The sequence below is a fragment of the Parambassis ranga genome, chromosome 15, assembly GCF_900634625.1.
Source record: "Parambassis ranga chromosome 15, fParRan2.1, whole genome shotgun sequence".
NCBI lineage: Eukaryota > Metazoa > Chordata > Actinopteri > Ambassidae > Parambassis > Parambassis ranga.
The window spans coordinates 9440428-9562323 of record NC_041035.1 but is presented as its reverse complement, the minus strand read 5'-3'; the positions used below and the strand labels follow the sequence as shown (position 1 = coordinate 9562323).

At 39.7% G+C, this 121896-nt stretch overlaps 2 protein-coding genes across 2 annotated transcripts; one reads left to right on the top strand and one right to left on the bottom strand.

Annotated features, from left to right (window-relative positions):
- Window positions 1-23715: 23715 nt before the first annotated feature.
- On the top strand, window positions 23716-63362 carry LOC114447020 (VPS10 domain-containing receptor SorCS3-like). The gene is made up of 27 exons (XM_028422982.1): window positions 23716-24393; window positions 40838-40905; window positions 44307-44406; window positions 44598-44756; window positions 44841-44914; window positions 45721-45785; window positions 46400-46518; window positions 48942-49031; window positions 49227-49406; window positions 49854-50000; window positions 50831-50933; window positions 51206-51282; window positions 51379-51470; window positions 52212-52319; window positions 52485-52602; window positions 53112-53245; window positions 53815-53928; window positions 54306-54477; window positions 55764-55950; window positions 56232-56365; window positions 56756-56879; window positions 57199-57311; window positions 57598-57732; window positions 58389-58488; window positions 59394-59499; window positions 59576-59736; window positions 63298-63362. Exons 1-27 carry the CDS (start codon window positions 23716-23718, stop codon window positions 63360-63362), a joined length of 3723 nt encoding a protein of 1240 aa, XP_028278783.1.
- A 5201-nt stretch (window positions 63363-68563) lies between these two features.
- On the bottom strand, window positions 68564-108286 carry LOC114447023 (VPS10 domain-containing receptor SorCS1-like). The gene is made up of 27 exons (XM_028422986.1): window positions 107660-108286; window positions 94592-94659; window positions 93564-93663; window positions 93182-93340; window positions 90953-91026; window positions 87530-87594; window positions 86887-87005; window positions 86486-86575; window positions 85344-85523; window positions 82830-82976; window positions 81663-81765; window positions 81384-81460; window positions 80759-80850; window positions 80502-80609; window positions 80224-80341; window positions 79952-80085; window positions 78371-78484; window positions 77952-78123; window positions 77506-77692; window positions 76811-76944; window positions 76592-76715; window positions 75279-75391; window positions 74344-74478; window positions 71764-71863; window positions 71321-71429; window positions 70235-70389; window positions 68564-68652 (listed from the first exon to the last, which is right to left on the bottom strand). Exons 1-27 carry the CDS (start codon window positions 108284-108286, stop codon window positions 68594-68596), a joined length of 3663 nt encoding a protein of 1220 aa, XP_028278787.1. The 3' UTR covers window positions 68564-68593.
- Between the last annotated feature and the right edge of the window lie 13610 nt (window positions 108287-121896).

Genomic DNA, 121896 nt, shown 5'->3' with positions numbered 1-121896 from the left:
TTTGTTCCATATTTATAATTTGTCAGTAAATTAAGTAAAAAAGAGCAAAGGTCAGTGCCCTCCCCTCCAGGTAAATATGCACACTCTGCAGTTATGTGTGGGTTACTAAATATCACCACCATGTCCCTGTTACTGGTTTACTTTGTAGCCACACTGGGAATTTTCAGCTTAAAAGAAAGGTTTTTAAGGACATCAATGACTACTCGACCGTTCGCTGCTGCAGCCAAGCAGCAAGGTTGATTAAATAGATTGAATGTTTGTTCATGCCTTCAGAGGCAGAAATGTGCATTTTGTCAGTCATGCTTTGCAATGACCTCTTGCACAAAGCTGCGAGTTAAATTGGGTAACATTTTACCATTGTCATCATCTCGTCATTAAAAATAACCACCAATGAGATGCCTCAGTAACAGGTCTATACAAAAAAAGTTGCTTTCTATGATATAATTTCTTTGAAAATATGAAAAGCAGCTAGCTAAAAAATCTGTTGCCTGACATATAGTGGACTATATAGGTCGACTAAACACCATGGATAGACAGGTGGATAAAACAATTCTCCAGACTGTTCTTTTCTAAGGATTTCTAAGGATCTTTTTTGCTAAGATTTCACATGCACTATGTTGATACAACCACAGGAGGGTGCTGGGACAGTTTAATCACCTACAAAAATCAACCACTACTGTCTTTTTTTCTGATGAAGACTGGCTGTTTGTGAGTCAGCTAGCCAGTTATAGCTTTTGATGTCTGTGGTGTACACAGAATACCGCAGACCTTTCATTTGTTAGCATCGATATCGGGGGAACAAAAAAGTCTGATTGTGTTTGGACTTTGTTTTTGAGCAAGTGTCTGATGCTCTAAATGAACTGCATTAATATTAAAGGTGAAGGTTGCTCTCCGGAGTATTAGAAATATCAAAGCCCAATGGAAAATGTACTCCATCTAAGCGTTTTCTGAATGTAATCTATATGAAGATAACCCTTGGTGCCTGTCTCGCTGCTGCTGTAACAATACAAACATAAACACGGGCAGATTCAATGCAGAACTGAGATGTCTCCACAAGTAGCTTTTGTCTAGACGTATTCATTTAGACAGTTGTATTCCTCTGTGTCTTTGTGGGTCAATTCAGTAAGGTTTGGACTATAAGGGAATCACTTGAGCACATTTCAGTGTTTAACCCGAGCATAAACCCCATCAGCACAGCAGACGCAGCTGTGGATGATTCCTTAATCCAAGCAGACACTGAGAGAGGGATTCGTGTAGGCAGAAAGGCTTCCAACAGCATCCTCCCTATTGCACACCAGCAGGGATAAAATTCCCTAATGTGAATGCAGAAGGGTTTGCCGACTGCAAAGTCTAATTGCAATATTAATCAATTATAAAGAATAAAAAGCTCATTTTTATGCCAACCATGGGTGGCTGGTGTGCTGACTTCCTGTAGGCTTTATTCACTGGATCATATGAGGTCTGTGCTCTATTGTGAGAAAATGAAATTATCCCACTTCACTTTGATATTTGCATATTCACTCAAAAACACTTAAGCAGTAGTATAGCCGCGACATCATACAACTATAGCATATTGAATGTTTGCCGGACTCCTGTTGATATGGTTACACAGAATCAGCCCTGCATTAATGGTGAGCGCAGTTCAATAATGTCTCAGTCTGGATGAAAGCAGCCCCCCATAAAAAACCATCAGAGGGCAATCGATGTGCTTTCATCCCCAGGACGGAAATTGCACTCATATGGCTCAGACTCTATGAGGGTCCCCCATCCAAAGCCAAATCATTAACATCAAACTTGCAGGAAAGAAATCAAAATGTCAGTCTGCCTAGCAATTTCTAGGCAGATGAGTATTGCCTGTTATGCAATTTCATATTCTCCACATATCTGCTGCCAGAGTAGCCTACTGTAGGCCTATTTCTTCCAGCATGATTTAACCGTATTGAAGATGAAGAGTTGAGACAGTTGGGAAACTTTTTCTAAATCTCCTGCAAATAAGCAGCTCCGCCTACAGTCTGGTGTTATGAATAATGGCAATTCATTATGATGGATACACTATGTTCGGTTCATCCAAAATCTGACTTTATTTATCTCTGGTGTAGCTTGTGCAGACAGTTTGGGTTTTTATCGGGACCTCTCAGATATCCAGCCTTCTCTGATTGTAAATATCCTCTGTCTGTCAAAAAAATATAAATTCTGGAAACCACTGTTAGATCAGCTCGATGTTGTCTGAGGCATATGTGGTTGGACATACCTTAGTCATCCGTCCCATGTTTCAATTTGTTGCGCCTGGTGTACAGTCCAGCCACTAGTCTCTCCCTCTAAATTTCCAGGCTGTGTTGCAACCCCTTGCAGCACTAGACCCCCTGCCAGCTTGGTTTCAAGTGGGTGATTTTAGTGTATTGATTGTAGGCCATAGGCAGAACAAAAACCTCTCAAAAATCAAACTTTTGATTGCACTTGACATTTCCACACAAGATACGTTTTTTTAAACTTAAACTCTGAAAATTATACTTCATATATTTATCAGGTCATTGTCTGTTGATGCAAAGCACAGGCCAACCAATGAATATGTTAATTAGCTGGAAATTGTTCAAACGTGTATTAAAGCACAGAAGCTCTCACTTTAACATTCATCCTTTTGATCATCGGGAATTTGTGTTAAGTCCAATGTATGCCAAGGCCTCCCACAAACATAAAAACACAAAGTTTCTCCCTTCCTCTCTTTTCTGTCTTTTTTTTTTGTCGGCAGCTTCTGAATATTTTCAACCCACTGAAGCTCATTCTATTCGATGCCTATGGTGGGAATCCTATACTTGCATGTTTTAAAGACAATTACTGGCATTTTTCACTGGAACGGTGTATTTTTACAAAAGCAATTAGCAACCAAAAAAACACACTGGCTCACTGTTGTGCTAAATTGAAATAATGCAAGGCAGATGACATGTAATTGCTATAATTACTGTACACTGTGGTGACAGCTACTGTAATCATAGTATAACTGTGTTTTGGACTATTATGGGTCATGATAGGCATAACCCATTATCTTCAGTCCAAACACATACATCTAGTCTTATCCTCACTGAAGGGTTTTTTGTGGACTTTGTTCTTATGCTATTTTAAGAAAGTGGAAAACTGAGTTTATTTTAAAGTTGAGTGAAAAGAATGATAAAACTTGTGAGTACAGTAATCAGTAGTACAGGATGTTCTGCTATTATGCTAGTTGGAACAACACCTACAAGGATTCCTAAAAAGTGTGTTGCTGCTGCCCTGTCCTAATTTGCTGGAATAAATCTGCCCTTGACTTCCCTTGATGAGAGTGTCCTAAACAAATGCTAGCCAGCTGGTTTTCTTCTTCGACCTGATCTCTAATTGTCATGTTTGTCATCACAACTGACAAGAGGTTTGAATTATAGACAGTTCAACACAAGAAACTATTTTGTCTTCATTTGAAGTTGACTGAGGGCAGACAAAACAGTTTCACTCCCTATCTTGAGGTGTTATCAAAGTACAGTCCACGCGGTTAGGGAACATGGACATCGTTGACCTATTGTCATAACTGATATTTCTACACAATTTTTTTACATTAATGATTTGTTTTCTCAATATTGCAACATTCAAAACTGTAATAATGTCACAAATTTCTTCTGCTGCTTTAACAAATGTGACAAGTGAAAATGTCTACTGTGAAAAACTGTGTGGTGGATAGACTGACTTGAGTATAAAGCCTGCAGGTGAATGAATAGTGAGATATGTGGGAAAATAAGATATGTAAATATTATTTTATAATATCAAAATTGTATAGACATTTTATTTCAATGGGTAGAACCTATGTTCACATTCAGATTTCTTGTTATTAACTAAAATCTAATTGTTTGACTGGTGTCATTCTTCCTGCCATTCAACACATGACACTGAAATCTCTTATTATCCCTTCCCGAATTTCATTAGGTTTTCAATCTGTTGTCAACACTCTCTTAGATTGCTGATGTGTACATCCATTCTGAAAAGCATGATTTCAGAAATTCAATTTTCTAGTTTCTAAATTTAGCCTGCTCCCTCAAGGGAGTGTATGAAAATCATCGGAGGATTGGAGGAAGGAACAGTGCAGATAAGAGTGGTTCTTTCCCAAATTAGAGTGGTAACACTTCAATAAAAAACAAATGTCACATATAATACAATGCAATAAAGTTAATTGTCACTAAAGCTGAGGGACTGCCTACCCCGTCTTCATCCTTAATAATCGGCATGATATATCTGTGCATGATATATCTACATGCGCCTCAGTGATTCAATATATACTGGTTGTGTTTTATGCTGGGAAGTTTTGTTTTTGCAAGTTCTTGTTTTACACCTTAGTTTTTACTGTCAATGGCTGGGAAAGTTTAAGGTACAGTGGAGTTGTACAGTCCCATGTTTATCCTTTAGGTGGACAATATGAGGAAGAATCAAACACACCCAGAGACACGCTTGTTACCTCACAAACACACACAATCATCAGAGACAGGGACACAATCTTTTTTTTTTTTTGACATGAATCGGTGTTGACATGTTCTTATTTCCAGAGCTGGAGTTTTTTTTTTTCTCCCAAACTCTGAGATGAACTGAATGGAAATTGTGCAGCAACGGCTGGTGCAAGCGACACAGCTGCCTCGGTCAATAGGCCGGAGCTGCTCAGGAGCAGACGTCAGAGCCAGTGGAGCCGGATCAAACAGCTTGATCTGTAAAGGCCCTGACTTGAGACACAAATTGACTGGGGGTGCAGGAGAGAACACCTCTCGCCCGGTCAGATAACTTTCACAGTTCATAGACGCAGAGACGGACACATTTTTTGGAAGAGAGCCACAGTCATTAAATTCAGGCTATTTTTGTATTCGGCACACGCATCTGCAGAAGATCTGTCGCTGTGGTTCTGATAACACAGGAGGCGGAATCACCTTTGCCCTCAACTCCCTCCCATGTTGGTGATGGAAGGACTTATGCTATTAGACACCACAGGAAAGGATTTCACTCTTGTTACACTCCTCACTGCTGATTGAACACCCCAACGCTATCTGTTACCAGGAGAGTGGTCTGCTGCCAGAGGCTCTTCTTGTGGTAGTAGATTATTTGCTTCCACTCAGATGGATGTACTTTACATGACATTAAACAGAAGCAATATGGGATGTGCCTGGCACAAACCCATCCCCCTCCCCTGTTCTGATGAATGTGGGAGAGTTTCATGCTCGATTAATCTTGTAAATCTAAACATCTTATTATCAGTGATTTTTATTTTAAAGGGATGTGATGTGGAATTAAGTCACATGCACTTAGAAAAAAAGAAGCAAAGATAATGCTGTTTACATACACAGGCTTTCAAATTGGCTTTCATGTAATTTGAAATAAAAATTGGACCTCTTTCTAGCATACAGTTTCCAAACATGTATCAGCACTGCATAGATGTGGCAGGCACTCCGGGATGCTAAGTGTTTGTAATGTCTTGAGAGGAAGTAAATAAAGAGCCTAATGTGTTCTGCTGCACACATCTAAATAAGACTTGTCAAGAGAACATAATATTCTCTTCCCATGATGCCGTGTGTATTGTGACGCCTCAGCTTGTTTGTTTTGCATTCGAGGGACTGCTTTGAAAGGGAAATGATAGTGATATTTTCTCGTCAGACGTAATGACGTCCTATTTGGAAATCTTAAAAGTCTGCCACAGAGGGACATTGTGCATCCAAATGAGCTTCAGCCCTGGACTGCTTTTATTCATAAGAGACAATGAAGCAGTCATGATTACCAGATAAGGCAAAGTATAGATCACACTCAGCATCTTAAGAAAATTCATTAAATCTATATACAGTTTTTTATATATATTTTGCTGACTCAAGATATTACATTTTTTAATAAATGTTAGTGTTAGTTTGATAATTAGAGCGTTTAATCAGCTGTGAAAAGAATACTGAGAATTGCAAACATGTTATTGATACATAAAGTCCAATCGTGAAAATAGTAGTGTGAAGTGTGTGCAATGACATGTCACATGAAGCAGTCCTTTTAAAAGTTACACTTTATAACTGAGTCAACAAACGTACTGAGCACTTGCTTTTGTGTGTTATCATTTTGCCACTTCCAGCCACCATAAAATGTGTAAAGCTATGCACCCTCCTGTGGTTGTATCAGCAAGTGCTGCTCAGCGTTTGTTACAAAAGGGAGACTCGTAACTAGAGCTGCAATGACTAGTCGACTAATAGTCTACATTAGTCTACATTAGTCTGCATTTGTGGAAAATGGTTCTCTGGTTTGTGGTGTAGGGAGATGATTGGCGCTTTGGGTGCAAGAGGCCACTGGTTTGAAACTTGGATGAGCTGTTTGTTAGTTAGGTGTGGAGTAACTGTTTAGATTCTGTGGTTAATGCGCTTCAGGCAGATATGAGGCAGATATGAGAACGGGCGGCGAGCAGACACACACACACACAAAGACACAGTTTTTTAAACCCCGAATCGAGGGGTTTGGACCAAGATCATCGATACCTGACAGCAGCATGGAGGCGGATGAAGCAACGAGAAATTAGCAGTCCAAAGTAGTCGACTAGTCATTTAGATAGTCAATGACTAGTCAACTATTGAAATAGTCATTAGTTGCAGCCTACTCGTAACCAAACAGCAGCCTTCGGGGCTGATGAAATAACCCTGCAGTTCCTTGTGTGGCCTCTTGATGGCGGCTCCAGAAGTGAGTCATAGACCTCTATGTTAACAGGGTGCAAAGAGCCAATCACTCTACTTCATTTCACTGTCGAATTACTTGGATTATTTCACATTACTTTGATCTTACAATTAAGACTACTTGCTACTTAAAGTTTCAACCTTATTTCATTGATTCATCTGCTTGTTTGCAGGATGATTGTTGACATGTACCATTACTCACTATTTTCACATACAGCAGCATCAGCACACATTGAAGCAGTTTTACAGGCAACCTAAAGAGTCCAACACTTACTCTGCTGGTATAGTTCCACTTTGCTCTCCAGCAACTCCTGAGAGAAATATCTGTCAATTTAGCTGCTAAATGCTCCACTAAGGACTGGCAAACTTTCCCAGTCAGCTCTTAAGGGCTGTGCAGGTAGCGTTTGCTGTCTTTATCAGAGTATTTTACAGAAAAGAGCTGCCTGCAGCTGCAAGTAACAAAGTTCATGAGTGACAATGAACCAAAACAGTGAAGCATTGGGCCGTCAAACCAAAATAGAGATTTAAAAGACTGACAGACTGTCAAGGGCATGTGAGGAGTTGGGGTTGATCAGTGTATGCATTCAAGTTTTCAGTTTCCACATACAAAATATACACATACACACATACAAAATCTGTCATCAAAAAGCAGCATCAGTCATGTATATTTAAATTATCCTACAGACACAGTATAGGCCAAAGAGAAGAAAAACACATACATGTGGACTGTTTTTTAAATCAGTGTCTTATGAAATGTAATGTAAAATGTAAAGGATCTTGTACAATGTTTTTTTCCTGTATACCTGCAGAGCCAGCTGAAGCACACTGTCTGTCTGTCAGTGTAGAGCCTGTGAAGTTCTGTCTTTCATGAAGAGCTGACATTACTGATGTCTCACAATTTACCACGGCAGTCTGTGTTTTGACCACTCAGACTGTCTAGTTTGAATCTGCAGTACTGCCACAGCGACAAAAAAAAAAATTAAATAAAGCAGGTTATATTTTTCAAGGTTGTTCCGTGTTCATCTGTTGTTGTGGGTGGTCTATGTTTAAATCAAACAAAAGGCTTTATTCTGTTTTCGGTGCATTGAACTCGGTGTAGTGAACCATCTCCAGCGCGACTAAGGATTACTTGTTAAAAATGTATTGTAATAAGTTGCTGATTTGGAGGTATAGGCACCAATAAAACATGCAATGGAAGTTTTAACACCAAACGCATTCCCACGTTATCAACAAAAGGACAAAAGGCAAAACTGAAAATAGCTTACATTCCAGAAAGTATAAAGATGGACAAGAAATATAGAGGGAGAGTCTGCCAGCTGGGGGGTTTTCAGGGATGTATTCAGTATGTAACCCATTAGCCATGTTCACGTAGCAATATTTTTACTGGAATCTTTTAATTTCACTGCTTGGTGTATAATCACATTAGGGTTGAAGTAAACCTGTGTAATTTTTTCTCATTTTATGGACTTTGGCATGCAAATTTATGCTGTTGCAAGCTGTGCTAAACCTTGACAGGCAAAAAAAAGCCTGATATTAGCTGATTATCTGTGTCTGTATCTATCCAGTTGTAAAACATTTTAAATCTTCATGTCTTGAAATAATGTACATTCTACCAGCAGTGGTTTGCATGCCCAGTTTAAGATTAAAGCTGATGGTAAAAATATGCCTTGTGTCCCATTAATTTAATATGGTTCTTCAAGCTAACTGAACATTAACAAGCTCGTTAGCTGGAGCTTTGTTTTTCTGTCTCCATCCATCCATCCGTTAACAGAGAGATTAACAGAGAAAAATCTCCAGGAGCAAGGCAAATTCACCCAGTAATCTGGGAATCCAATGGTAACAGTTGATGTTTTAGGGCTTCTGCTATATTCAGTGGATATCCAGATAATGTATATTTGGACCAAGACTGTCGGTCCTGTGTTGCTGTGCAGCATGTACAGTCCCAGTGTGGGAAATTTGATGTTCATGTTGAAAAAGTCAAGCTGATGACGAAGAAAACATCGTAAACAAGACTCTGAGAGGCTTTTATTTGAAAAATGTTAGTTCTACTGTGATGTTTAGACTCTGTTTCACACCTTTCAAAGCTCCTGACAGTAACCAGTTGTCCAACAGATACAGTATTATTTGCTAGTTGTAATAATTAAATTAATTCCCTTGTTCAATCATTCCTAAAATTGGCTGGTTCATTTGAATGAGATGACCAGGTTTGGTTGCAGCTATGTTTAGATGAAAAGGAAGAAAAAAAAAATCATTAAATTAACTGGTAAAGCAATTATGAAATATGTATGTGGAACACACTGCATGATGAAAGTCTGTCATTGTCCTGACTGCTGGTTTTAGCATTGACATTTTAATTGGTGATTTTCTCATTCTGCTCCAAAAATACACTGAAGGCAGAGAAAGTTTCTAGGACATTTCAGAAAGAATGTTAGCTTCTAAGCTGGCCACATAGACAACCATGCACAGCGACACACACACTCACACACATACACACACACACTCACACACATACACACACAACGCAGTCATTGAAATTGAGTAGTCTGACTGAGCCTTGTGTGGGCTCAGTGACAGCGTTGATTAAACATTAAGGAAGAGATATAATGCCATTTTACCATTGTGAGTTATCCAACCCCTTTGTACTATCATTTCATCTTTGCCCTTGAACTCAAACACATTGCCAACTGACAGGATAGAAAGAATAATGATAATGAATTATGCATAAATGAGAACTTGAATTCATCTTTATCCAACTTCGGAAAGTTGGTGCGTCTGAGGACCCCTGAGTGTTATTTGTCATGCAGCTGACAGGAAACACTGCGGTTGGTACTTGTAAAAATGGTTCAGAGTCTCTGCCAAAATGAACAGTTTTGTGCTGTGTTGTGGACCGTGATCTTGATCCGCACAGTCTTCGGTTGGGTATAGGAAGGTGAGAGAAAAAAACAATATGTCCATTTCTGCTTTCTGCATAATGCTGATAAAATCTGGGCTCTGTTTTCATTTTACTGTATGAAAGACAAACCAGAAAACAACAACAACAACAACAACAGAGGCATTTTTTATATTTCTTTTTTAACACACTGTGTCTCCTATCTGATACTCCAGGCTGCAGCTGCAGTTGAATTTCCTTTTTCTGCACAACAGTAAAGTGACAACAAAGCTTGTGATACCAGATGAAGTGTCTACAGAGATACAGAGGAGCTCAGCAGACATTTACAGAGAGAGGATGGGATTTGGAGCAGCAGTGGCACCTTACTGATGGTTGTATTGTCTTGAGCTTGTCTGATCCATCACACCGTAGCCATATTTAGCAAACAGGGGTCACACATGTCTTTTTCTATACATATCAATACCGTTGATAGTACGAGCTTTTATATCCACTTGGACAATCAGAAAAATTGCCCCCTAACTCACTGATATATTCATAGCTTTATTTCCACCTTGGTTACACACTTATCACTTTCATTTTGGCCAAGATATTGCTGTTGGGGTATGTGTAATTTTCTCTGCAGGCCTTCACATTTCCTGGATATCTTATCATCAGCCAGTGCCCTTTGATATTATGAACTTTTGAGCATGATATGAAAGGTGGGTTTTGTGTGTGCTTTCCACAGAGGTGTGCTGTGTAATTTGTGGAGTTTGCAGCAGTTTTTTGCTTGATGTATTACTGCAAATTGTTTCTGGATAGTATTGCAGGGTGTTATGTGACGGTGACAGTATGCAGGTTACAAATAAAGTGCAGAGATGATCTCGGAGATGTTGAATTCTTAGTTGAGATGCTTCTTCCAAATGCATGATAAATCACCTTAGGCAGCAGTCGACTGTCCGGCCAAATTTTCCAACTGTAAAAAGGGTGAAAAAGTACAAATATTGTGGTGTACATAGTTGAAAACAAGAGATCATAATCTGTTTAGCTCACTATAAAAATATCTGTAAATGTATTTTTTAGGAACAATATATTCAAAATCATCAACATTCTATCTTCTGCTACAGGTGTCCACTTGTTGGTCAAATTGGTCACACTCTTAATCTTACATGCCTAATTTAATGCATACAGTTGAATGTGGAAATTATATCTAGAGATGAAAAAAATATTTTTTACCAGGCTGTAAATGTATTTACATGGAGGTGAAGAAGGAGAAAACTGCATTCTTCTTTCTTTTTGTCAAAACAACCAGCAATTTTGCATCATCATTATTATTTCCTCCAGTCAAACCCACACAAGCCTAACTGCTGGGGGGATATTTTCTTGAGCCACAACATTAGGGACCATTTAATAGTAAAGTGCCCCTTCCTAACCTTGGATATGATTGTTCTCTGCAGTGCATGACAACGTGCCTAACGCTGCTATTTTAATTTAGTTGTGCATGGGGAGGTCCGCCGGAGCCAGGCTGTGCTTGATGAAGGTGCTATCACCCTCAATGAGAGGAATAATTATCACAACAACACATGCATAAGTCCTCTATTAAATTAAGGCCCACTTTAATAGACTTCCAGCAAGTGTGGGAGTGGTGGTTTAATGTAATTGGTTACAAGACGACATGCAGAGGGATGCGTCACAAAAAAAAAATTGAAGCACATATTACAAGATGCACTCTCTATCTCTCAGTTTCTTCTCTTCTTCCTGGCTCCCACTGAAGCTTTATTTGACCACTTTAATCGCTTCTGTCCTGTGATCTCACAAGTGTGTCATATAAATGGCTGGCGCATTCTGTTTATTTTTCCCATCCATAATACATAGGGCATCTAAATCCTGCTAGCGTGTGCAAGAAACAGAGGGAGAGAGAGAGAGAGAAAGGGGGAGAGAGAGGTGGCTTGCTAATGGTGTGAGGCATAAAGGCTCAGAACAAAGTGGCAGAAATACATACACATAAGCCAAGAGGAGCTGGAGAGGCCACGCACTGTGGTCTGCTGGTTGAGAAGCGGTGATTTGAGAGTTTGGAGCTTAGAGAGGCTTTAGGCAGGGTTTGATGTGCTCCCTTCACGAGCAGTATTTAGAGTCAGCTGCCAAAGTGTTGCCTCACCTGAATGCAAGGTCACCCAAAACCACATTTTAATTCTGTTCTCTGGAAAGCACAAATTGCTCTCCAGTGTAACTTTTATCTTCGTATATCCAACAGTGAGAGCTCCGCACATGGCACCAACATTTCCATACGCGACACCGGTTCATTTCCAGCAGCTGGAATTGTTCACAGGCGTGCCGCTGTGTATCAGATGAAAATAGGAAGAATACGTAGTGCTACAATCTGCAGACACAGCTCCTGGTTTCTGTATTTAACTGGGATTTATTGATTGCAGTCAGTGAATGTAAGCAGTGGAGTGGCACATAAATCTGGACCTTCATATATACGGTATACACAGAGGCTTCCTCCAATTTCATCCATTACTGTAACTACAAGTAACTGAATTAACAAGTCAACACATATAATGTATTTCTGTGAGCATAGTGTACTTTTTTTTTTGTTTTTTATCACATCATTATAGCCTGTCCCTTTTTTGATTTGCTAATTTATAAGGAACTAACTTTTAACATTGCATAATAAACCTATACAAATGATTTAAAAAAAAAAACGCTTTAAAACTCAAGACAAGACTGGAACATTCAATAGCACAGTAACTACGAGAATGTTTGTTAGCTCTCCAGGTTAAATAGACACAAAATAACACATATACTGTATATATAACTAAGTAATTTTCTTCAAACAGCATACCACTTTTGACACCAATGGGGATGGAATCTTCACTGACTCCACAGCAGTGGAGCCTCAAAGTTTGAGTAAACCACAAAATAAACAAAGTTTCTGTACAAAATTTTAGATAAAAGAAAATATACAGTTTATTATAATGGTTTAAACACAAACTTTTAACTGCTGGCTCTTTGGGAACCTTTCCACCGTTGGTGACTTAGGCACCACTGATTTCTGTATACGACTGTGTATGTGTGTGCTATTGGTTGCCACATTAAATAGAGTCAAGTTACTTACTCACTGATTGAAAACAAATCCCCTCTCTTACCGCATACTAGCTGCGAGCCTGCCTGACTGCCTGCCCTGCGGTGCACTGTTTAGCTACTTCTTCACTCATCTGCACTCATACATATGCACCATCCCATTAATATTTCAGCCTTTAACCCACAGCTAGACAATATCACTGGAACATGAATGTCATCTGTTTCAGTGAGATTATTAAAAGAAATCAAATTTTGCCTTGTGCCCTCCCAATGACTCCCAGCATATGCAGACAAATATCCTATTCTATTGTTTTTTTTTTAGGTATTTCTTTTACCCTAAATATTTTCATTTTTTTATTTTTGTGTCTTGGAGCAGAGCTTATGCTTAAGCTGCTGTTCAGAAAACATGTCTCCTCCTGGTTACCTGCTGGTATTGCACAGCAAAGCCAGGATAAACAGGTGGCCATTTTGAGATTATACAGCAGAGTAAGTGAAGTGTTTGGCACAGAAATGCACATTTTTTCCTTTCTACAGAGTTCATGGAAAGTACAGAACATGTTTTTTTTTTTTTTTTTTTACCTAGAATACCAAATTAAAGCGCTGTACAGTGGCATGAACTGAAAAGGAAATGCAAAGGTTCTTGTTTCTTGTCTCCATCTGATTCCAGACCTTTCCCAAAAGATTACTTCTTCTTCATACAGCTGTCAAAAGCCTCATGAAAGGATGCTTAGAGATCAGAGGCTGTCTTTCTAATATCTGTTGTTAAGTAGTGAGGGCATTTGGAAAGTAAGTAATTATACCTGCCAAGTGTTATTCAAAAAAAAAAGAAGGAATGTTTTCCACCACTTTTTCAGCTCTCCCCCAGAAACCCAATCTAGGCTGCCTGAATGACAGCACTGCAAAAACTGTGGAAAAAGGAAAAATGAGAGTGACTGAACTGGAATAGAAGTGTCGTGGAGAGAAGATGGATTCCTGTGCTCTCAGTGGAAAGCTGTCATAACAGTCCTCAGCAGCTGTTCTGGGAGCAGCTAGGAGTCGCTGGAAATATGTCACACACACCTCCACTCAGGCCCAGGCAGGAGTCCCACCTAACTGTGTCACATTTCCATCTCATTGTGGTGAAAGCCACCCCACCGAGAGGGATAGGAGTACAGAAGAGCTGGATCGCAAGGGGGAAGATCCTTTAATTTAGTCTCAGAAGAAAGCTTTAAGCCACCATCCTACAAGAGATAGAGGGCGCAGCGTGAAGCGTCACAGCCGTACGTTGGCCTCTCGCATCGTTCACAGCGCCTCCATCAGATCTGCTGTGATGAGGAGTGATTGTGTAATGGGTAAGAACGTTATACCTTTGTTGCCAGTATCCTTGCTCTGTAACCACTGTGAAGCACAACTGGTACGTTTTCCTCTTAACACCCAGGAGAAAAAATGCAAAGTATTAGAGTTACCAACAGAGAGCAAGTTGGGGGATCCAGCGAGCAAAACGTCATGTCATCCCCGATAATGCTCAGCCCGTGGCCCTACAGGAGGCAGTTTAAACTTTGAAATTATGAATGCCCAATAGACTCTTATACTGTGTTTGTACTCTTAGCCTGAAAAGCTTTGCACTACCAATTCTTTTTGCTTCAGTAGTTTGCAATGACAATGTTGGCACTTCTGTAAAATGGCACAATAAATGTGATTCTTCATTTATTCATGAGTTTTTTTTTTTGTACGCATGTTGAGGGCATGCTTCCAAATGGGTCTCTGATGAAGTCGTCTTAGATGCTTCGGGCAAATACACTACAGGCAGTATGAACCTGATTGCTCTAGATTCAGACAATATATGGTGAAGATATACAAGGTTAATTGTTTAGCAAACAAAGAAAACAAACAACCTTGTGTTTCAGAAAAAAAAAACAGACTGTTGCTATGGACACGGTCGAGAAGGACCATATCCATTATGCTACAGTAGCCTGGTAAATGCCATTTAAAATCAATATTATCATCAGCAATGGCACAAAGGACCCATTGTTTTTAAACAAATTGTATCTTTGAACTTTCATTAAGTGATTTTTTTTAGCCACCTGGGGGCAGCAGAACAAGTTGCTAACACAGTCACCCAAATGTAGCAACATTAGTATTCACTTAGTCATACTTGTGTCACCCTCATATACGAGTTCAATTTTCAGTCTCCTCTCAGCTTGGCTTTGCCCTCCTGAGGGAAACGTCAGGCGCTTCAGCTGCTACAAACACCTCTGTGTTCAGGAGCTAGTGGCTAACTTTGTCCTCACGCTGTGGTTCAGGTAGAGTTTGAGACTATGACACTGTAAACACGGTAAAAATACTTTATAGATCTAAAGGAAACTGAATTATTTTTTTCATTACACAAATACATTTTAATCATTATTATTATACAGCTTTGAAAAGTATGGAGGATTGACAGTTAATGTGCATCAGGATTAAGACTTTTTACTTTCACTTTTTTTTATTATAGACCTTTTTTCTATCTGCTATGTCTTAATACATACAAAAATATAATAAAAAGGATAATCCAGATGGCTTCAGTGCTACAGAAACAGAGCCAGCTATATGAACCTTGAAAGCACTTGCATCATAAGAGTATTAATTATATGCAGTTTGATATGTTCATTCCATTAGAGTCACTTGTCAATATGAATTACAGGTAAATCAACTTAAGGCAGATAGATTACTTAAGTCATTATGCAGGAAATTGATCAAACTAAAGAAATAAAACCTTGCACAAAGACTAATGGCTTCTGTATTCTCTGTGTCAAGAGCAGAGAAGCACACTTCAGATGGAAGTGATTTTATATTTTCCAATTCACCGTCTCTCTCTTTGTTCTTTTCTTTAGATGCTTTGCATGGCTTTCATTTTAGTGGCTACAGAATATTTCTCATCTGTTTTATTTTGACTTTAACAGCACAGCTGCAGGACAAAAAACACCGTCTCTGGCTCTGGCTGCATCGGTTGAAGGACATGGCCCACAAAGCTGTGTCCTTCCACAGGCCTGAAGGCTAGCCCGAACCTGCAGCTCCTCCCCAAATGAGACCGTCTAACCTCACAGAGACGAAACTAAAGGAGCACTCAGGCAGTACCCGTGAAGTTATACAATTAAATATTCACCTCTATCACACACAAAGTTGTTGCCCTTGAGCACATTATGAATTGAATATAAAGAATGTTCTGCTGGCAAATAATGCTGTTAAATACATTTGTCTGTGATGACCTGGAATCAGCAACTAAGGCAGAGCGCTCGGCAGAGAAAATATTACCTCTATAGAAGCCTGTTTAAGGTGAACAGGTCCATACAGTTTCCTATATTATATTATATTATGTCTATATGCTTTAAATGTACAACATAATTTTAACATAATGTAATACTGCTGAGTTTAGGTGTTTATAAAGAACAATATCACTGCTGTTGCTTTACAAGTGGAACAAAGTTCATTCATTTTCACTTCATAGCTAGAGGTGTCCACATGCTTATATGTTATTATTATGCACATATTGATTTAAGTTAATTAGATTTTTTCCCACATTTATCCCACAATTAACCCTGGCTTTACAACTAGCAGTTTTCTCTGCTCTCCACTTGAAGGTAAGAAGTTCAAATGCAATTATTTCACTCGTGTTGTGCGAGGGATGGTGATGCAGGTGCAACAAATAAAGGAGGCTAGCTGATGCTGCATGATCCAGTGTTTGCTCATTTTCAACAGTATCAGAGTGTTTTCACCACGTTCACATCCCGCTGAATTATTGTTGTTATCTTGCCTGCAAAAGTTTTCCATCACTCAGAGACACTGATGATGGTGATGAGTTTATTAGCTGTAAAGTGCCTAGAGACCATTTTGATTATAAAGACGCCAAACAATTAAAGTGAGATTTAATTGAACTCTGGAGGTCAGATTATATGGTTTTATAGCTGGACATGATCACATACTGTATTTATGCACATCGTTTATTGATCTCATTAACATCACACTTGTCAATGTCATGGCAAGAACATGACAACATTGCTGCAGCAGCAGGGACGAATGAGTCATCATACAACATGCAGTCTGTAAATAGAGGTGAGGTGAGTGACAACACCTATTTGTAGCATTACAATAGAATTTGGCTGTTTTGAGGTGTTTTATTTTATTATATATTTGTTTATTGCCTCACTCTTATCAAGCTGAAACCAAGTGTGCAATACTATAATAATTTGTTTAATCTCACCACTAGGTGGTGCTACAGCAAACATACAACTTTAACTATTGATGTCAGTTAAAATTGTGAAACCATTGTTTAAACACAACGGCTTTAAATCTGTCAAACTTTCATCATAGTGAGAAACTTGTTACTGATCCTAGCCAGCAGCAGCTTGGAGCCATCACTGCAGTTTCTTTTTAGGAAGTGCGCATTCTAGTTGTCTGATATTGGTTTCACATAGTTGACTTGTCAGATTTTCTACAGAGTGCCGTATCTAGTGAGGACAGAGGAGACTGCACAACAATGTCACCTACAGTGTGAAAGTGGACCAGCGGATGTTATGGTGAGAGTTTTCACAGTGTGGCTTTCTCAGAAGTTTGTCTGCCAGCGTTTCCTGACAGTTCAGACTTTGACTTTAGTGTGTTTGTAATTTGACTTTAGTCAGGTTCGGTTCAGAGTTTGAGGAAGTCCGGATGGGGCTCAGAGTGTCTGGAAATAAGTCGACCGTGGGTCAACTCATCGTTAATCTTGCATTTAACATCTACAGGTGTATAATGGTTCCTTTGATGTAGTTGTACTTGAGGGAATGTGAAGTAGTGAGTGATATAACCAGTCACATTTGCTGTAATGTAATGTATGTTATTACTTTTCAAGTGAGAGCATTTTTAAAGAGCATGTATAATTACAGACCAAAGTGCAATATAAAAAAGAAACAGTAGTGAATTACCCTTTGAAACTACCATTTGATTTGATGCCTCAGTCATGCACTGGCAGATTTTATATAATAAAAAATAATGATAAATGGCCCTGGATGTGTCATTTATTTATTTTGACAGTGGTTTTTGTACACAGCATGGCTTTGATGGCAATTGAGAATGAGTGTTCAATAACACAAAGAGAGCCTAATCCAGAGTTTGCAGAATCATATTCTATCTGTGTGGGGAATGAGTTGCACTGAGCCACAGCAGATACAGTAGCTTGAGCACAGATATTTTGAGGGTGTTTGTTCTGTTTTCAGTTTCATTTGTCCTTTCTTGCATATCTTCACAGTAGTGTATTTTGTGGAATAGTTTTCATTCTGTGTGTGTGTGTGTGTGTGTGTGTGCAATATATCTTCATATGAGCCTGTGCATGTAACATATAGTGTCTTTGGCAGATCGAAACCAAAATCATTTCTCACATCACACCATGCTGGGCAGTGCAGATTTTTGATTAACAGCTGTAATCGAACTTGAGCCCTTCTTTCTGAGCCATTTCCCCTTGGCTGTCCAGAGGGGAGAGAAAAAAAAAACACACTGGATTTTGAGCTGTCTCAGACTTCAAAAGGGACGAGATGGGAAAGAAGCAAGGAAGTGCAAGTGAAGGTACATAGATGGAGAGCAGGGGAGAATAAGGGCGGGGTTATGGGGTGGGAATGTACTTGAAAGGAAGAGACTGAGAAAGACTGGGAGACAAAAAAGGAGAAATTTGTGTGTGTGTTTCCTCCCACCCCACGTATGTGTGGGGTGGGAGGAAACTTACAGTCGGTGGTAAGCAACTGGCTTCCAACAGACCCCTGAAAAGGTAAAGGAGCAGAGAATGCATCACCTTTGACTGAGTTCTAAAGTGCTCATTTTAAAAAAGTTGCCAAAGGTTTTAAGCACTATTGACTTCGCTGTGTGCGAGGAAAGCCTAAAGGAAAAAGTCCAAGCTATAGCCCACACAGCTGATGTGTACATGTGGGACAAAATCCATAATGAGGAAGACATTTCTATCCTCCTGGCTTCTCTCTTGTCAGCATAAAATATAACAGGACAGTAAACTGATACAACCATTACTTGTTTATGATGCTGGAGCAGAGAAGACGGAAAGGATGTTTTTTATTTATTTATTTTTATAAAATCCATTCTCATTCCAAACACGTACTGGTTCCTTTTAATTTGCTATGTTATACTACTATAAATCTGCCCCAGCATCATACTAATGCTAACAAGAGAGAGGAGGGATTTGAATGAACTCAGTGTCAGGCTGCTTTTTTATCACTTTGATAATCTATTTGTGTTGTTGTTTGCCATCCAATCATACCAGAATACATATATAAAAAAAACATGCATAGATTTGAAAAAATCTATGCATGTTTTACTCCCACAGTATGGTCTGACATCCTAAGCAGTATTTGTGAACATAAATATGTCCTAAAGCTAGAAAGCCTGTTCACATGATGAGGAAGTCTTAACCTTAAGTCAGCTGAACTAGATGTTCTTAAACAGAGTAAAAAAAAACCCTTTGGGAATATGGCTTCACTGCACATAAGTTTTGTTAAAATAATAACTATATATATCCGTATTAATACTTATTAAAAATGGATTTTCTGTGGATGGATTTCTGTTTATACACTGTATTTGCTCTCCAGTGGCAGCAAACAAACATGTTCATTAGAATGAAGAGACCTGCTTACAATTGATTGATTATGTTTGCTGGTCATAATTGCTGCAAAGAGTGTGTTGACATGTTTCGAGAACATGACTATGAGCCACACATGATTATTCTCTCAGCAGTGCAAAAGAAAAAAAAATGTTCATCCATTTTCACTTTTTCCCTGATTTGTTAAAGGTTATCAGTCCAACACATTTAAACAGAAACCATAGGCACAAAGATTCCTGTGTGCTGCATTCATCCACCCATGCAGTACCGAGAAAAGTGGAGAAAACCTGTGACAGTGGGAAGTGACAGTGCAATCCACTGTGGTATAATACACTTCAGTTTACTCCTGGGGATTATTTATTTGTTGTCATTAATTTTAATGCAGTATCAATCAAATGATCACAGAGGCAAAATCAAACCAAACTCTTCATCATAAGGTTGTAACAGCAGAGTTTTCACATGCAGATGTTATGTGCACATACTAATAATTTGTTTTGAGAGGAAATGTAACAACTTCAGGTTTTTTGTTCCCTTTGTGATGGAAGTCAAAGAAGGGAGGATTTCTAAGTGGATTGCAGGCACACAAAGCTCTCTTTGCACTCTGAAAACACTCTGGTATGGTAAGAGTTTGGTTTTGATTTGACTGAGTCTATCACTCACATCTTAACTAACCAAAGGCTGTGAGTGTATAAAAAAAATAGTGGAAATGGTTGTTGACATTGCGTTCTATGTATATCCAATACAACAGATAAAACAACATGCATCACTCATACACAAAGTATATAAGGATATAACCTTCCATCAGACTCAGATTTTGCCCTTGTTTAAGAAAAAAGACAGCGTTTTATAAAGCTGGGCTCAGACTACAAGAGTTCTGGGCCGATTTATCCACTGATTTATCCTTCCTGAGAAATGTACTCAGTATTCATGCTCAGATTATCTGGTAATATGACAGGTTTATAGGTCAGGATCTAATCACCCCAGCTGCGTGCAGATTCACCAGGGATTAGGATGATATGAAGTAGCTGAAGCCTCGACGTTGACAATTGAAATATCACTCCAGACACACAAAAAAATCTTTCTTATCTAATCTCATCCCCAGTTTTTCATCTTTCTGCTTTTGTTTTAACAAGTGTTAAATGATTGTTTTGTTTCACTCCTGCTGCCCCGTATGTACAGATCTTACAAAGAGTGAAACATCTCAACAATATCTTGTAGGCTGTGTTGTTTACCTTCTCATACGACTCACTATGTGTTTTTTAAGGACAGCGAGAACTGTGTTATTATTATCTTTTCCCATATATGCACATATTTTCCTCTCAAGGATCTTTTTCAACAGTCCTCAGCAGCTTGTTGTGATTCATCTATGGCAGATTACTTAAAGTTAGCTCCTGTTTTATAGTTCATCCAATTGTGTGGAAAGTGTTCTTTTGAATGCACCTGTCCTTTTTAATGGAAGAAAAACCCATAGAATGTGTGGTTTAGATGAAATTTGAAATTTTCTTATAGGCAGTGTGTTTGTTAGTTTCACTGATAAAATGCTCCAATTACAACAATCCAAAGTGATAATCGACTGGAAACTAAATAATGTAATATGTTAATGAGTGTTGGATGAAGGAGCGAAAGCTATGTGTGACTGAAACATTTCTGCAAAATGAAACCTTCCAGCTGCGTGTGAAAGATAGATTATATTGCTGTCCTGACAGGCTAGTGTGTTCATCATGTGCAGAAAAAAAGGCTCAAGAACAAAGACATGAAAGGGATAATGGTAATACGGTGATTTCTCATCGAGGAAAGCTATATATCCGGTGACAGGGCCAGTTTATTGCAGTAGCAAACTGTCCTAAACTACTCCTCCCACTGTGATTTTAAAATGCCTTTCTTTCATCTAGACAATGAAGGAGGTACAAAATAAGTGTTTTGCCATCCGCAATAAAAGAAAGTTTCTCTTTTTAATAGCTGAGTTGGGAGTGCACCTTGCTGTTCATCTCCTGCATGCGAGTGTGAGCTGTCTGGGTGATGGCCATTATGGTTCCTGCTACTGCCTGTGCGTCCTCTCCGCCGGGATCACTGAAGTGTTGGAACTAACAAGCTTGGGATGCAGACAGCGGATGCACAAATGGGATTTTGTCCTGAAAGCTTTAGAGTTTGCTCCTTGTCTTAGAAGGTAGAAACAGCACAGGGGATGGTACCATTTGCAGCAAATGTCTGAGTTATGCGCCACCAGGAATGAGATGATTACATCTGATAATCTTGCTAATGATCTGCACTGGGGAGAAGAGCACATATTGAATGAGCTACACCGATGTACACAGCTTTCAGTCTCATCCTCTCATTTTCTCTTGTTCTCCTTCACTGTAGCTCAGATTTATGCAGTATCTGATGTTCTCCACCCAGGAAGATATGCAATATTCCTTGTCATAGTATAAGAACACACGAGATGTAGGACACACACACACAACAAAACTCTCCTCCGATAGTTTGTCACACAAACACTAATGCTCTCTGCTCTCCTTTCTTCCATTCTTATACACACACACACACAATAAAGACGTAAACAATAAATCCGCACAATCCTCCCATCCCAAGGTTAGCACAAATTAAAAGAAGTGTCATTGATGGAGGAGGCTCCTCCTCCCTCCCTGGCCTGTCACACTGTGTCTGGGAACAACCCACTTCATTTTACCAGCATAATGGGTAAACAGAGTGTGATCAGACCAATTACCCCCTCATTGCAGAGGCATTCTGGCGGGAATAGCCTGTTGAGAGAGTTAGCTGTCTGGCGTGCACATGGAGTTGCTACAGTAGCACCTGCTGCCCGGAGCCCTCACTTGTATGAATCTCAATTTGTTTGTACAGCCATGCCAAAAAAAAAGAAAAAAGAAAAAGGTGACCAAGAAGCGAGCTCTCTGAGGAGGCCACTGCTGTAGCTAGCCCTCTGATTGCTGTTTTCACTGCACTGTGTGTGAATGTGTGCAAGATCAGAAGCTGCTGTTCTCAGCAATGAACCCGTATCAGTGTCAGTCCTTCCAGTGAATTGTTTTTGTGGTTGCTGTGCAGCTCAAGGACTGTGAATTTTCTGATCCCTCCACTACACTGCGTTTTACAGCTGAGTACATGCATGATTTTGCCTTGGAGAGTTGAGCAACAGTACAGTAACAAGCTGCAGTTCTAAATATGAATTCAGAATACTCTCTTCTCTATGGTTTGCCTAATAACTGTTTGACATGTTAATGCAATGTGATGTTATGAAGTGGCTACAGGAAGCTCTGTATGTAACCCAACGTATCTGGTTGCATTCTTCCTCCTGCTTTTGTGCACGTCGCCCTTGAAGAAGATGGAAATTATACTGGTTCTCCCCTGTGCAGCTGTCTAGCAGCTGCCACACACAGATCTAATGTATGTTTATGTTTCATTATTACACAGCATCATAACTTTTTTCCTAGTCCAAAATATGCCAGACGTACATTTTCAGCCATAACGGACAGACAGCAATGTCAGCAGGAAGTGGGAATTGCCTTTCAGGATTCATTTGGCTCCACTAATTGAAACTAATACTTTTCAAATAGCATATTGATTTGAAGCAAACTCAATTTTTCACTAAAAAATGAATGAATAACACACAATGCACATGTGCCAAGATTAAAAGAGAAAGTTGTAGGTGGATTGTTGCCTCTGTGGTAACACAAGTCATAAAGATGTTGCCAAACATCATCATAGTATGACTTCAAAGCTGCTTTTGTTTCCTGGGCTGTTGTGCAGTAACAGGCCTGAGGCGCTTTGTGTTAGTGGCCTAATTAAAACAAAAACTTTTATGGAGTCAGGAGGATAGGTAGAAAATCCTGCTGCCATGCACCTTAAAAAAAACACATCAGGGGTAAATCTGGATCTTTATCAACAAGTCCAACTGAATTCCCTTCAGATCTGACTCTCACACGGCCGTGCGCGTGCACGTCTGACAGGTGAACCCGATTCTGATTGATGCCAGAAAATGATGTGTTTTTTTTTTCTCATGTCATATCAGAGGCAAAAATGATGACACGCCATAGCACAAATAACTTTTGCTGTCAATCAAATCAGAGTCAATCAAACGCTGCTTTTGATAACTTTTACATGTTTACATAAACTGCATGTGTTGCTGGAAAAACACCCCCCCCTCCCCGGCTCCCCTCTGATGGAATAAAATCGAGAAATCTTCTAAATATTATTTTTTTTTATCTCCCACCAACGTCCTCATGAACAATGAGCTCTAACAGCTCCTGCAGTCACTCTCCATCGGTGCGTTTTTTCCTGATGCGCAGCGCCTCCCCAACTGGTTCCTCACTTTGACAAATTCCTGGACGTGAGCGGGTCTGCTGAATGGCTTCCTGCGCGTAAAGATGATCCCTTGAATATTTTAGAAGTTGAGCATCCTTACCGCACTGCATTTTTTTACCCTGCTGGTAGACTGTCGGACTGAAAGGGACACAATGGGACTTTGGTCTTCTTGGAGTTTTTCTCTTTTGGCTTCCGTGTTGCTCTACCCCTTTCACCCTAAGTTTGTGGCTCAAGCGGAAATAAGTTTTCCCAGAAACCTCGATAGATTTTATCGCCTGGAGGCAACACCGCTAGAAGCACGTGTAGTGAGAAAATCAACGGAGATTAAAGTCTCCCTCGAAGTCGACAATGGCACTAAAGTTTTAAGCGCTTTTGGAACGGAGGCAGCCGGTGCTTTGAAACCGAACAGTGACCAGCAAGTGCGGAATGAAATACAGAAGGGAGATGAAGAAATCCAAATCAAACCAAACGGTGTCAAAACACCTGATAAAAAGTACGGTGCCGTTTCTGAGGACAGCCGGGGTCGAGCTGACGCGAATATAATGTCCGACAGCACATTTTCTGTCAGTGGGAGAAGGAAGGCAAAAAGGAGTGTGGGTGAAACATACAGCGACAGGAGTACAAGTGGAGATGTGCATTCAAGAGAGAGGTTTACGGAGGCTGTCCAAGGTGTTTCCGGCTCCAGGGCCGAGTACCGGCGCGCTGGAGAGGAAGCCAGAGGGTCAAACCCCAGGCAGAGTGAGCCTCACCTGGACACTTCCACTTTTGCGTTGTCGGGAGACTCGGCACATAACCAGGCGATGGTGCACTGGTCCGGCCACAACAGCAGCGTGAGTTTCAGTTTTACATAAACACACACACACACACACACACACACACACACACACACATATATATATATATATATATATATATATATATGCAATGACATCACACTATAATAGTTTCTGCTTTAAAATGTAACATCTTTTTTTCAATTTTTACGCACGTCTGTTCCATAGGTAAAACTCGTCATTAGGTAAAACTCAGTCCTGTACATGCACAACTCCACTCTAACAGAGTATGTAACTCATCAACGCATTTACTCGTTTTAAATAAGGGGTTATTATTTTATTTTACTGCCACCATAGAGGGTAAAAGTGTATGCGCAATGCGCGCCTCTTCTCGTGGACGCTCGATGGATAAGACTGCGCACATGCACTACTCCCTCAGGCTTTTCAAAATAGTAGGAGAGGATTTTTTTTTTACCCATCATCAAGAGTTTATCAATTAAACTTTAAAAGGACAGTTAATTCCACAGGTAAATGTGATGTGCCACAGAGCTGTGGGTGGATGCAGGCAGTTTGGCAGCAATCACAACACATTAATTATTTATGAAATAATCAAGTAATGCCTCTGAGGAAGAGTGTAGTTGCTACAATTAAAAAGGATGTGTCCAACCTGGCCTTTCATGTGATGCTGATGAGACACAGCTTGACCTTTTGGCAATTTAAACATGTTTTTTTTGTCATTGACATTCGACTCACACTAGGTTGATAGTTGTCCAAATGCATTAATGAATGTCATTAAAGTGATTCTAAGCTTTAACACGTCAAAAGTGCTTGTTTGGAACGTGCACAACTCCAAAAAAAGATGACAAGACATTGCGCAGGAACCATCCAGATTACCCCCGCCCCCCCCCCCTACATACACACACTCTCACAGCCTCAGACAGACACACACATATACCCTACAACCACAGCTGCACGCACACGCACACTTTGTGGTTGCACACCGTTTTACCATCACAGAGACAAAGGCGTGAAGATGTTATCTCTTACTTTACATATACAGCATGCGAAACTGTTTGCAAGCAGCAGCATTTATCAGACACCACGATCTTAAATCTACAAACAGCCTTGTATAAAAGAAATGAGCTGCTCTGCGTTTTTTACTTCAGGTAATTTAGATCACCTTAGTTTGTCGGGCAAAAAGGGTGTGTGACAGAAACATTAATCTAAAGGCCACATCTAAAGACTTCCTTGTGTATCCAGTCATGTTTTAGGGTGGATTAAATAAATCAATCTCAAATTACATTTTCTTATCTGGTGCGTTTTCTGTTTTGTGATATCCTAATGCTTAAGGACAATCCAGAAGTGCATCTGATAAAGTGTGTTTTGTGGGGAGCTGCATCATGAAATATGTTGTTAGTTTGAGACGTCTTCACCATCGATGGTTTTTGTGTACTGCAGGACACTGCTCAGTGGATCATCACTGATGGGCTTGTCACCGCAGCCCAGTCAACATTTGAGATTTATACAGTCTGAACTCCGCCAGTCCCAAAAGTACGACTGAAACTGCAGTTTAAATTGATGGCATTTTATGACTAGATGTTAGAGCTTGGTGCTGTATTAGATGTAAATGACTGATAATAAATCCAATCTTAAAGGGACATTTGAAGGAAAATTACTTCATTCCAAGGGTGGTTCTATCAAATATTCACTTCAAGTCTTTGCCTGTGATCTGGCCAAGATGTAAAATCCCACAGGGAGTGAAATGAGAAAGATGTAGAAGGTGATGGTGAGAGCGCCGACGGGGGGGATCTACAGAGTTCAGATTTGATAAAGAATTTCATCGTATAAAAAAAAAAACCTCAAATCTGTCCACAAATCAGTCTGAAACTATTATTCGATTTCTGTGATTGTCTGAGACATCAAAGCCTCGAGTCATCGCTCTCTGACTTTAAGAGAGATAACATTGATTGGACTCGACCATGGGAATAAAACATATACTGCACAAATTCCCTTTTAAATTCATGCTTCTTAACTACATGTGGTATTGATTGGCTGTGCGCGTTCCTTGCTCCCATTTTTTTCTGTTCTGAATGCAAATGGGGGGGGGGTATAAGGATTCATAATTTGTAAAGATGTGTGCCATAAATATGGGCCAAAAGAGAAAAATAAACTAATTAAAGCTAATACTTGGCAGTGTGTGTGTCCTGCATGGCAGATCAATATTTCAGTCTTCAGTGGGTGTTTCGGGCTCTGATATGTCTATGTTGGTTAATCTTTTTAAATGGCCATTACAGCACATTCGGCACTCATGGGAATCCAAAGGCACCACCAACCCCCCTCCTTTATACCCTCCTTGAAGGATAAAGTCTTAGTGTGCAAGCCAGCCGATGATCAGGGAGTTATTGGCAGCCAAATGATTCTAAGCTCCTGGTTGACCATTTCTTTGCAGACAGCTGACCAAACTAGGACACAAGGAGAGTAATGAGCATCCTTATTGACTTCACATCCCTTGAGTATGTGCTGCAGAAATGACCCAATAGTTGGTGTAAGTAATGTCCTAATACCATGAGGATGAGGGTCTTGTCTCCATCATTGGCCTGCAATTAGAAACCTGCCAGACATTGATGAGGCCAGGTGTTCTTCTTGGCTGCAGAGAAAATCTCTTTGGGTTTTTGTTTGTTATTTCTTCTGAGGTGGTGAGAGTCAAACTAATCTGTCAGTTCTGTAACATCGTCTTTTTTTGTGTGTGTGTGCGTTTTTTATTTTAGTCTGACTGGGAATCAGACGGGCCTCTTGGGCCATCTTGTCTGCATTCTTAATCAGAACGAGGCCGTTATTGTTGCACATAATCTCATTGGTATAAACAGACAATAATAAAAAAAAAGAGGAAATGGCATGGCCCTGGGGGACACCTGTGTTAAAACCCGGTTCATTAGACAGACAGACATTCCATTTAACATGCCAGAGCCGGTTGCACAGAAACTCCTTGATCCATAAAATCAAATGGAATGAGTTCCCAATTCACACAGGCATTTGACCGGAGTTTGAGGCTGTAACACGATGATGAAAAGTGCATTAAAAAGCTGCCACTGTTGAGGTGTTAAGATACAACAGAGGAAGACGTTTCAATGTGTTTTTTTGATAATCTCCCACATTCCTCTTTAATATTCTGCACACGCAAATTTGTTGTGCTTTTGCAGTTACAATTCAGTGTGTGCTTGATGTCATGTGGCTTTAAAAAAACCACATGATGCTCAGCCAAAGGGTCTGGTACTGTATGTGACCTTCCTAAGCCTTTTGGACGTGCTCTCTTTTATCATCCTCTGGTCCTATTTGACGATGAAAATCAAAAGTGGCATATTTGAGTAAAAATGATGTCCTCCATGTGTCACACACATTTTAATGGTTTTTATTTTAATATGTCTTTTTAATGACCCTTTTTTTAAATGGTCAGCTAAATTTCTGGTTCTTGTTTACAAAATCTGGATTTTGAAGTTGTAGCCAGTAAAGATGTTTTTTTTTTTATTTTCTACCAGCCATTTTTTTTTTTATCGTCTACCTGCTTGTCCCTTGGGGTGTCAGCACTGCACGCCTGTTCATTAATCCAGCCGCTCTGGAGCCTTTAGGGGTACGCTGTCCACTGATGTGATTGTAAGATGCTGATAGAAACTGCTGTGTGGGTAAGAGGAGAGAAGTTAGAGCCACAGGTTGTGACGACAGCTACTGTGATCACACCTTATTCTGAGGTTATACTCATTCTATGGTTTTCTGGCTTCTGCCATATACAGTCAGTGTTCTACACTGAAAACACAGATTTAAGTAATGACCATAGTAATAATCACAATGGCAGACATAATTTTTAAGAAGCAAAGCAGAGTGACGGCAACACAGCTGTGATGAAAGTACTGATAATACATCTTCATCATGTGATATTTTGTGGTTAATGGTAAATAAGAGCAGTTTAATCGCTTGAAAAGACAACAGACATTAGCTAAGCTCATGTGACCAGCTAATGTGTGTGTTGTGCCAATAGACCATACGGCACACTGCCTCTTCCTCACCAGTAGTAGAATTCTAAAGAGAAAGAAAGAAAAAATCTAGCGTGTGACATTTTTCTGACTTGTACATTCACATTGACCAATGAGTCGTCATCTCTGAATTTGAAGAAATATTTAGGTCAATTGGGTGGCAGCTGGATCATACACGTGTGCGTACAGAGTTGGATGTCGTATAGGGTTATTCTGTGTATAACTGATTTGTAAGAAATGGCTGAGACTCTTCAGTAACCCAGTGACTATGCATGCATGAATGAACAGCGAGTGGTTAATTGTGGCATATATGGATGACACAGTGGGCACACTCTAGGATCTGAAAGACTTGATCTGGATCAGTGTTGGGAGTAATGGATTTCATGTAGCAGTGTTACGTAATCAGAATACAAAATATGAGTAACTGTATTCTGTTATATTCTAAAGAGATGGTGATTAGAATACAGTTATTTTTGTAGGAAAGTAAGAGCCACAATATATTTTCTATCCTTCATAACCACATGAGCAGATCTTATCATTAACAGCCTCTTTTGCTGCAAAATATAAACATTTATTAGACACAGCAGCCTCAGAAATCCTAACTAAGCTAAAGCCTACAAGCATGACAAACTAACCTTTCCTGGACACTTAACCATTTTTGTTTCACAAACTTTACCATTTCACAAACTAATTTGTCTGCTATAACTGTATCGATTTGCGCTGCAACAGTATGTATATGAGAATTGGTGATGTAGTTTTAAGGTGCCGTGTGTGCTCCGGTGGCAGAAATCAATTTTTGGCAGATGATTATTTTTTGGCACAACACCTGTACACCAGCTTGTTAGCTTCACTTGAGTGACTTAACTAGTAGCTGTTAGCTGCTAACACAATTCCAGGCTGACTAACAGTACGAACATTTTGCTTGCAGTCAGGTAATTTTGCAGTTAAATACATTGGTTAAATGAGGAACCCTGTTGTATACTGATCTGTAGATTTATACCTTTTTGTTGAAAATGCACTGGATTTGTTTAAAACAATATTATGAGTGCTCTTGAACAGAGCATCTTGTGTCTGCTGTGTAAAAGGAGCAGATTTCTTTATACTGTGGTCAAGGCTTGTGCACTTTCATTGTAGGACTATAAACTACTGTCTAAATCTGCTTTCCCCAGTTTCTGTTATGTCACATTGTTCTGTTGTCTTACAGAATGCACAAAAGTTTGTAATATTTATTTTACTTTGTCATTACTGGAATATTTGGTGTTGAAGTAATCCAGAAGTAATTGAAAGTAATCAAGTTAGATTACTTTAATATTATGGTACTTGTGGATTATGTTACTGAATACATTTTTAACAGGTAACTAGTAACTGTACCAGAATGCATTTTTAAAGTAACCCTCCCAACCCTGATCTGGATGGATCACACATCCAGGCACACACATTGTTGTGTGGCTGGATGACTTAAAGGCAAGACATGGTGGCCATCTTTAAAGACTCAGAACAGTGCCACAGTGTGACGTCCCCTGTGCTGCTGTGGGAGTGAGGGTTGTTGGTATCAATTGACCACTGTTCATATTTTTCTCAAATCAGCTCCTATGCCATCCTCTGGACGGAGGTGGGACTCCTCTAATGTGTTTACGTCTGTGTCGCTAGCTGCTACATAAAAATATATTCCTCTGGGACTGGATGGCCAATTTTTATGCATTTGCAAAGAAAAAGGCAGCTTTTCTCGTTGCTACTTTCTCTTTTGCTTCAGTTTTATTTTATGTCAGACAGCCTACAAGTTTCACCCTCTCAATAGTAATAATTCAGTGAAATCCCAGTTTTTACTCCTCAAATGACATGCATGTGTGCCCTTTTTTTCATGAATCATTTGTGCTCGGGGACCATAATGCATCACATCAACATCCTCTTCAGCACTTCCTCAGCACTTAGAATTTAGTTTTGCTTCACAAAGTGCATTTTAAGTAGGAAATAAAGGCTTGCCATCAGTTGTCTGTTCAAGCACACTGTCATCGCTTGATTTTTTTTTTCTGTGCTTCTAACTTTTTAACCTACACACACACACTTTTATGTTTTAATTTTTAATCAAACAGACCAAGAGGGTGCAGAATTTGACAGGTTTTGCATGTGATTAATTAGTTTAATCACTGTCGCAGTGAGGTAAGCAAATTGTATAGCTGTGATTAGGTTATGAAAACAAATTTATGCATTTTCTGATTAGGGAAAATCATACAATTCAAATTGAGAGACAACTTTATTAATCTTCATGTATTTAATACACACTGTGAAAGAAATTATTGCACCTAAAGGTCACGGCTGATTTTGTGTTTTTCACCCGTGATATCAGGCAAACCCAGTGACCCTGCTTAACATGTTTGTTTAGTCTCAGTGGGCCTTGAAGAAGCACATTTTTATCCCCGAAACTACACAGCAGCTACTATCATGTTTAAAGATGACTGGGATTGCTCAGGTGGCAGTCAGCTTAAATAATGGCTTGATGTGGCAGTTTACAGTGACGGGAATGTATTAGTCACAGGGGTGAAAATTGTCCTGCCAGATACAAAAAAGAAACAACCTAAAGCACCACACACACACTACATGTGCAATCAATGGAGATGATGGAAAACTTCCAAACACAAACTGACACATTTAGAGAACAGAGTAGTCTCTCAATGGCTGTCCTGGAACAAACCATTCATAAACAACCGGCTGCTTGTGTTTTGAACAAAACAAAAAAAGAATATATATACAGTATATAGTAAAAATATGATGCTATATAAATGAGAAATGAGTGGATAAATATGGATTAAAATAATGGCAAAATCTTTGCGAGGCAAGACTTGACAGAACCTACACATCATTTCCATGACTTAATGATTGTATTGGAGCTCATTATTATGAATGTCACGATAAATTATTTGAACAACTAAATAAAAATGAACTATATTCCAGCCGTATTCGCACATCCTCTGAAGCTGAAGCAGACTTTAATTCCTGATTTCATGCTGTGATTTTCCGCTTGACACGCTCTGATAGTTAAATTGGGCTGTTGAGAGTATTTAAATGACCATCTCTGATTATATTCCCATTCAGTTCTGTGTCTCATTGCTGTTTGATTATAAATGGCTGTATTTTTCACACATAGGTAATTGAAATGTCATCACATGGCATTTTGCATTTGTGCCAATATTCAGATATTTTAAGTGTGAATATATGTTGTGTGTTTTATTTTCAGTAAACAACGACAGAATAGAACTAACAAGGGTTCAGAATGGCACATTATTCAGTCTGTGTAGCACAGATTTTTGTTTCCAGTGAACGTGTAATCGAATAACATGTTAACCAGCCAGTGGTGTAACTTTTGTAACTTTACTCTGGTGATGTAGTAATAAATTTTTCAGTGTCTTGCTCAACTGTGCTTTTTACTCAGCTGCATATATCTGACAGCTGCTGTTACTTTACAGCAGATTAGGGTTTAAAGATCCGATACTGTGAGATATAAAAGACAATGAATCATTATAGAGGAAATTATGTTACTGACAGAGTACAACTGGAGGAAGGTCAGCTGTACGTCAGTCTGCCATCTTAGTTCAAGACCTGTATCCCACCCCACATGTATCCCTTCAGCAAAAAAACACAAAAACACAGTATGTAAATAACAGTTGATCACATGTTAAGCAAATGTACCACACACTTGGAAGACACTTGGTCCCCGTTGGGGAAATCAATCCTGCTCTAGCCAGATTGATTTCAATCCACCTCTCGGAGGTGGATCTAACCGGATTGGCTCAAATGTGGCTCAGGTCTGAACGCAAATGCGGCTAGCGAATCCCGCTAGTGACATGATACTTGTGGTTCACTTCTGGTCGTGTACAAAAGCCGTATGTAAACAACCATTGAACTACAACCGCTTGCCCTGAGTTTATTTTAGACAGGGCTACAAAGGAATAAACTGCTTTTAAACCGAAAAAAAAAACCCACAACGCATGGCCACATTGCCTAAACGGACTCTGTATATTACGAGGCGCCAGCTAGCGGTTTGGAGGACAACAAACAAGCATAGTTAAGCTGGATTAAGCATGGACCATTGACAGTAAAAACTATGGACAGAGCTTCTGTGACGTCACCCGTTTTTTTCTGAAGAGCTGTTTTAAGGCTCCGTGGGAGGTTCCGGGACGTGATGACCGCCGCCATGTTGGCAGCATCACGTCCGCCAAAACACCAAATATGCACGAGCGGGGTTTAGAGGGGCGGGCGATCGTGGAAGCAGGAAACTCACGCTGTGATACGTAAACTGTCTGCCACTCAAGCGGCAGCGCCCATAATTATGCGTAATTTTAAGTCCGAATACAATTGAAATGAGAGCGTTGTAAAAAATTTCACCCCCCCGTACAATTAACACTAGAAGAGAACCTATCATCTGAGACCAGTTTTGACACTTCCGCATGGGCTTCAACTTTGAGCCCCGAAGGCTGCCGCTTGGCGTGGACACACAAGTGTGATAACCAGATTTGAAAATAGGTCTGAACCTATCCAGCTTGAAGGCTATCCAGATTCAATCCTACTCTTTCTCCAGTGTGAACGGGGCCTGTAATTGCCTGTTCATACCTTTATATGTAATCCTTTCATTTTTTCTAGTGTTTGAGTATTTGATTTACTTTTACTACTGCAAAAATCCATTATCTGTCAAAATCTGCCAGTTGTAGGAGGTGGAACAAAATGTAGCATAAACCCACTGCCTGACTTTCACCCAGAAGACTTAGAGTCCTGTGTTGGTGTTTTGCCATAAAAAGTGTTTACTTTGGTTTAGTAAAAGATCTTTGCTTGGGTTAAAATAAACCATTTTCCAACACACAAACTTTACCAATCAGAAACAAGTTTCTCCACCATTTTTCCTAACACAGCTGGAATATTTACATTTACTCATTCACGCTACTTCTGCTGTGCAAAGCAACAGCTACATACTTGAAGGAAAAAGTGCTTAAACAATTACACAGTGCATTGTTGTGTATTTACCTTTACCGAAGCGAAGCGTTTGCCTAAACTCCCCAACCTGTGGGTTTTGGGATACAAGTGACTGTGAACGTTACCGAAAACCAATGAAAACTCCTGCCATTGTCTACTATTGACCAATATTAAGGTCATCACTTGCATGAACAGAAACTTTTATGGCTTTTATCAAAAATCTATGGCCTTGTAAGCAAAGTTTCAGCCTTGATGTGATGAAGTGAGAGAACATTTCCTTTTGTTAGCTATATTTTGAAGCCTCTGAAGGATCTTCTCTCAGTTCTCTAGGTGTTTTTCCACTGCAGAATGTCTGTATGTAGTATGTTCAATTGTGGAAACTGATCCCTTAATTGTCTTTTTTAGCCTTTGTGTTTCCATTATAGTGTAAGAACCATCAGACTGAACAATTTGCAGTATAATAAGCCAACAGCACTTGCTCTACCTTGTTGGTAAATCACTGCCTTCCATCTCTTCTTTCTCTGTGCTGTGTTTTGTCCTGATCATAATGGGTTGCTATTTTTTAATTAAAGAAGGACCCTTCTGCTGTTTTCAAGGCTGTTTAGAAGTACCACTTACCACTTGCTTTTCCCCAAGTTTAATATAAAAAGAGATCAATCCCAGTGGTTGAAAACACAAAAATGGGCAAACCTTAATACAAAAAAAATATCTCATTAATTCCTGCAGTTGAAAATATTGTATTCACTGGACTATAGACTGTACCTAGAACAGTCACCCAAAGGTACAAAAACAAACAAACAAGAAAAACTCAGCACGCTATCATTTCAGTTATGACAAGAAGCATTTCCAGTTGGCCAAAACAAACAAGTACTCCACAATTGTAATTTATGTATTTAATTAAAGCTGACGTTAACCAAACTTTAATGATTCCCTCTTTGCAATATGAGAGATGCAAATAAGTGACAGGACATGGGAACACATTTAGCACATGATGTGAGTCTCACTGGCAGAGAAAGGGGTCATTTTAGGTGGAGGGCTCCTCTCATCCAAAATCTCAATTTGGACTCAGTACCGCCTTTGGCTTAAAGTCAGAAACCCCCCACCCCCACCCCCACAGGCAGAAGTGGAACCATTAGGAGCCAAAGCTGTGAGGGAACGGAAGTGACTGGAAGAAATGTCTAAATGGCAGTGGACTGCACAAAATTCTTCAGAATTAAACTAATCGAAAAAAAGAAAAGAGAAAAAGTTCATTTTATTTTACATTACCATATGTCACCCTGCTAAATTTTCAGTCTTGGTTGTGGTCCATGGTTTAATGAATTACAGGATAACACACCATGCTACTGTACCTTTAGCTTCTAAACTCTACACATGAGCAACCAAGACAGGCACAGCAAAGAAAAATGTGTAAAAGAAAAATGCAAATGTAGTATTTTTGGCTCTCCACACTGCTTACAGTGCGTCAAATTAATTTTAAAATTGCACAGGATGTGACTAAAACTTTGTCAAATGTTTCAAAACATTTAAATGGCTTCTGAAATTGCCATCAAATGTGTCCTTTAAATGCTAGTTTAATGCTCAACATGAAAACACAGGACGAAGGAAAAGAAGCAGGGCTAGTTTCTAATCCCATAGCTAGTCCATTAAACATATTTCATTGAACCCTAGTTTTCTTTTAAAAATACGCTGTCCAATCACAATCTTTTACCCCCCTAATGGCAAACAGTACATTTTATTGTGTATTGTTGCTAAAAGGAAAAAAAAGAACATGTGCACAAAATCTCCTCACAATAGAGCTCCATTTGAAGTGAATACCTTTTATATTCAGCCCATTTCATTAATTTCCCCCTCATAATGGACTGAATTGATTGGTGAAACCTCTCAAGCTTGAAGCATCAGGGTTATATGACCCGAGCTCAGAAGTCAGGCGGATAAGCAAACATACAGACGACTGCCTAATGCACAGGGGACGTCTTTGCTGGGGTTTACTTGATGAAAGCAGCATCCCTGAAAGTATGTTTTCGCCCACAAAAGTACAAACAATCAATTTGGTCCACAGATAAGATGAGGACAGAATAAGGCCTCTATTCGACTATACCATTTCTCTTATAAGACATTTGTCTCTCTTCTAAGTGCTCTACTTTGGAGACGTCCTCAAACAGCCAACAATCAAGACGTTGTGTTTTGCTTCCCTCCGCCCACTTGCAGTGCATCTTGATTTTTGCTCTTGCTGCTGTCAAGCCTTAAAGAAATTTATGTAAATTTGCAACCAATACTGTATTTCTTTTCTCCGCAGGTGTTTGCATCAGATAATTTCTAATGGATGCATGAATATATTAATCTTTAATCTTAAGAGGGGGAAAAAAGCAGTAACAATCTGTGATTACTATGCTGTAAAATGTTGTGACGCTTCACCTGATTCTGATCTACATCTTAACCTGCACTACATTTTCAAGCATGTTTTTTTTTTAAATCACATTTGCCTCAACAGAAGAAACAAACAATATTTTGCTTGTGCTTGGATGAAGATCTTTTTCCCCTCGTAGCAAAAAAGATGAAAATTAGAAGTGATAGTCCCCAATGGACCTTATATGTGGTCCGTGTGGGTAGAAGATCTAGGACATTAATTAGATAGTTGACTTAAAGAAAGCACTTTGTTTTTCAAATCACTCAAACAACTCTTTCTTGCCCTTGGCTTCTAGCTTCCTTGCCTTTAATGAAGTTGAAAATGTAATGAGCTTAACAACAAAGAAACAGGTTTTTATTTTTGTGTACTCTGTGGGAACAGACCAGAGAAATGCACTGTGAATAGTGAGTTGAACAATGGAGTCCCAGCTTGCTCTTGCTCGCATTGATATGCCAGCTTTTGGTGTCTGGTAATGGGCAGGATGCATTAGGGGGCCTCCATGGATCAGCATTATTAGGTAGACTTGGCTCTTCCCACTGTGTTGTGCGTTTTTCACCCCAGTCCCTCTCTCAGACCAGTTTATCTGCTGCTTATTCAAAGCAGTAGTGGTGGAGATTAAATTTCTGAGTAAGACGTATGTATGAGTCTATGTAAAAGCTGCTGGGTCCAACTCTAACCAGGCTGATAAGACTCCATTTGCTCTCTAAAATAGTCCTTATGATTGTAGTGTTGCTAGTGCTTTTATACTTTATGCCTCATAGTGTGCTGCATTTGGTGCCCATCACAAATATACAGATGCCCCTTCTTTATGTCATGCTTTGCATTTAATCTACAACATAGAAATGTGCATAGCTCGTCCAGGATTGTGACATATATTGTGTCTCTTTGCTCTGCTAAATGATCCATATGTACCCCAGCTAGACATTAAACATTAAAAAGTAATGTCGGGATCAACAAACAGACATGCATTCATGGCTGGCTTGTTAGAATGTAAATAATCCTTTTCATTTTCTTTGCTCAGTGTTAATTCACTCTTCGCTGTCAACAAAGCAAACCTAAAGCAGAAATACATTTAAACTAAACTTCAACATTTGTATATATATCATGAATCATATCGCCATATTGCAATATTTAAATGTTATGGCATATCGTGAGTTTTCCTGATATCGTGCAGCCCTACTGCACTACATCATGCATCAGTAGGTGACATAATATAGCAAGCAAACTTTAGCAGGCAGGGGGCTAGTACAGTATTTGCCTTAGCTAAAATAATTTTGTAATATTATTAGACAAAACACATGTAAGCAGCACATGGCCAGCTTATTAAACTGATTCAGTACTCAGCTAGGGCTAAAACAAACACTGTGAGCAAGATGCAAAAAAGTACAGTTGTGGGGTAGAAATATAAACAATGTGATTATTCTAAAACTTTACATAGTTCTCCATTAGAAAACACATAATTTATGGCTGCTTTAAAAGTTCCTACTAACATATAAATTAAGATGTGTTACAGTGCAAAATACAATTAAATCAGTGCCCTCTTGTGGACACTCTAATTCAAATTCATCTGGCATGCAGGTAATTATAACACCAAATATATCATTTATAGTAGGCTATACATGCATCTACATAGGTTGGGCATATAAAACAACAGATAGGCTTGTGTTTTCTTTGACTTTATTCTCCTGATCAAACCTCATAAGGTCTCTAAACTGACCTCCAGACAGCTGTCAGGGAAAAGGTGGCATATATGGATAAAAATCAGCTCATGAAAGCTTGTATTTAGGAGGCGATTTAATCAGTGTTGACACATTCCATTGAGTTGTCAGACATTTTGATATTGTGGTTAGACTCACAGAAGCTAAATAGATGGGGCTTACTCCCAGGAGACGCATGGCTCTGCCTCTGTGTATGGACGTGTTTATCCTACAGTACAATATACAAAAGCTTATGTGTATTCATGAGAATGGAAATGTGCACAATTTTTGCAGTGAACTTTTCAGAGCATGATAAAGGTAAGTAACAGAGAGGCAATGCTTCTCTGAAACATCAGCCGTTAGCCGTGTTATTACGAGGAGACTTGTAATCGTGCACTGCTATCAACTTTGGTGGTCCCTTGGAAATTAATTTAGCTCCTTCAGTTGTCCCCTCTGGTTATGTTCAAAAACAGTGGCAGATCTACATGAAAGTGGGTGTATTTCTCACATTTCTAAAGACTGTTCCTGCTTCCCATGCTGTGTTACTCCTAAGCACAAAAGAAACAACAGTCTGGAGGTATGATAGTTAAAACGAGGGTTCCATTTCTTCCCTTGACTACCCAATTAGACAGAAATAATATTTGAGGGGAGCCGTCTTAATGATGCTTTACAGGGGGATGAATAAGCAACAGGTTCCATTTGAAGCTTGGTGCTAGAAAGCACTATATAAAACTGTGCTGATGTGCAGCAACAGTCTATTTTATATTATGTCTATTTATTTTTATTAATAGCCATATCGCAGTACAGTACACAGAGATGATTCATGCCTAAATTGCAAGCTGGATAGAAAATCTTCTGCCCACCATCACAGTGTTGAGATGCCTCTCACGACCCACTAAAGCCTTAAAATGTTTTATTTTTTTTGTATGTAAGAGAATGAATTGATATGGAATTTCTGAAGACATGATTTGCTTCAACAGTGTGTGTCCATGACTGCCTACAATGTCTCCCAGGTCTCCCATTGACCTGATGCAGTATATTCACAATGACATTATGACTGTAACACCTTTGTTGCCATGGCGGCTGTCTATCCAGCCATCTGAAACATTTAAAATCTTTTTACATGGCCTAACTGCACCTGACTGTTTTTTTTTGTTCTCTTTATGTATGCACTGATGTTAAAAAGGTGGAAGCAAGAAACAAAGGAAGGGAGACTGAAAGAAGGGGAAAGAAAGCGACAAGAATAGAATGTTAGGATAAAAGGGTGACTAAACCCAAACTCCTCGGAGGGTGAGAGCCAATCTGAAAAATGATTGGTTGGCTTTCCTGGGGCAAAGCTCTCTTTGCTCACATCAATAAAACATAAACATGAATAAATGCACTGCTTCTGGCCTTCCAGGGTCCTTACTTAATTTCATGTATGCAAGTGAGCAATGATATGCATGGAGAATTGTATTTACCTAGAAGGCTCAAAATAATTCTGGGAGCCATTTTGTGTTTGTTTGTATCCCCGTATTTACATAAAATCAAGGCTGCACCACAAACTCTTGGATTTTTTTTCATAATGCAGCTTCATTTGTCGGGATCTCTTGGTGTTGAGTTGCTCATGCAAGCATGGGCTCCTCTCCCTGCCGGTTTGCATGTATGGTAGAAGCTCCCTATTGACAGGAGCCACAGATGCAGAGCCTATCAATAATGTTTGAGGACGTGGGAACACACAGTCCCCACTGATGTACTCTTGATGTATCCACTTAGGGACAAATCATCCAAACAGTCATTTGCCTCAGTAGTCTGTTGGTCCCCGAGGTAGATCTTCACTGACCCAATTCAGAGGGTCAGCTTTTGTTAATGAGCCAACCGCAAACACAATGACAACAGTTAAGGGAGAGCTCCTAATAGCAATTACAGCTTGGGTGCCTCAGAGACGTTTTCTTATCAAGTGTTGCCATTTGGGGCTATTTCTTTATATTATTTCCCTATCCCATTCCAGATTTTGAGAACCTTTGATTAAACTAAAAATCCATGTGCAAAATATTGCATGTGATTGAAACATCTATTTGTTGTCCGCTTAATTAATTTGCTTGGTATTTAAATTGCTATAATTAAGAATGAATTGCCTCTAGTTTGACACTGATAAAATCAATTCCAGATTCAATTTACCTCGGCGTATTTATTGCGTCCCGTGACACAAGAGTCATTGTTGTTAGCGAGTAGAGAGAGAGAGAGAGAGAGCTGGAGAGACAAACGATCAACAGTTTGGCAGAGTTTTTTTTCTCTCGTATCTATTTTCAAAGCAGGCAATTAGGCCTAACATCACAGCCATTTAACTAAGTCTGTACACCAAATTGATTCAGACTCCAGTGTTGGACCTTGCAGACATGGTGCATTTAGTTATGCAAATGCTTATCTCTCTGTGTGATTGGTTAATTAACCTGTAATGCAGATAGTCCCAGTCATGCACAGTAGCTGTTTGATGGCTAAATTGTGGGTCAATTGGGTTTTTAACATTTTCAAAGCAGACTTAGAGGCACGTCTTTGTTCCTCCGAGTCCTGTGTGGCTTTTCACGGTTTAATGACTCGTTCCGTGGGTCCCATAAGGTTAATGTGTTTAAACTCACTGTAATTGAGCTTTCGACCTATCTTTCAAGTTTTTTTTTCCCTTTCAAAATTGTCATATTATGTCACGTTTCCACTCCTTGATTGTCATTCCTTCTCCCTCTCTGCTCTTGCCCTGCCCCAAAACTTCTCTACCCTACCCCCTTTTTCCCCGTTTTGAATTATGAGCGTCCCCATGGGAAGTCATTTATAATGCCATCGGAGTGACAATAATGCGTTTGCACACCATTTCACTCCGGCCTCTGTGCCTTGGCAGGCTTTTATGGGCCACATTTTTTGTTTCCCCAGAAACACATTGTCCAACCATCCTCACAGAACACGCAAAGCCCAAACTGCAAAAAAAAAATGACAAAACAATATCAGCAGTTCAGACCGACATCGGTCACTGCTTTTGTAGATAAGTATTTTGAAGGTGAACGCAAAGCTGAAATAAAAACATAAAAAAAGAAGCTGGTGCAGTGAAGCCGCTCACTACATTTCTCTTCATTGTTCACTGAACAATTATGTTCTGGTTTTGCTGTCATGTAGGTATCATTCCACATGAGGTACAGACACAACTCCTGACAGCACACATAGATTTCTTTTTTTTCAGATCCTTCGAACAGCAAACTGTCATCTGCTGACAACATGAGGATCACTTGTCATTGGGATAACACACTGTATGAGGCTGATATTTATTAGTAAGGAACTGTAGCAGAGGTGTCATATTCATTCCGTGTCATTAGGTGTCGACGTTCTTATGCAAAGACTTTAGATCCTTGTAATTAACTACGTCTGTTATGTCGTAGGTGATCCTGATCTTGACTAAGCTGTACGACTTCAATCTGGGGGCTGTTACTGAGAGCTCTCTGTGGAGGTAAGTGTCTTTTTCTTAATCATTGCTCCCCCCCCATCTAAACAGAAAGGTAAGGGCATCATTGCAGGGATTTTATAAAAATGCAAAAGCCTAAAAACAATAAGACTAATGTATTCATAGAGAAAGCTGCTCACTGTAAGTATGATTTATGGTGTTCTGCCTTGCTAGGATATGAACAATCAAGTTTCACTGGAGGCCAATATGAAGTATGTTTTAATAAAGCGTTCTGTAGTACTTCAGATTGAAACGTCCTCCTTTCCTTCCTGCAGTCCCATAAATAACACTGCAGCAACCTCTTTGAAAAAGGCCCAACCTATTTTCTGTCCATCATCAGTAAGAGAACTTTTTGAAAGGCTATTTCTGAAAGATAAACCGGAAGACTGATCTGAGGGATCCTTTGTTTGAATCTGTGTTGCTCTTCTTCTCTGACCTAGAAACTTTCTGATGGAGTTTTTTGATAGATTGTCGTCTGTAACCTTTTGTTTCAGAAGCAATTGACATGCAATTGCTACTATATAGCCGTAGTAATTTCATTCAGTATGTATTGAGAGGTGAGTTACAGTGCCCTGTCAGGTCATAAATAAGAATGGAATTCATTAAGGATTATACCATAGAGCCCAATCCAGCCGCTGATATGCTTTTTCTCTCACCTCTCCAATAGCCTGCAGAGAACTCATTTCATTCTGAAATACACGTGAAAAAAGAGACCATCAGTCCACCAAGCATAGAGTTTCAAATTAATATCTGTTTCACCAGAGGCGCCACCAAGATTTACACCCGACTTGACACATTTTGAAATCCCATATTGTGTACAGGAGGTCTTCCATCATCAAGGTGTCTGCTTAACAATAGCACCACGAGTAAATTAGAGTGTACCTGAGGGGTTGCTTGAAAGCTGTTAGTATGGGTATTAGAAAAGCACTGATTTGAATGTTATGAAAAGAAACGAGAGAAAATGATTTCTGTGATAATACAATAAATGATTAATGGTTACGGCTGTGGGCCTCTGTTGGTGGCAAAATACAATGTGCAGATCAATGGGTGAGTCTCAGAAGCCTTTTGTGTTTTTAAGCCTGATTCTGCTAAAGAAACTCCATAATGTAATGACATCATTGAAGTCTTCCGCCTCAACAATCAAACACAGACATGCAGCCCACTGAAAGGAATACTTAAGCTCCAATACAAATGTGTTTAGGGGTAAGAGTTTGGAAACAATGTCAACAAGCAAACAGGACAATTCAAGTTAATGCGCAGACAATGATCGTGCACGGTGGGCGTCTATCCAATTATGCAACGAAATTACATTTGGAGGCACTCAGGTAGAACCGAGGACATGGATTGGCTGTGTGTGGTGAGAAAACTTATGGAGATTGAGATGGCAAACACATCTACTGTTACTGCAATAGATCTGAGTGTCTTGTTGAAATGCAAGGATTTTAAAAGGGACAGTTCAGCCCATATACTTCCCTGTGGCCTGTAGTGCATTTATCCATTTGTGTTGTTTTTGTATGTGTTTTGGAAACATGTGGGTCACTCACAAGTCTGTCATTATATATGCGAATGCATTTTTTAGTGGTAAAGTGTCCCTTTAATTAATAAGACCAAACAAATGTCCTATATATTTGCCCTGTGCACCAGAATAAGAAAAAGAAGGGGGCATCTTCAACATTCCTTCATCAGTATGCAGACATTTAAAATGTATTTAATTTAAAAGATAAATTGTTTCTTTTTATAAGGCTAAAATGTATTCATCTCTCAGAATGATCAAGGACCATGTGTATGCTGGATGTTTTAGCCCTGCATGTATTTTATGTGCTTCTATTACTGCTGAGCATTTTCAAAAGCATACCTGAACTTTATAAATTGATTTCCTACCTCGCAGACAGCCACTGGTTTCATTACATGTCACTGTAGCATGAAAAAGACTAAAAAATAAATAGTCTTGTCTGCGTTGTGTGTTTGTCAAAGCTCCATTATTATTGTTGTTGTAGGCACCTTATTCCTATACCAATCTTTTTTTTTTTTGCATAAATCCACTAAACTGACTTCATACCCCTCTTGGTATTCATATTTCTTGTTGTCAAGAGTCGGAGCTTCTTTTAATGCTTCCCCATGCGCTAATGCATCACCTTACCACAACAACATATTTTCCCAAATGTACACAGTGTATCCTTAGTGCATAACAACACTTTTATAGACTATTCTTCCATTGTAAATGTTTGCAAAAGCCCTTTTTATACGTGATGGCTGCATTTATAACATCCACATTAACACTACTTAGCAGTTGTGTGGTACTTTCTTTTGTCTACGCTTCTCAGCAGAAAAATTATATTAGTGGTGTTGCCATGTGTCCGCCTGTGGTAAAAAAGTGAAGTTGACAGATTTTTCTTGAGAAGTTTGCTTTATTTAATCATTGAAACAATTGTTTTGTCAGTGGGCTGCTTATATACAGGTGGGTCTTCACTCAGTAGTTTTACCATGTTAGTTCAGGATGTTTGGCTTGTTAAAAGTGGCTCCAGTGTTTACCCTGTTGGTTGTAAGCAGTGGTGAAATCCATGTAACACTGATACAGAAAATGGGTGTTAAGTACTGTTCATAAGTCTTATGAGCAGTCTCTGCTTGCAATGATGTTTAGAGCTAAATGCTAACATCTGTGTGCTACAATGCTCATAATAACAATCCAAGACATTTGTATTTTAGCATACTAGCAGTGTAATAATTATTATTGTTTAAAAATCTGCATTTTCTTTACCAAAATCCAGATTTTAAATTTAATGACTCACATTTACTCCTCCCATTGAAGTCAACGCACTCCAGACCTGCCTTTGAACTGACTCTGACTTTACTTTACTTTACTTTACTGTTTTTGTTCTAAATGATTTATTCAGTTAGTTAAGTTGATGTTTTTCCTTCAAAACTTGAGAGTTAGTGTCTGGATCCTCCTGATATTTAAGATCTGAATTCTACAACCCTGAAATGCTGTACTGTAGGCTTTTAAAATTGAACGTAGATTTAGATGAATATTGACATTGGGATAGGAAAGTAATTAATCAGTTATCAGTGAGTGTCTGGGTTTCTGTGCCTAGAGAGATTTGTGATTATAAAATGTGTTTTATATATATAAAAAAATGAATTGGATTGACGGAAATATTGTAGCCTATATACAGCATGTGAATACACAGCGACAGTGAACATTGTGAATACAAACTGAATTGTTTAACTGTCCATATATCATAAAGGATCTACTATTGTTATCTATTAAATAAAAAAGAGAGATCATTATGGTTTCAATTTTATTTTTATTTTTTTATAGTAGCAACCATCTTCTGCTTTGCCTTAAGCAGGGCTGGCTGTTTTGGTGTTTTAAAATTGCTTTATTGTATTTTCCCATTTTTATCCAGATCCACTGATTACGGCAGCACCTACACCAAACTCAACAACAAAGTGGGTTCAAGGACAGTTCTGAGTTACCTGTACGTCTGCCCTACCAACAAACGGAAGGTCAGCATTCCCCTGTTGCTTTTATCTCTCTGTCTGATCCCTAACAAGCTTAATCCTGACATCAAATTACAGTTTCTTAAAATTGCAGCCAAATGAAAGTATCACTGCCTCTCTCTCTCTCTCTCTCTCTCTCTCCCTCCCTCTCTTCCACTTCTAATGCTACATCCCTCGTCTGGCACTCTCTACTTAAGATAATGGTGCTTAGCGACCCAGAGGTAGAGAGCGCTGTTTTCATCAGTTCAGACGAAGGGGCGAGCTTTGAGAAGCATCCCATTAACTTCAACATCCTGAGCCTACTCTTCCACCCTGCGCAGGAGAACTGGATACTGGCTTACAGTCACGACAGCAAGGTAGCTCCTGAATAAAATAAAACAATCCCTCCATATGATGCAGCCTTCTTTTCTTTAAAGATGGGTTTAATTTTGTCTTTGCAGCTGTACAGTTCAATGGACTTTGGAAGGAAATGGCAGCTTGTTCATGACGACGTGATGCCAGGCAGATTCTACTGGTATGATTATGTAGATCCTATTTTTGAACTTGATTGATTTTAATTTACATAATGATAGTGTTCATGACCCTATGCTGTCAGAATGATCCTGTGACCCCTTGTCAAAACCCGTCCCCCTTCACCACCACCACCCTAATGGCAGTCAAGCACAAAACTGATTACATCCACGTCACGTAGACCTCAAGGAATATTCTGCTTCTTTTCTATAGCACAAACATGACATGCTGTTTTTGTTGTCACTGTCATTTAACAATCTTGACTGCACGGGCAAAAGGCAGTGAATATTGATGTGGGCCCGTTTATCCCTGTTTGTCATGGTATGTGTCAAACCGAGTGTGTTTTTTGAGCCAGGGAGAAAAGGACATCAGGTTGGAGGACATCCTCTCCACATGCATGAACAGTGAGACGTTTGATAAATAAGATGAGCACAGCAGGTGTAGCAGCTCCTGAAATAATGCATTATTTGTGCTCTTGAATGCTATTCCTTCATGCACATTATGTCAAATAGTTATTTTTCAAAATGATGCTGCAGCCACCTACAATTTCATAACAACACACATTTACTGTGGTGGATATCTAGCATTTTTTTTATATCCCACCTCTGCTTTGTTGTTTCTTTTTGTTGATGCGTAGCTGAATTGAGATTAATTGCAGCTACTGGCACATATTCTGCACTGACTGATCTACGCAATACAAAAAAACAAAAACATAAAACAAATTTGTTACTGGGATGTCCATCTGCAGCTGTAATACTGAACCTCTCCTTCTTATTCTCGCTTTTTGTTCTCTTCTCCCATTCTTTCAAGGGCGGTAATGGGGCTGGACAGAGACTCAGATGTGGTCCACATCGAGACGAGCATTGCAAAAGGCCGTGAGTACTGCACCTCAGTTTGCTGCAGCAGCAAGACCCACAGGACCCCTTGCCTCTCATTTAGAGCGAGGTCACAGGCAAGATGAGACCTGTTCTGCTGTCCAGATTGGTCCCTGTTGTCAGGTAAAGCAGAATAGGTGTCTCCTGACAAAAACGGGTAGTTTTAGTGGGCTGATGGATGTCTCTTCTCTTTAATCTATCCCCTGTGTTTCAAAGACAAACCTCAGCTTTCCCTTTCTAAACAGCATGGTACACTCTGTCAAACCAATTATTGGGGATTCCCTGCACTGGGGAAAATACTCAGTCCTCCTGTGGTGAGAAAATCTGTATGTAAATTTGCAGAGAAACTCTTCTCATCTCAAACAGTGACTTCCTGTACTTTTTTGTTGTAGTGCGCAAGAGCTCTGACTGAATAAGTCTTGGCTCAGTTAATTTGGATTTAAGAAGTACCAGCTGAACTGATGTTAGCAGTTGAATATTACCGATTACCATGAAATCAGAGCCCATTTAGCAAAAACTGTGAATACAGTAAAGCAGCCTCGGTGCATATAAACAGTTTAAAGGCAAATTGTTGGTAATTTACTACCGATTGATTTCCTTTCGCCTCTCTGTAGGTGCTCAGTATGTGAGGTGCAGAGCCCAGCGATGCTCAGAAGGCAACAGGCAGTACCTCTTCCCCGGACACGTAGACACCAACTCACTAGTTGTGCAGGATGAATATGTTTTCACACAGGTTTGCATAGTAATAGATTACTTCTCTTGATTAGACTAAACTGATAAGTCTTCATCTTTTCATCTAAAGGCTACCGTCTCTGTGAACTTTCTGTTGTGTTTATTTTGCCCTCCTGTGCACCCAGTCCATGCTTTTCCATCAAAACCCACATAATGGCTTTTCCCAACGCACCTGTTCCCCACTGGCCTGATGTGTGTTTTGATTATGTTTTGTCTCGTTCATGTCAAGGCACGCTCAGTGTTTGAGTTTCCGCACAGACATACTCCATGCCTGAAAAATGTGTTTGCTCGCTGAAAGCACACGGCAAAGGAACTGAGAATAGACAGGTTGGTGTCCTTATTACCATTCGCTCTGACTTTGACTCCAATTAGACAGCCACAGTCAGGGTCATTATTAGAAATTTAATTTTCAAATGCCCTCCCCTGTCATTGATTTTCATCCTCAGCTAAGTAATTTTCTCTCCGTTGGTCAGGCTTGATGCATTTGGTCATCCTTATTTGACTCCAGCTAAGTTTCATGGAAAAAAATAAAAAATAAAAAAATAAATAAAATTATTGTAGTTTTCTCAGGCTGGTGCTGCATGCTTTCATTTTGAATAAACACCCCTAAATGTTTGCTGTTCATTTTTTAATTTATTTATCCACAGATTTAATCTTTTGATATGGTACGATGTTGCAGCAGCAATACTTTATCAGTGACCCAGTTTCACTTTCAACACACTTAATCCACAGACTGGATTGGAATGGCCACGATGTAAGAAAGAAAGATGTATGAAAAAAAATACATCACAGCGCCATCCAGAAATGGTGATTCAATAAAATGCTCAAATTGCATTTAGCCCAAGATGAGATTGACCGTCAAGGCAGAGGCAGACATAAGGAAGATGCTGGTGGAAAATAACTGGACAAGCAGAGAGAGTGTCTGCAACCGAGCTGTGGTGCCACAGATGACTTTCTTGTGACTTTCATTGCTCGGGGCAGTTGGATTTAACTTGACAAAGAGTAATGAGGTTATCGATTGGGCTACAACGAAATAAGCAGTCTTCACCACCTCCAAAGTCTCTTGGGAGAGAAAGAACAGCCAAGTGCAACATCCTCAAAAGTGTGGCCTGGGAAAATGCAGCTCATTGATTTTCGATAGATTATTCCATTAGAGCCCTAATGTAGTGTGTTGGGGGACAAACGCCATCCTTCTAGTTGATTAGAAAATAAGCAATCAAGTAGTGTTGGCCTGCCTGTAAGTGGAAGGGAAAGTGGTAGTGCATTAGGATCTTCAAGACCTACTGTAGATAAAGCCAACATAATTTCCAGCTCCTCTTAAATGGTATACTAATTGAGATAATGATAATAATTCCAGTTCCAGTTAATTTTAGTCAGCTTACAACACTGTGGAAAGAGTAAAATTTTATCAGCTCAGTCATGCATTGTGAATTAATATACCTCCATCTTAACCTCCATCTTATTCCATTACACAGTTACATTAGGGGTTCTCATACATTACTGTGTAAAGTCTTACATGTTAAGATTCCTATCCATGTTGTACTAGTAGGGAGGCTTCTGATTGGTCCTCAGTTCACTCTGCAGCGTGGCACTAATCACAAACAAGCAGCTACAACAAGCTGAGTCTCCCAGGAAGGCCTCTATGCACTTATCCACAACAAACTCCAAATGTTAAAGGAGTCCTGAAACTCCTCGGAATAGTTCAGCACAACATGTCAAGGGACAATCTGCTATCTTCAAGTGAGGTCTACACACATCTTTTCTTAGATGTAAAGGGACCACCGCTGGTGGTTTCAGATCTCTGAGATTGCTACAGGAGGAAATTCAAAAGAAAATTCAACTTGGAAAGCTGAAAAGAGGAGCGCTCAAGAGGATAGCACGCCTTCCCACAAGTTCATAGTGCTGATGGCTTCCATTCAAATGTGGATTTCACCTCATAAAACACCTGGTTTGCCAGCATCAGTCCACTACTTCTCCACAATGAAGATGGAGCTCACTGGTCGCCATTTTGACACTGACAATCACTGTGGTAGACGACTGTCTTGAGTTTCAAGACATTAACTTCAATTTGTAGCAGTGCTCCACGACCACTAAATAAAATAAATGGGCCAGGTTTTAAAGTTGATTTCCTCTTCTTTAGACAGTCTTCAATAACCCCTTTGTCTTTTTTTCTGCCCTTCAAAAATAATTCTGAGATTTTAGCACCTTTTGCACAGTACTGTATGCCCTGTCAAACCCTCTCATCCCATTACGTCAATTTTTCTGACAGCCTATATAGGCTTGTCTGTGTAGGAGCCGGATATACCCACAGCATCAGCTACAGTGGAAATATGCAAATAAGAATCACTGTGCTAAAATAAGAATAATTAACTTTTTGTGTCTGAAAATGATGAGTGACTAAGCTTCTTTGACTTCATTGCAAAGGTAACCAAGTCAGGACGAACCAGCTACTTTGTCTCCTACATGAGAGAGTCCTTCAAGCAGATGAGACTACCCAAGTATTGTCTGCCAAAGGTAAGAAGCAGAAACACCCGCACCTTCATAATGATTGTTGATCACACTTTTTGTACGACTGTTTCATGTGGAAAAAATGCTACACTTGAGCTATTTAAAGAAAACAGCACATGGCTTTTCTCTGTTGTGTTTGCTCTCTTGCTTCTTTCATTCTCATCTATTCTGTCTGTCCGTCCGTCCCACTCTTTCCTACAGGACATGCATATTATCAGTACAGATGAGAAGCAGGTAATAGCTGCTGTCCAGGAGTGGAATCAGAACAACACTTACAGCCTGTATATCTCAGACTCCCCCGGGGTCTACTTTATCCTTTCATTAGAGAATCTGAGAACCAGCAGAGGACTCGCCGGTAACCTGCTGGTCGACTTTTATAAGGTGTGTAGTTAGCTGTGTCTGTGGACGGCTGCTGTCACTGCACCACTGATTCTCCTTCTAGTTACGCCACAGACATGGCAGTCATCTTAGCTGCTGGCGTGCTTAAAATCAGAGTCAGGCCTATAACTTATATACACAATGAACATCAGTTTATAAAATATGATGCATGATGCACGCTTAGCATACTAAATAATTGACTCAGAATAACCTCAATATTATCTTCGATTATTTTTGTGTGTGTATGTATTGAGTGAATTGTTGTGAAAATGCATGGTCTCCACACTAAGCTACCAAGCAAGCTAATCACTATGCAAACATCTGATCTACAGTCAGTTTGAGTACATAAAACTTTTACAACTAGGATTCATATGATATAAAGGGTTTGCTCAATTTAAATCTTATAATGTCATGATGTAGAGATCCACATGTGTTTTATTCTGTTTGTAGGTTGAGGGGATAAATGGCATGTACCTTGCCAACAAACTGGTGGATAATCACATCAAGACTTTCATCACTTACAACAAGGGACAAACCTGGGCCCTGCTGCCGGCTCCTGCAACTGATGTGGCTGGAAATAACCTACACTGCGTTCTGGTGAGCTTGAACCTTCAGGCAGCAGTGAATGAACGCTCTTCACTGATACCAAATGAAGCCAATGACATATATCATTCAATCAGATGTTTTGACCTGCGGTTTGGATGAGGTCATGGGCCAGCTGCAGCATCAGTTTGCCTTTTTAGCCTCCTAACTGGCTGAGGAGGTGCTTGGTTGGGATATTCCAATAATCAGCGTAAGGCACAGCGCGTGGTTGCATTTAGTTTCAGGGGTCCAGACTTCCCATTAACCTCTGTGATTTCAATTTACTACGTTTAGTCACGCTGGACTAATGAATGTTAGATTACACTGAATGACATTATGTGGCTGTTGTTATTCAGCAGGTATGATGTCTACCTGATCCAGTCAAGGTTCTCTTCACAGTCTTTTCTGTATATGTTAGCAGCTTACAGTCTTTCAGTGTGTTGTACAAATGACCATCCTGCTCTTCTCTGCTTTGTGACCCCCTTTAAAGCACCCCCACCCCCCTCAGCCAACCACAGCTGCTTCAAAAGCCTTATTGATGTTTTTCAGCAGGCCTTAGCGAGAGAGATGAGTGAAATGATTTGAATCAATTTTGCCAGTTTTATCGGTGCATCTTGGGAATTTTAATTACATGCCTTGTTTGCTTTAGAATGAAACAATTCAAATGCCCTTTGTGTCCTCTCAGCCATCTATTCTTTTTTTCTGGCAGGAGAAGATGAGAGGAACAATCTTTTGTTTTATAAATGGTCTCTGAAAATGTTCCAATGAAAATTGGGAGGCTAATTATAATTGCCTCTGTTAAGATCTGAATTGTCTCAACATGCGAATCCGTTGTGTGTTGACAGCCATTTTGTTCGCTGCATCTTCATTTGGAGATGTCTGAGAATCCTTATACGTCTGGACCCATCACCAGCAAGAAGTCTGTGCCTGGAATCATTGTGGCCACAGGTACAGGTGGATGTTGGATGTTGGATGGTGGATGCAAATGCAGCATAATCACTAAAAACACACTAAATTAATTGCACAGTTACCTCATCATATGTGTGATTGAAATCATATGTGGAAAAAAATATGTGTCATTGGTAAATACTTGTCCTCCAATGCTGGAAAAGTAGAAGAGATTCACAGAATAACCCTTGACTATTTCAGCTTTGTGTAGGTGTGGTGAACCTTTTCTGAGTAAACACACACTCACTGAAATTATTCATGTTTATTATCAGGAAATATTGGAACAGAGCTGTCCTCCACCAGTCGTGGGATGTTTATAACATCTGATGCAGGAAATAGTTGGAGACAGGTGAGAGCCATGTACATGGTGCACCTTGAACAGATGATGTACTTATATCAGTATTACAGTTTTTGCTGTAATAAGCGGACGTGTGTTTATTTCCAGATTTTTGACGAGGAGCACAACATTTGGTTCCTCGACAATGGAGGGGCTTTGCTGGCGGTTTTGCATGCTGCGACGCCAATTCGACACTTATGGTATGTGCCTTCAACAATAACTGCCGCCATAATTACAGGAACTGTAGGTGAGGAGGCAAATTACCGAGGTGTAATTTCATTGTGGGGGGGGGGGGGGGGTGCTTGATGCGGTATATGATTACATTTAATGTTTTGAAATAGAAGTTTGCATGATTATTGTATGGACACTGCGGCTTCAGAACCGTCTGTATCATTTCCAACAGAAGAGAGTGTGTTTCAGCTTTGTACTCTTGGTGGTTTGAGTGCTTTTATGTAAATGAGACGTGGAGAAGTAGAGTGGAAATATGAGACAGAGAATGCCCTCATAAGTCCCTCATATTGTGGAGCTTTGTAACACTATCTACTTTGATGTCCCCGCACACCACAGTCCTGTTGAAAGTGGTTAAGCTCTGAGAAAGGTAATTTGAACCCCCCCTTCCAAAATCTGTTTCTTCTTCTGTTAGAAGTCATCTCTGTCTTTTTTGGCTGTTGTGTTGTCACCTTTAAGAATTTAGCCGGGCTCTGGAGCATTTGTCCTATATCACAGCCTGTTGTCGAGATAATTTTTCACATTGAAGAGAATCCAAGGTGCTTCATTTTTCACCCGTGGCAAAAGCGGAATGACCTCAGATCTTTCATCATATTTCTCCGTTGCTTGTTTTTCTTTGTTATATCCTTGTTTTCAATGCCTCATGTTACACCCACTACAAATAGACAAACTGGGATAGACAGTTGTGTTTTTTTTCCTCTTTTTAAATGCAGGATCAGTTTAGATGAAGGAAAAAAATGGGACCGCCACAGCTTCTCTTTGGCACCTCTGTATGTGGATGGAGTTTTAATGGAGCCAGAGTCTGACAATCACATTATCACGTAAGCAGAGACTCACACGGGGACAAAAACATATATCAGGCTTGAATATTAAGCACTTATGTTTATGTAAACAAAGGAAGGACAAAAATGTTTCATAAAGGGAAGTGTTATCTTGTCTGTCAGTATACCTGACAGATCCACAGCATCCACTGTGTCATCTTTCAGTTTCTTCGGACACTTCAGCCATCGGTCAGAGTGGCAGCTGATCAAAATCGACTACAAGGGCCTTTTTAGCAGGAGATGCATGGATGGAGATTATCAGACATGGTACCTGCACAACAAGGTGACAGGAATATTAATTATATATGATTTATTGATATTTATAAAAATGTGTTTGTCTTTTAAGCACAGTTTCCTTACAGCTAACACCTAACAGCTGTTTGCTACCTTTCTGTGTCTTGTTGTGTTTTGTCTTCAGCGATTAATTGGCTAAATTTAGCTTTTAAAAGAAGAGACTGATAGATAGTTTATCCAATCACCTGCTGAGTAGGTGTTTACTAGGTAGACCTCCCGAAGGGTTCTGTATGACAATTTGCCCCCTTCCCTGTATTTGCTACCAGAATGAGAGAATGTCAGTACAGACACTACATTTTAGGCTCCAGTACAGTGGAAAGTACTGAGAGATTTACATGCTGTTGCTGGGCTTAATAAGCACTGTGTGGTTCCTTTGATGAGGCCTTAGATGTAACACATGCTTTAAAAAAAGAAAAGAAAAAAAGTTTCACACTGTAGCGTTAATTTCCAGAGTTTCTGTGAGAAACTAGACCAACCATATTTTTCTCTGTTTGATAGGGAGAGCTGTGTGTGATGGGCGAGAAGCAAATCTATATGAAGCGCAGACCAGGCAACCGTTGCATGCTGGCCCAGGAATATTCCAGGATCTATTCCTCAGAGCCATGCCTCTGCACATCCTATGATTTTGAATGGTAATGGCTTCGTCTCTTAACTGGAATGACAATGTAATGTGCATCCCCAGCGATTCTTAATTTCTTTCATTACATGTTTACCAAACTACTCCTCCACTTCCAACATCTAATCCAATTGTACGTAATTACTGCTGCTTGTCGACATTTGACAAAAAAACAAAAGTATCAGTATGCAGAACTTAATATTCATTTTATGTTACATATTTACTGGATAATCAATGTGGCTGTATTCATTGAATCTAATTATAGTTTGAAAAATGGAGATGTGAGCTAAGAACTTTTCATCATGCTGCTAATTTGCATAACGTCAAGTGACTTATTAGAATTCAATTAATAATGAATCGTTAAATGAATTTTAAATATCTTTTATCCATCTGTCTGAAATTCTGTTTGATCTTGCTTGTCTGACAATCATGTCTCTGGTTATGCTCTTAAAATATGCCAACTGCAAAGGGGTTTGCCCCTCTACAAAAGCGTGCAGAAGCTAGATTATTTTGAGTTGCAGTGTTTATCATTTCATGAAGTGGTGAAGTGTTTTTTTTTTCTCTCTCTCTCTCTCTCTGGTGCAGTGATTATGGATGGGAACGCCAGGCAGATGGAAAGTGCTCTCCTGCTTTTTGGTTTAATCCAAATGGTGTAGCTAAAAGCTGCAGCACCAGCCAAAGCTTCCTTAACAGCACAGGGTAAGTGGCCCCCACTGTTCAGTCCATCACATGACGATATTATTCCATTCCACCTTGTTTGTCATGTTGTCCAGAGTACAAACAGGAAATAATAGTTTACTGCCTCTTGGCTCAGAGTGACACCTAGTACACTGTGTCCCAATTCCATTATACACAATAATGCAAAGCAGGTTTTGGTTATGCGCCGTGTTCAGTGACAAAATTAAGGATACCCACAGAGGCCAGTATGCATGCTAAATCTGTGCACTGCTGATTGACGTTGTTGTCCAACACACAACAAGAAAACTGGTTACATCTTTGGAAAATATTTATTTGTACACAAATACATAACGGTTGAGTTTGTTGGTGTGTAATGGCCAAATTCTTGTTTTTTGAAGATATCGAAAGGTTTTGTCTAATAACTGTAAAGAGGGAGGAAGGAATGTGTACTCACCCAGGAGGGAGGCGTGTAGTCCCAGACCCCCTCGAGGCCTCAGGCTGTCCACCAGTCATGGAGAGCTCAGTGCAACCGTCGGCAGCAACGTCACGTTTATGCTGTACTTGGATGAGGTGAGTCACATCGTCTGAAAGTCGCCAAAGTGTTTGTTTCTAATTGTTGTTGTATGAAACTGTATTGACAGTCACACTGTTAAAATGCTGATGTTTAGCATTTACCATTGTCACAAATTTAGCAGGTTAGCACACTAGCATTGGCTTCTGTAAGTGTAATTGTGACCTGATGATGGTGATATATGAAGTTATCTAACTGTTATCTTGTTGATGGCTTTGACAGTTTTATACAGAACATTTCCTTATAAGTACCAGGAGGTGACCCCTCCAGTTTCAAAAAGGTTTAATTGTATTAAATACAATGTTTGTCAATGTAAAACATAATTTTTCCAAAATACAGATCTCTATGTCCACACCTGTTTTAATCCTCATCTCTTTTATTACTTTGTCTTTCATCAAGAAATCAGGTTTGAAAAGTGTCAATGTGTGAGATGGGATATTGTCTAGTTTAGTGAATGTTTTCATTCATTGTCTTTCATCCTCTGCTAAAGAGCACATCTTTCAAGAATTTCCTTCTGGATTAATAAAGTTTTATCTTATCTTATCTTATCTTATCTTATGTGAAACCACAACTTTTTGGCTTTATTTTAAATAGACAAACTTCATCATAGTTTTGCACATATACAGTGCAAGAAACCTTTACATTGTTGTGGCCACAATGTAAAAACTCCAGGCTTAAAAAACAGTAGTCCAAACACCATTTGGTAATGTCTTGGTGGATATAAAAAAGTTGTTAACCACTCTCTCAAATATATATACTTCATGGTTGATATCAGTAGAACAATGGTCAGGTGATCACCAATATATATCATTACCCTGGAACATCCTCTGATCACTTAAGTTTTACAGCCTTTTTTCATGGCTGTGAACAACAGTCCAGCAACATAACAGAAGTTCATTTGACCGGTTGTATCTTAGATGCAGAAGTCTCAAAACCTTGTTGAATTAAACACATTTTTTTTCATTTGGGTGAAAAACACTGGGATACCTTTGTAACTATGGAAAGGAAAAACAACATTTTCAAAGTCATCCTTCTTACTTTGGGGGCTTCCCATGACTTTCTTACCTCCATAGTTCTCTTTTCACTTTCCTGTTGTTTTCTCAGTTGAATATCTGTCTCCTTCCATTCATATACACCTACCAAGTGTTTGTGACACAGCTTATAGGACGTCTCAGCCCCAGCACTTTAGCAGCAGACTGAGCTTCCCTCACTTGTATGTGGCCTAACTGAAGCGTTCTGATGTAAACCGTGATGACAGATGCTATGTCCTACCACCTCTCCACAGGGAGACTCGGTGAGGACCAGCATCCAGCTCGACTTTGGGGACGGCATCAAAATCACATACTCTAACCTGAGCAGGACCGATGATGGCATCACGCACATCTACAGAGCAACTGGGATTTACCGAGTGACAGCTTCAGCTGAGAACAGCTACGGATCTGACAGCAGCGCACTGTTTTTACACATCACCAGTATGTGAATAAAAAACATCATTACTGATTCCTGCAGCTGTGCATATAGCGTAGAGCTTCCTCTCTTTCATGGATAGTCACGTTCCCTCTCTGCTGAATTCCATTTCAGTTATGCTTGTATTACTGTTATGCATTTAAGCCCTGGAAAATGCAAACGCATACACCTGGAGCTAAATGTACATCAGCTGTGATCACAATAAAACCTGGTGTTTGCTGCATGCTTTTGTTCTAATGCATGTATGGAAATGTGATGTGTGTGTGTGTGTGTGTGGCTGCCTCAGGTCCGGTGGAGCGTGTATATCTCTCCGCTCCTATTGTAGCCATTTGGGGGAAGGAGGCTAATCTGACTGCGGTGGTCTGGCCGAGTCACACCAGAACATTGACCTTCTTCTGGTGGTTTGACAACAGCTCAGAGGTGAGAAGCTTCTCCTCCTCCTCCGCCTCTTCCTCCTACTCTTCTTCCACACACGCTCTTTTGGTCGTGTTTACTGTCATCTCTGCCATTCTCCTGCACCTCACTTGATGTCCTTGTGTTGTTCACAGTCTAAAAAGTGTATGTCTACAGAGCTTTCCCACAAATCATGTAAAATGTGACTGCACGTGACTGCCCTGTAAGGATCCAGCATGAATGGCTGGTCTTTTTTATTTATCACGTTGATTGGGGCTCACTGCAGCAACAGCTCATTATGCAGTGTGTCAAGGGCTTGCATGTATGTAGTGTGTCTATATTCGGCTGAGAAGATGCGATTTTTCCTCAGAAATTCTTTGTGTTTTTTTCCTTTTTCTTTTTTATTTTGATATCCAGCCCATTATAACCTTGGAAGGAAGCATCTCGCACACGTTTCCAAGGGAAGGGAAAAACAAGGTTACGGTCCAGGTTGCTTCAGGGAGCACTGTAATGCAGGATTCAAAAGTTATAACTGTTAAAGGTGAGTGGGGTAGACAGTCTTCAAAGCACTTTAATTGGAGAAATGCACGTTACATGAATATGCAATATGCTATCTCTGGGAAAGTGTGATGCCTCTCGGTCAGCACTGAAAGCTGCGCCATGTTGGTGTCAATGTGGACTCATCTAATGAATAAAATGTCACGGTATGCGAACACTAAATCTTGAGGAGCAATTAACTTCAAGGCGTATGCCTCCAAATGAAAAAAGACAAAACTGCACATCAGATTAATCAAAACCTAAACCAGAAGTAGCACTCATATTCTAACAGACATGGTTTCATCTTTTTTTTTCCTCCTCAGAGTTCTTCAGGTCGCTGCTGTTGTCGTTTTCACCTGCACTTGATGAGCACAATCCTGACATCCCTGAATGGAGGGAGGACATAGGGCGTGTGGTGCGGACAGCTCTGTCACAGGTACATCCAGCCCCCAGACGTCTTTCCTCAGACACCCGTGGCTTTTAAGCTCATTACTATTTCATACCTGTGCACAATAATGACATGGCAGTCTTGATGCTTTATGTGATCCTTTTTTTAGTTCATCTATCATGACAGTAACTACATACTCTTATCTAGCGTAAAGCTGATGTCTAAATGTTAGCAATGGGACCCTGCCGGTTTTTGTGATCTGAACTTCAAAGTTAAAAAGTAACAGGCCGAACTTTAACCTCCATGGTGGAGTTTAACATGTCTGTTGCTGCAGATGTCCAGTGTTCCTGAGGATCAGCTGCTGGTCTCTCTGTACCCAGGACTTCCAACTACAGCAGAGCTCTTCATCCTGCCTGATAAGCACACATCAACAGAGGACAAGAGGCGCAGTGATGAGGCTCTGGAGACGGTAAGAGTGATCAAATGAAGAAATGTTTGGGTAGTTATCATGGTAACTCTCACAGCTGCTGGTAGTAATATGGCACTTCAAATAATAACACTACATTAATTGATTATGACCTTATGTGCATTCTTATTATCAGAAACAAGTCAAAAGAAGCTTAAAGGAGCAGTCTGACATTTCTGTATTTGCTCTTGGCCAAAATCAGCAGGGCTCACACATACATGTTTCAAGCGTCAGTTCTCCCACCTCTCATTCACATTTAATGGGCTGACAAATGCATTTGCATTCAACTTTGATGAAACATATGGAGGCAAAAAGCATAAGTGATTCAAATCATGTGAATTCAAAAGTTTCTGCATAACCAACCAATCAGGTTGTGTCCTAGGCAGGATGTGATGTTTGTTTGTGTACATATGAGGTTTACATGGTGACATGGTCACCTAAATACTAAACAACATTTCTGAAATGAACCACATATTATGACATATGATGGCTGATGTGATTGATGAAGTAGCTACCTGCACCTATAAACAGGCACTGTAGCTTTTCCTCACAAGCTGTTCCTAAATCTGACACACTGGCCCTTTAAGTGCTGATTAAACTGTTTCATTAAATAATTATGACCTTTTTTCCATTTTCTGTGTTTTTGTTACTCAAACCAGATATCGAATGTTTTTGTCACCGTCCTGAACCAAGGCCAGGTCCAGTTTGAACTGAAAGCGAATGTTCGCATTATTGTGTACATGACTCACCAAACATTGGGTAAGTTTTTGTTTTGTTTTTTTTCTAACTTTAGATTTCTGCTCATGAATTTCTGTGTTACACTTGAAACTTATTTGCACTACATGAAAATAAAATCATTCAAATTGACCTGAGGCTTAATTCATGCCACTTTGGTACAGCATTTTGACACATCACCGTGCATATATTCCGCTGATGTGCAAAAGATAAGATGTCTCATTCAGTTTTCCCAGAAAAAAAATAAAAAAGACAAAGACAATCTGCGCTCCCTGAGTGAGATTTATATAAATCTATACATCACAAGATTTAAATATCCTTCACACTGTGACAGTTTTGTACCTGAGGCTGAGAGACAGTCGCTCACTTTCAAATCAGCCGATCAATGACATGATTGACAAAGAAGGTATTTGGTATGCACTGAGGAAATCGGCAGGGTCACCCCGTCATTAGCATATCGTGAAAACGTGTCGATCAACCCGGCGTGGCTTTACCCTTTTCATCCACCGATGGATCTGTCTTCATTTGTGTCTGCATACAAAGGTCTGGGTTGCCTTTAAAATGATCCAGAAAGGTCATAGACTTCATAGGCTCCTCTCTGAAGGAGAGAAAGATGGGTGGCGAAGGGAAATACTTTGAATATTGCATCTCAGCATTTAAAAAGCCATGACTATGCATAAGCTGCTACCTGCATGATGGACCCCAGGGAGAAGCAGTGGACCTCCTAAAGGTTCATTTTATATGCCCGGAGGGACAACATGCACAGAGCAGCTCTTCAAACTGTACCTGCAGTCAGTACATGACACCGGGTAATGAAAGTAATCTCCTTGGAAAAAGACATCGCTCAGGAAAAAAAAAAGAAAAGAAAAGGACTTAACACATTTATTTTGTCCAAAAAGTGATGCTGGTTTGATGTGTTTGCGTTTCAGCACCACTTGTGGATTCTAACTCCATCCACAGTGGGTCGGCCATGCTGATGCTGCTCAGCGTGGTTTTTGTGGGTGTTGCTGCGTTCTTCATCTACAAGTTTAAAAGGTGAGTTTGCTCAGTTAAGAATGTTAGTATCACCTGTAAACTATGAAACTACTCATCTTAATTTCTTATTTTTTAGAAAAATCCCCTGGATCCATGTTCAGAGTGAGGACAGCCACGAGAAGGAGCCAGAAGTGATAAGTACAGTTGGTCAGAACGACACCATGACCAAGGTGAAGCTCAGCGAGTTTCCCTCTCAGAAAGAACTGCTGGAAAAGGAGCTAGAGGCCACGAGCAGAGGTATTGTTTAATATTTACTGTGCTCTAGTTACTTTTCAACACTGGTGGAGCAGTGGAATGACTCTACAATTAAGTCTCACCACTGATCTTAAGTGAATATATTATATATGTTATGCTGCAGACAGATCTGTGTAAATCTACAGTGTGTGAGAGCAGGCATGTCATATTTCAGGCAAAACAAAGTTAAATACTGAATGTTAATATCTGTGAACCGCTCTGATCCATTAATACAGGATTTATAGTGTGACTGTCACTGGCGGAGACTGATAGTGATTAACATTTTATTGCCTAAAATACATCACTGAACATCTGAATACATTTTAACAGGATTTGGTGTAGACATAAAACACAATGACACTGTAGCAGCCTTTTTTACATGGCTCCTCTCTCCTGTATCATTATGGTGCAGTACACGTCTGAGGAGCTGAAACGTCTTTATCTCTGCACCGTGTCATTTTTTCTTTTTTTGCATGTGTGTGTTTTTTTTAACTGCAGCATCTGCACAGAAAGCAGACATCTGTAGGACAAGTTCACTTTTTGATTGGTGTGACTCACATCCGCCGTGATGTCTTTTAGAAGTGCGGACTGTTTGACAAAATTGCAGTGTTCCTGACACAGACATGTGGGCTGCAGGCCTTTTTTCTGGTCACTCAGCACTTTGGCTGTTCTTCATTTCTCAGCTGTTTCTACCTTTGCTGAGTCCTTGCTGATCTGAGACAAATTAACTCCTTTCTGGTTGCTTTTGAGACTGATTATTTACAAAAGGGCAGAGCAGCGTGGGACCCTTTGATCTAGGAGCTCACTAGATGAAATGAATTCACAACCTGCTGTTTAAAGATTTCATTTTGTGTTTTGCAGCTTGGTGTGGTTTTCCTACGCTCTCATTTTGTCTGAAATACAAACGATGGCTGAGTCGTATCCACTTTCAGATATTTTACAACAATACGATCACAATCTGTCATCTGCAGGGTCAACGTCCAGCTTATTGCAGGATTAATATTATCATTCATCTGGTTTAAAAATGACCTTCATTGATTTATCTGTAGGGTTGCTATGTCAACACGCTGACAGGGGGATTTAAAAGGGACAATTTGCCACTTTTTATGTGGATGTCCATCTGTCTTGATGGTAGTCAACTGATATAAATTCCTCTATGTGCTATATTGACAGACAGCGTTTTCCTACAGATACATCTCATTTTGCAGTGCAACAACATTTGTATCTGTTGGCACATAAGAGCACCAGGAGCACCATCAGTTACTGTTTGCTCTCAGCAGCTCAGTTTCTAGATGGTCTCTGCTAGCTGTATCTGTTTCTGTCTCTCCCTACATCTCTGCAGCTGTGGACCATTTTCTGCATATCCCACATTCATATTTAAAGATGGCCTTTTGGCTAGTTAAACTAGCAAACTAGAAATCAATGCTAGAAACAGTCTCATGTGTCCCAAAAACCAATGACATCACTGGTTCCTGAAAGAACTGGAACAGAGGATATTATTCACAATAAAATGGTCAAATTGACATTTTAATAGTAGTTAGCTGTGAGCTGTAGTCAACACATTAAACATTTCAAATGTAATTTTAACCCTTGTGACTGTATATGACTTTATTTTAGGCCAAATGGCTGTATGCTGGATTCCATGAAGAAGAAAAAGCTGACAGTCATCGATCACACTGCAGCTGCAGCTATTAACTGAAGTCAGAATTCATTAAGGCTGAATATTTACAGCAGAATTTGACAGAGGGTTCAATGAAAAAAAGATTTCATATATATTGATTTGTTGATATGGAATGTTTAAAATAGCAGCTCTTGTGGGCTCAATAGAAATAAACATACAAATAAAATAAACATCATTCAAGAGGTCTTTATGATATACACCAGGCCAGTTCTACAGCTTCTCTGATCAGCATACTAGGTTAGCTGTGCTAACATAATTTCACAGGAGTTTTCTAATCAATTTGCCTTTTTAACAGGATTAGCTAACACAATGTACCATTAGAACATAGAAATGATGGTTGCTGGAAAAGGGCCTCTTTGTATATATTCCATTAAAAATCAGCCTTTTATAACTAGAACAGTCATTTACCACATTAACGTCTAGACAGTTATCTTCATTGAAAAAAAACATTTTTTTTTAAAAAATACATTTCTCCAAATGACCCCCAAGTGACCCCAAACTTTTGAATGGTAGTGTATATCAGGACTGATCTACTCAGACAGTCAGTTGTCTGATTACCGTCAGCTTCCTCACGATTCATGCACACAGAGGAGGAAGTAAACTTTTTTCTGAAAGATAGATTGAAAGAAAGAAGCATCAAACATCTAAGAATTACAGTTTCCCCTAAAGAGCGAGCTTAGGAATATCAAACGCCTTCTCAGTCTAAGGAATAAAACATTACAGTATACAGGAGCAGCTCCCTTTTTATTGCATGAATCACTTATGTTAACAGCCAATCAGCTCGAAGGATTTGCTCCAGCCTGTATTCCTCTCATTTTTATTTTACATAGTGCCTTTGCAGAAAACATCAGTCATTTGCATTTTTATTTGTGTGAAGTCCTTCAAGCAGATATAATTTTTTATAAAAAACAGGAGGTCGCTCATCATCAATCCATCTTTACTTTAACTGGCTTCAACTTTTAGGAACTTTAAACACCTGATACTGTGCAAACCTCCATCTGCAACAAGCTACTCCACTCTTTTCTCTGCCACCACCACAAGGGGAAGCATAATTACATAAACCAAGGTAGTTTAAATTGACCACTTTCTTACAGGAGACCTTTCCTACAGTTTGTCAGTTAACACTATTATTGGTAAGCAGTCATCATTTGTTTGGAGTTCCTGCCCATATTCTAATAAAGCTTTCTGGTCTTAACCCAGATGTATGAGACTAAAATAAAGAGGAGAAATTTTGCCGCTGGCAAAAAGGGCTCATCAGAGAAGTTAACATGTCTCTAAAGAGTGTGCTCTGTCTTTTTTAAGCCATCCGAAATGTGATGTGTAGCTTTAATTTGAGTTGGAGTGAAGGTGAAGGATCTTTTTATCCCTGGTGTCTCCCCTCCCGGACACCAGGCTCTTCAGATCTTTGCCGGCTTAGTGTGATTAGCAGTTTGTGCTTGATTTAACGTTTCAGATCTTAATTTTAAACTCACTCCATCTTTTAAATCAGAAATTTGGTCCTAAAACATGCTCCTTGTAAAAGCAATTTAAATCTCATAAATCATCATTTCTCTCACAAATCTGAACCGACAGCCTGAGCTTTACCGTGATGAGTTCGCTGCTGTGTTATTAGAACATGAAATTTCTCCTCATTCCCTGCATTGAGACATGGAGGTTCCACCTTTTGAGTGACGACGTCTGCACAGACTGAGCGACCCCCCCTTTGTCACAGCCATGATCTCTTATCAGCCTTCAGCCATGTTCCTCCATGTGACTAAATGCTCGGCTGATGACTTTGTAATTGTATAAAAAGATTAGAGGTTTAACTTTATTTGTTTGTTTGGTAGGTTTTAACATTGGGCAGTTGACTGCCTCTGTGTATTAACGTGCTTTATTCTTTTCAGGAGGACTTGGAAGAAATATGGAGAGAATTGTCACAAGAGAATTTCCAAACTGTACTAATGTCTAGAGCTCTGTCACTGAGTAAGTACAGATTGTTGTGTTGTGCTGTTTGCTTTGTTAGCTTTTTCTTTTTATTTATTTATTCCTCACTGATAGCTGCGATGGTTCAAAGTCATGTCTTTTTTTTGTTTAATTCACAAAGATAGAGTAAAGTATCTAGTTTACAATAACCCACTGAGCCAGACTCCAGGGCCTCTGGTTTAAAAGTCAATGAAGTCAGCACAAAATGTCCAAGAAACATAAGTAATCCCTCACTCTGCACCACTGCCATACATCTGACATGTCTAAGATGAGTATTTTAATAATATTCATATATATTTTAAACAATCCTTTATTAGAATATGGTGAAATAGTTTTAACTTCTTACAGTTTAGCAGAAAGAAATGATAGAATTTGATCAATTCAAATTCAAAAGTCATGATTTTTGTTACAGTTCAGGTTGATTGATAAGTTTGTGGTCTGTTTTTTAACCTAGTCTCCACCCACATTTACTTGTCCAGTGTCTTGTGCACTGATGGAAGAGCACTACTATAGCTAGCTTCTCACATGGATTAGCCTCAAAATTTGCAGACAGAATAACGGACATGCTGTGCTGAATCCACTTCTCATCTGTTACAAGAAACCCCCGCAAGTCATACCTTGATCATTTTGAGTTTGTTGTAACAACAAGGACACATTTGTAAGAGATACCCCTGCTCTGTGGCAATGACTACTGTGTTCTTTGTTGATCTGTTAAGACGTCATGTTCAGGTTTCATCTTCTTCACCATGCTGTAAGAAGGTGCGCCCCCCTGTAGTGTTTTCAATGATGTCCTCATGGACAGCCTCAGGCGATAAGACCTTGAGTTGTCGATTTTCTAATACAGCGATGCCAGTGATGAGTCACAAACTTATCAATCACCACTCATATTTTGATTTCTTTACATCTCGAATGTTGTACATTCATAGAGATGACAGAAATATACTATATTAGAAATAACAGGCTATTTTAAGTGTAAATGTAACACCCTGAAACCAGAGGTCTGTGAGCTGTAAATATTTAAAAAAATCCAAATCTGTTTCTTATAAAAACAGAAATGTGTTGTTGGTTTTTCTCTGTAGGCTTTCAATGACCATTTCTCAGAAGATGAAAAATGCTAACACAACATTGTACATAAACAAATGATGAAATTAAAATCTGTACACTAGCTTCATCTTATTGTAGAGTCAGCCCACTGAGTAGGCAGTCGTGTGTCTCCATCGACAAAGAGCTGTATGTTCTCTTATTTATTTCATTTTTTACAGTCGCATGCCCTATTTATCTGTGATACAAGACTATAATGGGATGAGCGAGTGTTGTGTATATACATATATTATGGTGATTTTAAAAGTTTGACACATTAAACAAATTATTAAACACCTTGTCTGATAGTCTAGTTGTGCAATTTGCCCACAAAAGTTGTGCATGATATGATCTATGATATTGTTGGTTTTGGTCAATTATATTGAAAAAAAAAAGTCTTGTTTGAAATCATATTTCTTACTGTGAACAAATTGCCATTTTGAAAAATGTTCAAAAATAAATGTATTTTTATATGGAGCTATGTTTTTCTATTGCGCATGCACACATGAGTGTGTGTAGAATATTCAGGATGTTTTGACGTGAAACCTCCAAAATAAATGTGTTGACAGAGCAGACTGTCTTATCAGTAACACAGGTGCCTTGTAGCAAGCCAGTGTATCAGCCTCGGCAAAGCACTTTTAATGATCCCACTGAGGCTCTGAAGTCTGCTTTAATGGGCACAAGTGTGATAACACCCATGTGAAGATTCCCATCTGACATTTCGACTGAGCTTCATTTTACCTTCATCAATCCATCACTCAAGTTGCTAGTTATAGATGGATTCTGCTTAATGGGAACAATTACCAAGGCTGTAGTCAAGTGATGAGAAACACATGATTTTTTTTTTTTTAAGAGGATGTACAGACACTGGCCTTTTTGTGTCCAAGGAGAGAAAAGCATGCCACATTAAAATGTCAGACGGCTGGAGGACGAAGGCACTGCGATCGTTGATTGGCTTAAATAAGTCGACGAACACGCACACACGTGCACACACAAAAAATCAGCAGCCAGCAGTTCCTCTGTTTTGCATTTTGTTTGCCACTTCAACAGCTTCACATCACACACCAATCTTCATCACTCCAACAGCCATCAACGCCCCGAGAGTCTTCTTATTCTCTCGCCTGCTCTCAGTCTGAATTAACACCAAGGCCTTCCTCTAACTGCCCTGGGATGTTCGGCGGTGCACAATCAAATTGAACGGTGACAATCACTAATGGATGATTCGCTGTAGCCAGACACTGTAATGTAGCACTCAATGAAAGGAAACACACTCATCAATTTCACACTGTGGCTAACACAATATTGCTGTGGGTTATTGTTGTGGGACATTTTTCATTCAAGGTGCTGCACAGACTGGGGAAAATCTTCCTTGTTGATTGTGTGTGTGTGTGTGTGGGTGTATGTGTGAGTGTTGATTTCCTGGAGAGGGGGATAATTAATTTGTTGCGCAGTGGGAAAGCTGAGCAGCTAGCCCATTAGAATCACTCCAGGCTACTCTGTGCTTTTCATTGTCCTCCCTCAAGGCCCTATTGTATCATGCAAATGGCTGCACTGAAACTTTGGGCATACATGCAAAGCAACTAAATCTGCGACGTGAAGATGCCTGTTGATCAAAACCACATCCCAGTCAGGCTGATGTGGAGTCATGTGGTTTTCTGATTGGTCCAGCTCAAAACAACAGTGCAACAACCTTGAGTAGGGTGTATTTTTTGTCCTGGTTTGTGTTCACTGACACCAGCTTGAACCTGATGTCAGATGTTTTTTATTGTGACCACAGAATTGTGTGCACTGCTTGGATTAATATGGTCATGTGACAGATTGTTTGAGGCACCACATTGCTCCATGTTTGTCTGCAGTGAAGACATCATCCTCACCGTCACACATCATTGAGCTCTTGTCTGATGGTGCCAGATCAGGTGAAAGTTTGGTTGCTGGGCAAATCCAAATCCGCATTCGTGGATGGCAGCCATCACCGCTGTGAACCTGTGGGCTGGAATGTTTCGGGCACTCAGCTCATCCTGCTTCCCTCTGAACGTTGTTGATTTTCTCCTGTAGCTGTCTCAGAGATCAGTGTGGAAGGCCTCTGTAATAGTGTGACCCTTTCTCAGGAAGCCCATCAGCAGTACTCCGCTCACATCCCAGAAAATAGAGGCATCACCTTGCCTGCAGACCACAATTGGCTCAGAATAGAGCAGCAGACTGAGTGTTTTTACTGTTTCTTTTGTTCTTTGGCCTCTGCTTGGGCCAAGGTCTCATTCATGGATACAAATTGTTAAAAATATGTCTTTATGATTGCTTGTCATTTGACATTGGTTTGCAGTGGACAACTGCTAATACACAGTCCTGAGATATACCAAGGATCATCTTGGATCTTATCCATGGTCTCTGCCCCTCTTTAATTTAGTGGCTGAGTTCTTCACCATGCTGCCAGAAGGCCAGCCGGCCCCTAACAAACAGCTGCACTGTTTTATTCTTATTTCTGCTATATTCTGCAACCATGTTTATTTCTGCAAGATCAAATGGAAAACACAGTAACAACCCACTGTATAATCACATCACCAGGAATGAAGGAGTTGTCTCTTGAGAAAACAGAAAATACTGCAGTTCACATTTCTAACATTTCATTTTACGACATTTTATGTAGCTTAAAATAGGGGGAAAAAACATCATGCAAATATGCTCACAATCATATTCACAGGTTAATTATTTAGAAAATGTCAAATAAATAACAAGCACAAAGTAAAGCTTTTTTGATGGCCGCACGGAGAGACAATGAGTTCGAGTTTATGAGTTTATTTATGCTTCAGGCTCAGAAGGAGGGAAGAGGTATGGAGGAGCCTCCAGTCAATTTGTCTTTCTGACATATGATGCTGACAACACTTAAAAAGTAAAAGTTTGATGAAGAAGAAGAACTTGGGTACTTATCCCAAAGAGACAGTGGCTGACCAAAGCTGTGTGCGTAGGCTGAGCCCTGTTGACAGGAGATACGTCTTCTCTATCTCTGTGTCCCTCGCAGCACAGGAGATGAACAAATCTGCAGCCTTTTTGTCCGCTGAGTCCTTGGGGGCAAACCGAGAACAGACTGCAGGCTCCTTCTGCTTCACTGTAAACGGGAGGAAACGCCATGCGTATAGCTGCTGGTATCATCATGATGACGGAGAGAGAGAAAGAGAGAGAGAACACTCCAGAATAAATAAGATGGAGCATTGTCCTGTAAGAAGGCACCACAACCTTCACAGTGTCAGGGTGCTGTGGTGGAAACAAATGTAGCACTTTTACTGGTGGGATTATTCAATAAATTCACATTTTGTTCTCTCTGTAGAAACCATAATGTACAAGAAATGCTGCTGACATCAAATAAATATGAAGCACAAGCTTACTTTGATTTGGACCAATCAGCTGCTGCAGTAATGCTCCACAGGAACGGTGTATAATGGAGGTGTATGCTGCCTTCACTGTCGCTACAATGACCAGTTTGAGTCCCCTAAATAAGATTTGCCTCTGTTGTTACTGTTGTTATGGTTTTTGAGCGGCAGAGAGGCAGGCTTGATGGAACACACAGATGTGGGACTGGGGAGCTCTCCTCCTTCATCTCCTGGATATTGCAAGCTTTCACTTGATGAGAATCCGCTGATAAGATTTACTGATTGTACAGAGCTTAATGAATCTGCTTGCCTCACTGTCTTACCCAGATAAGCTGCTTCCACATAGTTAAATAATAACTTCACAAACACAAGTCCAGAAAACAGAAATCATTTTTTAGAGATATTATTACACAGTTGCTCCCGTGCTGCCATGTGATGTTTTTTTCTTAAGTTTGAGCGGACGCAGCTGCTGTAACCAGCTGAGACAAATAACGTTTACTTCTTCCATTATGGATGTACATTATTTACATAAAAAGATCAACGTCCTTGCAAAAATACAAGTATTTCAGTCAAAAAGCGTTCCTTTTCAAGAAGCAAGTATAAATCTGTACAGTCTCCTCGGAGGGATTAGGCAGCACAGTGTGAACTGGTCCATCCATGCATGGGTAGCAAAACACTCGAGACCATTCATTGTGACCGTGGTTTCATAGCTTGCTGGAAGTAACTGCCAAAGAAGATGTATTGCTTTCGAGTCGGTCATAGACTCTCAACATTAAAACACATGGGGCGCTTCATCAGAGAGCTTGATGTCTGTGTGAGATGGCAGGTAGCCTGGCAAGGGAGAAGAAAGGAAAGAGACAGAGGAGGAATTTTATGTAGCTATTTGCATAAGGGTGTATTTTTTATTTTTTTTTCCACAGGCAAACACATTTATCTTGGATGGGTCGATTGTTTAGCTGTGGAGCGGTGGAGGTAAATCAACTGGAACTTCATAGATATTTCTTGATGAAAATGCTTTCACTGCTCTGCTACTTTCCTGATGCACTAATTATTTTATTGGGTCAAATAATTCACCTGGACATTCTCATCACTTGATTGTGCCTCACTTACCTGTGCATGCTAATACATTGCTCAGGCTGAGGTACATAAATACACAGCACATGGTAATAAATGTATCTCAGCAATATATGGGGAGGAGACCCAGCATCAGCACTTAACATTTAATGAATATATCTGCTGTCAGTGAGCTTCAGCTTCTGGCTGCTGATCTTAAATGTTGTGACAACTGTCTTTGCTGAAGCTCAAAAACACATCAGATATGCAACACCCCAAACACAAAGGAAGTGAATTAGGGGGTAGCATTACAGTAAATAATTTGGACTTTACTTTACGTTACTAATAAGATGTGTTCACGGGTGATGCAGTGTGTTGATGATACAGCTTTTAATTCATCCACCCACAACAATCAACTGATAAAAGAAGGGTTAATTCACCACCCGTCACCCACCTACCACCTCGACACACTCTGTGACCCGTCCCGTTTTGATCCACCACCCACTAACCCACTACCTGACCTGCAACTTGACCTCTGACCCAGCTGCAACCTGCAACCCTACCAGAACTGACCTGATCTGACCTGCTACCTGAACCAGCCCACCCAAATTCAACCATCCAACCACACTGACCTGGCCTGAGACCTGCCAGCCCCTACCTGATCTAACCAAACTGCCAACTGACCCGGGCCACAAACTGACCTGCAACCTGACCCACAACCCTCAACCAAACCAACCCGACTTGCCACCTTAGCCAAACAAACCGTGGATTCCACAGATGTCTCAGGAAAGTCCAAACACCTCCATGCACCTGTGCAAATCCATAGCTTATGCCAGCAATGATCAGCAGCTGACTGACTTCATGCTGCCCAATGAGGCAGCATTAGCTCTACTGATTTAGAGCTTCTAAATGTTTTTGCATTTATATATATATATATATATATATATATATATATATATATATTACAGCAACTGCATTATGTGTACTAGCAGTGAAAGACCAGTAGAGAAAAGATTAAGGTCTATACGAGGTCATTCTTTTGAAATGTGATGTTCTGATCAGAAGGCTGCACCAGAAAAAAGCATATTTGAATTTGTTAAACATGCAGTAAAGATGGTGGAGTTGTAATGTGACCATATCTTTATGGCTTCACAGCAAATCGTTTCAGATAAGAAATAAGAAATAAGATGTCACTTTGTCACTGCTGGCAGCGTTAGCAATGCAATTCCATTCTTTGTACAGTGTTACTGACAAGTTCACCAACAGTTTAGTTGTCGGCTATGTATTTTGTTGCTTTAAAAACCGATACATTCAGTAAACACACTTCCAGTGTAAACCTTGTAGCTTTAAGAAGAAATACCTCTGCTCTTTGAGTCCAGCTGTACATCCACTCGTTCCAGGGAGGTTAACTGGTCCCCCTCAGGGTTCGGGACAGCGATGGAGGTCACCGTTGGGATGACCTCTTGTTCTTTTTCAGGCTGCTCTGCTGTGTATGTGTTCATGCCCGGGATCTTCCTGTAGGTCATGCAGAAGAAAGATTTGAAGTAAAAAAAAAAAGGGCAAGTTAATGGAAACCTGCCATCAGGTCTGTTTCACTAATGCTTCCACTAAGCATAATGTGTCACACACTATTTTTAACTGTTAAGGATGGGAGAGGATTGCTTGAAAGCTGGAAACTAGGGCATTTTACATTCCACTGGGCATTGCTCCCTCACTTTCATATTGTTCACCTCAGTTTTCAATCAATTTTTCATCCCCCTCAGATGCATTCCCAATTCTCCTTAAAACTAACATCTTGCATTTCTAATTTCAGATTCTCCCCTTGTGGTTTCGTGCTGCAGCTGCTGCTGTGACATTTGAGGGAGCTTAAGAAGCTCAAAGTTGATTTCCTAATGCAGTAATTACCACCCTGAAAGTTAAAGTTAAGTAATGTTTTACTTTATAATGAGTAAAACTACAGCACCACTTCCTGATGATTGGCACGGGATTACCTGCAGCACAGGATGCTATTTACTGTATGCCCCTCACTGTATAATATATGTTGTCTCAGGACTTATCTCCTCAACCTTTCCTGCCATTCTGCCCGGGTATGCCTCACCTTGAATGGCTGTGTTTAGCATTTCCAAAAGGTCAACCCTCACATTGTCAGATAGATGAATATTGATAACTGCAGGACTCTGACACCCATTCAGCACTCTGGGAGAATTGATTAGACTGTCATTCCCTGTAATATTCTGCAGATTGAGACAGAGGGGAATTGTCTTATTCCTCTAGCTATTATTGTGTCGTGGGTGTCCATAATAAGGAGATATATGGAGTCTGAATACTTGCGGAAAGTTTTGAGAGCTCTGCAGTGAGGTGTGTGCTCATAGACTCCAAGTACATAAACAAACAAGGCAACATGTAATCTTACTGAGGACTCATTTTCACAAACAGGAAGCTGTACCTTTTAAATTTGTACACCACAAACACCACCAAGCCCATCAATGCCACAGACACCAGCATGATGACTGCAGTGCCACTGTGGCCACCGTCGCCACTGTCCACGAGAGGAGCTTTGAAGAAGAAAAAGATTAAGTAACTGAGTGCAAGACAAACAGGACAGATGCATATTTTTGTCTTATATGGACATAAATGATATAACAATCCAATTAAAATTAAATGGAGCATTTAAGAACTGAGTAAGCCCACAGCCATGCAACATTTTGGATAACATTTATAAACAAATAAACTAAACTTAATTAATAAACTAAAACTATTTTTTTTTAAACCATTAACATTTTCAACCCAAAAAGTGCACAAAGGACATCACCACACGATGCTCCTCTCCACCCAAAATGGATCTTACTGCCGTGTAATAAGGTAGGTGTGCAGACACGGTGGGCTCACCCGGAGACAGCCGTGTGGCGTAGACGTTAACCTGCACCCCCGGTTTGAGTGTGAACTGGATGAGGTCTTGGTTCAGAGCACTTAGCAGAACCTGAGAAAGCTATAAGGAGGGAAAGGAGAAGTGATAGAGCAGAGCAGACTGTTAGCAGCAATATTCCACAGTCATCAATATTTCAGCTGCAGTCATTTCATCCAACCGGTCTGAATTATGAATCAGAATTTTTGCTTCCTTCTAAAGAGGAGCAAATATTGATATAATGCACAGAACCTGCTTTAATGGGAGGAGGAAGAAGCCTTCCAGGTAAAAGGTCACTCTACTTATGGTGGAAGTGACATTTAAAAGAAGAATTAGAAAAATCCGTGCATTTTTCACCTCTATGTCTTTTAAAGAAAAGGTGATTTCCCATTTAAAAGTTCAGTGAGGCAACGTTATTGGAAATCAGTGTCTTCTAATATCAGAAAATTGGCGTTTTAATTTTTATCCCTGAAGAGTTCCCCTGCTTTTCATACCTTGATGAAGCAGTCATTTAACAAGAGACCAAAATGCCTTCCTATAGTGCCCATTTGAGTCCTTAGCCATGCCTCACTAATTCCATCTTGCTCTTTCTAAAATCCTTCCACTGGTTAAAATTAGACTGCTCTACACAGTATGAATAATTACTTTTTGTTCTAGTGGCATATCAGGGTCAGTAAATCTATTACACATTTTAATAAGCTGCTCCACACATACTGAACACGTGTGTATGTGTGGGCACGTAATGCCTCCGCACTGCAAGTCACTCAGCAGAGACGAGAACAGTGAACTGAAGATTTATTACCCTATTGTCTGTGAGGTTCTGCCAGGTAATCAGACAGGCTTTAGATAAATACATCTCTTTAATTCCCAATCCAGGCCGCCTGCCCCAGTTTGTCTCCTTCCTCGATGGTGCCAATTATATGATGCATCAATGTAATTAAATACCTATTAACTTCCTTCAAGACTGACTGTGAGCCAGTAAAATTGTGTTTACATGTGATACGTTGCCATCCTCTCTGCTGTGATGGATAAATGAGTCTGTTTGCTTTGGAAGCAGCTCTGCTTCATTGTTTTGTTTACCTGTTTGATAGCTTTCCATAACGTGATAAGTGATCAATTTTCCAGGAGTCATATTTTTTGCAATAACCATGAGACACACTGCCTTGAAATGTTATTATCATTATCTAAAGGTTTATGCAAGTCTCTCAACTCCTTACATGTGGCAGTGAGATGTATTATTTCAGAGCTCTGACAGATGCCGAGTCCCTGTTTTTATGTGGGAAGACATTGCCCTCTAGTGTTGACGTAATGTATTGCTCCCCAGGAGGGATTGAACTACAAATTGCATGAGAAGAAAGACTGAATTATTTAGCAATGAAACATAAATTCTCTTCTGAGTGCGTTTAATGAGTGTGTGTATGTGGTGGTAAAGAAAGCAAAGCTAATTTAAGTGTGTGTTTCATGATTTAGCCATTAAAAGTCTAAATCGTGAAACACACACTCACAAGAAGCAGCTTTTTAATAAATATGCACCACTATATGGAAATTATAGAGCTGATAGAAAACACATTCCTCTCGCCTCCACCCCAGAGTTTGTGCAAGTTTTATCCCAATTACCACAAAAAAACCTACACTCCTCATTACTGCTGACCTTTTCCAAAGTATGACATGGCGTTTTTTTTCCCCACCCAGCATGCAGTTGGTGGTATGAAAATATATTTGCAGGCTGACTTTGGTAATCCATCACAATGAGCATCATGTCTGCATTTGTATTTGTCAGAGTTAACCTTATTGCTGCGTGGCGATGGAGTGCAGACTTTACGAATCAAGCTGCACTTAAAACGGTGTTACCATGCAACAATAATGTAACTCTGACCAAAATACATGTAGACATGTCGCTCATTGTGATTTATTGCTTGCAAGTTTCAAGCCTCCCACAAGTGGCTTTTCATACCTGACTGAAATGAATGGAAATGGTGGCTTAGCTGAAAGAAGGTAAATGTAAAAAAGGAACTAGTGAGAGGAAAGGATGGAGGTATACAGACTGTCTTGTATCTTGTATGTCTATTTATTCAGTTATAATATGGATCTATTTTGTGCTGTGAGGACTGTGTTCTCTTTTAAATATGCCTTGAATACAAGAACAAATGAAACTCAAAAAGCTGAAATCTGAGAAAGAATCTGGGATTAATTTATATCATATCAGGATAAGGATAGTATAGAATGGCTAATAACCTATTTCTAACAGTATATCAATGAACAGATGTGTTACTGTATGAATACTAGCCCACCCAATTTGCTTGTAAACAACAAAAATGAAATGTCAAAATAAGACTTAATGTCCTGGAGATGGAAGAGTCATGAAATGTGTTTCCTTGTAAACACAATAACACTGTTTAAACTGATAAACTGGTTCCACAGTGAGGCACGTATTCTCCTGGGATGTTCTCTCTAGAGACCGTATTATCTCCCTTAGCTCACCCCCCCCCCTTTTTGGATCACAGAAAGCCACATTATACTGAGCATCTGCCAGCGGCCATTAAAATGATTTGATGAGACAGTACCTGATCCAGGTGCGCCCACTTTTCATCTGATGCTCTGTCTCTCGACCCCTTCTCAGGTACAATAAAAATCTCCGCTGTGGTTGGCAGACCTGGGAGCACTGTGACCAGGAGCTGATCCTCACTGATTCCTGTGACCTTTAACAACAAAACATCATTAAAAAGACTATTTATTTTTTTTTAAATTGAGACTCTTTGATATGACTCTAAACCTTGGGGGTCGTCTGTATTAATGACTAAATACTTTCTGCATTCTGCTTCATATATCATTTGCCTAAGTACCAGTCACTGTCAGGACATAATGCATGGATCAAGTCATACATGCAAGTTCAATTTGACAGTCCTAGGTAAAGGCCAGGGCTTTTAGTGCATTTATGCCGTAACCAGAGGTCCGCTGTCACTTTCCTGGGGTAAACCACGGTAATATCTGACAAGACAGAAGGTCAAAGTGAGTGTTTCATACTGAGGGCTACTGTAGGATATATATAGAGCTCAGTATCCAGGTCTTTTACATAACCTGCTGCTTTTTTGTCATCCCCACACTGTCTGAGAGGGAAAAAGCAGACACACTCGACCACAGACTGCCTTTACTTGAGGTGTTCTCTCATGCTGTCATATCAGTGCTTTTACCATTTAATGTTGTGACAAGTTCACTCGAGAGCTTGTACTGCTAATGATGATGTCAACACGCAGAGGTTAACAACTAATCACCAAAGCATGTTCGCTTAAACACACTGTGACTAGTGGTGTGAGACGCATGATCACATGCACACATTACAAATAGAGAATAACTAAGGAGGGCAGTATTTACCAGGCAGAGAGCTCAGTTTCTCTCTGCACTGTGGTCTAATTGTCAGAATCTAAATGAGGTCTTCTGAAGTTCAGTTCAGTCCTGATTATGTTACAGCCTTTGTAATAACAGCAGCTAAAGGGCTGACCTGCACAGCACAGTTCTTCACAACTCGGCCGATGTCCTCCCTCCACTCAGACACCCCGGGGTTCAGCTCATCCAGATTAGAAGAAAATGCCAAAACATGTGAGCGGAAATAATCTGAAAAACAAACAGAAACCTTCATGATATGAAATCTTTCTGTACTTCATTTTGTGTGTATGTGACACACAGTCACACACCTCTCTCTCACTCTCTCTCTCTCGCTATATATATATATATATTAGAAAAGAATTTGGTATTAGTCCCTGTGCATACCTATGGCTAAAATTTCAAACCTGTATTATTCTGTACTCATGAATAAGAGAGTTCCCATGATGAAATATATTGATCCTGCATTATTGGCACAGAGAAAATGAGCTGCTGCTCTCTGATGAAAGCGTTCTTCCTCAGCTTCCAACAGAGCTGCAGGACTCACAGACTCCAGCCTTTTCATGTATATTTAGATCCTTCTTTTGTATGTGTGTGCATGTGTTCATCTCCTTAGTGTAGATTTAATAAGGTCTGAATCATAGCTGATAGTATATAATATATAATTTATCTATAATAGAAACAAAATGTTCCATTTAAAATGTGAAGTGAAACTACTTTTAGGGTAGCTAATTTAATACAGTAAAGAATAAGCTGTAGGCTAAGCTGTTGTTAAATTAAAAAGACATTCCTGACCTTTAAATGTATTAAACTAGAAAAAAAGTTTTCAAGGTAATTAATGAGTTTTTTTTCTGGCGCTTTCAGTCATATTTCATGACCTTCAAGTTTTTGTGTAAGCAAAATAATGTTAATGTAGTTTTTATAATGTGATCTAAGTGAACATTATCGTGATTAAGATGAAATATTTAACCTGTTAATGCAGCTGTGATACTGTTCACTTCCTCTGATGGCTGCCTTATGACCTGTGACCTGTCACACGAAGGCTGGAGGACACACACTTGTTTGAGCAAGCTAAAGAAGCCGGGCTTCATTGATAAAGAATACAATCTGAAATTATTTAAACTACAGTCAAGACGTGATGATCAGCTGTTGCCAAAACAACGGAAGCAAAAATTTCTAACTAATTGTAATTTCATTTAAATATATTACTTTTGTTTTGATTTATATATTCTGCACGTTTACATTTAAATATCCATCAATACAAACTTAAGTTTAAAAAAGAAAAGAACAATTACAAATAATTAGAGCAACTTCTGGGATTCATGGATTATTTGTTCAACACTAAATTATATAGTCTGTATAACTGTAACTGTTATATTTTGATAATCCATAATAAGAGACTGTTTAACAGCATGGTGTGATATACTGTACCATAAACTGCCAGCTTCATTTGGTCCTGATGGACAGTGTTGCCGACTGACGCCTGAACGGTGACAGTGTGACTTCCCTCTTTGGAGAAGGTGAAGGACATTCCTCCATCGAGGGTCACAACGGGCTAAAAGACAGACAGGAGATGAGGTGTAACTGCCTGCCATATGCTCCATGCGTCATGTCATTCAGTGAACAGGTGGCGCAGAAAGTGACACTTGCCTCTGTTTTGTTATTAAACCACCAGTAATAAGTGACTGTTCCCACATTGCTGGGGCGCAGCACTGTGGTGAGGTTCACCACTTTGTTCTTGACGACCACCGAAGGAGCCGAGAGCTGGACCTGCTCGAGCTGACCTTTACAGAGAAAACGCACACAGTTACATTTCTCTCTGTTTAAAAAAAATGGATAAATATAATGCATTTTCAACAGAAGCCTCCCATATTCTGGCACAAAAGCAGCTCCCTGGAACTCAGTGAGCATATTGATAGTCAGCATAGAAGCTGATTGCACTGCAGGAGTGCTTTGACAAGTGACTGTGGATGTTTTGATGCATTTTTGTGGCCAAGAAAATGTCACCATTGGAATCCATTTTAATGAGTTGAATTCAAGCTGACCGGTGGTCGTCTCAACAAACAGCTGTCTGTTAGGCCTGTGCGGGATGAACACTTTGGAATGGAGTCAGACATTAATGAGCCAATCTAAACTGCAGAATGAGTTTATTTGCTCAAGTGCTTTGTGTTATTTATTTTATTTTTGCTGCTTTCTGAAGGCTCATGAGTTGAAGTGTTTTGACACACAGATCTTATAGTCACTCCTCGACAACTCATTATGTAGCACTTTCAGGTAGCTTCAAGTCAAGAGATTTCCACAAAGTGTTACAGTTTCAGCAGCATCTTTAAGTCTTTTTGACTCACAGGAGACGTGGAGGTAGAGTACGACCCTGTCCAAGCCCAGATTGTTGCTTGCTGTGGCAGAAACCTGGTAGATGCCAACTTTGCTGTAGATATGCTTGACCCCGTCTTCGATGGAGCTTATGTTAACATACGATATGGCGGTTCCATCGCCAAAGTCCACAGTTATACTCGTCATGGAGCCCAGGCCCTTCAAAAAGAAAGCAAAACACTGTCAGTCACACCGTAACCTCTGTTTGTTGTTACTGTCCTCACTGACTCACAACAGAAAGCTTTTTCCATAGAAGCTACAAGAACCGGGTCATGTTGTAAATCATGTCACTGCATATTTATTTGATGTGCTGGCACTCCGGCCCACCCGTGCTGCACTTCTGACACCATCTTGATATACAGGAGGAAAAAAAAAGTGTCACTCTGTAATGGACACTCAGTTGAAGTGAAGTCAGCACCTCGTCCAGAAAGACCAAGAAGGTGACATTCCTTCCCAGTGTTGCCACCAGGGTGCCCTCACTGGTGAAGAGCTGGAGGCCCCTGGGAGCCTGACTGGGACACTTCTGTCGCCTGGGGCTGTACTTCAACATACTTCCCTCACTGCAGTTGTTAGATAAAGCTCTGCGATATCTGGAATTCATTAAAGAGAAGACACAGATGAGCAGTGCATGAGTGTAGCAGACGTACACACAGACTGCAGCCTGTGTGTCAGTAGCTTAGTTGTTGGTCAAACTGCTATTAGTGTATTCAGAGTGGTATAATGTTGAAAAAATCAAAAGCATTTAAAACATGTCACTTAAAATGTTATCAAAGTAGAGCTTAAAAGTAACTAAAGACATCTGTGAAAAGCTTCTTTTGTTCAAACAAAGAGGTGTACCCGGTGGTATTGAGGAAGCTGTCGCCGGCGATGCAGTCTCTGGATGAAGCTGAAGGAACGAACCAGAAAGCTGGAGCACAGTTCCCATCAATCTGCCTCTCAAACCCATAGTCACTGTTTCAGTTAGAAGGAAAAAAGTCTTATCAACATAATTTATTTAAAACCTCAAACAGACACGCTAACCTCAAATAGAATCAAAAAGTGCCCGTCTACCAAGACCTGAATGTTCTAAGAGAAAGAAAAGTTCTCATAACAACACAGGCTCATGTTTGATGTTTTATGTATCATACTTCTGAAACAGAAAAAAGCATTGTTTGTTTTACACAAGCAATAATTACACCTCGGCAAAGACAAGTCTGTCATATTTCTTTCATTGAGATTAGGGAGACGCAATCTCAGGAGCCACACCATCTTTTAGTAGTAAAATGGTGTTAAGCTCATAATAAATGACTGTTCAATCAGCACTGGCGAGATAAGAGAGATAAAAGAAAGTATGAGACAGCCTGAAGTGATGCGCTAAAAGTATTAAAGTAATACCTGTAATGGGAAAGAGCTTATTACAGAGCCTGGAATAAACCACGAGTGTCATTCATTATGTAAATCTATTCAAGTGTGCCTAAAAGATGCAGCAATGCACTTGTTTTTCAGAGGTTTGATTGTGAGGGCAGGGCTTCAATATTTTCTGTAATCTGCGGTTAGTTAAAATGTGATGAGATTATGTAACTGTGGAGTGTTGAAGAATAAGTGTGATTATTTTTGACAGTTTTTATACTTTTTTAAATAGCTGCATATGGGCCATTGCCCCCCCCCCCTCCCCCCGGCTGATTGATAAGTTTGATTGATGGCCTAAGATAGAAGGAGAGAAGGTAAACATCTGTTGCTACATGCACATGCAGTTACACTTTTTGAGGGATTGTCAGGAATTTTTCAGTTTGATTCCGATCCTGATAGACCTTTACAGCCATTTACCTCACTTTACATGAGACTTAGGTTTACAACTACTAACCAGAGACAACACAACAAGCAGACTATTGTGTGTCAAAAAAGGTCTGCAGATAAGGTGATATTTTACTATTACACTATTATATAATACTAAACCCTGAAAATTTAAGGGGCTTTAGTGTGGGAAGCTAATGAGACAAGTGCTTTTCCAAAGGGGAAATGGTCCAGCACACAGCTCCATACAGGAATGTGGATTTGAACTTCAGGATCCACTCCATGACCTTCAGACTACTAACCTATGTAACCTATGTAAGGCAAAAGACTTGTCAGTCAGCCCAATATAGACCAGAAGATATTTGGCACATATCACAATAGCACAGTTCATCTAGGAAAGCTAGAAAACTACGTATTACTAAATCAACTGATGGAATGTGTTTCTTTCCCACCAAGTTACATCACAAAAAATATAACAGAAATAGTAATAACAAGTTGTGAATTATAAACTCTAGCTCTTCAAATACAGTTCTCATTGTGCCTTAGGTTTGCTTCACACAGACTCTGCCTCTGGAGATTGATAAAGAGTTGTGCATTGGATTTAATTAAGTGAAAAGAGTATAGCTGCAGAGAAAGGGAACTCACCACTCAAAATCTGCCTCTGTGCACGGGCAGGAGTCTGACATCTGGGAAATATACTGATCTCTGGCCTTGACACATCGAACGTTTGCTTTCAGTTTTTGGAAGATTCTCTTCATCCCCATGATGCACACTTCACCCTGTGATCAATAATGCATCATAAACATTTCAGAGGTTCCTCTTCTTCTTTGGTCTTCATTGCACCCTTCTTCCTGTTATTGTGTGACTACAATCAAAACAACTGACTGGAGTTTAATCAACAACTTGATCGCTCTCACCTCATTGTCTAACTGCCATGTCAGATAGTCTTCAGATGTGCACCGCTGTTGGAAAATGGACCGGAAGTCGATCTTAATAAGCTGCCACTCAGATCGATGGCTGAAATGACCAAATATCCTGCACAAACAAGGCAGAAAAATGAAAGGAAATTTTACTGATGACAATACACATATTCACAGAGTTTTCTAACTCTTCATCTGGGTATTGTATAATTAGAGTAGTAAATTAAACTGGAAACGCATCATCTTTCTATTCTACTTCATATATCATATCTTACGTCATTATGAGGGTGTCCTCTCCGGGCTCCCCTAGTACCCCATCAACATAGAGCGGAGAGGAGGTGAAGCTATATTTGTCCCAGTTTCTGCCCTCATCAAAACTCAGCCTAAGGGAAAGAACAATGGTTGTGGATCACAGACAGACCAGCAGCAAATAGAGCAGAAAAAAAAAAACGCCTCAGAAGGAAAGCAGTGCTTGTTTTGAAGATTGAATGCGATCTCCAAAAAGATGTGCTACATCCGTGGAGGGCCTTACCAAATGTGTCTAATTGGCAGAGGTGTGTGTCGGATGGCCACCAGAGATCCTCCTTGATTCAGGAAAAACACACTGTACTCTTCCTGAAAAACCTGCAGACACAATCAGCTTTCACTTTATCACGGCAGAGAAAAAAATTCAGATATGCTAACACAAGAAAACATGCAGGCAAGTAAAAACCACTGCTGCTCTTTACATAAGCGTCTGAGCTTGTTCAAATAAACAAATGCAGGCGTTGCTCTCTCCAGTCTTAAAGCCAGTGGCAAAAAATCTGTATGCTCCTTTCGGTTTGTTTGTTTAAAGATCAGGAATGCACAAGGCTGGCTGTCAAATCAGTCTTCTTCATTTCTTTGCAAATATGACACCACAACAACTGCAAGGCGAGAAATGATAGATGGCGCTGAACGCTCAGAATCCCAGTTTTCTTCTCTTTATCTTTATTCACATAATGCCTGACTAAAAGTCATATATTTTTAAATGTTGAGTTTCACATGAAGTGAGTGTTCAAAAGAAAAGGCAGCATATTAAAAAAAGGTTTGTGGGTTTTTTGGATAGTTGAAATGGCTTTAAAGTAAAAAACATGACATCATTCAGGTGACAGGATCATCAGATGTACCCACTGTACCTCTCTCCAAGTGTTTCCAGCATCAGATGTGATGAAGATACTGACGTTATTGCTGGTCAATTCAGGTCCAACCACACCTGAATACAAAAGAAAAACACAGTAAGAGAAGACAAACACGGAGCAGGTGTGGAAGAAGATGGATTGTCAGCTGAGAACAGAACTGAAGAACAGATCTGACTGCACACGCTGAGGGAAATGTTCAAACCACAGCAGTAAGGCAGTGTGTAAACAACAGTGCGAATGTGCCAATGAAAGTGCAAATCAAATAATCCTCTTCACCTGACGCTATTATAATTCCTGGAGCTGAGTCTTTGCTGACAATGTTTCCAGAGGTGTACGGATTCTCTGATACGTGGAGGTGCAGATGCAACGAACAGTACGGCTGAAACACAAAGGAGGATTAGTTTACTGAAGTCAAAAGGTGAAAATGAAAGTCTGGGGACAGACCTGACTCACATACCATATAAGACATCACAGCAACTGAACTGATCATGTTGCCATCATTGTTTTTAGAGCATTCTATTGTCTAATATCAGGCAGAGATATGAAGCAAGAAAAACAGCAACAATGATCATTTTTCCAAATATTAGGACAAAGTAAAGTTGACCTTTGACCCCTTTGGAAAGTACAACTGACCATTTTTTCTTCTGAGACACTGCTGGCAAATCTTGTCATAATTAATGTATTATGTGTACAAAAACCTTTGACCATCAAATTCTAGTTAATTCATCCTTGAACTGACCATGTGACCAAAATCTCATGATTTCACATTTATAAGCATGAGGCTGTAGAGATAAAATACAGTAAATGAAAAAAAAAACTACGTACATATTCATTCAATTCATGGTTATTACTCCCATCCGGTATTCATTTGAGGAAGTGGAAAACAGCTTGACAGAAATGCTTGATAGATTTAAAGGCCTGTGGATAATAGGAGTTGCTCATGAGACCTTTTTGTTGGTCTCATTAAATAGAAGAAGTGCCTATTCAGACTATCAATGTACTCTGTATAATAAGCTTTAATTTTCTTTTATTATTGATATTGAATGCTGTCTTTGTAGGTGCTTCTATGTCTACTTTTTCTCCTTTTTCCACCATGTCTTTTAGTAATGTTCTCTCCTCTCTCTTAGGTAAACTGCTGCATGTACCAAATGTAGCTCATGAGCCCAAAACAATGAAAAATATAGTATTTTTTTGACTTGATTATTCAAGACATTGTTAAAAATGCAACTAAAATACATATATGTAATGCTACTGCTGGTATATTGAGCATAACTTACATAAATGATGGAACAGTAAATAATAGGTCTCTTCAGTCACAATCAGATCTGCTGCTGTGAAACAGATGTATTTCCAGACTCTGACCCTTGTATAGCATTATTCAGTGCACAGCAAACAACAGAAATCCAAATAACCAAATCCACCTCTCGTCTGTGGCCCACTTACTTGTTCACAATAGACCTTGTTTCCCTGGAGATCGGTTGCCGGAGCCTGAAGGAGACGCCAGTCTCTCCCCTTGTTGTAGGTGATATAAGTTTTCACTTGGTTCTCAACAAGTTTATTTGACAGGAACACCCCTTTAATCCCAGCAACCTGCAAACACGAGAGACGGAGAGCGGTAAGAGGGAAAAATAACAAAAATGAGATGGAAAAAAATAAACCTAAATTATTCAAACTTAAGCAAAGCTGAAGGCCTAGTTCGGGGGGGAAGAGATGTCTGAAAGTGATAGGGTTTTTTGACATGGAGCACTATTTTGGACCATCTGTAGGACTCGGAAGCAAAAATAACATACGGTGTAGCCCTGAGATATTTCTTCTTCTTTGTCTTTATGTGCACAGAGAAGCAGACTTTCCTGTGCTGCCATCACTCTGCTTCACATCTCTCTTCCATACTGAGAAATGTTTGTCAAAGGGGAGAATGACCGTTACATATCTTCGGTCAGCGTAGTTAAATGTTTCTGGACATGAAATATGTGGAGGTCAGCATAACCCCCGCTGACGGCTATCCTAGGTTAGTAGCAACATGATGTGATTTTTCTGCTGGCTAAGGATGAAGATAATCTGGAGTGATGCATACATGTGCAGTGGCTGCAGTCTCATAGTAGGTCTGTCAGCACAGATACAACATGTTCAGGGCACAAAGTTAAAGCTGTTATTTTGCCTGCATTGCGACCAAAGGCAGTAAGTGACACCAGTGTTTTCTGGTGGTATCTAAAGATTGAACATACTAAGTGTCTGTTTTGTGTATCTGCAGCAATATTGTCACATGAAAAAGATGACAAAAGTAGCCTGAAAGTCGATGTGAAAGAGGCGCCCTGATGCTGCCGAATGAATGCACTATTCTAACATCTGTTCCGTTATAGTGAGGACTTTGGAGACGTCTGAGAGCAGGGTACACTTAAGAGAGACACAGCACAAAATGAAGAACTCTGAGGAAAGTTAGAGGCTGTCTGTTGGTACTTTACTTGTCAGAGCCAGTTTTATTGTTTGAGAAAGCTCCCAAACCAGGAATTTAAATTTGTATGGTGCTTTCAGACTCTCAGAATCAGGCCTCTCTCTGTGTTACATCCACTGTGCTTTCACAAAAAGAACACGGCTGGATAAGGGAACTGGTGACTCTAGACTATATCAAGAATTCAGACAATGTAGCTGTTCTTTTTATTATTGAGACCATCCATTGCCAAATTTAATCCAAGGCTATGCTATACAGTAAATGTTCAGTACAATGTAAAATCACAATGCAATCTTAGCTAAGTATATAAAAACACTTGTAAGAACATTTCTCTGCAACAGAAAAATCAAATTTCAACATTACATAAATTGGATAAATTTGGACTATAAAACAAATAAAACAAGGAGTCTGACAACATCAACCTCATCTCTAGGAAACACATACATTCCAATTTTTTTCCAATTTTCTGAAGTGAACTAAATACCTAAAGCGCTCCTAAAAGAGGTCAAAAGGTAGAAAACTAAAAAGTAGAGAGGAGGACTTTAAAGAGGCTTAGGAGTTCCTTAAACAGAGAGGAGAGAGAGTGGAGAAACAGCCTCCAAACCATGAATGACAGTGGGCTATTAAAACGCTGCAGATTAGATGGAGCGGGCATAATGTTTGTGGTTGACCTCATCTTAGATCGAAGACATACCATCGCTTTTTGCACTCCTCCCTTGTGCACCAAACCAGTGGGAAGGAAATGTCGATGTGCTGCGCTCTGTCCTCTCATGTCTGTCTCTTAGATTAGATTGTACCGTAATACCTGCTTTGCTCCTAGAATGTTTTTTATCCTGTCAGTTAACTGTGCTCAGACTGAGCATCGCTCCTCTATCCAGTTTGGTTTTCACTTTATTTTTACTGCCTCCATTACCTGCGCCAACCAGCGCCTCTATTTAATATCATCCAAGTCATTTGTGTTAATGATCACATCATCATTTGAGACTACAAGACTCCATGTCACTGTCCAGTCTATGCTGTTTATATTATTAGGAACAGATTCTCATATTTTTTCTGTCAACCCATCACATCGTCTAATATAATGCCTCACACTTAGCAACAGGGGTCAACCACCCTCCTAAACTTTCAGTCAGAGTCACTCTGAGAATGTTCTTAATCACTTTCTCAGTGATTAAGATTCTTAGAATCTTTGTAAATGCGGCCCCAAGTTATCAAAGTTGTGTGGCTGACTTTCCGTCAAATGATTAACCACTCATTCACTACTTTCATCGTTAATGTAATGTAAAATAGATACAGAATATGTGAGCATGAACACTGATCATTGCTCAAATTCATTTCCTCAAATTAGTTGTTGAATTTTTAAGAAGCAAGTAGCATGAGATTAATTATTGTGTGAATATTCATCAACGGTGTCCTACAGCAGTTACAAAACCAGGACAGTGGTCCACCTCAACACACCCCAGTGTTATGAAAACATGCTGTCAGAGGACAGCACCATCACGGCTTACCTCGTAGAGGTCAATCATGATGTTTCCCTCTGGACCTCCGCTGCTCACAATATCCTCCAGCACCAGCGTGAAGAACAGGCCTCTGGACTCAGACATGTACAGGTTGTAGGAATCGTTCTGGTGCCAGTCCTGAATTGCTGCCACCACCTGGTTGTCGTCTGTGCTGATTATCTGCAAGTCCTAAATATATGGGATTCATGATGGGTTAGTCAGCAAACAGGCAGCCAACAGGATTTTTGAGAGCTAATTTTAAGAACCCACACAGTTGTGCGCACACAGTAGCCGCACAAGCTACCAATTTGTCACTTCTTGACTTCACTCGGCAATTAGACCTAAGGCGTTTCATGCCACCCACTAAAAATGACTACAGGATCCATTTAATTCTACCACATCCTTTATCCAGAGTGAAGCTGGTTGGGTGATATGCGCCCTATTCGATAAGGTATTCACAAACGCAGCTGGATGCACAGTCAGACAGATTTATCGAAACAACACAGTGGGCATTAAATCTCTCCTGTTGTTATGACACGGTCTCTCAAACCACTGAGCCACCCAACATTGTTTGTAGTTAATATAAATCAGTGCACTTTTGTGCAAATGCAAATGGACTTCTCTGCTTCCAGAAGTTTCTTTGGACTTCTGGGGACCACCGGCTGTGCAGCTCCAGATTCATTTGTCGATACAAGGAGGGAGAAACTGAAACACCGTGCAGAGGTTTTAAATGAACGGAGATCTGAGGACGCAATTATGAATAACTGAATCACTTTTCAGGAGAATAATAATGTTGGCAAAACAATTTAATGGGTTTGTCAACGAATGTTACGACTTACTGGAAACGACCCTACTTAAAAAACATCAACCCACAGGAAGCCGTCATGATACCACAACACTGCCTGAGGAAAAAAAAACAGTTCAATTAATGCTGCTTGTAAAGCCCTGCTCACTTTCTATCAATGCCTTCATATTGACTGCATTTCACCTAGAGGGCGCTCAAGAGAGAGAGAGAGAAGGTTAAATATAACTCTACTGCAAAAAATCCAAATTACATCTATTGTTTCGAAGCATACTGCACAGCAGGAGTCCTCTCCTATAGAAATCAGAGAGCTGTTTGTTCCTCTGTATGTGGAACATCCCATCCTTACCTTTGGCAGTGTGTACTTGGGCAGCTTCATTGGGTAGAAAGCACTTCTTTTATAGGACACATAATGGACAGTCTGGCCACCCACTGGCACCTACAAAAGCAATATAAGCAGATTTCCAGGGCATCATAGATCAGATAAATATTCATTACTGTACAAGAAGCTGCGTCAAATCATTTAAACCACCATCTAAATTCCTGGTTTACTGCTAATTAGGATGTTGTGCATTGTTGCAGAGTGGTGTGGGACATACATAACCCCCACCCCTTTTCTTTCCAAAGGATAATGGCCCCCTTTTTAGTTAATGAAAAACATGACTGTACATTAGGATGTGACTGAATGCATTGGTTTTTACAGCTTTTAATTGTCTTTTAATGAAGCCAGTCCTCGCAGTAAAAACCCACCTGGATGAAAACGTATTCATCCTGAACCACGAGGGAATTGGGGATGATAAATCCAGGGAAAGGCTTGCCCTTGTTTCCATCAGAGCAATTCTGAAGTTTACACGTTATGTACTGTGACCCTGTGGGTAAGCAAGAAACGGCTGCTAAAAATACAACAAAAGACAGAAACAAACAACCTTCCGTAGTCCACAATCAAAGCTTAGCAGTGCTTATGCTCGGAGTATTGAGTGAGCCATAGAGGTAAAATTTTGGAGGCCAATCCTTATTCTCACTAATAGATAAAGTAGAGCGAGCTGTCCCTGTGTGTTAACGTCAGCCAAATGAGGCAGTCTCCCCAGGGACAGGGCATTAACACACAAGGCCTTATGGAAGTTCCCCCTCTCTTCTCTGCACTGTGGCCAAGAAAAGAGCCAAGTCACAGCACGGCCCTTGAAAAATGAATTAGCTTAATCGTATGAAGCAACCTCAATGCAGCCAATTCAGAGGGGGAAAGAGTTCCAGCACAGAAATCTCTCAGCAGTTCCTAATTCAGGTTTAGGGATTACAACAAATGTTGCTCATTTAATGTGAAATCTGTTCCCTTATTTTTAAAAAAATGTAATCTACATCTATGTGTTGCCAAGGTAACAGAGTTATGACTCACGTCCATCAGAGACACTTATTTCCAGGTGAATCATTCCTTGTTCTTTGTCCAAACCCAGTCTGGACCTGTAAGGCCATGACAGACATTTAAGAGACATTAGATTTACTTACAGACCAGCGTCTTGATATTAGAGCTGTCACAGTCAGGAAGAATCAGTGTCATCTGTGGCTACCTGCTGAAGAGATGGGTCGTGCAGCAAGCCAGTGATGGATTTCTTCTTTTCATATTGTTTAATTCTTTAAAAAATGCCTTCTAAAAGGAAGTCAGCATCTAATATTTATATCATTGCCAAGAACACACACACACACACACCACATAAACTGGTTTTTACATAGGTTTGTATTGTTACAGTAGCAGAGGTGTAACTGCTGTGCTGCTGCCCAACTGTATGCAAATGCTGAATCATTTGCATACAGTTCCTTTCAGCCCCGTCAAATGTGAGACTTCAGCAAAAAGATTCTGAGGATGCTGTTAAGATGTGAAGTACAGTTTATAAATGTGATTTTATCATAGTCATGAAAGTCACTTTTTTAAAAGTCCTGGAGGCTGTTGTGGTACATCATTGGATAGCCAGAGCCAGAGCCAGAGACCACTATGCTATGTTTTAAACTGACTAATATTATATGTTTGATTTAAAGTTTCTTCCATTATCTCTTTATGCTATACTAGTCTTTGAAAATCAGACCTGCAAGGGTCCACAGAAAGTAACAGTAACACTATCTATGATGCATATTTCATCATATTTCACATGGATTATCATAATTCATATTCACTATGTTTAATAAATACATTTTTCCACACTGTATTTAGCTGGTTAGTGTCACTAAGGTCCTAATAATAATAAGGACTCAGGAAAGGACCCTGCTATTCAAGCAATTCCTTAAACCATTTACAATATTTCTATTGTAGGTAAAATTTGTATTATAGTTTAGAACTTTTGAGTGCAGCTGGAGCTTGCAGGGTTATATTCATACAATCTATGGTTACAATGCAGCGACCTTGTCTCTAAACACTGGCCTGAAGGACGTCTGACCTGCTGCTCGTTATGTGTAAGGTGTACTTAGCCATTTCACTTTGACCAGAGATTCTTCACTGTAGCTGTAAAGTGCAGAGTGACAGGAGTGACCACTTGTTGTATTTATAGTGGCTGTTGTGACAGAAGATGGGTTTCTTCTCATTTTCCATACTGTGTCTGAACTATAATATAAAAGGCCCCCCCACCCTGCTTCCCTCAGCACTCTGTAATTGCTTCACAGCTCCATCTCTTTTAATGGACTTTCTGTCAAATACTTCATCCAATTCTATCAGTGAACAGCAGCCCTTGCTCTTAAATAAACCCCTGCAATGTTACACTGTGTTCGCCTATAGAACTAACGCATACTGCTGCAAAAGCAGGGTGCCCTGTTAGCATGTTTATGTGAGCCATGTCTGACAGATTTTTATTTAGATTAGTTGCGCAGAGCAGGATGTGATGAAAGTAAGTCTTTCATTGTGAATCTGTGGTGTTGTGAGGAAAGTATTTTTTGTGTATTTCCATGAAGACAAAAGGAAGTGTTTACATATTTGAACATCAAAAAATGTGGTACTTGATTGATCCCTTTGTAACACTCCCACTTGAGGATGATGCCAAAAATTCAGACACCGTAGTCTTTATTTAGCACATTTATTCAAACTGTAAACACTGAGAGATTCTTTGTTTTTAACTTTGCATGGATACCCCTGTGTTGCTAAGGTAAAGGCATCATTTGGTGATTATTTCTGAAGCACATGGCAACATATACAGTAAACTATAGTGCTTGTTTGTGATATGTAAGGAGAGAGCATCTGTTGATGTTTGGTACAAACATTAGGAACTACATCTCCCATTTAAAACAGTCTGCAGTCAGGCAGAATTTAGTCAAATGTGCAGTCATTGGTGGAGAAAGCATTGATGTTGTTTATAAGGAAAAAAATGTATATGATAACTTGCAGTAGTTCTTTGGTGCAGAGCTAAACATAGGGATTGTAGGGATCAGTTATTTCATGATATATATTATGTCATGGTGGAGCTGACTGTGATATTGTTTGGTTTATGAAAATCGGAAAATAGATAGTAATGCTGCAGATAAACTAACTAAATACTGATGAAGTGATCATTTGCATAAGCTGTCAGGTAATTTCCATAATAACAAATACTTTTTAGGGTCTTATTGTGTGAATTTGTGTGATTTTTTTCTAAATAATCTTTATTTTTTTGCTGTGTTGTAGCCTTTGAGCCTTTTTTATGGCAGATTTAATTTGACAGCAATTCTTTGTTTGCTTTTATTCAAGTGTCCATGTCACCACTGCAGCTATGTTTTTAATGTCTTTCGATGCTGTGCAGGCTGGAACTTTAATTAAATAAATATTAACATACACACACACCCATATACACACACACACACACAGAGCTGTTTTAGTTTATCCAGATGTTCCAGACAAACTGATGTACTCAAAGTTTGTCCCAGTGCATGTATTTATTTATTCATTAAGAAAAACAAATCACCATGCTATAATTTACTCTTCGACTTGTACAAGAAATGAGCGTTACACATCCACTTTCCCTGCGAGAATAAAAACATCAGCCTCCTTAAGCAGTGCAGTGCACATTTTTTTATGACTTTCACTTAAATCTACTGAGTGGTGATATTTTTCCTGAGGATTTTTAGTCGCAGTGATTTTGTTTGTCGAGCCTCAAAAACACATGTATCCCTATAGCTGTAGGTCACTCTGACGTCCCTAGTTTTGTTTGCCATTTCAAGTGAAAATAATGTGAAGAGGATTTTGTAGCCAACAACTATAAAACCTGTTATAAATTAAACATTTATCCCAGGCCATAATCCCTGTACCCTTGAGCTAATAACGCTAAAACACTCAGAGAGACACCCAGAGGCTGTCTGCCACATCCATCAGCTCTGATTCTGTGCAGTGTACATCAGGTATCATTCAAAATAAATGAATGAATAAATTAATGATGGATAAAGTTTGAATATGATTTGATTCTTAACACACTGTGTTGTATCCCAACATGATGTCAACAATATTTCATGAAGAGACTGCATTCGGTGCATGAAATATTCATCGCTGTGTGTAAACTAGACACTTAGTATTCTACATTATGTAAAAGATAAAAAAAGAAAAGAGGCCATACATTATTAATCACAAGATGTGACTTACTATAAACCTAGCTCTGCTTTTGCTAATAATAGAAAGGGAGTTTCATTTATTCATATTAACTTTGGCTAATTCTTTTAAATTGCATCACATTCACTTAAGAAGACTCTAAACATAACTGTAAATGAGCCGCTAACTGATCATTCCGCCTGTGCACTAGTGCTGTAAGCAGAATGCTAAAAAATACAGTATTTTTGTTTTCCTCTGCAAATGATGGATTGTTAACCTCACCAGTAGAATCTGTTGGGGACGACGTTGTCATGCACAAGCTGCCATCTCCTCCCAAACTCAACGGAGACATAGAGCTGAAAAATGGAAATGAGAACAGCGTGTCATACAGCGAAAAGAATTAGCATTCAACATGCAGAATTATATCCAGCTGTACTATGAAGCAGCAGTGGAGTTTGTAGTTGTATTTAAGTGGCTACAGTTAGAAAATTAGTCATTCACCTTAACTACTACCAGTGGTTTAAATCATATTTGTCTGCAGCTATTTAAATTGTAACTTTAACTAAATGCAACTACTTGTGTTTAATATAGTATCAGTATCAGTGTTGTAACTATTTTAGTTATATAGTTAATGTTTTGTTTTGATTGGATCGACCCCTTTGTAACACTCCCACTTGAGGATAATGCCAAAAAGACACCGTAGTCTTTATTTAGCACATTTATTCAAACTGTAAATACTGAAAGTTTGAATAAATGTGCTAAATAAAGACTACGGTGTCTTTTTGGCATTATTATTATTTGGCAGCATATACAGTAAACTATAATGGTTGTTTGTGATTTGTAAGGAGAAAGCATCTGTTGACGTTTTGGTACAAACATTAGGAACTACATCTCCCATTTAAAACAGTCTGCGGTAAGGCAGAAAGTAGTCAAACATGTAGTCATTGGTGGAGAAAGTATTGATGTTGTGTATAGGAAACAAACTGTTATGTTGCTTGGTTTATGAAAATGTGAAAATAGATAGTAATACTGTCACAGGTGCTCCAGATGATTATGAAAATAGCTGCAGATAAACTAAATCCTGATGAAGTGATCATTTGCATAAACTGTCAGGTAATTTTCCTAATAACAAATACTTTTTAGGGTCTTATTGTGTAAAGTGTGATTTTTTTTCTAAATAATTTTATTTTATTGCTGTGTTGTAGCCTTTGTTTATGGCAGCACACAATGCCACAGGTGGTCGACTGTATAACTCCTCCCCTTTCTGTAGCGAGAAGAGCTAGATGATCATGTCATCATGTCATGTACCACTGTCATTCCCTCCACTGGTCTCTATTTGTATTTACTTAGCACCTTATATCTCTATATTACAGCCAATATATTTGTCTTATATTTGTCTGCATCTATTTAAATTGGAACTGTAACTAAATGCAGCTACTTGTGTTTAATATAAGTCTAAGCAGCAGTGGGCTGATACTGTAACTGTTTAAGTTATATAGTTAATGTTTTGTTTTGATTGGCTCAAAGGACCCACCTGGGTTTTAATCAGATTTTATCATGCTTAGAATCTCTGCAGGATTTTAATCTGACGTTATGAAATCACTGAGTCATTTTTTTTTTCAATTAGGCCATTTTTCTCTTGTTCAGTCGGTGGTCTTATATCTCAGGCGCTCAGCTTTACACACACATCAGCAGCATCATTTTGACTCGTCTAAGAACTTACAACTTTCAAAAGACATGACAGACAATCAATAAATGTAAAAATGATCTGAGCTGAGATTCATTAAACTCTAGCAGCAATAAAAAATAAAGGAAAAAACTACAGAAATTCAGCTTCACAAAAACATACAGAATGACCTAAAGGGAAACTTCACTGGAGCATCTTTATTCTGACCCGTCGATGGCTCTCAACTAAGCTTTCATCTTGCTCCCTGCACCATTTATCTCACTTCTCAGACCTTGACTGTTTTTCTCTCTGAAAATCAAGTCTTCCAATAGCAGGCTGTGGAGGCCAAGTTTGATGTCTGTAGTGGTGAGTAAAGCAGACAGCAGGGTTCTCACACAGAGTAATGGGAGGTGTCTATGTGAGCGTGTGTTGTGTGTGTGTGTGTGAGTGTGAGAAAGAGCTTGTGGATTGTGTGGGTGTGTCTCCCTTGTTAACTTTCCACAGCGCTAGGACACATCCATTCGAATCTGTCTGCAGCCAGGCCTGATGACTTAGGCACGCAGGTGATCAGCTTTGGCGACTTCAGCCTTGACTCTAAGGGGCAGACGTCTGTACTGATGAAAAGCAGGTCCTGAAAGCTAGCTATTATCAAAATGAATGCTTTCCTAACCCTATTTTTTAAACCATTTTATACAGATATCAGGTGCAACAATCTAGCAAAACACTCAAACCGAGTAAACAAAAGCATACGTAAGCCATACACAACAGAGATTTATCTCGCACCGAGCTGTTTTTCTATCACATCTTCAGTTCTTACTTCATGCTGTGTGGCAGCAGCACATTACCTTTTGGTCGTGGCTGTAGGCCAGAATCCAGTCCTCCTGCTCGGGGTGGAAAAGCAGGCTGAGGATATCAAAGGCTAAGCTGTGTTTCTGATAGGACGCCCCCTCGTCAAGACTAATGAGCAGGCTGCTCTCCACCTCTGGGTCGGTCAGTAACATGATCTGGGATGAAAAAAAAAAACAGATAAGGGGGGGGGGGATCAGCAGGCCACCTTACTAGCATCCATTCCACAGGGCTTAAGTGTGCTTGTACAGCACGCTGCTTGGAATAAATGCATGTTGAAAGCTCCTGCAGAGCTGCTGTGTAGTGAAAACGACTCTGCTGCACAGATAATGACTGATATGTTTATTTATTCTACATACAGGCAAGACGTCTTAAACCTACCTTCCTTTTGTTGTTCGGACTCACGTACAGGTAGCTCAGTATGGTTTTCATTCCGACTTTCTCATTAAGCTTTTCATACGTGGTCCCATAATCAGTTGACCTAAAATTCAATTATAGGATAAAGTAAATAGGTTTTGGTAAAAAGAGATTGGGGCAACACCTACTACTTAAGATGCTGATGGTATCATTAAGCATATCAGCAAAGCAGAAAATTGCAACAGCAGAAGTCATGAAGCAATTTGCTAGATGAATGGAGATTTTTTTAATTATGAAAATAAACAAGAAAATACTGACTGATGTGCACAGCTAGAGGATAAGATATTATTAACATTACTGTTATTATTGACACTTTAATATTTTATGATTCTGGAGGACATTTCTGTATCCATACATACAGCATGATGATACATTCCATTGGTCGTAAAATGATGCCACTTTGCAGATTTAATTTGGAAGTCAGTTATTGTAGAATACAGTAGATATTGGTCTCAGTTGCCTGGCGACATATTATTTTTAAAAAAAAAACAGCATGATTAAAAAGTGTGGAATTTGTTTTTTTTGTTTTACATTTATGACAAAGAAGAATTTGGGAAATATGCATCTCCCAGAGGTTAATGCAGTTCATGGCTTCATCGTGGCACCTGTACTGATCTCACCTGTCCTTTATCATTGGTATTTCTTTTTACTTTTTTTTTAAACCTGCCACTGTGAGATGAGCCAAGAAGCTAATGAATCTGTTGGCCAATGGATTATTCACTGTGTGTTTTAAAAGCCCCAGCCTTATTCATCTTTTTGCAGTTCATGTAATTTACTGTACAACAACACCCTGTTATTTGCTGCTCCTCTCTTTAGGATAAGTTGCTTTCTACCTGGAACTGATTTGTGACGATGTCGATTAGTCTGAAACTGTAAATCTGTCCTGTCAACTGTTACCGGGGTCATCAATTAATCTGGTGTCAATACATGGATTAATCATATGCTGAAATATTCTGTATACAGATGATATGATATCAGACAGGAGAGCTTACCTCCATAAAGAACTCTCTGTCACTCTGCCAGAGTTGAAGTCGTAGTACTTTGTCAACATGAGAATCACCTACAAAACAAATGAAACAGATCATCAGTCGGAGTGTCACATATAGAGAAGCCAGAGGCATTCAAGAGGCGCTTCTTCTTCTAAGCTCCATGCTTTATTAAAAAGCAAACTGTGATGGCATGTCACCACACCACCTTCTTTGCTGCAAAGCCTCACTGTGCATATTCTCCGGAGATAATCTGAACCTATATGTATGCTATCATGCTCTTTAGAAAAAAGCAGCCAAGTGCTACCAGTGGTGAGCTATGACTAAATTAATAAATAAGTGAATGCTCGTAAATCTAATGGACAGGTTTTTTATTTGTATTTTTTTAAGAGTATCATAAAATGCGTCAGAGTCCTCCTCTGTCGTTTACAATTCACAAACCTTTATGCAATTTATGAAAAGCTGCAGACTTCAGGACGTCTTATAATTTATTATTAGTAAACAGCTCGCTTGTGTTTGCCTATGAAACCAGCAGGACCTAAATCAAGGGCGGTGCCGGTTTATGTGTGAAGCTAATTACTGATACATGAAGTGGTGTTTACATGCTTTCGACTTGTTATTTCTTGCATCCTCCTTTTGAGTAACTTCAGCCTAATAGAATGCTTTTAAAAAAAATAAAATCTCACTCTCTATAATTAACCAAGAGAAAAGTTCCTCACATTGTGCCCTTTATGCTTCATACATACATTAATTGCTGAAGTGTTGACCTGCCTGCACTGCAGATTCATAAAACCTGCACCTTGTACTGGCTCTCCTGGGAACAATCTATGGGCGTCTTGTTCGGCTTTTTATAGCTATACATTCTAATTATCAAGTGTTATGGGTGTTTTGGGGAACATTCTCTGTAATAAGTGCGAAGTTCATCATGTAAAGAAGAAATTTAACTTCCGTCATTAAATCCCAGCTTGTAGAAATTCAAAACATAAACAGGCTTGAATCAAAACAGTAAACATCGAAACAAAACTAAAAAAATCAATTGTAGTGCAGGTTATTTTAAAGCTTAATTAGTCAGAATAACTTGTTTGCCAATATACAGGCGGCGTTATAAAAACACAATGGCAGTTCATTATCACACAGGTATCTTCACATTTTTATAAAATTTTATATTCATGTCTATTCTATTTCCACATGTGTTGACCTGAAATAATATGCCAAAAATATAAAATAATAAAATCGTCTTTGAAATTACATTCTGACATTCTGAGTGCTGTTTCATGTGCCAGATGTCTTTACCTGAAAGCAAATCTGAGTGACTGACAAAAGTATATTGTGTGTAAGAGACAACAAGAGTGTATGCATCATCCCTGCAGCTTAAGCCTGAGATTTTTCAGAGGTAGTAGAGTTATTTCTCCTCACTGTCCATTCTCTTACACACACATATATATATGTATATATATATATATATATATATATATATATATATATATATATATATATATACTGTGATCCTTTCTCTAAACTACTTTCTTCTTCATTTTGAGGATCAGAAACCTTTCTTGAACTTTTCGTTGTGTTTTTCTCTTCACCAGTGGTACCAAACACAAGTTAAAGCCCTTGTATACTGTGACATATTGAGAGATTTCCATGTTGCTGATGGGCTTTTTTGGCTGATTTATATTAAGTTTGACACTTCTGCTTCTAATTTTGTTGGTGCACAAATTAGTTAAATGACTAATGGTTTCATGCACTGGGCTGTTTTTTTCTTTTCTTTCTTTACATTGTGAATAATTAATCCCTCAGTACCACACCACACTTTGTCTTTGTGTTAATAATGCAGTAAAAGAGGTAAAACTATACAGTTTTTGGTTTATTTCCTGTAGTGTTCCATCTGTGTGAAAAGGCTGACCATAGAAATCTCTAACCCTGCTTTTACCTTGTGCTGAATACCTGAAATTCTTTCTACTCGAGCTATTTCAGAGATAATCCACACAGCTTGTTCTACCTTTGTGTCCAGACTGGATAGCGAGGAGATTTATGGTCTTCTAATAAAGTGGCCTTTATACCTTCCAAAAGTCTTACCCTCATAGACACTGTCATGCACAATAAAACAACCTGCAGCATGAGCCCTAAAGAATTAGGACAAATTACACACACAACCTTCTTTTCTGTATGTCAATTAACTTTATGCATTTATTTGGGAACAATCCAGGATTACAGCGAGACGTAATGTCACAAACCACATTACAGCTGCCCGGAAAAAAGTTTCCTGCACTCTGAGGGATGTTGAAAGCATAAGAAGAAGCTTTATGGCTGCAGTTAACACCTCAATACAGTGATATAATATGCACTTTGTAGCTTTTTTTGTGTCAAACAGGTGTTTGAAGCTCGGCGTGTCATATCATTACATTGCTATTTGAAAGGCCTGATAATGGAAATTTGCTCTCTGAATTTAAAAATTAATGCCATATGTGTTAGCGGAGCTCACCCTTTGAATTTCAACAAAGGTGTCACACATTTGGTGTCAGGTACCATGTAGCACACAGCGCATTAGACTGCAGTGGCACCAACATATCTGGAAACTGGATTACTTGACATCCAAGAGCAAGCAAATTGATTTTTCAACTCTAATCCTTTGTAAATCTTAAACCTTTGGAGGTAAATGGACCGGGATGAATTCGATCATTATGTAAGAAGGAATGGGAGGCTTAATGATGACTTAAAGGGGGCTTAGAGTGAAGAGATTACTTGTGTGAAATGAAGGTGTTGTATGAAGAGGAGTGGGGGAGGTGGGGCTGTTATTGAAGGATGAGCACCTGAGACAAATGAAATGAATACACATTGGAATTCGTTCCCACTCTCACCAACCCGTTGACCCAGCCTTATCAGCTGTTGGAATTAAGTTGCCTCATCAATAAAACTGTCATCACGTTTAGCCACAGCAATTAAACAGATGGATGATTCTATAAAAGCAATTGTTACATTAGTTACTGACTGGAATATTAATAATAAAGACACACACGACATATCAGAAGACCGGCCACATGTGTTACGACAGGCCCTGGTTTAACTCGGTATGAGCAATAAATATATCCGGAGGTGTTATAATCGGTGACATTAAATGTTGCAACTAAGACGGACTAATTGGAGGAAGAAAAGTGAGAACACCTACCTACAAGTTATCAACACCACAGAAGTGTTAACAATGTGGCAGCGTATGCTTTTCAAAGAATGAAGAGAGAGAGAGAGAGAGAGAGAGAGAGAGAAAAAACACAGCTTTAGCGAGCAAATTCAAAGCCCTTCAGGGGCTGGAATAGCATAAAGTATAAAACTCCAGTTGATAAAATCCCCACATTAAAGAGCATCATTTAACACCTTTAATAAAGAAAGAATTGTCTATTCCTATTGCACTGTTTATTGCCCTGCAACTTACTCTGCGGCGGGCAAGAACCGGCGTGAGAGCGCACACCTTCGTACACTTCAATACCTCCTGAGTGAGGCACATGATGCACAGAGGCTTTTGTCTGCCACATCAATTTATATCACTTCATTAACAAAGGCAACATTTCCTCATAGACCAGATGCTGTCCTGAAGCTGGGTTGTTTGAAGTCAGATCTGTTGGTGCCCCCATGGATAGCAGGTCACTGCAATCATAAATTATAAAGCACCTCCATAATATCACTTTGTACAATATAAACTATTGGTGAAAGTGGTAAATAAACACAACGAGGGATGGATACATGGGGTTTGCAGTTGCAATTGTTGAGTATTAATAAGATTTTCTTGTCATTCTTGAAGTCTGGCTGTAATGTGACTGATGGTGTACTGACGGTAACACCACTGATCTGTGAACATCAAGTAAACAGTGTTTTGAATGGAGATGGAGCAGGTACTTCATGTTACAGCTGCAGCTTTCAAGCAGAACAGCAAGTGTCTGATTTTTATTGGACTGACTCACACCGAGACAACAGCACTGTGTCGAAGTAAAACCTCGGTTGATAAGTCATCTGAAACTACTTCCTTCTTCAGGCTTATATCCCCGCATCATTTGCTGCTTCGCCATAAATGAAAAGCACAGGCCAGTTCAGTAGCTAGGCCACAGCGGCCCGCTGAGCTTGGAAGCTTCGGCGTGCATGAGGAGGAGGTTTGATCAATGCCGGCAAGATTAGACAGCAAGCGTGTAGAGTTTTTCTATCCAACCAAAAAGTTGTACCCACACTGTGCAAGCAGGGACTGTTTTTTTCTTTCTTTTCTTTTCTGAACCTGCTTTTAAATCTTCAGCACTCACACTGAAATTTGGAAGTTGCTGAGTGAGATGGTAGAAGATTATTTGCATGTTGACAAACTAACAGCTCCCCGGACTCTTTAATAAAGTACATTCCAACAGACATAAATAAAGTAAAACAGCTGATTAGATAAATATGCTGCAGAAGGATTTCTCCCACCCATATGTCTTATTAGTCTCACCAACTGTGTTTGAAACCTTCTGTTTGCCAAAACGCATCACTATAAATCCAAAACGGAGAACTTGACTGAGCAAATCAAAGTTATGGTTTTCAATGTAAGGCTTTTTCTTACAGCGGCCAGATGGTATAACTCATATATTGCAGGTGGCTGCTGTAAAATCAGAGTGTTCTGAAGCACAAAATGAGGTGCAAACTGAGCAATGGCCAACAAAAGAATATTGACAACAGCAACCAACTGGAAGAGTGTTTCTGATTCATTGAGTGCAGAGACTCACGGAGCAGCTGCGGACTTGCATTTCAAAGATATGGTGGTAATTCTAACATTCACCTGCTCCTGATGAACACATTTTTCTCATGGTGCCAAATGTTTTTCCTGGAAATATGAATGAAATTTTAAAAATAAACATAGTTGCTGTAATTAAAAATGAGTTTTCAGGTTCTTTAATACATGGCTGTGCCAAATACTGAGTTCTGTTCAGTCAATCACAGCATTAGACCGCTGCTAGTGTACAATAGACTGTTGGTATGGACACAGTGAGAAGGACAACATCCAAAGGTGAACGGTATCACAGCACCTCTTGAAAAATCAAGATGCTCATTACTCATTACTTATGGTCTGTTTGTCAATAGATTAATATAAAAAATGAGACCTTCTCCATCTTTCCTTGTTGCCTCTCAATCTCTGCACTGATTTTTCTGTAAAAATCAATCAAACCAAACACTAGCTGCTAGCTGTCAATTACAGCAAAATACTCATTACGTGGCTCATGGCATCTAAAATTCAAGTCCAATGACTGATCTGATCGGTAAATTGTCTGGCTTAGTGTTACTAAGTAAATAATCTGCTGTTTTTCTGCACACAATTACTTCCTGCAACAAAATGTTTGCCAACACTCCAGTTAGCAGTCGTGACATGGGTGCAGTTCATGTAAAAGCTCTTTAATTATTTAGACATTACATGAATGCACAAAAACTGTCAAGACATATGAAGCAATATGTCTTCACATACTGCTCAACATCTGCTACTATTGTGAAGCTTTAAGGTCCGTCCCTGAAACAACAGCCAGGCACAGAGGAAACAGACAAAAGTAAAAATATGGACCTGCACGGTTTGATTTGAAATGCAAACACACAGATGTGCCTGTGACAAAAAAAAGAAGCAAAGAAAGGAAGTGAGATCTCTTTATGCATTGTTGCTAGCAAATTAACTTTATCCTGCTGTATAGCATAAAATCTTATTTGGAATTTCTGCTCTGCTAGACAGCACTTGGTGGAGAAGAAAGGAAACCCAGGAGGGTTAACAGAGTTTGCCGATAAAAAACACACTCAGCAGGATTTCAAGGCGTTTGAGAACCTCACCACAGGAAGGCTTGGTGGCTTGGCAGAGCTGAACTCATCCTGCCAGCAGTTTCTGTGCAGAGCCAAGACCCTCTGTTTATCCATGCAGTGTAGGCGATTGCACAAATATACACCCTTTGTCTTTAGTTGTCTAAGCTTCAGTCAGGCTGTTGCTGTTCTGATCATTGTGTATTTCATGAATTTATTTGTGTGTGCCTGTCCATCAGAGCCATCCAGAGGAGAGGGGAGCTGGTGGCGGTCAGCACGACCACGGAGCTGAACGTGCTGCACGAAGGACTCCACGTGTGTCCAGAAGATGTTTGTGAAGGTGTGCTGACCAGGCCAGTCAATCAATCAAGTAGGTGGAATCAGGTGAGATAAAATAGTGGAAAGTGGAATTTAGGTATTGATCATATTATGTCCTATGTTCTCTCAGTAAACTACAATAGAGAAGTGCAGAATAAAGGATAAAAGCTTGTTATGATTGCTACTAAAGCTTCAACATCTTCCAAATGAGATGTCACACAAAGCTGAAATGTCTTTCACAACTGCTTTTACACCTGACCTATGCATATTTGGTTGCACATAAGATGCTTTTATCTATCATTATTGATTATATGTTTCCTTCATTTAAGATTAATGTATATGCTGCCTTCTGTGTTGCTGTTGTTTTTCTATATTTTTTTAAGGAATGTTTCATCATCTTAGAAAATACACTTGGCTTTTAGCAAACAGCATTCACGCAGCAACACTTTGTACAAACTGCAATTAGTTTAGAGCCTTCTCCAAGAAAACATTTAATAAACTGAAGTAAATTGCACCTAGCAGCTTACATTAGAAAGGTTCTTTCAAAGTGAACTATGTGAAAACAGGAGCTGTTTTTGAAATCATCTTCACCCTGCTGCCAGAAAGGAAGGCTACCAATGTAGTGCCTTTCTTCTTAAGAAACTAAGACGGGTAATTGTCTAACCAATGACAGTTACTCAACCAAGAGCATAACAACCTATACTTCTTGAGGAGACTCGGGTCCTTCAGTGTTTGCAGCAGGATGCTCCACATGTTCTACCAGTCTGTCATGGCGAGCAACATCTTCTTTGCTGTGGTGTGCTACGGAGCAGGTGGAGTCTGTTGTTGGTTTTAAGCTTGCCAACCTGGAGAAGGTGGCAAGGGAAAGAGTGCTGGCTAAACTGCTGACAATCATGGACAATTCCTCCCACCCTCTCCACAACACTGTGGACAGACTGAGAAGCAGCTTCAGCAACAGACTCCCCACTGCTCTAAGGAACAGTACAGGATGTCATTCCTGCCGTCTGCCATCAGACTCTATAACTCATCTGCGACTGTCAGAGCTGTGCTCACTAACTTGGACTAAAGCATCATCTTACAACAATGTTAGCTACATCAGAATTGTATTTGTATTTTCAGATTTTAGTGTTTCCATCTCACTTTTCTGGTGCAATACATAAAAACAGGGTAATAAAACCCAGCTAATATCTGTGTTTATATATATATATATATATATATATATATATATATATATATATATATATATCACACTGGTTTTGCAGCGTATACAGTGTTTTTTTTTCTTCGAACTATAATTTTATGTTTGAATCTTATTCTGCATTTTTATACATTTCAGTGTGACACTTAGTCTTTGAGTAAAGCCAGCTTAGTAGTCACGATATGGCTACAACCCTGTCCTAATACAGTATTCTCACTGTGACGCCAGGACTGCGGTATACCTGTCAAAAACAGTCTGCAAGTCGCCGAGAGAGAAGATGTGACTTTCAAGTTTTTTCAAAGCCCTGCAGATTCATTTTTTTTCTGCAGCAACCTTACTTCAATTGTAGTCATTTACATTTACTATAACACTGTAACACGGTTTATTTTAGCCTGTATTTGATTTAGCATTGGTTGCTTCAAATCAAAACACAGTTCAGTTCATCACTGACTAAAGAGTCTCTGACATTTCACAGCACACTGTGCAGTCGTTTAAGTTATATTTGCAGTCTTTCTGTGCAGACACTGGCACAGACCAGGGAAACATAATGAAGCAGATTTACCTTTTCCTCTGTTCTGTAATAACGTCGGCTCTGTCTGATCTATAACTGATCATTTGCCTCAGACTAATGACACTGGTGCTCACAAACTTAAATGTCTCTGAGTAATTACATTAATAACAGGATGACATTTGTCTTCATAGCTCTAAGTGTTTGTGTAGCTGAAGCATGGTGGCCTCTCACTTTCCACAACACAGTGCGACTAAATAATAAAATAATAATAATAATGTTTGCATTGAACAGACAGGAAACGCACCAAATGCTTTTCTAATTTCATCATTCACTCCGGATCAAATACATGAATGTCACAAAATGATACTCACGTTTGTCACATTTTCAAGGACAATTTCAGGAAAATTATAACGTGGAACTGCAGAGTGCGACAGAATACAATATGTTTCCAACTGTTCAGTCAGTGAGTCAGAGAAGAATTCAGATGAAACTACTGACTGCGTACCTGGCCAGCCTCCAGTTTGCAGAAACAGATGAGACAATTCACTAAGAGCTCAATAAAGGAGATGAGAACCTATGCACCAAGCTATGAAGCACTAAGATCTATGAAGAGAAACTGGAGAAACTGGATTTTGAGCGGACAAGTAGCAGGACATGCTCATTCAATGGGTGTGAGAGTGAGGGGGCAAAACTGAGAAGCTGCTCTTAAAGATTGCTCAAGGCAGAGAAAAGTGCATTTTCACACAAGCTGATGCAAAAACTCAACAAATGTTCCTGACATAGAAGGTTCTGACAAGCGGGGAATTCAGCTTCAGGCAAAGGTTGCTGACAGCTCTTTTAGCGACAAATGGACAACCATAAACAATAAAGAAGTCATTTCAATTGATTAAATAACTACTGAAGAGCACGCTGAAGCTCACGTATCAGAGTGCCTTTTTCCAGAAAGTAAATAATGGTGTGCAATATGTCTACATCTTTGTCTGTGTAGATTTTTAAGTAATTAACATCACTCACCATTACAACCAGCTGTGAAAACAAACATAAGACAGATGTGTTTCAAGGTCAGGGAGGGTTGAAACCTATCCCAGCATGCACTGGGAAAGACCCAAGACAGTTTGACGGGCTCGCAGGACAAACAGAATGACACATTCACACCTACAGGCAATTTAGACTCCCTGATTCACCTTGCAAGTCTTTGGACTGTGAGGGGAAAGTAGAGCACCAGAATATAATCCCACTTGCTCAAAACCATTAAAACTAACACTCATTCATTCAAACTAAAGTAAAGGCAATTTGTAGACTGTAGGCTGTTCTTACCAGGAAGACAGTAGGGTGTGTTTACAGAGCTACGTGCCCTCCTTTGGCTGTGTGGAAACAGTGCACTGTGCATGTGACATCATCCGGTCATTGAGGGCTTGTCACCATGGTAAAACAGAAGTCTGTCTTTTAGTAAACTAAACACAACCAAACAAGGACTAAAAATTAAAGCAAAGAGACAATGTTGCTATTGGACCAACACAGGACTCAATTCACTTTGTACCCATGTCCCCAGGGCTGGAGCCTATCTCAGCTGTGAGGCAGAACACACAGTTAGCTAACACAGGGCGAGAGTAATCAGTCACACTAGTTTAGAGTCCCCAGTTTACCTAACATGCACATCTTTTGTATGTGTGAGTAAAAAAGTACCTGGAGGAAACTGCAACCTCACAGAAAGACCCCAGCAGATTGGAAACAGGACCCTCCTTGCTGTGAGGCAGCCATGCTAACTCTGGAGTTCAATAAGACATTCACATGTTCTGTTTGTGGACATCGTCTTTATCAAGTAGAAACTACTACCTAAAATTCAGTTCCTCGAGTGGTCATTACGGGATGGCTCCAAAAAGAAAAACATTCAGGTTTGAGCCTCATAGATTTATCTTAACTGTACAACCAAATATGTAATTTTTATGAATAATTGCCAATTAACCTGTTTTGTCACTTGTTTGGGGCAATGTGTTGACTATACATTATTTTCATCTGACTCTTGCTTAGAGTTATTTGTTGCTTTCCACTCTATTTGAACAGAAATAAAATGTTTGATATTTTCGGTCACAGTGTAGATCGGATGTGAAATAAAAGGTGACAAACCTCATGCAACCCTAACAAAATCAAATATAATTCACTCTAACGACCCGGTACATGCTATAACAACCTCTGGATATTTATGCACTTCCTCCGTTTTATAAACCCTGTTGTGGGTCTGTTGGGTATAAAGGCCAAACAGATCTTTGATGTACTAGTAGGAGTGCTACATCGTAGAATTGAAACTAAAGCAAAGATATAAATACATCTTCTCACTTCTTTCATTGTAATGAAATCATTGAAGCCCCGTGTTAAAGCGCTGCTGTTGAATTGTTCAGCTCTAATGAGGCTCAACTTGATACTGAAACGTTACATGTGACAGACAACATGTGTCAGCGTGGTAGCAGCACGAGGACTGACTGCTCAATTCAACTGCACTGAATTTTCCTTGCTTTTCATGTTGAATGAGAAGCTGAAATGACATTGTAGCTTTGCTTTTCAAAGTGTGCTAATTGGAATAAATGATAAAAGGAAAGTAACATCCACCCAACCAGGCTTCCGCCTCAAACGACAAATTCTAAATCTGTTGTTAGACAGGAAAAATTCATATCAAGTCAATAACAAGATCAGAAAACATGCCTCAAAAAGTACCTTTTCTTCTGGTACAGAAACAAACACAACCAACAACAAATGTCTATTTTTTTGGAAACGACAGCCTGTCTGAAAACTTCAAAGTCAACGTGACAACACCTTCCTGAAGTGTCAAAGCCCACACATGTCCAGGCCTCGGGAGATATGACGTGCACATGTACATACGCTGCAATGATTTATCAGCCTGTAAGCTCCTCTCCTCTTTTTTTTTTCATTGAAATTTTACAAACCGTCTTTTTGTTATGCTCCAGCCTGCAAGATAAGGGTGCTCACTGATGTGTGACTGACTCCTAAATGTCTTCCTCAAGCAACGCTGGCTGAAGCCCCTCTGATTGAACTGTAGCTGTTAAACACGCGCATTTAATTAAGAATAAACAACACTGGTAGTTAAAGATAGATGCTTTAAATACACTTGTATTAGGAAGGTTACACACACATTGGAAATATGTTTGTTACACAGAGAGAGAGAGAGAGAGGGTGTGGCAAGTAGAAGGAGAAGTGGGAACACATTAAACAGTGAGTAGGTTGGGTGAGACTGTGCATGGGGGGGGGGGGGGGTGGGGGCATGTAGCTGTGAAAGTGATTCCACCCGGCGGTGAAACGAAGACAAAGATTTAATTATCAGGTGTAGGAGTGTAACTAACTTATGCATGATTGTTACTAATTAAAAACACATATTAGATTGTACCTGCATGAAACTTTGTTCCGTACACACCTACATGTGATATGTTTGTACCTAAACAGTTATAGCATAACACCATCAAAACCATTCTAGAAATCACCCATTATATTTGCTAATAACATTAATAGTACGATTTAGTTGGCTGTTCCTTTTGCTGCTTCCAATTTCTTATGTTAAAATAGGACAATTCCCTGCTTGTTCTAAAGCTTCATGTTTACTGAGAGGATTTTCTTTTAAAATTTGCAGAGCCAAAAACTTTAAAACTTAAAAAAGAAAATATTTTTTTAAAGTAGTAAAGCGTTTCAAGTAGGAAAACTCAGTAGAAAACTAAAGAGAAGTGGCTTGTCATTTCCTGTGAGTGCACAAAAAAGCCACACCACCCTGTCAAAATTCACTCCACATGAGTAAGAACATGGCATACAGACTGTACTACATGTAAGTGTACTAAGAGAAGTGAACATTTCAAAGGAATGTGACACTCCTTTTGATGGAACTGAAGTAACCTGCTGTGAATTTTTCGCAGCTATGCTGATGACACAGAATTATAAATATCTGTGCAGCCAAATCATACAAGCTAACTCTCATCCCATATCCACTTCATTAATAGATGACTTTCTTAAACTCAACGAAAGACAAATTAGACATAAATACTGCTGCTTAGTCCCGAGGCCACAATCCAAAAGTCTCGGATTGCTGCTTCCCCAGATCAAGCTTACAGGCGTTACATGATAGTGTGTTGGACTTTGATCGTATGCAATTACACATCCAAGTCAGCATTCTTTCATCTCAGAAATATCCCCACGTCAAAGATCTAAATCTCCTATTCTCCTGGTAGACTATTACTTAAAATTGTATTTACACTCAAGACTACTAATAATTTAAATTCTCCTGCTTGCCTCTTGACCGATAACAGGAAAAAGAGAGCACTGGGTAAACTGATTTGGAGCTGAACTTGACATGGCTCCACACATCTTTCAGAATTGATTTTAAAGCCTCTTTTCTGTAAAATCATTGAGAGGCTCCCTGTTGTTTTAAGCACCTTCACATTCACTCATCCTCCACTTTGAACTGTTTGAACTTCAGAAGCACATAGCAAAATCGGCTCTTCCCAAACTGTAGAATGCAAGTCTCCCTGGATATTAAAGAGACAACCCCAGAGAGGAGCATGAAGCACATGCTACAGTGTATCCATTTAGTACAGCATGGCATTTAACCTGGAATTCTTATCAGCTGGCATATACTTATTTATTTTATTTATTTGTTTTGACACTGGCCCTTATTGCTCTTAGTAAAAAATATTAAATAAATACATGGCTATCCTATTACTACTATTATAATTATTATTATTAATAATAATAATAATAATATATAAACCTAGTGGTTTGCCCTTGTGATTGCCCATTCACAGGGGATTTTCTCATTGTATGCATGGCAGACAGTAAGAAGAAAGGTCCTTCATTGACAGGCTTATTGATGCATTTATATGCCTGTAGCCAAATCCTTGATGTATAAAAAAATGCAGAAGCAGCCTTTGTGTGAAGAATATGAGTAAATGAAATGGCAGTGCAACAGGACATAAGCAGGACATTAAACTTTATGTAATCTAAGCTTAACTTTGCTTTCATTTAGATTTCAGCCATGTACCTGACAAGTCGAGAGAGAGAGAGATGGGGGGGGGGTGGAAGACAAGACAGCAAGACATATGAATCTCCTGCTGCTGATTCCTCAGTTTTAATTGTTATCTGGTCAGACTGTAGGCTTTGAATGACTCTGATTGTCATATAACATCTGTGAATGAACCTTGACCACACTGCGTCAAAAACAGGGCTCCGTGCGTAAATCTGGAGCACATCCACTACTTACGCTACTGTTTTGTCCGGACCAGTGCACCATCGCCTGGTTGTGAGCCGTGTCCTCGGTCAGTGCAAATATCGAACTTGTCAGCTCAAACTCCTCCTGGTCCGAAACCGAGGCGTCCTCCCCGCCCTCCGGACTAAATCCGGACCAAGTCTCTGCGCTCCTCGCGCTTCGTGTTCGTCTCCAACTGGGCACATCCCTGTCCTCGTTAACAGGCACATCACTGTTTTTCATGTTGTGTTCTCCCTCATCACTGTCATTCTCGACTGCGTTACCGGAAGGGTGGGGAAGTTTTTGGTTTAGTGTGTCCTTCTGACAACTTATTTGGTTATTTTCCTGTAGTTTGGATGAACTTTCTTCTCTGGCGGTTAAATCCGCAACGTTGTGTTTCCCGTCCCCGCCGGTGGTAGGTGAGCCATCGATAAATCCAACAAATTCTTCAGCAGGTGTCTCGTCTAAATTGGCCAAATCCAGCTCTGAGAGTTCCCGGGGAAAGGCTGCGAGGAGCGGTAGTTGGCACGAAGGGATGCACCTCACCTCCGCTTTTGTTCCGCCCTGGATGGAAGTTATGGTGAAGAGCCAAACCCACTCAGAGAAAATGATAAAAAGGCAGTGACCGAGGCGCGTCTCCATTCTACGTTAAATTCCGACTTCGGGCGTGTTAATAGCATATCATTTTCAGTCTTGAGCGTGTGTCTGTCATCACCTGGCAGAGTGGAGTCCGTGAATGCACTGTGGGGAGGTGCAGCAGCAGCAGCAGTAGCAGCGCGCGGACAAGTGTTCCCAAGTACTGATGCAAACGATGCATCAGAGGAGGAGCTGGAGGCTGAATCTTGTACGAGAGAGGGGAGCGGGGCCCATACCCCCGCATCCTCATCTCAACCTGGATGAAAAAAAAAAGAACACCAGCAGCAACTACACTTAATTAAGTTATATTTCTGTAGAGACACGTGCTCTCCTAGGGATGATTATTATGTTTTTGTGCCAGATAATATGAAACATTTAACCGGATATTAATCTTATAGGTGATTATGCACAGAATTAAAAGAAGCCTGACAGGTCCTAAGATGTTGGAGTCCCTAAGGAAGCATCTGGAAACATTAGTGGGTCTGTGTCTGGTCGTCTAATGTTACTGACAGGGGCTTTATGGAAGACACAATGAGGCTTTGCATTTTCCATTAGCAAGGGTCTTGGTAATCAATTAACAGGATTGCCTGTGTTCACTGTCAATTATGCCACGCAGGTGATGACTCTGTTGTGGCCTGCCTACAAAATGGGTAGAAAATGGTTTCACAATAGGCTGCACTTCTGTGCATATTCTCCCAAACATTCAAGCTCTTGTTTTCTGTGGCCTTTTCTCAGGTTAATGGAGGTTTGTGTGACAGAAAATAATGAGACAGATTCAAAGGGGAGATGAGCGAGCAGTAGTTTTTGCTACAAACGTCCTCTGATCTACTGTTGTGTGTGAGTCCAGAGGAGAGTGCAGGTGCCATGGTAATAATAGGAAAGCCATTATTGTCATGCTATGCAGACCCCCTTGAATATATAGTTATATTTCTCAATAGTTTGGGCTTTGTTCCAGTCAGCTAATGGTAAACCATTAGGAGAACTAGAGCCTGTCCAAACCCCGTGATTAGATTCTATTTCTGGGCAACATTTAGTCAATAGGATGAGGATGCTGTTGACTGGTGACTGATGCCGAAGAGACTCCTTATATTGAGCTGCCTTCTCCCCATCGCTCTGAGCTGCGACGTGATCCTGTTCCACATACGGGTCAACTGCACAGAGACGCCTTTCATTGCCAGCCATTAGTGATGCAGTGAGCAAGAGCTGTCTCAATCTGTTTCAGTTAGCCCTTACCAGACAAGGGGAAACCAGTCTATAATGCAGATTGATGGCTGACTGAGAATTTCAATCATGTAGAGAACACTGACTAAAAAGCTTGAGTCTTGACTGTAATGTGAACCAGAAACACAGTCCAACTATTACAATGCAGAACACCTCCTAAAGAAACTAATGACTGTGTGTGTGTGAGCAGTCATCTACAGTGATGTATGGATTATTTTTCTTCACCCATCTCTTCCACGCTTCATCAAATTGGATACAAATAATATTTGAAGTGATTAATTTTTCCTGATTATTTTCTTTTACAAACACAAACTATTACTTTAAAACATAAATGGTGAAAAGGGACTGCAACATTATCCAAGTGAGTAATATGACATTTTCAAATTACTTTCTTTATCTAGAAAATAGTTCTAAACCCAAGTGGGAAAAAAGTTTGTAGTGATATAAATCAAGGACATGCAGAAAAAAATGTCACTTTTGAAGAGCTGCAGAGAACCTTTAGCTTAGAAATTACTTAAATACAAAGATCTGAAGGAGCTGAAGAAAAACGTGTGCAAATAGACAAAACATGTTCAATCTTCATTCATTTGATATGTACCGGTACCCCTTCAGGTAACACAAACAAGAAAAGAAACATTTGTAGAGACCGTAAAAAGGTGTTTGATCAGATTATTGGGATGGATTGACAGACCAATAACAAGCGAAAGGCTGAGGAATAATGCCATCATGATAAAACAAATTACATTTCAGCTCATTTCAAACAGCACAGACAGAAAGCAGACTTCAGTAATAACCATTAAACAACATGTTTCACTTTTTGGCGTCACCTGAAAACATCATCGTTTGCATCACGGTGCACATTTTGCATGTTGCTATATAGTTTCTCATATTTTATGGTGCACATGACACTGAGGGCCTTTGGATTCCATCACATTGGAGAAAATGCAGAAATCCAATATCTCCATAACTACACAATGGCACACATAGCACTCCTGGGTACATATGAAGAACTATGGGTACATAACTGTGACCCATCCCTTTACACAACAAACTAGTTGAGCAATCATTTAAACGTGCAATGACTGCAGTACTTATGCCTGTTATTGATAGTGTACAGTAAATAGCTTTTATAGCTGGAGGCTTGGGGTGTTTAAATGTTAAACCTGCACTGCAGCTGTGGGAAGCACAATTTAGAACACAAGAGGAAAGAAAGTGTCCCTTACACACAAAGCATACACATATCTGCAGAGGATCTCTTTGACTCTTTTTAAATTTCACTTTGCTAGGTGACAGATTTCCGGACTGATGTCGTATTGCACATTTGTGTGCGCAACATGGCAGCTGAGTGGAATCATTGTCTTTCGACAGAGAAGATTGCCGCTTTGCCGCCTGTCACACTGACTGAATACAAACTGCGTTATGCTCCCTGAGCTCCTACTTCTGTGATGGGAACTTGTGAACAGGCATTGTGAAAAGCACACAAAGGAACAAGGATGACAGCCATCAATGGATTATTCCGTGTTTTTAATTAAATAGAAATCAGTGCAGGAAGAAAGGAGCACCGTATGGGCCATCTCTGATGTCTGGTTCACTTTCACAACTGCCCTGATTACTCAGATCCTGGAAAAAGGAGACAGTCAGGACATTAGTCATGCACAGTACATTGCCTCACCCTTCTGCTCCAACAATGAAAAAAAAAGCTATAACATCTGTCTCCGCTGCTGCTTAGCATTGAATATATTGTGTCTTTATGACAAAGGCCACACGCAGTTGCAATAGAAAAGTGATCTCTCATTTTTGGTACATCTACCTAACCTACTTGTTAAAATAGAAGTTGGAAAAAAGTTAACGTCGTACTCGTAGCAATAGCGTAGCTCAATTTAAAGATGGACACCTGAGACATCCACTTCAATTAATGCTGAACACAACCTCTGGGCCACTGGGATAGAAAATCACCTTTTCAAATAATGATTTCAATTACATTGTTGAGAGATACAGTGAAATGCAATACAGGCTGCAGGTTAAGTGCTCTGACCTCATGTGAAATGCTGTAGGCTGGATCCATTTGATATCACAAACCTGTCAGTTACTCTTTCAAATATGTGATGTAAGACTGCTGGCCTGTCAAGTGAAGAGACGAGATGCTACAGAATGTACTCACAGAAGTATGAAATGCTGAACATGGATAAGAAATACTTTCCTCTGTTACTGTACTGGGGTTCATTTTGATTTTAATATACAGTAGCTTTAATTAATTAACCTTCACTTCCTGCACATGCTGATTTAAAAACATTTAATAAGCCCAAGATTCCCCCCCCACAGCATCTCCCCACTGTTACATTAATCTTCATCCTTCCTAAAATTTTGCTTAACCTTCAGTGAACAGGGCAACACAGCAGTAGCTTTATTATATCTTATATTATCGCAGAGCTTCATTAATTTGCATGTAAAAGAGCTAATTTCTTACACAGTTTAAGGACATTTTATGAAATGAAAGTTTTGAGCTTTGGGGCACACATTTTTCCTCATTTCAATTATACCAGAAAGCATTCATGTTGCATGACCTTACCTCAGCTTACTGTGTTTGATCTGCACATTCTGACCTGCACAAATTCTTCTTTTGGCATTACATTATGTGCCCAACATGAAGTACTCCAGAGGACTTCAATAAGCTACAAATATTATTAGCGAAGCAGGCTCTAATAAGCACTTAGCACTTAGGAACTAAACCAGCAGGATTGTAATTGTTTCATACTGGAGGTATTTATTATTTACTGTCACTTCTTGGATATTGAATATCTGTTTACATTCGAATCTGCCAGGCACCAGCTCACTCAGCTCGAGCTATTTTTGGCCATGCTATACTGTAGACACACACTCCTAATTTGACACACACTCGCTGAGTTGTTTTGTATTTTTAATGTTGCTCGTTGTCTGTGTTGACTCTAATATGGTGTTAGAAATGCAGTGGAGCAGAAATGCAAAGTAGGAGAAATACTCACAAAAACTACAAGTATGTTTTATGAGACATTAAGAGTGTTATTTTTAAAAAGTTAAGGTTGTTGTTTCCGACAGAATCTGAAATAATGATAAATACGTGTTGCAGAGAATAATCTGAACTTACCATGCTAACCAGCTAGCATCACTCACAAACTGAGTCACAAAACGGCATAGTGAGTCAAGCCAACCAGATGATGTTTGTTTTATACCTAGAACATACCTCTCCTGCTTCCTTACACTCACTTTGGACATGCTCGGAACACCTCCCCAGGGACGTGTCCAGGGGGCATCTTAAACAAATGCCAGAGCCACCTCAGCTGGCTCCTCTCATTTGGAGGAGCAGCAGCTCTACTCCGAGCTCCTCTCAAGTGAGTTCCTCATCTCTAAGGGAGCGTCCAGCTACCCTTCAAAGGAAACTCATTTCGCTGTTTGTATTCGTGATCTCATTCTTTCCGTCACTACACAGAGCTCATGATCATAGGTGAGAGTAGGGGCGAAGATTGACCGGTAAATTGTGAGCTTTGCCTTTTGGCTCAGCTCCTTCTTTACCACAATGGACTGGCACATCGACTGCATTACTGCAGAAGCTGCACCAATCTGCCTGTCAATCTCCCGTTCTATCCTTCCCTCACTCGTGAACGAGACCTCGAGATACACAAACTCCTCACTTTGGGAAGGAGATTCTATGACAAATCTAGCCACAATTCTAAACGGAACTTAACCACAGGTGAAAACAGAACAGCTTGTGGTGTTAAGGGGACATGAACCTCAAACTCCTAAGTGAAAATCTGCCGAGTCCGTGTATATCCTGAACATATATCCTTAGTCTGGCTTTTGTGTCTTTGTCGGTCCCATGATGGGATTTTGTCGGTCTTATGTAGAGCAATATGTCTATATGATGTGTTTAACTATACCTCAACTGTTATTGCAACCACAACAACAATGGTTTCCTTTTTTGGAAGCTAACCAAACACCCCTTTACGTCCTATCAAGTAGATGAAATGTTTTTAAAATTGTGTGTTTTAGAAACTTCTTCATTACAGTTAGACAAACTAGTGCTGCTAGCTTCTCTGCCTGACTGTATAGCCTTTAACAAATTTAATTTTTATGTCGTGTCCTAGATAAAAGCTTGGAAGAAGTAATTGTCTCTAGACGAGAGATGAAGTTCACTTTGGGTTAAAAGATTCACTCACATATGCATACAATTGCTTTGTGTTTTATTATTTTTTCTTATAAAAAATGGACACCTTGGGAAATGAAGGCTAAATGATTCATTCCACTGTTAGATTAACAAATTTAACACCTGAGGGATGGATTCAGGACGCCAGAGGAAGCACTGAAAATGAGCAAAAAAAGTAAAAAAAAAACCTGAACCTGTCGTCGAGGACACGCCGGTTGTAAACATTAATATCTGGGAGATATAAAATTGGAATGGTTGGCTCAGCAGGTCTAAAGTTCTGCTGAAGTAGCCTGTAATTAAAACTTTTGGAAGTCCTTCATGTCCATTTAAACGCTGTGTGGCAGTGACAGAAGTCTGGGCACCCTGCTGAACATCCCTCCTTGAAGTGTTTTCTCCTTTTTCTTTGACCTGCTTCAGAGATCGATACAGCCATTTGCTATAGGAGTATAGCACACCGTTTGAGTTATAACCTCGCATATAAATACTCTACTGTTCATGGGACATATGTGCAGCATAAATCTGGTTGTCAATCTTCAGCTGGATAAATCAAACCATTTTCTGCACAGAGGGAGTTATACCAGCCTCTAGCTGCAGAACCGCAACCATGTCGCACAGAATAGTAATTATCAATTATAGATATGCCCATCCAAACTGTTTCCTCCATTTACAAATGACATTAGTCATAAAACCCAAGGCTCTCTACTATCGATTTCTGAATAACAATTGGTCTGACATATTAATCAGACAGAGATCTGTAATGTGTCACATTTTAATCCAGTGCACCTCACCCAACTACAACGTTGCTTGGTAAAAGGGTAAAAGGCAGCCTGTCTTGCCTCTGTCTAAACATTCCAAACACTGTTGCGTGTTGCTGTGCTTGTTGTGGGAATTTGACCTCAATAATAACACAGCACAGTGAGGCAGACTGAGTCAGCTGCATTGTGTCTTCTCTGTGAATATTCATGTTAAAAGTTAAATATGTCTAATCTCCAATCACGGAGGTCAGGATATTAATTTCATATTGTCCTAAATTTCATACACGTTATTCATTTAAATGTCTTTTTTAGGTAATAGTACCTACCTACATGAAAAAACACCACATTTGGATGATCATATGTGAGATGCCAAACATCGTTAACTTTTATACTAACAAAACATATGTATATATTGCAACATACCTGCAACTTTATACTATGTTTACCTTAATGGAACATATGACTGCATTGCCTGATGTCATCCAATCATGGATCAATAAAGCCTCATTACTCAGAGTAAGGGGATAGGTACATGTAACACAGTGGACTTTCACTCAGGAGTCCAAGGTTCGAGTCACCCTGACACCACAAGCTGCTTTGGTTTCCCCTGGTGTTAAGTTTTGTTTTTACCCACAGTTAGTTTTGTTTAGTCTAAGCTGAATTTAGCATAAAAACAACAGGTTAAAGTTATGCATAAAAACAGGGTATGGGGTTAGGTAAAGATCATCTTAAAACACATAAATTCATATATTTAGAAGCAGTTTATAAGGTAAAATGTTCTTGTGTGCTTAGCATTTTGTGGCTGCAAGAGTGGCAAGTCCCTGCCTACACAAACAAGTAAAGATGCAGCCAGAGAAATACTTACACATGTTCCATTTCAAGGACGGAAATATTGACCTTACATTTTCCTGGTAAGGACACAGGCTGTTATAACACTGTTTTTCACACTGTGGCTCTCCCTAACTGCAGCCTGCAGCATGCTTTACTTCCTGCTGACAACGGAGTGGTATCAGTCTTCTTAGGTAGCTTTTTCATTGCCCAAAATGTTGAATTATTCTTCTGACCTGGGCTCACACACCTTTTAGCTGCAGCTTTGAAAGCAATATGTTGCATGTTTCACCTTGCAGTGCAGGTGTCTTCCGGTCCCCCTCTCCCTGATTTAATTAGTAATGGAGAGAGACACACATGTTAAAAAAAGAGAAGGTCGCTTCTGTTGTTTAGCATACAGATAGAAACTTCAGGACACACATCACTAGCTTCAAGTCCTACAGAATAAGCACTAATGAGGTCATCCCAGCCTTTCCTCACTTAGTCTAAAGGCCATGACGAACTCAAAAAACACCAAACTTTGCACAATAATAAGGCAGCCAGAAGGGGATGGGAACTCCCACACAGTGCATCAGTAATTCACAAAGTGAAATATTTCATCCTGCAGAAGACCCCTCTTATTTTCAGGAATGTCATTTTTGAGTCATACGAAGGAGCTGAAGAGACATCCTACCAAACATAAATTATTAACCAAAGCTTATATCACAACCTTGTAGATCAAAACAGCAAGCTTGTAAGATACTAGAGGGCATCTCACATATTTAGTGCTGCCAAAGAAACACAAACCTAAAACAGAAAGGTTAGGCATTTGAAATCTGACGTGAGCTCACGAGTCTTTGTAATTTCCCTGACAGGTACATGATATGGCAGAGGAACACTGTAGGGTATATGTGAGTCTATCTTTGTACTTCTCCATCAGAGGCAGAGGATTTTTTGCACCACCACAGAATAGGGTTCCTGTGAAAATGAATATTTTATGACATTGCTACCAGGCTATGATTTGTAGCATAAGAGTAGATTTGCATTCTAAACTGCCTGTTGTGCAAAAAAATAAAAAATAATATATGAAAAAAACTCATCTTCACAACGGCAGATATGTCTTTAGTGTACCCAGCAGGCCAACAACATGTGGTCTGGTGTTTCTGCTGTCTCCCCTGAGGTTAAAAACCACAAGGCAGGTAAAAATATTTACCCTCGGTTAAAAGCCAACAACTCCTTGACTCATTAAAGTCATATTTAGCACTAGGAGGCTTGACTTCAGTATATGTTCTGTTTCATTCTACCGTTTGTAGTGATGATAAAAAGCCTTTTTCCTCCTCCCTGTGGGTGCTTCTAATGATGGTGAGATACAGCTGAACTTTTATTGTATATTTCCAGCTGACAAAACAAATCTATTTTTATGTTTTTTTTTGTTTTTTGTGTTCTTATGCAGTATGACTGAATGTTTCTGATGTTTTCTGTCAGATTCTCATTATTAGCCAGAGCATCAAAGCCAAGGTAGTGGTGCTGGTTTAAGCACTGTTGGGAAACAAAGACATTAGAGGTGAAATGAATAATGTAGAGTCATTTCTCGGTAAGAAGTCTGGACACTTGCCCCAAGGGGAGCTGCATCCTTCTCTAAGCCCCTGTAACCTATATTCGTTTGTTTTAACAGCCCGTGCAGGAGCAGAACTTTCCAATATTACAGACTTGCAATGTTAAAAAAAAAGGATTATTCTTCTTTGTCTTTGGTGATGCGTAACTGTGATACAGCATGTTTATCAACACAATATAGCTGTGAAGGTATTTGAAATTTATTTTTATATGTTTTTTTGGTTGCAGTCCCAGATACACAAAGTGCTTTCTAACAGAATATGGGGTGGGGGTGGGGGTGTTGTTAAGCACCTAAAGCAAAAAATAGCCGGGCTGCCTCTGCATTCTTAAACGTACTCCATCCTGATCCAACCAACCTGTCACTCTCCACCTTGTGACACAAACAAACTAGAAGCACCTCAGGTACAGGATGCTGATTTGCATTTTGTATCAAGTTCCTTGGTCCAGTGCCAGCACAAGCATAAAAAAAAAGCTCTGCTCGCCAGATATGGAGGTCCTGATTGAAACTGTAGGCAGAGTGGAGGCTCTCTCTCTGTGTGCTTTCTATATAGAGAGCTCATTAGTTGGAGAGACCTGTGTGCATTGTTCCAAGTCTGCAGAGTCAGCGAGGGAGCCACTCATCACTCCGCACAATCCAGACTCCTGCACATCTGGTCTGGCAGCTTCAGGGTGACCTGCACGCACCCACAAAAACGCACACATGCACATGCAAATGTTGGCAATAGAAGCAAAACATGAACACTCACCGGTGCACAAAGAATTCTTGAATGCACCTACAATCCTGGCTGATCATGCATGCATTGTGTAGACAGAGCTTAGAGGATGTATTGAAATGTAAAACATTGCACAGGTTTTCTCTCTCTCTCTCTCTCTCTCTCTCTCTCTTACACGCACATGCACTGCCCTGTATTGCCTGTGATTTACTGGCCATTTTACACCTAGCTGAGGTGGCCACCTCCAGCGCTGACCCTGCACTGCAGCTCAGGGACGCAGGTACAGCATTTTTGCAGCACTGTCCCAAGAATCCTGGAGCACAAAAGGCAACTGTGCCGTCAGTCATCACATATGACGGTTTTAATTTAACAGCTTAAAGGTTTAAAATGTACTGCTCCTTTTTTACACACCAGTTCCTTCTATGTTACCCACTGTTCTCAATTAGACATTGAGCAGGTCTGCACTGCAGAACAGTTTACTGATCTCTACCTGAGACATGTATGCTTATATTAATCTTGTGGTTTCTGAAGAAAGACATCAGTGGGAGCAAGGAGCTCATGAATGGCATAACATAAAATGAAATACATTCAAGAGAGAGAGTGTGCTTCTATTGAGAATATGTCAGAGTGAATTCTCCTCGTTTTTTTTTTTAATCTGACTACGTCATTTCTAAGTTACTCTGAAAGTTGACTGAGCAACACTACAGAAGGCCACATATTGACTATCTGTATCAGTACAAAAGAAATATACTTAAATGGACCTGTGGCTGACATTTCAAGAGACAAAACTAATCAATGCAGTTCATTGGGGCAGCTTCCTGATAATAGCACTCAGAGAGAGCTGTCATTTAAGATTAAAGCCACCATTAGGAATCAATACTTTTGAGTCTTTTTGTTTCCGCTTCCTGGCAAGATGTGATAGTAGTTGGCTCACAGCATGGCCCTGGAAGAACTGCACGATGAGATCACCATCATGATTCAGATGTGGTGTTATCCACCTCATTCCTAGATCCATGACACCTGACGCTTCCATCAATTATAGGTGAAAGGTCTAGTTATGTAGCATCCTGCTAACTCCCACGTACTGTTTCTTCCTTTTTCTCAAATATTTTGGGGAAATAATGAGGTGACCAGGATAATGCAATCATACCTCTGTCTGAGAAAAGTAAGGATGCAATCAGATAACATATAGAAGTGAAACAATTAATTTGAAAACCCTTAGTCCTCAGTAAAATGATGTGTGTGTATTGTGTCCAGAGATATGTACAAGGCTGAAGAATTAGCATCCTTATCAGGTATTGCTGGCCCATAACATTGCATAATATATGATGGGATAGTGAGTCAGTAGCATCAAGTCTGCCCTCAGTCCAACAGCAGATGAAGTTACATGGATGCAGCTTTATCGCTAACCATGTAGCCTCTTAATGCTCACAAATGATGCAAATAGGTTACTATGTGATGCCATCTGCTGCAGTCTGCACTGGAAGTGGTTTGCTATTTTTACACAAGTTAACTCTCCTTGTTCTTTGCTTTTTGTCAGAGTTCAGACAGTTTCCTTTGCATCTCTGGTTGTCTAAAGACAAAGTGGTGGAATTTAATAAAAAAAAATGAAGAGCTGCAGGATGCCACACATCTCACAATCTCTCAGCTGTTTTCCAGCTCATGAGCAGCTGATGGCTTTGCACTCAGGGGGGCAAGCAAAATCAATCAAAGGGTACCTGGACATCCATGCAGGCCTGTTATGACAAAGTTTTTTCATCAAACAAACTCTCACAGACACAGGAAGTAAAACATCTGTATTCAGAATGCAAAGAACAGAGCTGCTGTTTTGTTAGATAATGACAACAAGAGGAAATCTAAGACAAGTTTGTGAGATGTGTGAAACGGCTGCTCATTGCTCATCTTCTCCTGTCAGATAATAATAAATAGAGCCATGGTATTTCTAGGTAACATCAGTACCAGTCTCATATTTCTTTCCTTAGTCTCCCCATTGTAAACTTCCCTCCTGCTTTTGACTAAGCTGTGCAGGTCTCCCACCAGCTTACAATAGGCTGCTGTGATGTGCGACTGGTCTACTTTATCTGGCAGCAGACAGCAATTTCAGGAGGGGTGTTTAAGCAGCTTGGACAGATGTGCTGTAAGGATTAAACCACCTTTGATCCAAACGTGTCCAATCAATCAGCACAATACTTTATTTCATATGGCTTTCTGGATTATTATCAAGCTTAATATTATCTTTCTTAGGCACCAACAGTGACTTCAGATAAGCTTTAAAAACTGTAAATTGTATTCCCTGGCTGTCACAACACCTCTTCAGAAAGCTGCTAATTGGGAAGACTCAGCCTATTCTCGGTAGCCAGGGAAGAGAAAAGAGAAAGATAAAGAGAAGAAGAAAAGTGTGAGACTTCCACGTCCCAGCCCCGACTGTCATAGCACAACGTACCACTGCTCCTCTGAGATTTGCTTCTGTGAAAAGCACACACAATAGCTTGCAGACTCTTCAGTTGAGTTTTATTGGAGGTGCGAGCGAATGAGATTTGTCAAGGCTATCACAAATTGTATTCACCAACCCCGTGTAGGTTCACAGCAACGCGTGCGAGGCGTCAGCCTACCGTGACGTCAAGCCGCTTACTATTTATGGGAACATCAGTATTCAGCGTTATTGTGGTGGCAATGATTCCCTATTTAACTGTATGACCTCACCCTCATTCAAATTCATTCTCTGTACTTTGTTTTGAAAGACAGAAATAAGAAACATGTCACAAATGAGGTGCGAGCATCTCACATGGGAGACAGAGTTCAGTGGCTGCTCAGAACATTTTTGATGTGACAGCATTGGAAATACTGCTGGCATCAAAGCTACAAAATTTTGGGAGCAATCCCTTCCAAATGATGACTTTCAGTGTTATTATATGTCCATTAATCCAGTGGTGTATCCATATTTGTGGACAATTCCAGAGAAATAATAAAAAAATCTCATGCATCTCTACAGCACAATAGTCAGTTTTGATTTGGTTCTTAATTTGCAGATCACAAACAGTGCAACGAAATCAAGCCAGAAATCTTCAGAGACCTGTTAGCTGAAATTTCTCTACAAGAAAACTACACTGCAGACTTTGAAGTAGCCACTTGCCCCTGCAGTGAAAACACTAGTATTTATATTTTTTTCACTTGCAGGAAATATATTCTGTGAAGCAATCAGTTGAAAGGTTAGGATGTTACTTACATCAAAAATCCAAAAAGTGACACATCTGGCTTCTAGCTTCAGTAGCACAGAGACTCTGAGTCGACATTGACCTCTTAGGATCTGTTGGTGACCTTTAAGACACATGTCATCCACAAATTACATGCACACTGAGTTTTAGAGCAACGATGTAAAGAAATACTGAATTACTAACTCCTTTTTAGCCAATGTTTTGGCTGATATTGAGCAAGAAAATAAAGAAAACTCATCAGGTTGCAATAGAAAATGAGTCAGTGTCCTTTTCTCATGTTACCCATGTTTAAATAACTTAATAACCACTTAGATATGGTTGATGACCACTTGTCAAACTGTCTTAAAGGGTTTTAAAAACATGGCTAGTTAAAGTCCAGACGTACATGCCCCCTGAATGCACCAAGAAACATCCCCATTTCTGGATATGCAGTGAATGTTTCCAAACTTTTCATGTGAAATGAATTAATTAAAGACAACATGTCTGAACTCTCCATTCTGAAAGGAGCTGAAACTTTTATGAGCGCCATCCAGTTTTTTGAAGCCTGACGCAGGAAGCCGAGGCTTCTCTGTGGCACACTTTTCAGATGGTATAAATAAAATATGATGTTCACATGGGTGTGCTTAAGCAACAAAAAAGAAATGCTGTCTGAGTTGTTGTACAATGATTTCAAACAGATATTTTTTTTGTGAAGAAATAAAAAAGACATAAAAACAAAGCTATTGTCACTTTCAACAATATGTGGCTCCTTTTCATCATCAAGGAGCATCTGCAATATGTATATTGTCCCCGTGTAAAGAAATAAAAGTGAAGATGGCTCTGGGTTCATTATTTTTGTAACTAGAGCCCTAACAGTGGTTTAATTGCTTTGTGACGCAGTCAAACTTGATTCATTTGTTCGTTAGACTCCAGGCCTGAGGGGGACTTTGAAAAAATCATTTAAAGATGGGTCAGACTTGACTTGTGCTCATAAAGGTTTCAGTCACAGCAGCTGTCACACGCTGTTAGTCACAACATGGAGTAACAGGACGAACATGCTGCTAATTCTCTGCTCTTTAAAGACCAAATTGCAAAGTCAATGTGAGGTGTATGAGGCATCACTTGTGAGAGC

Excerpts from the sequence above, each read along its gene's own strand:
- LOC114447023 (XM_028422986.1), bottom strand. The coding sequence starts at position 108,286 with ATGGAGACGCGCCTCGGTCACTGCCTTTTTATCATTTTCTCTGAGTGG. Across the intron at positions 85,524-86,485 it reads CCAAGTACACACTGCCAAAG|GACTTGCAGATAATCAGCAC; the intron begins GTAAGGATGGGA and ends CCATATATTTAG. Across the intron at positions 71,864-74,343 it reads AGTGGGCGCACCTGGATCAG|CTTTCTCAGGTTCTGCTAAG; the intron begins GTACTGTCTCAT and ends CCCTCCTTATAG.
- LOC114447020 (XM_028422982.1), top strand. The coding sequence starts at position 23,716 with ATGGGACTTTGGTCTTCTTGGAGTTTTTCTCTTTTGGCTTCCGTGTTG. Across the intron at positions 44,915-45,720 it reads ATGCCAGGCAGATTCTACTG|GGCGGTAATGGGGCTGGACA; the intron begins GTATGATTATGT and ends CATTCTTTCAAG. Across the intron at positions 56,366-56,755 it reads GGTTTGACAACAGCTCAGAG|CCCATTATAACCTTGGAAGG; the intron begins GTGAGAAGCTTC and ends TTTGATATCCAG.